Raw genomic sequence first — 144,179 nt, forward strand, 5'->3', positions numbered from 1 at the left:
AATACAGGGAAGACCTGGCTGGAGGCCTGAATGCTTTGCACTTGGTCTGTGAGAGGACAGTGCCGCCAACAGAAAGACTAGAAAACATTTAAATCACATCATTGAACTGGGGAACTATTGATCAGGTGAATTTGATGATTGATCAATATGGGGTTGGGCTATATAAATGAAGTGAATTATGCATATATATGTATCCAGTGAATTATATACACATATACATATTATATATATATGTACATATAAACATGAATAATTCACTGATACATATGCATACGTATACAGAGGTTGCCCCAAAAATGTATACGTATTTTAAGAAAGGAAAACTGCGTTAAAATTGTAATACTCAATATATTCAGATAACAAAAGATGAATACAAGTCACGTTTGACTTCTGCGGTTACAAGAGGTGCTCAGAGTGGTTACCGTCAGCACCCAGACCCTTCTGATTACGGCAAACGTTGTTGGGTAGACTTCCGTGGCGAGCGTGTGAATAGTTCCAACCCCACAGCAGAAGCAGCAGGACTTGTAGCTGCGTGAGGCCTCCGGGTCTCCCCGTGTGCGCGTCACACGGCACCATGGGTCTCAGACTTATCACGAGTGCGTGCAGTTATCAGGCCTGTTGGAGGTCCTGCTGCAGACTCGCGCCTCCATTGTCATTGTACTTCCACAGCGTTCTCGAATTTCAAATACCACTTCAAAATGGTCTTGCACTCCTTGAACGACAATGGTCCTTCTGCTATTTTTTTGTTACTGTCCTGCCTGTCACATGGTGACGCTGGCATTAATTTGATTAACGCCATATTTTGAGCGAATGTCATACTACACATTGCTACCGTAATTCAATTCAACTTTGAAAAGCAATACACAGATAACATCTCTTAAAATGTGTACACATTTTTTTGGCCTGAGTCCCTAAGCAGTAACCTTCACACAGGAAGGCTGGAGGGGCCGAAATTGGATACCTGCCCTTCCACCTAAGTGAGAGACAGTCTGATTAAGTAATTTTCTCTGGAAAATAGATCTTTGCTATGCAGAATGTTCTGGAATATTCCAAAGTGGTTATTTTTCTCCACCCCCTGCCAAGGCAACAAGGTAATTTTTCTTGGCTCTTCTTGGTTAGAACCTGATGGAGTACCTGAAGGTAAATGACACGAAAGTGTGGGGACCCTCTAAGACTGGTCCCTAGGAGCTTTTCACTCTCAAGCTATGACACACTCAGCCTCCAGAAACTCATCAAAATTATTATTTAAGGGCTTCTATTAGCAGTGGCTACAGGAACCCTTGCTTCTTGCATGTTAATGTGCACTGTTTTTCTCTGTGTGCATACATATTTCCAGATTTCAGGGAACAATTCTCCTGTGACTTCAAGGCTTTCGTGGGTCCAAGAAAAGTTTTTGAATTTCAGTTTGTTCAGCTTTTTTCAAATTGTAAATTAGGTCAACTTCCCACCTCTTAACATGTTGAAGCTAAAACTAGAAGTCCTGGAAGCATCATTTTTGCATAGTGTGCTCCTATAACCAGCATCCTGACCTAGTGTTGTGATGGTTAATTTTATGTCAAGCTCACTGGGCCGTGGACTGCCCGGACGTTTGGTCAAACCTTATTTTGGGTGTCTCTGCATGATGTGCTTTAATCAGTAAGTATAGCAGATTGCCCTCCACAAAGTGGGTAGGCTTCATCCAGTTAAAAAACTGAATAAAAAAAAGATCAACCATCCCCTGAGTAAGACAGAATTCTCCAGCAGACTGCCTCAGACTTCAGCTGAACCATCAGCTCCCCAGGTTTTCAGCCTGCCAGCCGACACCGTAGATTTGGACTCACCAGTTTTGTATGAGAAACAATTTTTTAAATTTTATATCTATGTGCATCGCAAACACACATCCTATTTGTTGTGTTTTTCTAAAGAACTATGACTAAATTCAGATTTTGGTACTGGTGGTGGTTCTAGAGGAACAAACTATTAAGTATGAATTCTCAACTTACCAGGGAAATATAACAATTATAAATATATATCTATCAAATGGAGCCCAAAAATGTATGAAATGAACATTGACAGAATTAAAGGAATAAATAGAAAGTTCCACAGTAATAGTTGGAGACTTTGTACTAGTTTTCTAGGGTTGTCATAACAAAGTACTATAGACTGGGGGAGCTTAAACAGCCTAAATTTAATCTCTCACAGTTCTGGAGGCCAGAAGTCTAAAATCAAGATGTCAGCAGGAAAAATGATCCCTCAATAGACTAGAGAAGAATTTTTTCTTGCTCCTTCCAGCTTTTGGTAGTTGCCAGCAATCCTTAGCATTCCTTTTTTAGTGGCACCATGACTCCAATCTCTGCCTCTGTCTTTACATGGCTTTCTTTCCTGTGTATGCTTGTGTCTGAAAATCTCTCTTTCCTTATAAGGACACTAGTCATTGGAGTTAAGGTCTACCTTAATTCAGTGTGACCTCCGGAATCAAGCTGAAGCTTGAGTGTATCAGCAGAGACTCCTTTCAGATAAGGTCTCCTTCATGGGTACTGGGGGATATGACTGCAACATATCCTTTGGGGGGACACAATTCAACCAACAACAACTGTGGTACTAGTTCTGTAAAACATGTGGGGTGCATGCTACAGACAAGATATGCACACATCAGTGAGATACTTTAAAACACATTTGTGATCAGAAGATGAATGGGATAGATAGCAAAATCCCATTCATGTCATTTAAAATATACGCACTCAAAACAGATCTACGTATTTTACAATGGCAGGTACCAGGAAAGAATGTATACTAGCCATTAAAACAGAGCCTGTTCCTTTTTCTCCACAGCCTCTCCAGCACTTGTTACTATTTGTCTTGTTGATGATAGCCATTCTGACTGGGGTGAGGTGATATTTCATTGTGGCTTTTATTTGCATTTCTCTGTTGATTAGTGATGCTGAGCATTTTTTCATATGTCTATTTGCCATTTGTATGTCCTCTTTGGAGAAATGTCTATTCAGGTCCTTTGCCTGCCCATTTTTTAATTGGATTGTTTGTTTTTCTGTTGTTGTTGAGTTGTATGAGTTCCTTACATATTTTGGATATTAACCCCTTATCGGAGGCATTGTTTGCAAAAATCTTCTCCCATTCGGTTTGTTGCCTCTTTATTTTGTCGATGGTTTCGTTTGCTGTGCACAAGCTTTTCAGTTTAATATAGTCCCATTCATTTATTTTAGCTTTTACTTCCCTTGACTTTGAGGTCAAATTCATAAAATCCTCTGAACCCAAGGTCCATAAGTTTAGTACCTATATTTACTTCTAAGCAGCTTATTGTTTTAGGCCTTATGTTTAGGTCTTTGATCCATTTTGAGTTAATTTTGGTACACAGTGACAGCAGTCTAGTTTCATTCTTTTGCATGTGGCTTTCCAATTCTCCCATACACTGTTGGTGGGAATGCAGATTGGTGCAGACACTATGGAAGGCAGTGTGGAGAATCCTCAAAAAATTAAAAATAGAATTACCATATGACCCAGCAATCCCTCTCTTGGGTATCTACCCAAAAAAAATCTGAAAACATTTATCCGTAAAGGTGTATGTGCTCTGATGTTCGTTGCCGCTTTATTTACGGTGGCCAAGACATGGAAACAACCAAAGTGTCTGATAGATGATTGGATAAAGAAGATGTGGTATATCTGCACAATGGAATACTATTCTGCCATAAGATGAAATAGTGCCACTTGTGACAATGTGGATGGATCTTGAGATTATTCTGCTAAGCAAAATAAGTCAGACAGAAAAAGTCGAGAACCATATCATTTCACTGATATGCGGGATATAAAACTGAAAACAACAAAGGAACAAGACAAACAAATGAAGAAACAAAAACTCATAGACACAGACAATAGTTTAGTGGTTACCAGAGGGTAAGGGGGCAGCGGGGTGATAGATGAGGCTAAAGGGGGTCAAATATATGGTGATGGAAGGAGAACTGACTCTGGGTGGTGAACACACAATGTGATTTACAGATGATGTAATACAGAATTGTACATCTGAAACCTATGTAACTTTACTAACAATTGTCACCCCAATAAACTTTAATTTAAAGAAAAACCAGCCTGTGTTAGGGGGATGGAGTGAGGTAGGGGATGAGGACAAAATGTATACAACAAAGGAAAGGCTGTGCTCACGTGTGTGAGGGACCTTGATCTGAGATATATGATTAGCACCTGAGGTCCAAAAAAGAAATAATAATCAAATAAACATATGAAAATAATAGCAAATACACATTTAGCATCTACTGTGTGTCAGGCACTGTGCTAGCTCTGGCAGATATATACTTGTATACGAACCATACTGATATCTATCATATATATATATATATTCAATTAATTAAACAGTAAAACCACTCTTAACAACTTTGCTTCTTATTTGATCCCTTAAATGACATTTTAGAATATTGCAATATAATTTATAGACATGTTAATAGCTGAGATTAAATGGATTTTCTGATACAAATCTCTGGAAATCTCTTTAAGGAGAATGTCTGACAGTGGTTTTTTTCCTGTATTTGTTATTTCCTTTAAGTAGAATGTAATGCAATGTAGGAAGACGGGAGCAATTTTGAACATTGAGTTTTTTGGTTGTTTTGAAAATGGCTAAATTGTACCTTATTTAAATCTCATGCTGTAGATCAACTCCCTTTCCAAATACCCTTGTACACTGAGTGTGTTTGTTTTTGCTTCTGTAGTTTAAATGCTGCAAGCTTTCCTGGATGTCAGGTATGCTGGTGTCACTTAATAAATAACAGAAGGGGCTCATTTAGATGCCCCAATGTAGCTTCGGTCACAGAGACGGTAGCTTTCCCAGCCCTGCAGGGGTTTGAAGGCATAAAAACTACACAATCATCGAGAAGGTGTGGATTTTCCTCCTTCTCATTTGACTTCCTTGGAGAAGAGATGGCTGATAGAAGGCCTGGCACTTTCTACCCATCCCCAGACACACTGGAGATTCTGTTCTCGTTTCTGCACTGCTGATCCTATGAAGATGTGTTTCTGAGAAGCTTCCCTGTGGCTACAACTTTCCCAGATGACCTGGTACCATATTAATAAGATGTTTAGCATCCACACTCCCTCCCCACTAGTCAATAAATAATGCAGGCTGGACTCACTAAATATTATGCCTCTGAGGGCTGTTTCATTGAAATTCACTGATTCACCACTTTTCTGAGTTCTGCTTCATTCAGCATTGTTCCTATGGCGTTTGCCAGCCCCAATATCAAGGTCCTTCCTACCCTCTTTGCTGCTGTCACCCTTTCTCGGCAAGTGACAGGGAAAAGGCTGGTTCCCAGAGAATTCTAATTGCATCGCATCTCTAAAGACTGGTTCATTTCTACTCAGTTTGCAAGTGGAAGGAAATCAGATATGCGTCTCTGCCCCTGTAGCAGATTTGGTCCTCCCCACCCCCCCACACACCAAGTCCAAAGGCTCAAACTGAAAAGCTTTTAAAGGGCTGTCTCAAGTCAGGCAGAGAAAGACAAATACCATATGGTTTTACTTATATGTGGATTTGAAACAAACAAACAAACAAAGAAAACAAAATAAAAACCAACACCTCGAAAGAGAGACCAAAGGGATGGCTACCAGAAGGGAGGGCATGGGAGAATGGGTGAAAGAGGTAAAGGGAACATAGTCAATAACATTGTCACAAGTTTGCATGGGACAGATGGTGACTAGACTTAGTGGGGTTACATATTGTAAGATATAGATGCCAAATCATGATATTATACACCCCAAATTAATATAACCAACATGACACTGTATATCAACTACACTAAAATTTAAATGAAAAAAAAAAAAAGGCTGACTCAAAGCCTTTTCCTTCTGTCAACAATCTCTTAGAGTGTTGTTTGGAGGACCCGGTTTCATAATTGCCTCACTGCTCTTATTCCGGAATTTCCAGAACCAAGTCTTCAGAAATGGCTTCTCAGGCAAGCGTGGGCAAGTCGTGAGCTAGCCATGACTACTAACAAGAAGAATAAAACATTGGCAGCCCTTCTCGTTTCCTTCCAGAGGGAGGGAGGAGGGAGTGTTGGGAGAGGAGGGGAGAACACAAACCCAATTGCAACCTAAGGCAATTGCTTCTGAAACCCAAGGGTGACTTGGAGAAAGCACCCTGACTTTTCACTTTCCAGCTCCCGCAGCATCACGTGATTTCCAGGTGTTGTGTGTCCACAGACAGAGACACCTGGGAGGTGTCCTTCCTCCAACAATTCCGCCTTCCCCAGAGCGGCATGCCGTACACCATGCTTTAACAATTTTAGAATCATCCCCACAGATTGACTCCTGTTTTGGTGGTTTGAATTAGCAAGCCTTTCCCTGTTTATCTTTTCTCTTCCCTTCCCTTCCCTTCTCTTCCCTTCCCTTCCCTTCCCTTCCCTTCCCTTCCCTCCCCTCCCCTCCCCTCCCCTCCCCTCCCCTCCCCTCCCCTCCCCCCCTGCCATCCCCTCCCCCCTCCCCTCCCCTCCCTTCCCTTCCTTTCCACCTCTCTCCCTGTCTCCCCTTCTCTCTCTCCTCCACACCATAAACAATCTTATGACTCAGACTGTGCATTTGTCCCTGTGAACCCTACTTAATATTTGTGACCCTGATTATGGGTCTCAAGACACTCACAGGTGATGGGGGTGTGTCTTGAGTGTCATAAGCATCACCTCACAAGGGAACTCTCCCACGCAAAGGTGTCAAAGGATCTTCAAATAGGGAAGGGTTTTCACACAGGGTGGACGGGCTGCTTCTTCCCGCACGGGTGGGTCAGAGAGACTAAGTAGTTCAAAATGCCCAGCTTTTCTTGGGTCCACACACGTTTCCCAATTCCAAGTTTCAGAATGCCACCTGTCACAATCAAGGCCTGACGTGTACACAAGGGCACTAGCAAGTGTGCGAGTTCAACGTGCCCTGTAATTATGCAACCTACTCAGTTAAACTCTGAGTCTGTTTCACAGCTATATCTGCCTTGCTGCACTAAGAGAAGAAGATGGTTTGTCCTACTTTGTTTTGAGTGTCACTGCAGAAGCTGTCTGACTCTCTGATCACGATGGGAGCTGAGAGCTCAAGTCCTGAGAACATGCCAGTCATCTCGTCTGTGACTGCTCTCCTGGGCAGTCACACGTGGCGATGCCATTCCTCCCTACAGGCCTTGTCACCCTCGTCACTACCGTGAATGGCAAGTACAGTCCCCAATGCATTTGCTTCAATAGGCATTTCTTCCCCAGCACCGCAGATGCCGTCCCAAAGCCACGGCACACTGTGGGTTATTGCGATGCCACTCTCCACTCAGCCCTGCATTCAAGGTGAAGGACATGACCAGTCAGTGCTGAAATCCCACAGACGACATCAGTACCAGGCTCACACCGTCTGTATGGTGTATATAGTTTAGCTCCTAGAAAAGTCAAGTGGGGGCAGGGGGCACCATTGCTACTGGAGTTCATGCTTACTTCCAAACTTCAAAAGATAGGTGTTTAAGCACTGCTTAGTGGACAAGTGTCGGGGCATGTTTTTGTCATTGTAGATTTCTCCACAGTAACTATTAACAATATAACCATGCAACTCAACATTAAGTACTTACTGGGGTTCTTTTGGCTATAGCCCCCCTATCCAGGTGTCTTTCAATAGCATGAGTTGTGTTGTGAGACAGTAAACCCCTGTCCTGGAAGGAGCCCAGGGGACTGACATCATGACAAACCCCATCACCCCTGGCTTGTGGCTGTGGATTTGGCAGCTGCCTATGTCTAAACTCCAGTGTCCTCACTTAGTGGCACTGACTGGATGCAGTCTAGGTCCTGCCTGCCTGGGATGGCAGTTCCGGGGGGTCTTGGAAGAAATATGTTGAGGATGGCAGACTCCTGTCAGGTGACGCCTGGGTCCCTGAATGATAGAATGCAGCAGCTGCCACCTCCCCACCTGGACTGCTGCCTGGGGCGGTCACATGGGTAAGAAATGGACTTCTGCTGGGTGGAACTGTTACACATCTGTTACCACAGCTGTCTACTCTAGTCAGCTCAGAAATCTCAACCCTGAGGACGGGCAATGCCTTTGACAAGCCTTGAAGTCCATGGCCCAGCTTAGTGGTTGGGTGGTGGGCTGTGGGAAAGATCTGGAAAGATAGAGGCCCCAGCCATTCCATGGTGGACATCAGGTCAGACTCTCCTTGGTAATTTTAGGGTTACCAGATTTACCAAATAAAAATATAGGACACCCAGTTAAATTTAAATTTCAGATACACAGTGGTACCTCGGTTTTCAAACGTCTACGTTGATGAACATTTTGGTTTACTAATGCCATACATTTTATGGCTCGATGGTATCATTAGATAGTAAAATTTATGCTAAATTTGCAATTTTAGGGGTTGATTTTAAAGGTTTGGAACAGATTAGTCCATTTTGCATTACTTTCTATGGGGAAACCGTGCCTCGGTTTTCAAACATTTCAGAACTCCAACGGTCTTCCGGAACAGATTACGCTCGAAAACCGAGGTACCACTGTATAATGATTAAGTTCTAATGTAATTAAGCATGTGGTTGTTGGCATGTGAAATTGGCAGACAATCAATCAGAACTCTACTAAAATTTTGAAGAAATTATGTGGCCAAAGAAATCATGAGCTGAAAATATCACTTTGTGATATTTTATACAGAATTTCAACATTTGAACTGGGAATAAACTTTATCCACATCAGCTCTATTCATTATACCAACTAGAACCCCTGGAATGTGTTTTTCAAACCGGTACGCATGACTACTATGCTGTTCATATTTATCCACTGGAATGCCTGTCTTGAAGACAATAGACTGGGTCTCGCGATGCCTGGGGTCGTGTCCCACAGATGTGCATCTAGTGCCCTCACAGTTGTATGTTTCGACGTCATTGGAATTTTAGTTGTGATTTCTGCCTTAACTTAAGAATTATTAAGAAGGCTGGGCTTGTTAACGGGGCACAGATCATTTTTACTTTTTGGTTTTCTTTTTAATTTCTAATTTCATTGTCTTGTGGAAGAAAATATAGCATTTTTAGTCACGGGGCTATAATACCTCTTTCATGCATGTATCATTTATACTTTCGGGAATTTGTAAAGATTTTCTTCGTGGCCAGACACATCATTGATTTTTGTGCCTGTCCGGCTGGGGTGGGTTTCAAAAATACCTGGAGGCAGGAAGAGGGAGCTTCAAGTATCTTAAAACGAGGGTCAGTCCTGGCTCCCCAACGTCTCTGTTGCCAAGCTCCAGACAAGCTCCAGGCTGAGCCCTTGAGTGAAGAACCAGGACCTCAGCTGGCTTCTAGGCCACCACTCTGGAGCAAGAGGTGGGGGACCGACAAGAGCCCCATGGCCACCTCCTTTCTACGTGCCTGTCTTGACACTGTCGTGCTGGCCATGCACCGATGCTATTCGCAGAAGACAGGCACACAGAGAGGCGGGTGTTCTGACGACCATGCTATATGAGGAGGTAGGGCGAGGTACAGGGAGAAGGCGTGAGCTGCAGTTCCAGGCTCCCAGGCACACTGCGGCCAGCGAGACTGGAGCAGGAATTTTTAGAACTAAAGGATGGCACAAGTGTCTTCGAATCCTTGAGCAACGCATCACAGGAAAGAAAGGTCTGAGAGCTCAAAGGCAAAAGAGACTCCTTCCCTGGCTGCATCCCTTTTCCTAAACATCAGGATGGAACTTACTGCTAGTCACAGTTCCTGGACTGCAACACACAATTTCTATTTTTCCTCTAGGTTAGCAGAGGTGACAACTTGTTTAAGTAAAAGAGAAAGTTAAGATGTTCTCTGGCCAACTCGGGCAGTGAGCACAGCATGTGTACTTTCTGCTGGCCATACACCTACATGTGAATTTTGCCCACACTTATGTGGAAGTGTAGAAGGAAGGAGTACAGTGTAAGAATAAGCAGCAGCAATCAGAAAGGCTGGGACAAGTATGAATATCAAGACACTTGGAAACTTCTACCCCAATCATTTTAAATTACAAATTATCCATACAGAAACTTGGAGACTCTTTTAATTTTCTATTTCGTTGTGGTTGTTGCTGTTGTTGGTCTTGGATCATTTTCTAAAATTGGATAACCTGGAGACTAATTTATTTGCTTGTCACTTTCCCATTAAAAGGTTGAATTCATTTCTGTTTCCATTACTGGTACACAGTGGCTTGTCCAAAATTGCCTTCACCCAAATCCCACATGGACAAATTGACAGCATTTTAATAAGATAGCTCTTTGCTTTGGGAGGAATTTATAATGAGTAAAAGAAATCTCCTTATCTTGGAAGTAATACCTCACTTGTGCCAGCATGCGCGTGGCTGCAAAGGTTGGGAGGGGAGCTTGAAGGTGAGGCCAAAGTACTATGTCTGTTATACTCGGCCACACAATCACCCAGGATTCCTTCTTTGAAAGTTCAATACTGAAGTTGTCGTGCAGCATTTTACTAGATGATAAAAAGGGCCCTTTCTTCATCTGTACTCCATAAACTGCTGAGTCGTCTCTGCTTCATAACTAATGCAGAGCACTGGCCCATCATTAACACCAGACAGAAAATTCAATGGTTCCCTTTTACGGAGCTCACAGGACACACGCTTAGCACAGTGAGCTGACCTTGCCATGCACAAAGACTGTAGCAGCACTGGCCTGGATCCTGTCACCCCGGGAAACCCAGAGCTGGAGATTATAAAGGGAAACACTGAACACTGATTCAAAGTCTGACTTTGGGCCACTGAGAAAAATGTGCAACTACGGCTTCTCTTCCATTCAGGGTGCACCCTTCTTTCCAGCAACAGCGGGCCGAGCCAGGAATCTGAGCCCTTTCCAGAACGCAGCCTGTGGTAAAGTCTGAGGGAACTGCGGAGTCAGACCACAGGGTGCTGACAGCTTGTCATCATCCAGGAGGGGCCATGAGTCATTGTTCATGCATCTCACTGGTACCAGGACACACATGCCAGTCAAGTACATACATACATCCCAGTGCGTTTAGTGTGGGAAACACAACACGGAATCACAGGTAAGTTTATAAATCTGAGGACAGCAGGTGCCGACAGGGCGAATCTGCCAAAGACAAGCAGAGGTGCGAGCGCCCACTCTGGACATGCTGTCCCAGCCCATGTGAAGTTCTACGCTCCATGTCTTAATTTTTGAAGCATTAACAAACCTCAAGCCTGCGCCAGCATCTGTGGTGAGTCCATGACCTATGGCTACTGCCCATCTATTCCCCATTTGGAATAGTCGGCAGCAGTCAGTTGATCCTATCTTCTGGAAAGAGCAGTTAGATGTAACGTAGGCGTCCACTGACCACTGCGCATTGCAAATGCTCATGAGACGGTAGGCTTCTCCCAACACTCCATTCCCTAAAATGGAATCCACCTTGCACTTGTTTTTCTCGCCCAAATCAGCCCAGACAGCCAAAACTCTTCACCTGACTATTTATGCTAAAATAACCAGAGAGCCACGGACAACTATTTCTCATTGTCTGATGACAGGCCCACCATGATTGTTCTCCACAGCACACACACCCGCCCTCGCCAGGGAAAGGCTAACACTGCATCTTAGAGAAAATGCATCACTCCACTCATCTAGGTGGCTTTCTTTTCCGGCCAATTGGATCAGAATCAGCTTGTGGGCATGTTAAACACCGATTCCAGGCTTCGCCCCAGACCTATGAAATTGAAATTTCTGACAATGGGGTTAAGGAATTTTTACATTTTCTGAGCTCAGAGATAGTTCTGTACACGTGGTAGTTTCAGAATCACTCAGGGTAGGTTTTCACTAAGACTTATTTCTTCCCTAATGTTCTGTGGTTCTGGAAACATCCAAAGATGTCAGTGCCTATCACAGGGTCCCCTGCAGCCATCTGGCACCCCCAACCCCAGGCCATTGCAGGACAGTGCTCTGGGAGAGCTGGGCTAGGCAGACAGGGCGGGGCAAGGGTGAGGGCTGGACAGTGGGATCTGGGTTGAAGTTTGTCAGTTCTGGCTTTGCAGTCTCAGTTATAGTACTGTATTTCCCTGAAAATAAGACCTACCCCGAAAATAAGCCCCAGTTAAGATCGTCAGCCAGACGGACGCATTTAGTATGGTATGACGATGTTCCAGAAAAAGAGATATGACTGTATTTGAGTAAATGTAGATTGTTGTACATGAAAAAATAAGACATCCACTGAAAATATGCCCTAATGCGTCTTTTGGACCAAAAATTAATATAAGACCTTGTCTTACTTTCGGGGAAATACAGTAGAAGACCCGGTCTTATTTTCGGGGAAATATGGTATGTAACCTGTCTAGTGTCAGGTCCTCTACCTACAAAATGGGAGTAAAAACAAACAGAAAAACGACTTCCCAGATTATAAGAGGATTAAATGAAGCAATGGAAGGAAGGACAGGACCTTGCAGATAATGGTGCTCAACTGATACACGATTTAACTCAGCAAGTGTTAGTTCCCTTCCCAATTTCCCCCTTGCAAGATGATGATGACAGTGACCCCTGGCTTGCGGGTTGTTGGATGATCACGTGAAATGTGTGTGTGTGTGAGAGCGAGAGAGAGCCTCTCCACAGGCAGTGCTGTGAGGAGCAGGGCTCTGCATTCTTTTCTCTGCCGGAAAGAGGGACAGACAAGGTCATCAGTTCCAGCGTCACTCATTCTAGCTCCCAGCCTTACCTGACTATGAGGTCTGATAATTAAGTTCATGAACTTGTTGCAATGATGTTGCTAAACCTTTTTTGATATCAGAGGGATTATTCACTATGAATTTGTACCAACTGGAGAAACAGTTAATCAGGTTTACTACTTGGAAGTGCTGAAAAGGCTGCATGAAAAAGTTAGACGACCTGAACTTTTCGCTAACAATTCATGACTCTTGCATCACGACAATGTACCAGCTCACACGGCACTGTCTGTGAGGGAGTTTTTAGCCAGTAAACAAATAACTGTATTGGAACACCCTCCCTACTCACCTGATCTGGCCCCCAATGACTTCTTTCTTTACCTGAAGATAAAGGACATATTGAAAGGAAGACATTTTGATGACATTCAGGACATCAAGGGTAATACGACGACAGCTCTGAGGGCCATTCCAGAAAAAGAGTTCCAAAATTGCTTTGAAGTGTGGACTAGGCACTGGCATCAGTGCATAGCTTCCCAAGGGGAATAATTTGAAGGTGTCCACAGTGATATTCAGCCATGAGGTATGCAGCACTTCTAGGATGAGTTCACAAACTTAATTGTCCAACCTCGTACTTGTCCCTCTGGTCTCTTAAGGGCAGGGGCCTCCGACGTGCTGCTGCCACTGGCACCCTCCCCAATAGGTAACAGCCGCTCATGTTGTCATCGTGTGTGGCACAAAGTTGCCTCCTCGGAGACCCCCCTGATGGCATTCCCTAATTCCCTGTGGAGGGTCTTCACCCCGTCACACCCGTCCTGCTTCATCCATGTCCATGTCCACCTATCGCCCTCTCTACCAGACCCAGCTCCACGTGGATACGCTTCTCCCTTTCACCTGGAACGTGGGGACATGCAATAGACATTCAAACAACAGTCGTTCTGTGAGGGACTCTGCGATGGCTCCTCCCTAACGACCACACAGGGCTTCTCTGCAGCTTGACTAAGCCTGTCAGGATTTGGGGCCTGGAAAACATCACTCGGGAGGGACAGCTAACAGTGTCTCTCAAAGTTTGCTTTTTTCCACCAGAGAACGTGTTACTGGATGTCACTGCCAGCGGTGGCAGGAGCAGTGTTGTACTTTGAAAGGGAGGCCTGTGACAGGCTGGGAAGCCCTTTTGTCATAAAACCTTCAAAAGCAAGAATAGAACATCCCCTGTGTGGGGAGATGAGGCTTGATGACGATGTAAAGAAACTCAGCTGACATCTCCTGAGTGTTTCCTGCGCTCTGGTTCTATGTAGACTTCTGTCTCAGCAGGCGCTACTGTTTGCTCTTTAAAGATGGCAAAACTGAGGCTGGGAAAGGTGTGCCCGAGGTCAGTCAGCAGGGGGCAGAGCTGGGTTTGCGGGTGACTTGGGGCAGCCATTTGTAATCATGGCGTTAGAGAAGTGACGCAGGATGTGGGGTGCACGGATTGGCAAGCCATGAAGTGGCTTGGAGAGCTCCCCTTACTCTTATGCTTTCCGTGGTGGTTTAACACCGCCTAAGACACTCTTTGGGACGCTCTAATGGCACAGCCTTCAGGATATCCGTTCTCGGCCGCCCTTCTGACACCTGTGCCCCTGCTAAGCAGTTTTAGAGCCCACAAGTGCCCCCCAAGTCATGACATGAGGAGCTAACCTTTCAAAGGAAAATGCTTTCAGCCCCAAATTTCACTCCCAGCTTATGAAGACAGCACCGGCCTGTGACACAAACAACACTTTGAATGAAAGTAGAGCTACAGTGGGTAAGGCAGCTGGTGTCCGCATTTCCCTTTCACTCCGTATAGGGAAAGACAGGTTACTGTCCTCCATCCCCTGCCACTTCTGACCGAGGACAGATGGGTTTGGGGTAAGCGAGAGCAGTGTTAGGACACTGAGTTTCTAGTCCTAACTCAAAAACAACCATTTGGGAGAGACTGAGCAGGTTACCAGTGTTGGCCTCAGTCTTGCCGTCTGATTTCAGCTGAGGCGCCACCATCTCTGGGAAGCCCTCCAGGATTTCCCAAGGCTGGAATCCCTCATTGTATGGTCCTTGTCTATTTACATAGCATGTCCCTTCCTTAGAAAGAAAGTTCCAGCTAAGGAACTGTTCTTTGACATGACTGTATCTACCCCACCCCTCAGTGCCTGGCAGAGGGGTCATTATCATAGGTACCTTTATTACTATTCTAGGGCTGTCATAACAAAGTACCCTAGACTGGGTACTGGGTGGCTTCAAAAACAGACATGCCTTTTCTCACATCCTGGAGGCTGGGTTCTGAGATTAAGGTGTTGGCACCTTCTCTCCATGGCTCGCAGATGACCCTCCTGTCCCTGTGTCCTCCCATGGTTGCCCGTCTGTGCATGTCTGAGTTCTAACCTCCCCTTCTAAGGACACCAGTTAGATTGGACAAGGCCCACTGTCACGGCCTCATTTTACCTTAATCACCTCTTTAAAGACTCCATCTTCAAACACAGTCACATTCCGAGGTCCCGGGGGTGAGGACTTCAACATATGAGGGGGGGCACAATTCAGCCCATCGCAGGTCCAGCACATTTAAAGTGAATGTATTGAACCTCAGCCTGTGGTCCCAATGTGGTCATGTCAATATGAAATTTGAAGTGAAGTTGTGAGTTAGCCTCAGCCAGGGAATGGGCTGGCTCTCCTCTGCCTGTTTGTTTATTTCTAGGCCCTGGAAGGATCTCAGGAGAGCTCATGAAGCCTCCTTGAAGCAAAGTGCCAACTGCTGGACACCACTGCCACTCCCTCCTGACCCCACAGTCCCCACCTCCCCCAAACACAGATGCACGGAAGAGACACCACCCCCTCCTACCGTGTTTCCCCAAAAATAAGACCTAGCCAGACCATCAGCTCTAATGCGTCTTTTGGAGCAAAAATTAATATAAAAACCGGTCTTATTTTACTATTAATTTTTGCTCCAAAAGACACATTAGAGCTGATTGTCCGACTAGGTCTTATTTTCAGGGAAACACAGTAGATCCACTGCCTCCTGAGCCAAAACAACTTTGGCGGATGTCACAAAACTTAACACAACACTTTTCAAAATGGTTCCTTTACAGTTTCTCTTTAGGGTCAAACCCAGTCTCCCAGACTCCCCTCTGGAACTGATATTCTTACCTCTTCTGTTTGAAGAAACAGGCCCCCTGGAAATTTGGAATATGATGGCACAGATGAGCTCTAAGTGTCTGTATATTTTGGAGATTCTTAATTTAATTGAATATAATGAACTTACATCTTTCCACAAAAATTTGAGACTCTGCTTCCTCAAATGCACAGCTGGCTTCCCTCTGTGGCCAGCATGTGGGGGTTGGGAAAGGTGGGTGAGGTTGTCACAGGAACCAGAGGTCATGGGTGTCAGAGTATGGGGAGCGTGCTGCAGCGTGGACAGGAATAGATCACATTGCAGGTCTAAGTGGGTGGTGATTTCCTGAGCCTTATGTTGTTTGAAAAGTGTAAGAGCAGTCTATATTGTACAGTAATTACCAAAACGCACTGAAGGAAACATAGCCCTCATTTGAACTCTGAAGTATTTATTTCTGCAAGACTATCCTTATCTTAAATGATAGTTCCAAGTACATGTCTTAGAAAATAGCTACGCAGTTAGCATTAATAAAAAGATATACTACAAGATGCGGTCAATTCTTGGTTATTTTCATTTACCGCACAGAGAAAAACGGGCCAATATAGGTGGAGAAATATTAAGCTCCACGACTGTAGAAGCTCCTTCCGCATAAAGACCAACAGCTTCCACATAAAGTTAAAAATATCTGCCAGGATACTCTCAGATTATTGAGACGATAACTTACCACTAGCCTTGGTGTTTAAGTACAGCACTTACTCTCCACTGTGACTCATTTTTCTGAAGGTCAATGGGCCTTGAAAGGTATTGTGAGTGGAGGAAAGCAGGACCAGAGACATGCCAGCCCAAAGCAGACAAAATACTAATGCACAGTAGTGGAGTCAGTGAAGTGACCGAGCTGCCTGCCACACTCTTCAACATGCTACAGTCACACAGAGAGACACACGAGTGCTGTGGACCTGCCAAGCACAGACCTGCCTCAGTGAGACACCCCCACATACACCCCCAACTGAAATGCCTGATTCCACTTTCTCCATGGCAGCCACAGCAATTTGGAGTGAGGTTGACTGAAAAGGGAAGTTGTAACCTGGAGAGGAAATTTCTAGAAGCCCCATGGGAGCAGAACGCACTACACACCCATTGAGGATCTCAGCAGACACTGGAACCAACTCTGGGTCTTCATGTTGTCTTTCCCAGATGAGCAGAAAGAAAGGGAATGTGATCTTAACCACCTACAGGGCACCATCTGACCGAAAGATGGGCTCCCACCTTGCTTGCACATCCCACCCACTGCCTGCATTAGCAGTCAAGTTTATAAGTATCTTATCTTCTCTCTGTCCTGACTGGAGGTGGGATTAAGGATAGAAGTTGGACAATGCTGCCGGGGAGATGAGGTTAAAATGGGAGACAAGGCTAAAATAAACAGCTGATGGGAAGCCCCAGGATTTCATGCTGAATTATAGAAATAAAAGGCAATGCAGGTCTCCTCTCAGGGGAATACCTCAAATTTTAGGGGCACTTAACAGACCAATGACTGCAGCAGAAAGGTAAAAACACAAAAGCCCAGATGCTTCATCCTTCCTCTCAGAAGCTCAGAACAAAAGAGCAGCAGAAGAGGAAGGACGGAGCCTCTACCTCAAGCCTGAATGGGAGAATAATTAGAGAATTTGGGAAGAGTTTCAGAGACCTTCTCTTCAAAGGACTAGAGGGTCCATGCAGAACTTCCCAAATTAAGCAGAAGCAAGACAAAAATAAATGACAAGGCATTCATGCAAACATGCTATGGGAAAACAGAAAAGAGAGAACCATGGTGTGTGCAAGAGAGGCAAAGTTTCCACATGCAAAGATGCAGAACCAAAGAAACAGAAGAAAAGGCTCCACAATTTTGTATAAGAAGTTGATGAGAGGGCTTCTGGTCAAGACAGTCGAGTAGGTAAAAGCTGTGCTTGCCTCCTCCTGTGACCACCTCAAAATCACAGCTAAACTACAGAACAAACATCATTGAGAATTGCCTGAAGTCAAGCTGAACAGAAGACCTACAACTAAGGACACACAGAAGAAGCCAGGTGAAGATGGCAGGAGAGGCAGAGATGCGGAAAGAGCTGGGCCCACACCTACATGTGGTGGTTAAAAATCGGGGGGATGACTTGCCTGCAGAGATGCCTCCTGAGGAGAAAGGGCTGCCAGCACCACACCAGGCTCCCCAACTTAGGTATCCAGTACCAGGCAGAGAGTCCCCACACCTCCCAGGGTGGTGATGGTAGTTGAGTGACACGGAGGGTAACTGGAGTCCCAGTCACTCCTCTTAAAGAGCCCACACACAGACTTACTCACTGACAGACTTGCTCTGAGCTCCAGGACTGGGGCAGCAGTTCAAAGGCGCCAGGGACACACGGTGAGGAACTACATTGTCTGGCCTCATGGAGAGGGCTTGAAGGGCAACTTATTCCTAGACAGAAGTACTGGCAGGAGCCATTGTTCCTCCGTTGAGCAACCCAGCCTGCATGCATAGGTAACTGTCAAATCTGAGTCTCCATAACCTGGCTAATACTGTTTGCCCTGAGACTCCGCCCCACCCAATGTGTGGACCCACTTAAGTTGTTTCCAGGGATTTCCATACAAACAGCTCATCTTGGCTCATGCTTTGGACTTTCCTAAAATCTCTCAAAGGTCCACACACCCCAAACAAGCAGCATTTGGCCTTGGTGTGCCCTGTACCTCTTGTTAAGCAGCCCCACGCCCAGCACTACTGGCAGCTGGCCTCAATTTGCAGCTTAACCTCTCCCAGGGAGGGAGGGGTTAAGCCCAGCACAAGTGGTAACAATTTGCAGATCACTTTGTAGCTCATACCAAGTGGCCCTGGACAGGGCACAGGAAGTAGCTGACCTTCACCTGCACCACAGCCCCTTGCAAGAGGACCCAGAACCAACATACCTGGTGGCCAGCTTCAGACCACACCAGAGCACCACACAACCACCTCTACAAATGACACACCCAAAGGGAAGACTGGGTAGGCACCAGGAAGAGCCCTGTAAAGCAAATCCTGCTCCATAGGGTCAGCCCCTGCACAATACTTCCTCCAATGTAGTCATAGCCAGTCCTCATAGCCAATCAGCCTAAGGGTCAATCCCTCCCATTGATATGGCAACAGCAATCAAGGCTCAACTACAACAGATGAGCACACACAACCCACACAAGGGACACTCCTGGAGCACCTGGCTCAGGTAACCCAGGAGACTACCCCACTGGGCCCCACAGGACACCTACTACTTAAGTCAACTCTACTAAGACCGGGGCACATAGCAGCTCTAGCTAATACACAGAAACAAAAGCAGGGAGGCAGTCAATATTAGGAGACAAAGAAACATGTCCCAAATGAAAGAACAGGACAAAACTCCAGAAAGAGAACTAAGAAACTATGGAGGCAAGCAATCTACCAGATGCAGAGTTCAAAACACTGGTTATAAGCATGCTCAATGATCTTAGTGACAACTTCAACAAAGAGATAGGAAAAATAAAAATGGAGATAGAAAACATAAAACAGAACCATTCAGAAATGAAGACTACAATAACTGAAATAAAGAATACATTAGAGGGAATCAACAGTAGATTAGATGAAACAGAGGATTATATCAGAGATTTGGAACATAAGGTAGCAGAAAACACTCAATCAGAACAACAAAAAGAAAAAAGAATCCAAAAACATGAGGATAGTTTAAGGGGCCTGTGGGACAACAAGCATGCCAACATTTGCATTATTGGCACACCAGAAGGTGAAGTGAGAGAGCAAGGGATTGAAAAACTATTCGAAGAAATGATGATGGAAAATTTTCCTAACCTAGTGAAGGAAATAGACATACAAGTCTAGGAAATGCAGAGAGTCCCAAACAAGATGAACCCTAACGGGCCCACACCAAGACACAGCATAATTAAAATGCCAAAGGTTAAAGACAAGGAGAGAATCTTACAAGCAGCAAGAGAAAAGCAGTTAGTTACCTACAAGGGATCTCCCATAAGATGGTCAGCTGATTTTTCAACAGAAACTTTGCAGGCCAGAAGAGATTGGCACAAAATATTCAACATGATGGAAAGCAAGGACCTACTCTACCCAGCAAAGCTATCTTTTAGAATTGAAGAATAGACAAAGAGCTTCCCATACAAGAAAAAGCTAAAGGGGTTTATCACTGCCAAACCACTATTACAAGAAATGTTAATGAAGAAGAATAATTGTAAAAAAGATTTTAAAAATGAATAAAATGGCAATAGCTATATATCTATCAACAATTACTTTCAATGTAAATGGATTAAATGCTTCAATCAGAAGACATAGGGAGGCTGAATGGGTAAGAAAACAAGACCCTTACATATACTGCCTATGATATGAGACTATGAGACTATGAGACTTACTTTATATCAAAAGACACACACAGACTGAAAGTAAAAGGAAGGAAAAGGGTATTTCATGAAAATGGAAACAAATGAACAAAAAAGCGGGGATAGCAATACTTATACCAGACAAAACAGACTTTAAAACAAAGGCTATAACAAGAGACAAAGAAGAACCCAGTAATCCCACTTCTGGGTATTTATCTGAAGAAACCCAAAATACGAAGTTGAAAAGACATATGCATCCATATGTTCACTGAAGCATTATTTACAGTAGCCAAGATATGGAGGCAACCAGGGTGTGCATAAATGGATGAATGGATAAAGAAGAGGTGGTACATATATACAAAGGACTATTACGCAGCCATAAAAAGGAATGAAATTGCACCATCTGCAACACCATGGATGGATCTAGAGGATATTTTTCTGAGTGGAGTAAGTCAGACAGAGAAAGACAAATACCATATGCTTTCACTTATATGCGGAATCTAAAGAATAAAATAAATGAATAAACTAAACAGAAACAATCTCATTCATACAGAGAACATTTTGATAGTTGCCAGATGGGAGGGAGGTTGGGGGGGGATGGGTGAAAAAGGGAGGTGGATTAAGAAGTACAAATTGGCACTTACAAAACAGTCATGGGGATGGAAAGTACAGTATATTGAATATAGTTAATAATATTATTTAACTATGTATGGTGTCAGATGAATACTAGATTTATCAGGGTGATCATTTCATAAGTCATATAAATACCTAATCACTATGCTGTACACCTGAAGTTAATATAAGATTGTATGTCAACTACAATTGAAACATAAAAAAAATTTTTAAAAAGAAATTAATCAGAAATTGATGTCAATAAGACAAGAAGTAAAAGACAAGATTGACAAATAAAATGAAAGGCAAATTGCAGACCTTTGGAAACAAATTGAAGACCCCATCACTTCAGAATATGTGAAAAAACTGGAAACAGGTGCAGGTTGATAAATCATGAAATATAGGTTTGATTATATTATGTAAAAGTATATAGGTAACCACTATAAATACATACAAATATATTTTTTTTCATTTTTAACAAAAGGAAGACACATACACCCAAAGGAGGAAAAGAAAGAAAACCCAAAACATAGGATGTAAAAAAATATTAGCTACAGAAATTATTTCAGGAAAAACAATAGAACCAACCATATCAGATATTTTAAAAATGTAAATGCATATTTGAGACATATCTACAACACAATGACTCCAAAAAAGTTAAAAATAAAATTATGGGTGAGGATATACTAGGCATAAACTCAGAAAAAAGAAATCTGGGGCTCTGATTTTAAAAACAGACAAGTTTGAATTCAAGGTAAATATTTAGGATAGAATCAAAATATGATATTAATTGTTAAATATATAGTAAAAGAAGGGCAACTGAAAGAGATGTCCTGCTAATAGGGAGTGTAGCCTGTTCTGCCTGCCTCTGACGGGTCAGTGTCAAACGATAATGTTCCAGGACCACAATCTCAGAAGAACAAACTGATTTTTTAAAACTTCAAAATATACCTCAATAAATTATACACATTAGTAGTACAGGATATGTGGTGCTCAAAGCACAATGTGATACAGTTATACATTAATTTTTAAAATGTGGAAATTGAATAACACTCAAAAAGGCTTTGTGCAAAGAAGATATCAAAATTGGAAGTTATGGAATATCTAGAAAATAAAGACAATAAAAACACTACATATCAAAACATATGCATGGCTGTTAAAGCTTTGATGAGAAGAAAATTCAGGGCTCAAAGTAATTATATGATTACATCAGAATGAATGGAAATAAATGAACGAGGTATATACTAAATAAGTTAGAAAAACATTAACAAAATAATAAAAGTAGAAGAGAAGCTACAACTTGAATGGACCTTAAGGACATCATGCTAAGTGAAATAGGCCAGTCACAAAAAGACCAATACTATCTGATTCCGCTCATATGAAGTACCTAGAATAATCAAATTCACAGAGACAGACAGTAAAATGGTGGTTACCAGGGGTGGGGGGGAGAGGAAGGGAATTGGGAATTAGGGTTGAATGTAATGGAGACAGTTTCAGGTTTGTAAGATGAAAAAAATTCTGGAAATGGATGGTAGTGATGGTTGCACAGCATTGTGAATGCACTTAATGCTACTGAACTATACACTTAAAATGGTTAAAAAGGTAAATATTATGTTATGTATATTTTACCACAATTTTATATATATATATGTTTAAAAAGTTATATATGTATATATAATTATATATACATATATAATTTTTTAAATAAAGGATCAACTTCAAAAGTTACTATAAATTATAGTAATCAAGACAGCATGGTATTAGCAAAAGAATAGACAAATAGAATAAAGAACCCAGATGGAACCCAATGAAACAGAAGAGAGAGCCCAGAAATAGATCCACATAAATACAGTGAAGTGATTTCGACACAGGGACAAAGGCAATTCAATGGGAAAATGATAGTTTTTTCAACAAATGATGCCAGAGCAACTGGACATCCACATGCAACACAATGGAGCAAACATAGTCTTTTCATAGTCTTTTCTGGGACAACTGGACATCCACATGCAAAAAAAAAAACAAACCAAAAATGAATCTAGACACAGACTTTACACTATCCAAAAATTAACTCAAAATGGACCACAGACTTAAATGTAAAACACAAAATTATAAAAGCCCTATAAGGTGACATAGGAGGAAATCTAGATGACCTTGGGTATGGAGATGATTTTTTTACACACAACAGCAAAGGCATGCTCCATGAAAGAAATAATTGATAGACTAGAGTTCATTTAAATGCAAAACTTTTGCTCTGTGAAAGAGTGCCCAGAGGCTAAAAAGACAAGTCACAGATTGGGAGAAAATATTTGAAAAAGACACCTCTGATAAAGGACAGTTATCCAATATATACAAAGAACTCTTAAGATCAAGAATAAGAAACAAACCATCCAATTTAAAAAGGGCCAAACCCACCCAATCCACCGCCTCAGGTGGGGCTGCCCGGCCCAGCCAGGTGGGCCAGCTGGCATCAAGCGGCAACTCCTACTAAGTTCCTGGCAATCTTCCGCAGCTGCGCTGCAGGTTTTAACATTTTGGCAGCCAAGGTGCCTGCCGGCACTTGTGGGCCCACAGCTGTGGCAGCAGCCGACCCTTGAGGACCCGTCAGTCACATCCCGGCACGCCTGCCTCCCCACTGCATCCCAGGATCACACCAAAATTACAAATAAATTATTGAACAATCAACCTGAAGAATCATCTGAACACTAGTTGAATAGAAACACTATAATTAAGGATAGAGGCCACGTCCAGACCGGTAGAGGGGCTGAGACGCGAAATGGGCTGACCCCAAACCCACAGATAGTGGTTGAACACTAGAAGGGACACCTCAGTGGTGCAGGTTCCCCGCACCCCCAGAAGAGGAAGGGGTCTCAGCCCCTCCCTGGGCCAGTGCCAGGAAGAGGAATTCCCGCAACATTTGACAGTGAAAATCGGAGAGGCCTCTGCCTGTCCCTGTGAGACAGAAGGCAGCTGGAAACCCACACATCCCCTTAAAGAGCCCACACACAAACTCGCTCAATTGCAAACACTCACCTGGTCTCTGGTGGACGGGCTGCAACTTGAGAGGTGCCAGAGTCATACAGGAAAAGACTGAGATGTGTGGCTTTTCGACGAGAGCTGGAGGGAAAGGAACCATTATCCCTGCGTGGAGCCTGCCTCACAGGTAGCATACGGGAGGGCGCCATCTTTTCTAGGTTGAACCCTCCCCCAAAGGGCCAAATCTGCGACGGCATTGGTCTGGTGAAATCCGTGCATGCACACCACTTTGGTGACAGCCTGGGTCCCCACCTGCACACGGCCGGTTAGTGCTGCATTGCCTGGGGCACTCTGGGCTGCTGAGCTGCCGGCTCCGCCTCCACAAGCTCTGAAGGCCTTTCACAGTGGTGGACGGTTCAGAGTAGCCCAGGAACTGTTGATGGTGGACAGTTACCCAGACCTTGTGCCGTAACCTCTCTTGGGCAGCTCTTGGGGACATGCAGGCCTGAGGCCAGCGGTGGCTGGCCGCTGTGCTCTTAGGACATTCTTGTGACGTGGTCATGGGCGTGACACCGATGCAAGAACCTAAACTGTACTAACTTTGTAAAAACTATGGCCCATACCCTGTAACTCCCAGAACCCTGCCCCACTCACCTAGGGCTGCATTGCCTGGGGCCCTCTCGACACCACATCAATTAGCCTGGCCTAGGGAGGTTCTTTCAATGGCGGAGCCTTACAGGCAGCTGGCAGGTGGCAATAGGCCCAGGAGGCCCTTTTGCTAAGCTGCCCCAGGCCCAATACTGGTGGCAACCGGCCTTGGTTCACAGCGAGGCCACACCCACATGCCTCCAGATCCAGCACAGGCAACAGCCAACCACATACAGCATTGAGGCTCCTAATAGGTAATCCTGGGCTGGGCACAGGCGAGGCTGAAATTGGCCTGCATGGGACCCTCTCCTAAGAGACACCAGAAATAACATACCCAGAGGCCGGCTTTAGACCACATCATAGCACTACCTGGTTAGCCTCACAAATGACACGCCCAAGGGTGGTCTCAACAGGCACAGTAGCCTGGGGGCGAATACTGCTCTGAGGGGTCAGCCCCCACACAGCAGCTCATACTGTGAGGGTAGCCCACCCTCACAGTCAGTCAACCTGGGAGTCAATCCCACCATTGATACGCCAAAAGCTATCAAGGCTCAGCTACAACGGGAGAATATACACAACACACAGGGGTGCTCCTAAAACACACGCACAGATTAGGGAGACTGTGCTATCGGACCACTCAGGACACATGGTACATAAGGCCACCCAGCAAAGACTGAGAGATATAGCAGATCTACCTGACACATAAAAGCAAACCCAGAGAGGCAGCCAGAGTAAAGAAACAAAACATGTCCCAAATAAAAGAACAGGAGAAACCTCCAGAAATGGAACTAAGTGAAATGGAGGTAACCAACCTACCAGAGACAGACTTTAAAACACTGCTTATGAGGATGCTTAAGGAACTTAGTGAGAATTTCAACAAAGAGATGGTAAGCATAAAGAAGGATACAGAAACCATAGAAAAGAACCAGAATAAAGAATACAAAAACTGAAATGAAGAATGCACTGGAAGGAATGAACAGCACTTTAGAGGAAGCAGAGGATCGAATCAGCGATTTAGGAGACAAAGTAGCAGAAAACATCCAATTGGAACAACAAAAGAAATGCACACAATTAGAAATAAACAGTAATTAAAGAAAAGAGCCAAGAATAAGGAGGTGGGTCCAGGGAGGGCTGGGGAGGGGTCAGCCAGAAGGAATGAAGTAAGGAGTGAACGTTAAATTATGTGAGAAAGGGTAACTCCCAGAGGCCTGAGCCTCAAGATGGCTTCATGTTGGTGTGTTCTCCGACTAACTGATCACATGAGTGGAATGAACGGCCACCTCTGACACCTCCATGCTTCTTGGCCAGGTTTGACCTTCGGGCTCCCACTGCCAAGGGACGGGCCTGTCCTGGCAGTGCGGCCAATGAACAATGGGGAAGGTGGCTGCTCCCAGCCGTGGGCCCAGGGGCACTAGGGGCTGCAGCCAGTTCCCCAAACTGATGGCTAAGTCTAAGAGTATGGTGTCTAAAAATATATTTTTAAAGAATAATCCATGTGAGCCAAATCAGTAAAAGCAGAAGAAAGGAAATGCACACAATTAGAAACAAAAATGGAATAACCATAAATACAGAGGAAGATGTAGATGCCTGATCACTGCATTGTACACCTGAAGCTGAAGCTGAATAATAATGAATGTCAACTACAAGTTTGTTTATATATATATATATATATATATATATATATATATATATATATATATATATATAGTTACAAGAAGTGGAGTATAGCATTAGGAGTAGAGACAGTGGAAATGTAATGGCTGTGTGCGATGTCAGAGGGATAGTGAATGGGGGAGGGGTGTTGACACAGTGTGAGGGATATAAATGATAAATGTCTAACTATTACTTTGTTTTGTACACCTGAAACTAAAAAAAAAAAAAAAAAATCCCAAGTGCCTATATCGCAAAGCTAGGCAAATACGCTGAAAAATGAATTGAAGTTAATTTTCTAAAAAGTATGTATGTAACCAGAAGTGTTCAAGGACCTCACCTGTCCCGTGAGAAATGCAGAAACATACCAGTGATGCCCAGAGAGCCCCCAGGTGAGTTCTTTCACACTTAAGTAGAAGATGATTCTAGAACCAAGTAAACGGTTTGCAAAATTGAGGGTTTTTTCCCCCTTTTTCTGTTTGTTTAGCACACAAAAGCAAGCTGCAGAATGATTAATCTCAGGTATGAATTTTTACAGCAAAAATCGTAAGTAGTGATCATCTCAGGGACATAACAGTGGTTTGGTCTTAAAGAATCCATCAAGATAACACAACGTGGTAATGGAACAAAGGGAAAACTTCATCATCTCCATGGATACTGAGGAGGCTATGCCAAAATTCTATCACCTGCATTTTCCCCAGAAAACCTTGGTAGTTTGAGGATATATAGATACTTTTTTATTATGACAAGGAAAATACATTATCTTCATACAAGTTAAATGGTGAGGCATTAAACCATCCCATTAATGTCAAGAACAAGATAGGACTTCCACCAGAATCCCTATTATTTAACACTGTTCTCAAATGGTAAGAGAAAGAAAGAAGGGGAATACTGGAAAGGAGGAGGCAAGAAAACATCTTAGAAACAATAAGATGTTATTGTTAGAAATTGCTTAGAAATCACAATTATGGTGGCTGATTATGACATTAATATACAAAATCTACCTCTTTCCCATACATCCACTTAGAAAATGAAATGGGAAAAATCATTCCATTAAAAACGGTAGCCAAGTGATAAAATATTTAGAAATAAGCAACAAGAAGTTTATAGGACCTGTCTGAACAAAACCATAAACCTACTGAGTGACATAATATTAGATTTGAATATAAGCCTAGACTGTAGGATTCTTGAATAGACTCAATTGTCTATAAATTCATTGTGACTCCAATTTAAAAAAAAGGTGTGTGTGTGTGTGTGTGTGTGTGTGTGTGTGTGTGAGAGAGAGAGAGAGAGAGAGAGAGAGAGAGAGAGAGAGAAACAAAGAGAGAGTGTTGAGTGCTGACTTGAAAATATTAATATGAATATGAATACTTGATACTAATATGAATAAAGCCTCAGAATTTAAAGGCACTCATGGAGAGATAATAAAACAGAAATAGAACCAAACACTTAAAGGAATTTAGTTTACCAAAAGGTAGCATTTTGAACAAGATTATAATTGTGGGGAAAAGATTATAATTGTGTTACCAAAATACACTGTAACATATTCTGTTGGCACAACTGACCAACCATTTGGAGAGAAAAAAAATGCATCTTTACCCATATTACCTGCAGTAAATGAATTCCAGGGAGTTAGAAGATGTAAAGGTAAACAAATGAAACCATAAGGATTTAGAATAAAATACGAGTAAGTTTATTTTTAATCTCTACTGACCACGACAGGCCTGTCATCCAGGGTCACACCATCCCCTCCCGTTCCTGCCACACAGGGAGCCAGAATGGGGAAGACCTTTTAAAACTAGAAACAAATCCTAGGATCGCAAAAGGATAAAATGAATAAATTGACAGCATAAAACTTTACACTTTCTATATGCCAATAAATAAACAAATCAATAAATAACATCAAAAGACAAATAATAAACAAATAAAAATATTTCAAGACATAAGAAAGGTTCCAAAGTGTACAAGCAAATTAATTAAGAAAAACCCAAATAAACCAATTGAAAATTGTGGAAAGGACATAAATTTACAAAAGCTGAAATTGCCAAAAATTTTTTGAAAAGATGTTCAACTTCACTCATAATAAAATTAACTGAATCCAAGGAATATTGAAATACTTTTCACTAATCAGATTGGAAAAAAATTAAGTTGACAATGCTCAGTGTTGAGAAAGCTCAGAAATCGGCCCTTTCATTACACTCTTGTCAAGTGTAACCATCAATCAGTGTCTGGATCTGGCGATAACTATCCACGTGTTAAATGTACTGAGCCTCAAACCCAGCAATTCCATTTCCAAGTTAGAATTTATACCAAGATATGATCAGAAAAGTATGCTCAGATAGAACAAGGATGCTAATTATAGATTTGTGTACAAAAATAAAAACTGGAAATAGTCTATATGTTCACTACTAAAAGAAAGACTAATCCAAGAACTTACAGTCCAGTGATGTGGAATGCAAAGCAGCAATTAAAAATGAGGTATGTCTTTATATGTTGTTCTGGAAAGATCTCTGAGATAAACCACTAAGTAAAGAAAACAAAGTGCAGAGCTCTGTGCATAGCATGGGTGCTAGAAAGGAATGTCTCTCTCCATTCCCCCTTTCCTCTCTCTTCTAAGTGCCTCCCTCCCTTCCTTTCCTGCTTTCTGGAAATTTCCCCACCTCCCCAGAATTCACTGGTGGCCCCCAGTAAGGAGAGAAAACAGGAGTGTGGTGGAGGCTGTTGACAGTCATTCATACTTTTCTAACGATGTATGCATCTCTTCCTTATGGCTACAATTTAAACTGGCAGAGTAGTCATTTGGGTGGTCAGTATATGACCTGCTTTTGTTTGCTTTTTTGTGTGTTTTTTTCATTATAAAATGCAAAACCAAAAAAAAAATTTTTTTTAAACGCAAAAATGTAGTAGGGATCACTTTGCAGATAGCAATAAGAAATGAAGCATTCTCTTTATATATCAAAACATTCTGCTTGTTTTAAATATAGATTAATAGAAAAGAAAAAAGAAAACATGTGCATTCTTTATCCATTCCATGAAGAATGGGTGGGCACTGAGGACGACCCTGCTCCAAATGGGGTGATGCTCTCATGGCCTTATTAATCAGCCTTCCTATGAAGAAGGTGTCCTGTCTGAGCTTGGGCACAGGACACCTCCCCCCACCACCACACACAGCGCATGCGCAGGCCGCCATCTTCCTTCGTGCAAACAAACCCAGTTCATTCCCCAGAAATGAATGAAATAAATGGCTGGAGAAAAGTATGCAATTTCTTTTGCTCTGAAAATCTAATCTTCACTCATGATGTACCCATCTTAGGGGTTAGAAGCAAATTAAAGATCCCCAGGGGCTCCAAGCCTTCTGCAGTTTTGAGCTCTGCGCAGTTACTGGATAAAAGAATGGAACAGGTGAGATCACCTTGTGTCTCCCTGTGATCTCATTAAAAAATAAGAAACACGGGAAGAGGCAAAGTGACTACTGTCAGCTAAATAATCGAAGTAGAGAATTCTGTCACCACTTAGATTTAAAAGGAAAGGTTTCCCTTGCTTTCAATACAATCTCCAGTGACTCTCCCCCTGAGCTAGCTCTCTGGACTGAGGCTGGGTGGACCAGCTGTAGGGAGGCAGCGGCCCCAAAGCGAGAAGCTGCAGTTACTGGCTCTGTGCAGCACTATTAGCCCGCTGCTGACCACTACTGGCCTTCATCTAGGAAAGCCACCAGCCACACCATCCCTCCCTTTCCTGCCACACGGAGTCAGAAGAGGTCCCAAGCCCTATCCCCTGGCCCTGACACATGGAGAAAAATCATGGAATACTTTCACATTAAATGGATCCACAAATTTCTAAAACTAATCCACTTCAGTACATGTGAACCGTCGAATCATTATTTTAAAAAACACACAGGTGCTTTAATTTAGCTTTAGCTATTACTTTGGACTGGCAATTCTAATAGAACTCTACTGTACTTTGCATTTCGCAGAATAAAACGGACTTACTCAACGGCCCAGTGTCTGGGGCAGCACAGAAAACTTGGGCGTCACCTGCAATCTACAGAAATCCCTGACTTGATGGGGTCGGGTCCTGCCCTTCACAGGGTAGGTTGGCAGAAATCACACAGGTAACAGCATAATTTACAAGACCAACTATATCTTTCTCCCTCTTTAAAACAAAACAAAAACATAGAAACAGCATAAAACTGTTTCTCTCTACCAACGGCCTTTAGTAAATAAAATCTGAATTATAGAAGAGCTAGCAGTTGGGTTTTTAATTTCAGTTTGATTTAGTTCTGTTTTCCTTTCACCAGTCAATTATCTGAATGGATTTAGCGAGTGTGGTTTATTATTATTAGTTTCAATCTAGGTTTGTACACAGGCAAAAGCTTACATTGGATTGTCACGTAGGCCTTCCTGGCAAGTGACATGCAGGCATGCAAACCAACTGGGCAGGCCTCCCTGGCAGACCTGAGCCACCCACCTCTATGCAGGGCTCACCAGGTAGCGGGGGATGGACAACATGATCTCTCGATGGTCCTGCAGACCGGGAGGATGCTCCCTGGATCTGAAAGCATTCAACAAAAACGTGCTGACATCCCATGGATCGGGTGCACTGACGCCCTCCGGTTGGATGCTGCGGTGGGATCAGCGCCCCCAGCTGTCCCCAAGCCAGCGCGCTTCCTGCAGGCTGGGGACCAGGTCCGTGCTATGCAAAGTCCTTGGAGACGGCCTCCACGAAGTTCGGCGCCGACATGAGGATGCCGATGGTGCAGATGATGGTGAAGACGGAGAAGGCCATGAGGCACAGGCGGTCCACCACGCAGGCGGCGAACTTCCACTCGCTGTGGACCGCCTCGCTCTCATCCTGGCAGCGGAAGCGGTTGGCGATGTAGCGGACGTCCTCCAGGATCTTGGCCAGGTCTGGGTCCCCGTCGGAGGACTGCCCGCCGTGCAGCAGATGCTCGTCATGAGTAGGGGAGCACGCCAGGCGGCCGCACACGACCCCTGAGTCAGGGGTGGGGGCACAGTGCATACCATCCAGGCCGCGGAAGCCGATATAGAGCAGGTTGCCGTTGGGGGCCGGGGGCCCGGCCACTGCGCTCATCTCCACGCTGGCCAGGCTGCAGCGACGCTGCTTGTGCTGACAGACCGGGCGCACCTTGTCCTCCCCCGGCCTCTTCATGCGCAGGAACCATGCGCACCAGTTCAGGAGGATGATTCTGGTCTGGGGAGACAACCGAGCATTAGGCGCGCAGGGAAGCAGCCAACATGATGCTACCACACCAGCCCCGCGTCATGCATCCTCAGGGTGACAGGCCCCATCGGCTTCCCAGGAGAGTTTACAAAGGCCAAGTGGTGCCAAGGAGCTGCACTCCTTGCGTCAAATGTGAGCTGAGACTAAACCAATGCAGAAAATCGCCCTGGGAGTGAGCTGGATTCTTCTCCATGGGGACACACTGCAGTCTCAGGGAAGAGAGCCACGTGGAGCGGGGAGAGGGCTGTCTTGGAAAGAGAGTGCTGAGTGTGTGAACAGGGCAAGTGGCTTTCTCTCTTTGCCCCTTCTCGCCTGTAACAGGGCCCATCACACCTAACTCCTTGTGAGATATTCCAGAGGTCACAGCAAACTCACAAAGCCAACCCCGGAGCTTTAAAATTCTCAAGGGTAACCCCGTGACATCTGTCAGATACGGTGTGAACTCTTGAAACCGTTCAGACTGTAACATCAGATGGCTGCATCCCGTGCAATGATGTTTTGTCATTGCAAAGAGGGTTTATGAAGTCAACCTGATAAAACGCAAGTGCAGAGAAAGTCAACATGTGGAACAGGAAATGAGGGTATGAAATATTTTCTAAAATGAGGGCATGGCTGTTTTCTAATAAAATTTCATTTGTTTAAGTACTTGCTGGCCTGGATTTGGCCACTGAGGTCATAGTTTGCTGACCTCTGATCTAAAGCATGTTGGAATCATGTGGTTCCACAGAAGGTGCTGGAGAAGAACCACTTTCCCATTGTTCCCCTCTAATGGAAAGAAGGAGCCATCTGAAGCCTTGATCAGGGAAAAACAAGCATTCTTACAAGCCTACTTAGACCAGGAGCCGAAAAGTGGGTCCTTCCCCTGAAATTATCTAAAGACTGATTTCATTTTCACCTTGGTTTATGATTGTAGGCAAATTCCATTGGCAAGAGAACAGTTACATTTCTGATTTGTAATTACGGGCAGTAGGTTGTACGACTACGTTCATGACTGCAGCACTTTCTCGGCCATCATTTTTATGACATCTTATCAAAGACGACTGCAGTAGACCACTAGGGACAGGCAATGAAAGGAAGAAGGAGGCGGAAGAGCGGTGTCACTGTGGCTTGGTCACAGCACTGTGGCTTGGTCACAGCAGACAACCCTTGGTCACAGCAGGTGGCATCTGAGCACCTCCAGAGCCGGGAGAGGCTGTGTGCTGACCCTCGAGGGTTTTCCACGTGAATCATCAGGCCAGTTTGGCCCTCTACAAGAGGCTCATGGGACACGCCATATCACGTGGGCCTCTTAGGGCTCTGTGAAGTCAGTATTATCTCCCTATTTTACAGATAAAGAAGCTGAGGTTCAGAGAGGCTAATACACTGGCCCAGGGTTTCATAGGGAGTAAGTCACCTAATGAGAGTAGACTTCAGCCTCATCTGTAAAGCCTCTACAGGGTTCTCTTCCAAACTCCTGTGACATTAGCCCAACCCCCACGCAGCAATCACCAGAAAGTCTGGACTAGAGCTTGACAGAGCACACTGGACAGTGAGTGTGTCCAAATCCAGAGGGAGCCATGCAGTTGGAGAGCTGAGCAGCAGCGCCAGGAGCTTCTCCTGCCAGGTGGGGGGTCTGCACACCCACTGGGGGACATCTGAAACTAACATGACCCACATGCCAAGTCGATTTGGACATCCATTGCCTGAATCATGAGCTTTCCAGGCTAAAGCATCTCTAAAGATGAAATGATCCTCTTGGCACTTATCAAACTGCTCGTGACCTCTTCTGCTAGGTTATAGTTTTGTTTCTGGCTGTGCAAATGTCACTTAATGCCACTGCACTTGGCAGTATGTTCTTCACAGCAACAGATCACAGTAAATGTCCCTTAGAGGTTTTTATGTTTCACATACCCATGGAAAGAAAGAAAAACGCAGTATGCTCTATCAAGTGAGAGCAAGAGACACGAGCTTCATATTTCATTTGCAGCCACTGGTTTTAACATGCTCTTGTGTTGAGAGGCAAATAATTATTGCTCTTAATTAAGATTTTTCTGGAGCAGTAAAGTGCTACCAGCTCATCAAAAATGGGTTGCGTCTTTATGTCTTAATTCCCTCATCTTTACATCAGTCTAAACATAATAAGAATATGTGTTTATATTTTTTCATTTGTATAAAGAAATACTGGAAGGAAAAAGTAGGAATTAATTCAAACAGTTATCAGTATTGGTGGTGGAAGCAAGATTTCCTTATGTATAATTTTACTTGTATTATGACTTTTGAAACATGTAAGTGCAACCTATTTCAAATGGATGGATGGATAGAGGGCTGATAGAAGACGGTAAAGGGGGTCAAATATATAGTGATGGAAGGAGAACTGACTCTGGGTGGTGAACACACAATGCGATATATAGATGATGTATTATAGAGTTGTACACTTGAAACCTATGTAATTTTACTAACCATTGTCACCGCAATAAATTTAATTAAAAACAAAAAAAGAAGGTGTGTCAGGGCTATGAGAAAGTCAGATGAGCGTGGAGGTCAATGTATGCAAATGTGTCCCAGCTTTAAAGGAGGGAACCTTCTCAAAACAAGCCCACGGACAGTGGTGACATGACCTCTATGTGAGGTATCACCATTTTGGGGTGCTTACTCTATTGCGGGCACAAAGAGCTATGAGAGAAAAGTGGTAAATATAAGAACTTGCCATGGAAAAGGATCCAAGGGGATGCAGCAACTTGGTAAAGCCATTTTTTCTTTTTTTTAGATTCCACATATAAGTGAAATCATATGGTATTTGTCTTTCTCAGTCTGACTTACTCCACTCAGCAGAGTACCCTCTAGGGCCATCCATGTTGTTGTAAATAGCAAGATTCCACTCTTTTTTATGGCCGAGTAATACTCCATTGTGTGTATGTACCACCTCTCTTTTATCCATTTGCCTAGGATGGGCACTTAGGTTGCCTCCATATCGTGGCTCTTGTAGGTAACGCTGGAAAGTCTTCCTGCAGTTTTAAGCTTTGCTAACTTGGACAACATACGTGCTACAAACTCGCAAAATTTTAAAAATCATCATAAAACTGGTCTTTCCTAAGTTAGTTTTTGTGTAACCGTAAATTACTGCACAATAAATGTTTTTAGAAGGCCCAAGAATTCTTGCATGCACCTTACATCTTGCAGCTGCATTGAGCATGTTGGTGAGTCCTAGACTCCTTTCTGAACTTGGACATGAGGTGATGGGTCTCCAAAGACAGGCTCCTTTTACATGAGAGGGATTCTTTAACTCCCAACTGTCCCTAGGCCACACTCTCTGGACCAGCGGACTGGAAGGTTTGCAGGGCCCAAGGAAGAAGCAGGAGGGGGCAGCTCTCTTACACCTCAGGATTTGTCACACCACGGTCCTGCTCTGCCCTCATGCAGTTTTCCTGAGTGTCAGTGAGGGTGGGCGTGCAGCTTGGGACACTAGACTGGGAAAGAGAAGAGCACGTGGGTGGGTGGACGTGAGCCGACATACTATCTGGATCAGCAGTCACTGGGGAGGTGTGGGATGACCTGGGTTAAGATGACAGGCTATGATGTGAAATTGTTTGTCATTTAGTTCCTTTGATCCCATCCCTTTCCCCACTGGTAACTAGTAATCTTTAACTTACAGGCTCTGGGTTAGGTTACGTTCCTACGTGTACTGAACATGTATATTTTTACATCACTCACTCTGTGTCTTCCTCTCTTCACTCCTGTTGTGAAGAGTTAACTGTGTGGCTGTGGGATCTTGTCTGTCGCTTTCAAGGCTGCACAGTTCTCCATAGTGTACATGCGAAAAGGAGTTTTAAAAACACCATGCTGGCAAAATACACAGAGAGGCCGGCGTGTGAGCCCTGCTCTGGGTGTCAGACCGTAGGCTGTGTGTGGGACCCTAAGAGCGTGCCACCTGGAACTGCCCTCTAGCAGACATGTGCCGTAGGTGACAAGCTATTTGTTTGGGATTGCTAGCCTTCGTGGCATTTTTCAGCTAAATAAGTCACCGGTAGCACCTCCTTTGGGGAGGGGCTGCGCCTCCCTGCGGTAGCGGGCGGGAGGAACGCACCCACTTGGGCATCTTGCCGCCGTCGGGGTCGTGGTGGTGGTACTGCAACACGATGACGGTGACGACCACAGAGAGGCCCACGATGATCATGGTGCTGGCGAAGTACTGGGCTGCAGAGAGAAGAGAGGCAGGGTGAGGCCCGGCCGCCATGGTGGAGACCGGCGACCCGGGACCAGCCTCCACGGCGCGGACCTCACAGGGGGGCGGGGGGGACCCAGAATCGGCCTCCACGAAGCGGACATCACAGGGGGGTGGGGAGGACCGACCCTGCTCTTTGACTGCCAGAGCCCAGGGACCAGGCCTGCCAGCAGCAGGGGTGCCCTCAGGCCTGCAGTCCAGCCCCAAAGGTGGAGGCCAGCCCAGAGCACAAACACCCGCCTTTCCATCACTGACTACACTTTCGCGAGTTCTGTTCCCCTTTGCCTTCAAAGAGAGTTAACAGCGTCTCACAGGACGGTGATGAGGTTGTTGGCACGAGAAAGCACGGAGACCATCATCAGAACTAAAACACCCGGGCAGTGAGCCCCAGGTGTGCCCCTGCTGGGCCCTGCTGGGCTCCTGCTGGGCCCCATTGTGATGACTGCAGGACGTGCTGGGGGTGTCACAAAGGCAAACCTGGGCCTCACCTGGCCATCTTATCATGTATGGAGGCTTAGGGTACTAGTGTGCAAAATGAATGTGGCCCCATTTACTGAGAGACACTGTCTGGCCTGAGGAAGAGGTGAGCTGCAGTGACTTTTCAGGCTGAGAACATTAGCTTCAGCTTTGATGAGCAAGGATGTGGGTTAGCCCACGGCCCAGGTGAGAAGCAGCATGGTGCACGTGAAAGAGTGCCTCTCCTGCCCACTGACTGCAGTCTGTGAGTCTGGACAGCGACTCAGCCTCTCGGGCCTCAGGTCATTGATGAGTACGGTAAAGATAGCCATGCCTTCTCTGCAAGGTTGCTGCAGGAATTAGCAATGATATGGGCCAAGGGTCTAGGATGAAGACTGGCATAGGGAGGCATTCCTTAGTTGGCAACTCTGATTATTAAATCTGTGTGGTCACCTGCTCAAGGGGGCTAAGCTCGGAGCAGAAAGCATCCTGGTGCAGAGGTCAAGGGCATGGCCCTCACACCTAGTTCAGAGCCCTCCTGCTCTCCAGGCAGGAAGGAATTCACTGTCCTCCCACAGAGACCGAGAGGTACCTGCAAGGAGCTGCTGGAGGTGGAGTTGAGACTTGAAGTTAGCATCCGGGACCTCCCAGAACGGCAGAAGGGGACGGTGCATAAACCACACCGTGGCTGTCATGGGCTGAATTGCGTCCCCCTAAAATGTATGTGTTGAAGCTCTAACTCCCAGGACTTCAGAATGTGACTATATTCGGAGACAGGTCTTTAAAGAGATGATTAAGTTCAAAGGAGGTCCTTAGAGTGGGACCTAGTGACTGGTGTCCTTATAAAGAGGGGAGATTAGGACACACACAGAGACACCAGGGAGGCACGCAGAGAGGGAAGACCATGTGAGGACACAGTGAGAGGGTGGTCATCTGCAGACCAAGGGGAAGGCCCTCAGAAGAGCCCAATCCTGCTGACACCGTGATCTTGGACTTCCAGCCTCCAGAACTGTGAGCAAACACACTTCTGTTGTGTTCGTCACCCAGTCTGTGGGATTTCACTGTGCTCGCCCGAGCTGACCAAGGCAACAACCTACCGAGGATCCAGGGTCAAAGGGTCACACAGCTGAAATGGCCACAACAGAGATCAGAGGCCAAAAGCACTGTGTCCTCTAGACATGGGCCATGCGTCAAATAAGCACTCCCTGCCGGTTCAGCGGTCAAGGTAGAGCCTGCCAACTGCTCCGTTTGGGGTGGTTTCTGTTGCAAATCTCTATTGAAAGCATCGTGTCGGAAAAGAATGGGATCAGACATCAAGCTGAGAGATGGGTCCTCGCTCTCTGAATGGCACTGAGAGAAATAGGACACCCACGAAGGTTTTTCATAATGACAGTCTCTTTGGCCAAAATATTACGTATACAGAGAGCTCCAGGCATCAGGGCATTGCCTTCTCAGTCTGTGAAGCCTGTGGGTATCCATGTAAGGCTCCCCCATTCCCACCCACCCCCAGTTAACCACACAGGGTGGCCCTAAGGTGTGATCACTGGTGGCACTCCTCTTTCTGACCTCCACTGCCACGTAGGAGTGATGACACTCTCATATGAAACCTAACAGCCACTGCAGAATGTTTGCTCCCTGTCCTCACAGCTGGCTTGGAGGACTGGCTCCCTAACAGTGGAGGGACAGAAGCCAGGCTGCAGTGGCGAGGGCACCGGACCCTAACCACTGTGCCCCTGAGCACCCCTTTGCTCGTTACTGCTTCTTCCCATCCAGGAAGATGCACAGACCCATGCGATGTCGCCTCCTGTTCCTGTCGTCCCTCCCTGGCCAGAAGGTCATGCCTTCCCTCTGTTCTGGCCAAAACATATATGTCCTGCTCACATTTCCTCCGGTGCTTTATCAAGTTATCTCAGGAGACGGGGGCTAAGCATGTAAGTGTGTGCCATTCCATTTGACAAAGGATTTGGCAAACCAATGACTCAAGCTAAAATGATGCATCTCTAATGGTGACATCTCGGGCTCTATAACAAGCATGTGGGGGAGAATTAGGGAGGAAGGGGGTGTTTTATAGCCAAACCCCAAAGCTGGACTCGCCCTTCCCCTTGCGTGTGCCCAGGTGAGCCAGCACGTCACCTCCTCATGGCAGATCCAGGGAGCAGTGCAGCTCTCCGTGGCCAGAGGACAACTGTGCTCCATGCCTGTGCTAGGAAATCCTGGGCACCCTCTATGCCCATGTCTTTCCGTGGAGCCCCTTGCTCGCTTACCTATCAAGGGCACTGAGTCAGAAGTCGCAGGCATGATCTCAGCCACCAGAAGCATGAAGACGGTGAGAGAGAGCAGAACCGTTATCCCTGGAACATAAACACAGGGCACCTGAGACACAACAGGAGGTAAGGGAGGGCTGAGTTCCATCCGACAGGGGTCCTAACCTGAGAGTCAAAGAACTAGGGATGGGTTGGGGGAAGGGTGGGTGGTGTCCAAGACATTCCTGGACCCGACTGCATGGTGTTTTGTATTTATGGGCCTGGGCATTTTGGGGGGACAGGCACGTCATTTACCAGCGTCCCAGAGGAGACTCTGGTGGACACAAATTTAGGAGTCAGAATATTAGGGGAACAACACAAAATGAATCATTGAACTTAGGACAAGCATCTCTCCTTTTCTTTATTAGTATTGAGAGGCAGTCTCATGTAACAGGAAAAAGAAAACGTGCAGTCTCCAGTTGGTCTTTGCTACGTACTGGCTGTGTGACCTTGGAGAGATCACTTAACGCCCGAGCCTCGTAGTCAGAAGATGGACTTGAGAATGGTTTCTACGTGTATGAAAGACGATCTTTCGTAACTCTCTGAGATGTCGACAAACTCATCGTGCCCTTTTAAATCCAAGTTTTCTTCTTTTCCTACTGGATGAGCTTAAGGCCTTACACTGTCTAGGGCAGTATACAAATGCAAACTCAGAATGGAACAAACTAACCGAATTATTTTCTGGGGACAATGAATGCTGGCTGGTTGCCAGCAAAGAGTGTCATGGAGTGGCAGGAGGGGAGAAAGCACAGGACCCTCAGGGCAGAGCTGGTCCCTTCCTGGGTGTTCCTATTGCCCACCGCCACCCCCAGCAGGATCAGAGGACCCTGTGGTACCTCAGTGCATGGCTATCGAGCACAGAGCCTGCATCAGGAGCCGGTGAGTCAGGGAGACACTAGGAGCTCAGTGTGTGATGTGCCACATAGGCCCCGTAACATGTCCGCACCCAGCACCCGGACGTGCCCCTGCATGGTCCACAGTGACCCCTCCAGAGGTGACCTCCAGGCAGGGCCATCCAGTCCCGTGTCCGTCTCCCACTTACCGAGGGAGATTTTCTCCCCGGAGTCTGCAGGGAGCAGGAAGACCAGCAGGGCCAGAGCGGAGATGAGCACACAGGGGATGAGCAGGTTGAGACCGTAGTAGAGGGTCCTGCGGCGAATGGTCACCGTGAAGGTGACGTCTGGGTATGGCTCTCGGCAGCACTCGTAGAACTTCTCGCTCCGCTTGCCCGGGATTCCTCCATGGGGAGGGGAGATAAGGAACGATGTTCGAGTGAAATGACCCTGTTGGTTTATTTTAATGACTATAACACACAAACATAGCCACGGAGTGTGTTCAGTGCTAAACATATGGGTAATCTGCTTGAACAGACACTTTCTGGTTTCTCACACAGTTGTTGGGGAGTATCTACTGATATTTGAACCAATGAGTGGATTGTTGTGTGTTTTTTTGCGGGATTGGAATTGCATGTACAGTACAACGCACGTTTGTGCCCCACCAAGTTCTTATGTTCAACTCCTAACCACCAATGTGAGGGTGTAAGGAGCTGAGGCCATTGGGAGGGGATTGGGTCAGGAGGGTAGCGCCCTCGCGAATGGGATTAGTGCCCTTATAGGGACCCCAGAGAGCTCCCTTGTCCCTTCTGCCGTGTGAGGACACAGCAAGAAGATAGCCGTCTAGGAACCAGGAAGTGAGCCATCACCAGACTCTGGATCTACCAGCACCTTGATCTTGGCCTTCCGGCCCCCAGGACTGTGAGAGATAAATGCCTGCTGTGTATATAAGCTGCCCAGTCTGTGGTGTTCTGTTCCAGTAGCCCGAGCGGGCTGAGTCACCATGAGTATAAATAATACAGTGTGAACTTTACACCATTATAAATGTAGTTACCGTTTTTCTTAAAATCATCAAACACAGGCTCCCATGACCTGCGGCTTCCTGCCCAATGTGATTTTAGGAATGCAGCGGCTGGCATGATGGATGGACGCCCACACTAGCGATGGCTTGTTTAAGTGTTTCCTCGCGGGAAGAACTGAATTTTCTAATTGCTTTTGTTTCTCATCCGATAGCTCTCAGTGAGTTATGGAACATGCTGCAGGGTTCAACACATGCTCTCCCTGAGGAGCTCAGTGGAAAACCCCAGGCTTTTAAAGTGATCACAGGAGTAACGCAGCTTCCTTCAGGCTGGGAGCCTCACTCTTTGCTGGGCTTACCCACGAGGTCCCACTCTCCATTCGGGATGTAGCCACTGATATCTGCATCCTGCATCTGGAGGTCCAAGGACCAGCCCCCGTAGGACCAGGACCCAAACTTCAGTTTGCACTGCTGTACGTCGAAGGGGAACCAGCGCACATCAATGTAGCAGGAGCTCTTGAATATGCCTGGAACAGAAACCGGCAGGAGACCGAGCTGGGAGCTGCCCCAGACGCTCTGCACACTCGGCAGCCTCGCACCACCGGCGGGAATGCAAGTCAGTGCAGCCACTATGGAAACCGTATGGAGACTCCTCAAACAATTAAAAATAGGACAACCATGTGACCCAGCCGCCCCACTTCGAGGCACATGTCCAAAGGAAACAAAACCACTGTCTCAGAGAGATTGCAGCATGCCATGTTCATTGCAGCAGCATTGACAATCGCCAAGATGTGGAAGCAACCTAAGTGTCTGTCGATGGATATATGGGTACACACACACACACACACACACACACACACACACACATTTGTGTGTATATGCATAACATACCACATTTATATTATCCAGCCTTTAAAAAGATGGAAATCATGTCATTTACAACAACACAGATGAACCTGGAGGACATTGTGCTCAGACAGAGAAAGACAAATACTGCACAGTGTCACTTCTATGTAGAATTTGAAAATAAAAAGCTGAACTCATAGAAACAGAGTTGAATGGTGGTTGTCAGGGGTTGGAGGACAGGGGGATAAGTTGGTCAAAAGGTACAAACTTTCAGGTATAAAATGGATACGTTTTGAGGATCTAATGTACAGCATGGAGACTACAGTTAATAGTATCATATACTTGAAATCTGTAAGACAGTAGATCTTAAGCATTTTCACCAAAATAAAATGAAGATAGCTGTGAAGTGATGGATGTGTTAACTTCATGGAGAAATCAGTGTTTACATATATAAAGTCATCACGTTGTATACTTTAAATATATTACAATTTCACTTGTCAACTATACCTCAATAAAGCTGGGAAAATATTAAAAATAAAAATAAATGAACACAGTAACCCCTTGATCTCTCTCCTCATACGCTGTTCAGAATACCCAATGCCTACCCTTCATGGAGTGAAGAGCTTGCCAGCCTGACAAGGGTCGGCGAGTTAAACAATACATTATTTATGATGTCTTGCATGAAAGACATTTTCCTTTGTGCACACATCCTCTGGTCCTCTCGTGCTCCTTTCAAGAGGAGGCGATGTGGTATGATCTTACTTATAAGTGGAATCTAAAGAACAAAATGAATGAACAAACAAAACAGAAACAAACTCATACAGAGAACAAACTGATGGTTGCCAGATGAGAGGGGGCTTAGGGGTTGGGTGAAAAACGTGGAGGGATTAAGAAGTACAAATTGGCTGTTGGGGCCGGCCCAGTGGCTCAGGCGGTTGGAGCTCCGTGCTCCTAACTCCAAAGGCTGCCGGTTCGATTCCCACATGGGCCAGTGGGCTCTCAACCACAAGGTTGCCAGGTAGACTCCTTGACTCCCGCAAGGGATGGTGGGCTTTGCCCCCTGCAACTAACAATGGCAACTGGACCTGGAGCTGAACTGCACCCTCCACAACTACGATTGAAAGGACAACTTGACTTGGAAAAAAATCCTGGAAGTACACACTGTTCCCAAATAAAGTCCTGTTCCCTTCCCCACGCCCCCCCCAAAAGGAAAATAAAGTGCTTTCTTAAAAAAAAAATTAAAAATTGGCTGTTAAAAAATATTCATGGAGGTGTAAAGTACAGCATAGGGAATATGTTCAGTAATATTTTAATAATTATTTATCATGCCAGGTGAGTACTAGACTTATTGGGGGATCACTGCATAAATTATATAAATGTCTAACCACTATGCTGTACACTTGAAACTAATATAAAATAATATTGAATGTCAACTGTAATTGAAAAAAAGAAAAAAGAAAAAGAAGAGGCAATATGGGCACCAGGGCCTCTCGACTGGGTATGACTTTGAGAACTTTAGTCCATCCTTTCCTTTTAGACTACAGCTAGACCTGCCCAGAACAAACTGGGTCTTCTTTGAAAAAAAAAAAAATCTCCAGAAAAGAGCTCAACGGAAGCTACACTGTCTTGAAATTCAAGACAACACCAACATGCCCTACTGAAGACGGTTCTAAGAAATTTCTGTGCAAATAATTGGTAGTTCTGTAAATTTGCTCTTACCATGCATGCACATTGCCAAACTCTAAATATAAGAGAAAAGGATGTGGAAAAAAAAAACCCTACAGACGTTGATAAAAATGATGCAGTACTTAGAAACAGAATTTAAAGTGTGTGAGAGTGTGAGTGTGTGTGTGTGTGTGTGTGTGTGTGGTAGTGAGTGGGGTGGGTATTTTCCTTAGGTTAAAACTTGAGAAAATACTTGGTTCTCTAGAAATATACTATGTGGAGGACACTTTTAACTAGTCTGAATGCCAGATTCAGACCAGAACAGGACTAACAGGTTTAAGTTGAAGAGACAGAGCTTGGGCACAAGAAACAGTTCCCACTAAGATGAGGGACTCCAGGCTAGGACAAGAGGAAAGTGAATTTTCTGGCAGGTCACCAAGAGGAGACCAGCAAGTTATGGCCACGTGCTCCTGCCTGCCCAGAGAAAGACTGGAAAACAGTGGAAAGCACAGATAGCTAGGGTCCCAGGGCTCGTGGGGACAGGGCAGGTGGTCTGGTCATTTCTGCTACCAAGTTAAAGAAAGAATGAATGGAGGGAGGGACTCAGTGGCCTTGCAGACATGGGTCCCCATTCCACAACCAAGGTGGGAAAGACATAAGCCTCCTGTCCCCTCGAGTTCCTTTAAATACAGTCTCAGTGTCACATCCAGTGTTCATAAGAATCTGGAAATCCTTAGAGCCACTGCCCCCCCCCCATTAATGAGCTAGAGCCCCCCAAGCCCACAGTGCTTGTAGAAAACAAACTCTATAAGTGAATCATTCCATTTGTATGCAATGACCAGATAAAGAGAATTGCTAGAGGCAGAGAGCAGGGCAGTGGTGGCCTGGGGCTGGCAGTGAGCATGCGGGTTGACTGCAAACAGGCAAAGGGGATCTTTTGGGGGGGGATGGCAAATGTTTAAAACTAGATTGTGGTAATGGCTGCACAACTCTGAATTTACTAAAAGTCATTGACTCATGCACTTCAAATGGGTGAATTGTATGATATGTAAATTTATTACACATCAATAAAGCTGTTAAAAAGAAAAATATGAAATGGAAAAGAAAGCCAGGCGTCTGTTTCAAACACTCCTTTGCCTATACTTAGCTGCAAGGGCAGGGCAGCATCCAGACAGGTCTACACTTCCCCAGGGCATAGGCTGCCCTGACCAGACAGCTCCACACATTCCTGCCAACGTAGGGGGCCCCACACTCACAGCAGTGTCCTGTCCTGCCCGGGCTCCCGGGGCCATGGAAGCCAGGACACAGGAACAGCCCCCAAGGGGGGCTGCTGCACAAAGGGCTCAGATGACAATAGCCTCAGCCTTCAGGACCGTCTGCAGCACCCTATTCTTCTCCACCGATGACAACTGGAGGCCATTTTCTATGACAGCCCTCATACTAGAAGCTGGAATGTAGAGGCTGGTGAAGAACGTACATGTGATAGCAGACGCATCCCACAGCTCTGTGTGCAAGGGGCCGGCAGGTAGGAGAAAGCAGGCTTGGCCAGGGGGAGGGCAAGGGGCCGGGGTGGGAAGCCTGTGCTTTCTGATGGAAAGCCTGAAACCCTGCAGCTCAACAATCTGTACAGATGGTACTGGGAGGACTCTGCCTTTCATGGAGTCTCTCACTCACTCATTTGTTCATTTATCAGCTTGGCCAGGCACCTGATGGATTAGGTGATTCCAAGGTGATTACACAGATTCTGCCCATGGCGTGAGTATCATCTACTAACCAGGAGTGTGTGTAAACAACCACCCAGCAGGCAGAGTCCGCGTGCTGTGAGCTACAAGATGGATGAGAAGGCGTGAGCCTGGGACCGACGGCCAGAGATGGGTGTGCATGCATGTGTGTGTGCTTTGTGTGGTGTTGGTGAGGTGGAGGGGTGGTGGCAGATTGTCTGGGGGCAGAAAATTAAACAACCAGTTGCAGTGGGGAGAGATATTCCAGGAACAGAACATGTCAAAAATCATCTAAGAGATTCAGGCATACTATTCATATGCCTGAAAGCTCTAGAACCCGTGTTCCCCAGCCATGGACCACTCACTGAGCAGCCAGGGCCCTGAGGATCCACGGGAATGATGGGATAGTGGGGAAAGAACCAATCCCAGGAAGCAGTTGGCTGAAAAGGTGGAGAAAGGCTCATTCGGGACTAAGTCACTAGTGAGCGCCCCGTTGAAGCCACGTGATCTGGGATCTAGCAGGCATATAACGCCCACACTTGAGAAGCCACCCCAGCAAGTTCACCACCTTGCCCTCACCTCCTGGAGAGCAGCACCCGCCATGACACCTCTCTAGTGGGAAGGAAACTGGCAAGCTGAAATGGACAGCACATGGCCTGCTGGTTATAAGGAGAGCTGGACATGACCGGCCAAGAGAGACTTGGCTTCAGTTGTGAATTAATGTTAAAGACCACAGGGCAGACAGTACGAAAACGTGACACATGTTGGCAAAGACAGCTTGAGCCATGATCCTAACACAAATCTAAAGAGGAAGGTAGCCCTGTTACATGCAGGAAGTATGTGCGAGCAGAGGAGAAGGAAGCAGGAAGGGGTGGGTGGGAACAGAGGGAAAGGATGCCCAGAGGATGCACCGAGCTAGCCCACCACTCATGGGGGCTCCGTCGGGACGGACTCCCGTAACTCGCTTACATTGTCTAACTGTAGAGAACAAAGGAAGTAGCTCTTACCTGGAGGGAGATACTGGCAGTACCCAGAAGAATTCACTAACACATTGGTGTGGAACGTGGCATCAAATCTCTCGTCAGCACTAGAAACAGGAAAAGGATTTCGTGAGCTGGCACTGCCACCCGGGTGTCCTTGGGTCTGTCATCGCCATGGCCCAAGCAGCTCTGAGACGTTGTCCGGCCACCCAGGCACCGGGCTGAGAGCACGCTTTGCAGCTGAGCTGGGAGATCTCCAAGCACACGTTGGAAGAGGCCAGTGTCCACTGCCATTTTGTATGAACTGTGATTTTATTTCCGATGCATCTAAAACAAAGTTCTTAACAAAAATACGACCTGAAGACAACGTAGGAGGACACCAGCAGGTGAGGAATTTCAGTCTATCTGTAGGAGATGAAGAGTGGGTGGAGCATGATGCCACCGTCAGCCCTGTAAGGGCAGGGATTCTGCCCCGCTGTTCAAAGTGCTAGTTCCAGCCTCCTGGAAGAGCCCAATTCATGGGAGGTGCTTAACAAATACAACTTGAACAAGTGCAGCTGATGGTGCCAAAGGGGGCTGGGTACCAGCAGGGCCCCAGAGGGGTGTTACCAACTTGAATAAATGGGGGAGACACAGCACAGGAAGTTGTCAACTTGAGTAAGTGGGGGAGACACAACACAGGAAGTTACCAACTTGAATAAGTGGGGGAGACACAACACAGGAAGCAAACACAGCAATGAAAACCAACAGCCCCTATTACTCATGCCTTTTGTTTTCTGTTCTGACACTGACATCGGGGGCCTTGCTGATCCTGGAGGAACCGTCCCCCATTCCTCCCCCGCCAGGGTGAGCCATTTCCTAAACATAGTAAACAGCTTGCCCATGAGTGCACCTCTCCAACACAGACCCACAAATCCAGGGCCCAGAGCCCAACCACCTCTTTTGTCAGGGTCTCACACTCCAGGCCAACAGCCACCTGCCCTCATTGCCCAGGGCCACATACCAGACAGCTAAGAACAGTCCTTATGCCCCAGAGCCCACTGAAATTATTCCAACAAGCCAACCACAAGCCTCCTCACCCTGCTTTGTCCATTGCTTTCCATGGAAACCACCACAGAGGCTCATGCCCACGTACTCCCACACCACGCCCCCTGCCTTCTGACCAGCCTTGTGATTCCCCATGTGGCTCTGCGTGGTGTGGCGTGGCATGGCGTGGTGTGGTGTGGTGTGGAGTGCCTCCTGTTTCTAAGGCACTGTGAGCAAAAATGTCTTCTTTTGTGAAAGGCATTTTGTGTCTGCATGTCTAACCATCCCTGATCAAAACAAATTCCAAGTACCCTTAAAACACAGTCCTGTCCATTGATTTAAAAACAAACAAACAAAACAGAAAACAAAAACTGTGTCAAGAAAATGTAGACAGCTGGTCAAGGTTCTAGCACCACACAGGAAAGTTCCCCTAATTTCTGCACCTTGGGGACCTCTAGTAAGGTCTCCCTACTTCTAGAGAGCCCGAGGCTGCCTTTTCTATTCCCGAGCACCTTTAAATGGAAAAGTCAGATCACGAGACAGTAGAGAACAGCGTGACAGACTCCATCAGGGACAGACACAGAGAGAGCTCCAAGAAGAAATAGTCAAGAAAGGAATGAAAAATCACGTCTTAAAAAAGTAATATCCTCACAAAAATTCAAGAGGATATTGCATTTAGAAAAACAAGATGCAGTATGGAAGTGAATCTATGATTTATGAAATGAATTTTTACTATAAGTGGGTGGGAGGTTTGGCTGATAAAAATCAGAGGTGAAACAAACGTAAGACAGAAACAATGAAGGCCCCAGAGGACAGACCCCGGGAACTCATATAACAGAAGCTCGTGAGACAAGGTGGGGAGTGGGCAGGGGGGGCAACCCAAGAACTTACACAGAGAAATTTCCTAGAGGTAAAAGAAACCATTGGTGCATGACAGCAAAGAAAGGCATTTTCAAGAATGTTAACTCCTCAGAGAGCTTGTTTCCCATGGTCATGACCTTGAGGATCAGCTCCAGAAAAACAAAGGTGAACACTGAGAAAGAAGAAATGACCTTTTGGACTAAACCTGGAGACCAAGAAAAGGGATTTTTTTTTTTTTTTTAAATATACTTTAAAAATTTTCAATTATAGCTGACATACAATATAATATTAGTTGCAGGTGTACAGCATAGTGATTAGACATTTATGTAACTTGGGAAGTGATGCCCCATAAGTTTAGTCCCCACTTGACACCACAAAATTATTACAATATTAGTGACTATATTCCCTATGCTGTACTTTACATCCCCATGAATGTTTTCATAACTGACAATTTGCACATCTTAAGCCCTTCCCCAAGAAAAGAGATTTTCATGATGAGCTGTGCAGAGGACAGGGGTCCAAATTATAGCAGGATAGAGGGGTCTCTGAGGAAACTAGAGTGGATTCAAAGCAATGAAGAGAAGAAATAACAATCTGGAAAGCATCAGGGATTTGATTAACAACACATCATTTTTAAAAATCTTGTAATAAGGAAAAAAAAAGGCAACCAGAAACTCCAGGAAAGAAAGAATACTGTATAAGAAAGTCACAGTTTGAATATGAAACAAAAAATGTGATGAAGCTTAAAGGAAGAAGAAAGTGGGGGAGACTAAAGCTGTCATAATAATAATCCTTTGAGATGAGGAAAGACACAGCTACCCCGTTACCTCCAAACACACACAGAGAAAGAGAGAGGAGGAGGTGGGCTCAGGATGATACGCTTTGCTTGACCGCAGTCTGCACCCACCTGTTGTAATGTGTCACATTATAAATAGTGACTGAAAATGTGGACCTTCACAAATTCGCTCTGGATCATACTGCGATTTTCCAACCAGGTTCTCTGGAACCCGGAGACTCTGTGGAAATGCTCCAGGGTTCCTGCAAATGTTTGATTCCAGTATGGTCTTTTCCTTATATTTTCCAAATTCTCATAAATGTCCAAACACACTCAAATGACTGTCTACAAATTTGTAACTCTTCAGAGACTCCCAGCGTATTAATTCATGTGAGCTATTAAACTCCTTTTTTGGGGGTGGCAGTTAAATTAAACCTTCTCCTGCCAGGAATGTGTGTGCATTCACACCTCTTGGACGAGTCACCCGGTGAGGCTGCAGTTTTGCCTCACTGTGTACAAATATTTACACTGGAACATACAGATCCAGCACAGAACCTGGATGTGGCTTGTCACTTGTTCCTGCCCTGGTGGCAGCAGGAACAGAGTGAGATGCCGTGCATGGCACAGGAGAAGCACAGTTTTGCTTATTTCAAGCTTGGCTTTCTTCTTGTCTTATTTTTGTATTTATGAGAAAGACTGAGCATCTGTTAGATCCGTGATTCAATTCTGGGAGGAAACAAAAAACTCCTCCAAGCTCTTCATCCATGCAATTGGATCCATTTAATTGAAGAGACTCCAGAGATTGCAAGACAAATGGGTAAAAACAAGGTAAAAATCGTTCACCATTAGCAATGCCTTACCTGTGTGCCTCAGGGATTTCTGAACATGGTGCAATCACACCGAAAAATTGAGCTAAACAAACTGGTAACACTGTCATTGATTATCAACATTCAAATCTTACATGAGGGCAGGTTTAGAATCTTTTTGCACTGGCAACTTCATTTTATACATAAATGACACAAAAGTAAACTCTTCTAATAAATGTGTACTCATGCCACTTTCTCTGTTTTGACCACTAGGATTGGAGATAAGGTTTGTTTGAAACAGGGCCCTGCTGCTAGAAACTGAGTCTGAAAACGGCTTTCTGAGGCAGGGGATAAGTCCCGGGAAACACGAGTGGCCAAAAGCACTGCAAGGACGTGGAAGGTGACTGTGTCAGTGCCATTACCACACTGCTGGCTGCACTGTGAGCACAGAGCGGGGCCCAGTGGGTGCCAGCCGGCAGTGACCATGCATCACGTGATAATTAGGCCTTGCAGCTGGCACATACGAATGACTGTGGATGCTGGGGCAGGTCCACAGGGTGCAATCCGCTCCTCTCTGCTCTGCTGTGTGTTTGAAACTTTCTGTATTGACTGTTAGAAAATAGTCACACACACACACACACACACACACACACACACACACACACACACACACACCCCTTTCCTCACTCCTGGAAGACACAATGCACCCTCAGAGTTCTTGAAGATACAGGCACGTGGCCCCTTCAGCCCTTCTCTCTCCAGCTGCCTCGGTCCTCACCTGGCCAGTAATGCACAGACGAGCTGTTGGTGGGAGGAAGCTTTGGGCCCAGCCCCGCCACCGATGGGGTGACAAGGGCAATCAATGGGGCCTTGGACACTAAAAGGTGACCGTGGAGAGGAGGGATGCTTAACCCAGATGTGCAGAGTACAGGTGCCACGCCCTTGTGGGGTGTTCGGGAGGGGAGCACATCTGGACAGGCTGTAAAGATGGGCAGAACCCCCACAGGTGGAAGGGAGGTGGGTGAGTCCCAGCCTTCAGAGCAAAGAAAATTACAAAGGACAGATATAAATTCACATATTGATAAAGGCTCAATCTGCCGAGAAGACATAGCAGTCATACATTCTTCCCCACACAAACAAGCTGCAGTACATCAGAACCCAAAACAGATGGAAGTGAACAAAAAGGCAAATCCACAGTAAGAGTTGGAGACCTCAACACTCCTCCCTCGACACTTCATGGCAGGACAACTGGACCACGAATCAGCAAAGATATAGCAGAACCAAACACACTGACCACCAGGGCGACCCAAGGGACGGAAAACGCTTCCCCCGGAAACCTCGCGAGCGCACCGTTTTCAAGTCCCCAGGGAACATACACTAGGACAGACCCTATCCTGAGTCATAAGACAAAACCTCATCAAATTCAAATGGCCTGAAACCTTACAGAGGGTGACGTGTACCCACAGCGGAAGCAGATCAGAAGCAAATAACAGGAAGACGACAGGGAAATCTGCAAACACTTGGGATCGAAACCCCGGACTCCTAAATAAATGAGGAGTCAAAGAGGAGACTTAGTGGGAACTCCAAACATACACTGAACTGAATGAAAATAAAAATACAACCTATTGGACCGTTTGGGTGACTGAAGGCTATTAGAACCAACGGGAAAAGGAGGCATGTGGGATCCGATGTGGACCCCCACGCCACAGAGGGTACATCCAGACATTACCCAAACTATCTGATTTAATATTCAATAAGAACGTAAAACTTATTTTAAGTAAAAGACATAAACTATGCTAAAACATAAGTGCAGTGACTTCAATTAAACAATTCTTCAAACAGATTAGTATGGAAAGTGGTAGAGAGAGGAGAATAATAATCTCTAGGTTAATTTGCTTCTCAGGTTAAACCATGAATATTTTATGAACCGTAGCAACACCCCCATCCCAAACAACCGGAACTCAAGGTTTGTGGGGGTTTTTTTGTTTTTTTTCCGTTCACTTCTCCAACATTTATTTTTATTTATTTACTTTTTTGAAAAGGAATGGATTTTGAGAAAAAACGTGGGGCAGAGAGGTATGGAATAGGAAATAAAGACAAACGGAAGCTGTTTTGCTAATTGTTTTCTAAGCACAACAAATGAGGACAGAGAAAGCCCTGCACAAAACACAAAGGTTCAAGATCAAGGTGTTCCTTTAGGCCAGGCTGAAGATTGCAGTCTCTGGCATTTGGAATTTAGGTGGCAGTCTTTGTTTTTGGATGGACCATGGGTGTGTAGCAGAGCCCATGCTTCTAACCAGATCTGAACAGAAGGATGGCCACTTGGCCCAGGTAGAAGATGAAGTGTTTGGTTTCATGTATCATGTAACCACTGAAGTCCCTCCCCATGAGGCAGTGCCAGCTGGGCTTGTACTTCTTGTCAAACTCCTTCCTAATATGGGCTGCAATGTCTTTCTCTCTGTCGTATTTCTCCAACGCCTGAGGAGCACATTCTACCGAGGCCGGTTGCGTCTCCTCTGACATATCGGCATTTTTGATCACTGCCTTTCTGTCACACGTGGTTACAGTGGAGCAAGGCTGGCCGACTGCAGCGGTCTCCTGGGGGAGGGGCTGGGAGGCTCAGACTTTGCGGGAGAAGCCGTCGCTACTGAAGGCGAGGCACATCTCTGTGTATTTTTTATTCAGGGGTATTGGGCACACTGATCTGTCAATCTACGGTGGGATGGCACACTGTCACTTGATGTGTGCCATTTGCTATTTGGGGATAAATGGTGTGAACAGAATATGGCCCCTCCTTCAAAACTCAGCGACCAGTGGGGAGGAGTGAGAGTGTTCAACCCGGATTTGCCACAGGACCTGTGGCTCAGCATCACCAAGTTGTCCAGGGCACACAGTGGCCCGGAGGACGTGACTGCGGGCCGGCAGGGACAGAGCCCCAGACGAGAAGCCTGGCTGGACGGATCTGATTCCTTAGACTGAACTCCATCCTCACCTTACTGTCCCTTGAGTTCAAAGCGAACGCTTTCAGCATCTTGCAACATTTGGTCCATTCCAGGATTGTGTCCCACCTACCCCCACCCCCCAGATCCCCATGCCATGGACGGCCTAAGTCAGTTTCCCCATGAAAATGCCCCGTGGTGCAGGGCCCATGCCTTAATCTGACTGTTCCCTCCATGGAGCCACTTATCCCAAAGTGAGGGCGCCACAGAAATTATTGTCTAGAGTGAGTCACTCTTAGAAGTGAAAGAGGCGCTCTTACCAGCTGTGCCAGCACTGCAGGCCTAATCCAGGGCTGTGCCAGGCAGTCAGGTCTGGTAAGGCCGCCTCCCACCAGCAGTTACCCCTTCTTCCTGCTGGATGAGGAACCCTCTCTTCCAGATCTTTCTAAGATGGCTGGTCCCTGACACACGTCCTCTTCTGCTCTGTTAAGACAATCTTTTGAGCCCTGGTTCGACACCCACGGAGAAGTTGTCAAGTTTTGGGGAAATGACAGGGTTTGGAGTTAAGGACTTATGTTCCTGAACTAGTTGTTTAACCTCAGAAACTGTTTCCTGAATTGGGAACTTGGGGTAGTAATTCCTAGTCATGAAATCAAGTCAGATGAGAGCACTCAGGGTAAAGAAATCAGTTCCATATCCAATGCCTGGAGGGCGTGAATGTGTGCCCTCCTCAGAAGCATCATATCTAGCACACAGTAGGTCCCCAGAAAATTCTCGTCAGCTGAACTGGCAGCATCAGCCACCGCAGACCTGTAACCCTGCCCCACAGCAAAGCCTCGGTTTCCCCAGGCTTCCATACAGCCCACGGGGCACGGGCGTCCTGGGCCACGCACCCACGGTCGCTGAGGGCCTGAGGTTTGGTGGGGGGACCAGCTTCCCTCTCATGTGAATCAGATTCCCAAGTGCTCCTCCATGCAGGCCGCCAGTGAGCACAGCCCTGGGGGGCAGTGGACATTCTCAGGGACCCGCACAGCAGGCGGAGGGGGCGGGGAGGGCTGACCTTGGCCCCCACCACGGTGCTGCCCACCTCGCCCCTCCTTCAGCTGCCTCGTGATGATGAGTGAACCTCCCATCGAGTTCCTGTCTCACGTATTTATTACCCAGACCCTTATAATCCTGTTGGCTCCTCATCTGATGTCACTAAGATCAATAAGCTCATCTCCAAAAGCCACGGTCTTGGGCGCGATCGGTCCCTCAGCCCTCAGGGTGTGGGGTGGGGCTGCTCAGGGGACTGGCCCCACACGACAGCCCCGGCCAGCCTGGACGCAACGTGTCCCAGTTGACTCTGTCGGCTGGAGCACGTGGGCCCCTCTCGGAGTTTCTGCTCAGACCCTTTGCACAGCAGCCTGCATTTCATCATTCCAGGCTGCTGGCAAGGGATTTGGTCAAAGGGAAGCTGGATGTCAGATGCCAAGGAAAGGCCATCAAGAAGTGATGGTATGAAAATCGGGGAGAGACAGACTTGCCTGTTCCAGGACGAAAGACAAAAGGTTGAGGCAGGAAGGCCCCGAGGAGGTCTGAGAGCCGAGTCAACTCAGAGAGGAGAGAGAGAAATTATTTCACTTTGTCTAACTTGTAGGAAAATAAAACACAGGTCGAAAAGCACGACCAGAGGTGGGCCAGCCTGACGTATGTCAGACTCTGGAGTCAGGCACACTGCTGGGTGACCTGGGGCAAGTGTCTGAATGTCTCTGAGCACCAGTTTCCTGCCCTGAGAAATGTGGATGTCAACAGTGACTGAAGCCATCGGACCCTTCGCACAAAGAGTGGAACCAAGCAGGGGCGCTAAAGGTCTCTTAGGGACAGTCCAGCTGGTGCGGAGGGGCTGGGCTCTGAGTCAGCCCAAGGCAGACAAGTGGCTGAGCTCACAGTGGTTGAAGGACACACATGTCCACGTGTCCTCCCTGCCTCAGTTTTACCAAGATGCTGGAAGAAACAAGGAAAGGACACAGCCACAGCCATAAGCTGGCAGGAGCGAACCATCAGGGAAGGAGAGATAACAGAACAAAATCTCCATGCCATGGGACTCAGCTGATAGCCAGAAGAATATGACTGAGTATTTTGCCAAACAGAGCAAAAGAGAAAGGAAACAAAATTCTATGAAAAGCAGGAGAGCCTCTCGCATGTTACTCGTAGTACAAGCCGGGACCTCAGGGACGTGGGCCACACACATGCTGTCGTGTCCCGGACCCTCCCCCTGCCACACACACTCCCGACACTTTGGCCCTTCTGCTCCTACAGCAGGTGACATGTTCCTGCCTCAGGGCGATAAAGAAAAATAAATATTTTAAAAAATAAAACCACGACATTTGCACAACTATGAAATGAACACGTGTCAACAGTTTTATTTGTCTTGAACTAATGAAGGCACGAGCGTGGCCACCAGGAATGCTGATTCAGTCTGCTAGGAGAGGAATAAGTCCAACAGCCACAGGCCACGAGCTTCTCTATGGACTGGAACCACGTGCATTACCATCGGTTTTCTAGAATTTTTGGAGTTGAAAGGTCGTTCAGACCATGGCCCACTGCATCCACTATGGAACTGGATGTCCTAGAAGGTGCCTGTGACGTGTAGATGCCATAGGACACAGGTCATCTTTCTCTTCTTCGTCATTTTTATCTATTTATATCTTTGCAAATCAACGTTTTTTATGACCTTGCCTGGTGGTTCTTTCCCTCAAGAGTGTTTTCCTCTTTGATGCTACATGACTCGCTCCTTCGCCTCTTTCTGGCCCTTCTTGTCAGTCTCACGCCCACCTCTCAGAGCACCAGCACTTCCTGGGGGCTCCCCTGCTTTAATTTTCTTGGAACCCTTATAACTGGTGGTGCTTTCCCTGTCCCCTCTTCCCTCTCTCCCTTTCCCTAGAGGGTGGGCTGTCGTCTGGCTTGACTGCTTCTGTGTCCTTGGATCCCAGAACAGTGTGTGATAAGAGCGGGAAAGCCTTCTAAATATTGGTTCAGGGAATGAATGAAAAACCCACATCAACAGCAGCAGTGGTGGGAAAGGCAGGGTGTGGATGGACAGTTCAGAGGACAATTTTGGAAATGCAAACATAGGTTGGCCCGTTCTACTCACTTCCCGAGAACAGGCTATAGCTTCACCCTCTTTCCACCAACCTTATTTCCAGCAGCCTCCCTCCAGATTAGGACTGAATATTGGTTAATGCAACCTGCACCAGCACATCTCACAATCTCCTCATCTGAGGTCCAAAGCTGGTCCTCTGCTCAACTGGACATTCCTGCGGCATCCCAGAGCTGCTACTGATGTCCTTTCAGTGATGGTCTCCTGTCCCCATCCCCACCCCAGACCAGGCATGACTGGTCTTTCAGTACCAACCGATGACCCACCTCCAGGAATGATTAACAGTGACCACACTGAATCTAAGAGTGTCCACTGCACACGTGGATGATAACACACACAGCCCATGTGCAGCCAACGCCACTCGGGGGATGCAGATCTTAGCTTTCTCTGTTCCCTTGGCCCCTGCCTGCCTCCTGTGCTTTGGCTGAGAAACCAGGATGCCATCCCTACCACTCCCATCACTGCTGTCCCCCCACCAGGAGCTGGATCGAATCTCCAATCAGCCCAAGGTGAGAATAGCTGGTACCTGAGTGTGTGGCTCGTGTGCGCTGTAACTGACCACGTTGATAGCTGTCCTTCCCATGCCTGAGGCCCTGACCGCTGCCCACCACAAACATCAGCACCCCTGAGGCTCGGGCCACCAGGCACCCTCAGTCCATGCAAGGGTCAGGCAAGCAGAGGAGGTGCCAGGGAGCTGGCAGCCCGGGAAGCAGCTGTCAACCCATGACAGCCGGCGGTTGGCAGATAAACACTCTAGAGATCCCCAGTGGGAACGGGCCTCGTCGCCCACAGAAGAATCTTGCTTTTTAATGCATTCTATACTGGCTTCCCTGTCTCACTTCTTCTCCCAAATAAACTATGTGCACTGAAACCCTAGTCTTGGGCTGACTTCTGGGGGGAACCTAAGATGCTTGGGAAGGAAATGAATTCTATTTCACTAGCAACTTGTTGGTTAGCAGTAGGAGTCCTGCCAAGCTGGGTTACACTGCAGCAAGGTACGTCCTGCGTGCATCGCCCCTCCCCAGGCTCTGCCACGGTTCATGGGAATATGTGACAGAAAGAGGGCTGCAGCCAGAGGACGGCACACTCAGAGACAGACACACCCTGCGGACGTGCAAATATGGTTTTGCATAGGCTGTAAGAAAGATGGTTAACACCCCCACAATGTCCTAAAAATGCACAGCCAACAAAAGCATCATCAAATAGATTCATCAAAGATCCCCTTGTTGTTATGGGATTTTCTGACTGAGCAGCTCAAGAACAGAAACGCCCAGAGAGGCCGAGGCAGCTGCCCGAATTGCACAGTATGGGGCAGCTGACATGTCCTGGGGTTCAGACTTTCTGCTGCAAGCCAACTGCCTATCCCAGCGAGGACTCTCATTCTGTCCAAAAGGGAAAACCGTGATGAGCCACCCACAGCTGCTACTCACTTGGAGAAAGACGGTGTTCAGAAAATTCCTTGAACCATAGAGTTAGAGGAAAGCAGAATGAAGCAAGCAAGAAACTACCAGGATGAGCGCCTGGCCAGGTGCTCTCCTCAGTGCCCATCCTCACCTCAGAGCAGCTGGCCAGCTGGCTGGCACCGAACGTTGTTCACCATCCATCAGGGAACTAAAGCAGCCCGTCCCAGTGCGGAGATGGCTGTGTTGCAGTGACCCAGCCTCCTCAACGCACGGAGAATGTATTGTATCTGAAAAGCCATCAGTGGCTCACGCGTTGTTGGACTCCAGCATCCAACAGGAACAGAGCGAGAAACTTGGGGGCCATGCTTGTGACACGTCACCTACCCTGAACTCCTGCTCCCTTCAAAGCCATGGCTTACAGAGAAGGATGGCACGTCCCCTCCCTAAGGAAAACACACACACACCCACGTTAATGAGATACCGTGTGAACCTACCACCAGAACATATCATGTTGAATACCTGGAAGCTGGTGGAAAGTATTAAGCCCCCCATTTCTCAAAAGCCCCAAAAACAGACAACAAAAAGGTCAGGACCTGGTTAAATTCAAGCTGGTTTGGGTAAGTCTGGTGTCCATTTCTTGACTCAGTCAGTTTCCTGTTTTACAGGTATGATTTTCTGTTCCTTTTTTCTCTTGCTGTTCCACCCACCGGTATCACACAGATCCAGGCTGTTCACTCCTCCAAATTCCAGCTTCCTCCCTCCCTCCATCTCATCTATGCAGATTTGTACTGAGTGCACGCTAGGCACCCAGGAGAGGTGGCAGGCCCTACGTGCTATGAAGGACAGGGGCCCCTTTCTATGGGAGTACGTGACAGAGAGACTCATCTGAGACTCGGTGGAGATGAGAGTGGAGCTGAGGTCCGAGGGAACAGAGGTGGGTGAGGAACTCAGGTAAACGTCCACAGTGGGAAGGGCCCGACACACCAGTGTGCTGAAGACAAATATCTGGCTGGTAGTAGCAGGTGTCAGAGGAGGCTGCAGGGGGTGGGCCCGTCCGCACGCCTGGGGGCCGGGAGGTGCGACCTGTACGCAGATGGCGGATGCAGGCAGGGGTAACGAGATGCCTTGGTGTCTGGAAATGGTCTCTGCTTGCCTTTCCTGCTGTCTGCCCTCCTACTGGCCCTTATCAGGTACACTTAGCTGACTGGTCCTTTCAGCCAGGACCTTCTTTATAGTTAGTCCTCACTGAACATCGTCCATGGGTTCTGCAACTTTAAGCAAAATGACATGTAACAAAACCAGTTTTCCCACCGGCTACCGGATATAAACAAGCGGTAAGTTCTTACGTTATCTCATCAATTTTATAACAAAACGATGTTGAACAAAATGGCATTATTCGCGGACTCGCTGGATATGTCTGTGTTGGCCCTTCCTTTCACCCCTGGTCTTTCATCTGACCTTCCTGTGTCACCATTCTCCTTTCTCACTGCGGGCTAGCTGGTCTCCGCAGAGCACGCCTTAATGTTTCTCCCTCCCTGGGGGCCCTGCAGATTTAGCGCTGACTTCTCCAGCCTTGCCCCTGGCTGGGCCCCTGCCTCCTCTGACCACTGTCCTGGGATTCCTACGCTGGGTCCCCAAAGGGCCACCAAGCTGGGCGACGCCTGCTCCACGTGGAAAAGGCTCACCGAGAGGCCGCAGAAGAAACCGAACCTGCCCACACCTTAATCTTGGACTTCCAGCCTCCAAGAGACAATACATTTCTGTGAGAACATAAAGTTTTGTTGTTTAAGTACCCTGTTTGCAGTCTCGGTGGGACTTCATGTGTTTCACCTGCTCACTAGGAGGACACTTCCTCTGACTTTCGACATGTGTCCAAGCTCCGTTGTCTGAACTAATTTAAGAAGCTGAAGAATGGCAGGAAATCAGAAGAGGACACGCTTCAGGAGACAGGCCCATTGATTCAAATGAAATGTGATTGCCAGCAAGACAGACAGAGAAAGAATGAAAGTGGATACAAGAAATGGAATCAGCCAGGCTTCCAGAAGCAGTCAGTGTAGGACAAGCACATCGGCGGGTCCCAGGGCAGGGGTTGGGGGGGAGTGTCACCGGGTGACCACAGAGGGCAGTGGTCAATGGTCGTACTGTTTCCTGCGTCAGGAAGGCAGAGGTGGGACCAAAGGCAGTGGCTGTCACTAACAAATACCTCATTTTTAACATTGTTCATCACATTCTAAGCCTGATTGCAGAGATACTCTGGATTTCCTTATCTGACTGCGCAGTCTCGCAAAGAATTTTAGTGCTTCTAGAAATTGACCCTGCCTGGAGACCAGCCTTTGGGGCTTCTGGCCCACAAATCGGACAGGCTTGGATTCCTCATGAATCCCTCATTGCTTGACCTCAGAAGAAGGACAACTAGAATCCGACCACTACTTACCTTTCTTCTGTCAGGCACGCGGCCCCCATGACAAGCTTCCAAGTACAGCTAGACAGGACAGCCCTCAGGCACTCAGCTCCCTTTGCACAGGACTCGCCCAGTACACAAGGGGGCCGCACCAACAAGGATGCGTCCCAGCCGGGGACTCCAGCCAGGTCCCCCATGGGGCAGAACGTGTCCCGCTGTGACGGGAACTGCTGCACAGCCCTACGCCCTACATGAGCCTGCATGCCGAGGCAGAGGACACTGGAGAGGGGACAGAGCTGCTTCTCAAAGGCCTGGCCACTGACACAACCTCGTGGGGTAAGATGGTCCCAAATTATAGGTTACGTATCTGGCACATCTACAGAATACTCCAATACACTTGATTGTTAAACATAAGCAAGGATCAAAGCATTTCCCCTTTCATCCAACATGCTTACCTGTTATAGAGAAGAATGTCTGGCTTCCAAATCTGGCCGTCTGGGAATCGCACCGTCTTCACACCCGGATATTCTGACACATTCCACTGTAAATAGTGATCTGTCCAAGACTGACACACACACACAATGACATTAGCAGGATATGCTTCCCTGCCTGCTAATATGGCTTCTAAGAGATTATTAGGGAAGCTCAAAGCCAAGAAGAGTTACAGACATTTATTTACGTAATTGAGTGGCTGTCTATAAAACACCAAGAAACTGAGAATTAAATCATTCCTTTCCAAAATGAATAGTATAAAATCACATCTAAGTTCCTGCTGACACCATGACCACATTCAGACGATGGCATTAGAGTTGATCCTGGTCTAGTGCGTGCCCCCGAGCCCTCCCCTCCCTCGGCAGATGGGTTTTCTCTAGTCAAATAAATAAATGTGTTGCTTTCAAAGTTTTCCATAAGGACACTTTGTAAACATAAATTCACTTATGTGAATCGGAATAGGAGCCAACCTGAAAAATGTAGAGAATTTACTTCCATGAAACAACTTAGTACAGCTGCAGAGGACCCGCTCAGAAATTTCCAAGTGCTTGTTTGGGGCTTGAATTCTCATTTTCATGCAGGAGTAGCATTTCTGATGCCACAGCCCCAAAATGCACACACTTGGCCTTGGTGGCGAAATGCTGACTCGAGACAACCATGCAAGTGAGGACACAGGAAATATCCACAAACCCATGGACATGAAGCACGTCCTTGGGGCCAGGCCCTAAACCGGTACCTGAGTGACCTTTGCCCGAGGAAGGCTGGTGCCTAGGATCTGGCATCCCAGGACCACGCACACCAGCCCTGCCTGGGTCCACTAGCTCTGTAAAGCCTGCTCAGGTGGGACCGGCCTACAGCTGAATTACAGCCAGCACCTCCCAGCTGGGGTCGCGGGGCTGACGGGGCTGGTGGGGCTGGACTCAGAGGCTCGTACAAGCACGCCCCAATCAGGGTGGGCCGTGCTGCAGTCCCCCCACCCTGTGTCCAGTCCTCCTGGGGTCCCTTGTGCTCTGGAGCTCAGACTTTCTCGGATTTATAAAGATGTATGTTGCCACATGCCTAGCTGGGACCAGGGTGGCAACCCATGGTCAAACACATCACAATTTCTGCAGCAAATCATACACATCCATACTAAGCGAGACCAAAAATGCCTCCACTCCATATCGGTTTCAGCTTGATCTTAGACTCGATGCGTTTGATGCAAAGTTACAGAAACAACATTAGGAGGGGGGGAAAAAGTTAATATTCAGAGCTTCTGAGATTTGGGAATTGCAGCAAGGGGTTGTGGGCACAGAACCAGTGAGACAGGTGATGGGGTCAAAAGGCATGTCGTAGAGATCCCAGCATCCTCTGGGGAGGTTGGGCAAGTGCCCAGAAAGGCTGTCCTAGTTGTGGGACTCTCTGAAGTCAGACAAGAGGAGATGTCCAGGTGAGTGACATTTTACAACCATGGAGCTCCGAGAGTGAGGACGTGATCATGTACAGCGTGCTGAGGCACCTAGGATAGAGACCCACCTGGCCGATGTTTGTAATTTGGGTGTGTAGTTGGGGGAGGGGAGGGCAGCACCCAGGAAGGGCCAGTCTTGTTCAACTTGTTTTTCAGGAATGCTTGGGCACCAAACTGTCTCTGCACCATTTCCCTATTTCTTTTTTTCTCCCTTGTTCTTTGCATAAGCCCTTTTATACTCAGCACCTCTGCTTTCCTTTCCAGGATCTCATATCTCACTGGATGCTTCTCTGGGTCAGTAACCGATCATCACCGAGCCTGTCGCTGTCACTTTCACCACCCTGCCAATCAGGGCCCTAGCACTTCCAGAACTGCCCGGGAAGGTGGGGGTGGGGGGCATGCACCACGTCCCCTGCCTGCTGAAAGGTGGGAAGGCAAGGAAGTGGGAGCGCTTGGTCTAATGGCACCACGTCTGAGCTGCCGCATGCCTCCCCAGCCACGTCACATCTGTCTCCCCCCGACTCATGCACTGGCTCAGGGGCACGTGCCCATGGGCCCACATCCTGGCCATTCTGCTTGCTCAGTGTCGTGGCTTCACCACAATCCATGATGTCAGTATGGTCACTGTTCCCATTTACAGGAGGAGACTGGGGCCCAGAGAACCTCAGAGGGGGCAGTGGGAAACTCCGAACCTGAACTCAGCTGGCTGGATGTGTGGGTGGCCTGGGTACCCCATCTGCAGCGGGCATCAGCCTTGTGGAAATGAGCCCTTACCTTGTGGGGTCTGATACATCTCCAGGGAGATGGTGCCAGAGCAGAATGAAATGGATGGACGGCAGCTGGTGTCCGGAGAATCAGAAAGCTGGTTGTTAGTGGGAAGCACACCACATATTTGGTGTCCAAAAACTCCGCACGCGCATATGTCTTGAGAATTCTTCAGCGAACTATTATGATCTCAGAGGAAGAAAGTGGGCCTCCTCCTTTTCTTTGTCCCCCAACCTGTCTTTTTCTCAGTATGACATAATGATTGAAACATCACCCTTCAGCATGGGTGGCTAGTATGGCCCCAAGCAAGCCAGGGGCTGGCTTATCTATGACCATCTGTGTGACCTTTTGATGTATCAGAGGTGAAGTGACAAAGAGTTCAGAAATGAAAACGGTAAACAGTTTAGAAAAAAAACACAAGGATCACAGTCTAACACTCCACAGTGTGAATGCTATTAGGTCTATAATTAGAATTAGGAGGTACAAAACAGGAAATAATAAGGATAGGAAACGTAAAGCCAGAAGGATGGTCAAATTCCAAAATAAGACAGATTTTTGTTTGTTTGTTTGTTTGTTTGTTTGTTTGTTTTTAAAGCAAATGCAAGTGTCTGGGTATGTCCCTTCAGAAACTGAAATGGCTTCTGCCATTTCTTCTCATAGATTAAATCCGATTATGTCTGACAGGCCTCTCCAAATAGTAAAACTAATCTACAGCGAAAACCCCCCAACTGCCTCCTCCTAGGACTATAAAGTGTAAACACAGAGATCAGTCACTTTTTCTTCCTTGAGGCTAAGAAACCAGCAAGTCAGACAGAACCCAGGCCCAGTGACAGGCGGGAAAACAAAACCCATAAACCCTAGTTCAAAAAGAATTTATTACTTTAATTTTTTAACCTTGCTGCTTCTTCTATTTTGACTCTACAGAAAAATCTATCATTTGCAGAATATTGACCTCCGCTTTAAAATATCCTGGAGCAAAGATTATGCGGATTCAGATTTTCAGAACAGGAATTCAGCAACAAGGAACTCTGGGAGAGAAAAACCAATTTCCTGGTCTCTCCATCCCCATCCTGCCCACGTGTCCCCCTTCCCTCGGGACTCAGTCTGCTTAGCCTTCAATATGGAACCACACTTGTATCCACCCATTAGAGTCGGGCTGGCTCAGATGGCTGGTCACCAGTGGGAGAACACAAAGAGCAGGACTCAAGGTGGCAGTTGTCTTAGAAACGGCCCCGGGCAGCTTCCAAGGCCTGCCATGATGACATCTGCGTTCCTCACGTCCAGGCTGTGGCCGCAGTGCACAGGCCTGGGTTTCCCAGCTGAAAACTCTGGGTGGGGCAGAGAGGTTTTAATTAGGTAACTACTAAGGTCTGTTCTAAACCCAAGATCTTTGTGAGTCCTGAAAACTCAGTCGGGATCCAGTGTTCCAGCTGCTACCAGAGTGACAGGCCCCGCCTCACCAGCTTCATAAGGACACACACTCGAAGGGCGTCCGGCCTGTCTTCCACGCGGAGGGCCCCTGGGAGCGAGTGTCAGCCAGCGATGCCACACCTGGAAACGCGGATGCGCTCACATCCTCATATTGAGGTGGGTCTGTGTCCTTCCTCCATTGCCTTCCTTTTCTGTAGCACAAAGACTTCTCCCACCGGCGAACCCCACTGTCCACACCCCCAGCCCGCCTCCTGCAGTAGCTCCAGAAAGTCACTTAGTCTTGCTATTCTGACCTTTTTCAGACTGTAAATCACACAGCCTGATTGCAAATGACTTAACGGTAGAAACGGGGTCCCCTCCATTCCTGGAGCCCCCTCACATGGCCTGCTTCAATGCTTTCCGCATAGCAGCTGCTCAAAAAGATTAGCTGAATAAGTCAGTGAGATTAATAAGGTGAGTGTGGAAACAAATGAAGCGGCAGAGGCTTCTGCAAGCATAAGTCTTAATTAGAACTAAGCTGGGCTTGAAAGAAATTCAGAGGTCTCTGGTGACATTTTCCCAAACGAGGGTGTTTATTTATGGAGCAACTGAACTCACTACAATGGTGATAATCCAGTGACAATTTGTTTTCCTGGAAACCAACATCCTTTCTTTAAAAAACGCAATTGCCCAATCATATATGTTAGTGAAGATCAGTTATATACTGAGGGCTAGAAACCGAGGCACCAGGCAGGCAGCCCTGCCCGTGAGCTAACGAGCCCTGAGCACAATTAGCTGCATCTTTCTCCATAACGAAAATGTTAACAGCAGCTCTGTACTTGAGAGGGAACGGGAAAGGTCCCATCTTATATAAAAAAGGAAGCATTTGCACTTGCCCTCGGAATTCGCAGAGCTTTACCTTATACCACAGTGTTCACATGTTATTTGGGAGTTGGCTGTGTTTTGTATCACAGTATCCCAGCCCTCTAGGTGCAGCTTGAGTCCTCTGTTTCATCCTTTCATTGCACAGCAGTTACTCAGGGCCTACCTCGGGCTAGGAGCTGGAGGTGGAGGAGACTACAGCCGGACCTGCCTTCCTGGTGCACACGTTCTAGTGGGGGGAGGGCGAAGCAGAGCCCACTGACAAATAAACAATGGCAAGGATGTCACACGGTGATGAGAGCTTTGGAAACAAAATGAAGCACGTGCTACGGATGGCATGTCTGTCTCCCCCTGAAATTCCTGTGCTGAAACTCTAACCCCCATGTGATGGATCCTGGCGGTGGGGCCTTTGGGAGGTGATCAGGTCATAAGGGTGGGGCCCCATGGAGGGGGTTAGTGCCCTTGTCAGAAGAGGCCAGAAGCTTGCTCAGTCTCTTTCCACCATGTGAGGACACAGCAGAAAGATGCCTGTCTGCAACCCAGAAGAAGGCTGTCTCCAGAGCCCAACCATGTTGGCAACCATGATCTTGTACCTCCAGTACCCAGAACTATGAGAAATAAACGTCTGCTGTTGATAAGCCACCCTGTTTAGGGCATTTGGTTATAGCAGCCCAAGCTTACTAAGGAACATGGTAAGGAGAACAGAGTGGGCTGAGGGTAAAAGGGGAGGGTCTGGGATAGTATGTGGGAACACAGGGAAAACTTCACAGGGAAGGTGGTTTTTAGGAAGAGACTGGTAAGAAGTGAAGGAGAAAGTCAAGTGATTCTTAGGGACATAGGCTTCCAGGTGGGGGAGTAAGTGCAAAGGCCCTGGGGTGGGCATGTGCTTGGGTGATGTGTGCCGGGCATCCCGGACTCAGTGATGGAGAGGAAGAAGGGCTGGGCTGGCAGGGAGTCAAAGCCGCTTCAAAGATGTCATCTCATTGCTGCTGAGTAAGACAGGAATCCAAGCAGGCTCGAGGCAAGAACCTTCGTCTTGTTTTACTAGGATCGCACTGACAGACGGCTATTTTGAAAACAGACACCCCCAGGGGAGGTAAGGGACAACAGGGAGTCTGGCTAGGAGGCTCTGTAATAACAGAGGTGAGAGATGACACTGGTTTAGACAGGGTGAAAGCAGTGGTGAAACCCTGGATCTACTCTGAAGGTCGAGCTGCTAGAATTTGCTGCCAGAGCAGATGTGGGTGTGAAAGACAAGAGTTATGGGAGTATCTGAGGCTTTTGGTCTGAGCAAATGGACACAGAGTCCATTGATCCAGAAGGAGAAGAAGAAGCTTGTGGAATGGGCATGTGGGAAGGCAGAGGAGAGATGGTTGGAACATACTGGGTTTGCGAGCGTCCACATGGACACACCAGGGAGGCAGACGGATGTGAGCTCACAGATGTTGCTTCAAGCCAGGAGACTGGGGCCTCCAATTCCTGGAATGATGAATGGCTGGAAAGAGACGAAGAGACAGCAGAGGGGCTCAGCAGCCACTGGTGAGCCGGGAGGAAAAGCTAACAGAGAGGTATCTAGACACTAAGAGAAGGGGGATTTCAATGCAGAGGGAGCAGTCAGTTCTGCCAAGTGCTCCTGAGGGGTCCGGTCCAGAACGATAAAGGGAAAAATTAATCACTGGGAAAACCAGAACAATGGTGTTCTTCCCGAGGGTAGGGTTAGGGTAGGGCAGGTATTGGCAGGTAAGGACCACTAGGTATCACCTGGGTGATGTTGCAGTTCTGCCTCCCGACAGGGGAGGGGCTGCTGAGCTGAAGACATCCCTGGCACTCACTGACTGGTACCCTCAGGATTTGGGCATTGCATTGTAGGCAGGCTTTACCTTGGAAGAAAGAGAAAAAAATATACGTATGCACTCTAAGACCTGCCTGAAATATGTGGGTGAAAGTACCCGGGTGTCCACTCTTCTACTTGGAACTGCATTAAACAATAAGCGAGATCAATAGGAAGACGGACAGCTGCCCAAACATGGGATGCAGTAAGCGCAGTAAGGTGCTAAGTACAGAACCTAGGCGGCGGTATATGGGCGGTTACTGCACACTCAGTGTTTTGGTATGTTTGAAAATTCTCATCAAAAATTGGGGGGTGGGGGGGAGAAAACATTTCTCACAGCATTTAGCAACCTAAAGGGTCAGGGAGTGGTTTGCTCACCCAAAGCCAGGTAAAGGTGGGTTGACCTGAGAATGTAAGGGGACAGAATGGGAGCAGTCAGGGGACAGGGCTTGGCAGGACCTTGCTGTAAAGGTGAGGAGGAAACCATGGCGTCTCTGGGGGGAGGCGGCAGGTTTATGCGGACATACTGCAGCATGTCTAGATGCTAATGAAAACATCCCACAGATTCTATTATGATACTGGACGCAATAGGGACAATTTCCACAGCAAGGTTCTCAGCAGACATCCAGAGACGGGACCCTGGCCACTGCGGAAAGGGCTGTCCTTCAGGGAGCACAGCCCCATGGCGCGAGGACGGCAGATCGAGTAGGTGGGCACAGATATGACAGTGGGGTCTGCTCACTGAAGGACACTGCTTTAAATCCTGAGGGGGGGAAAAGGCTCAACGATTTCTGCTTTATTCATCACAGGTTCTGTAAGGGTCTCCCGTGTAGTTAAGTGTATTGATGGCTTTCAGTGAATTTGTTTTCTATCCCCCAGTTTCCACTTGGATTCCCACGAAAGCTTAGCTGCCCAAGAAGACTCTGGAAATCCCCTTTGCCTCCAAGTTTACCTCTCACTTCATAAAGACAGACACAGTGCTCTTAACTCTTATCGGGGGACACTGACCCAAGAACCAAACAAAGGGCCAATTCAAAATACTCTGTGAATTACGTTAAAAACTGAGTGACAAATACTTTCAAAGTCAAGTGGGTTTTGGTTCTTTTAATTCTTTCCTTTCCACACTTTCCTTTTCCAATTAAAGGAAAAACTAACCAAGTTGTCAGCTGGTAGACCTTGATGAAAACTGTATTATTTTTGGCCTGTAATCCGAAAGAAGTTCAAGGAATTAAATAATAGCTGTGACAAAGTAGCTTCCATTATGAACTATACATATTACTACATCTATTTTTTAAAGTGACAGGATGGGTGAAGTGTGTATCAATGTCTCAATTCTAATAATACAACAAATCACCTCTGAGTATATCAATGAGTTTAAAACAAAGTCCCACCTCTGGTAGAGAAATGAGTTTCCAGTTTTATGTTTAATAGCTACTTATTAACATTTGTAATTCATATCACCTCGATGAATTATGTACCAAAAATTGTGATCCTAAGTTAATCCAGAAAAACATGTAAATATTTGTTTCCTGAAGGAGTAATTTTTATGCAAATATTTACATTTGAGAGAATGAAGACAGAATGATTAATAAAAGACTTTCAACCATAAAATTATATCACATTAGGATAAAATTCTATGTGGAAAGTGTAATCGACATTCAAGTGCAAAGGCAAAAAGGGAGCATGCAAAATACCTGACAGTTAAAGGAGGGCTTGTTTGTACTTTTAAATGAGTGATCTGGGTGACAAATTATTAGCTATTTAAATGGATTCCATTCAAAATAGAGACTAACAGTTTTATGTTTAAATGTCAATATTCACAATTTGATGGAAGTGGCATCATTTGCAATGAATTAAATTTAGGTTAGAATTTCGTATGTCAAACTGAAAATCCATGCATGGAAGAATACAGCATTTGAAAATTTTCTGCAGGGGTCACCAGAGCAGGAAGTGTGAAGACCTCTGGCTTAGGCAATGCTATGGGTTCAAGGACGCCTGTCTGGAGGGCATGGAGGGCGAGGCCGGCGCTCCTGAGCCCGGGGACCAGTTATTATGCAGTCTGTGGCTGTCTAAATGCAGACCTGCCTCTAATTACGTGTCTGACATAAAGTGCTTTTGAAATTTCCCGGGGTCACCCTGATTCCCCTCAGTACAAGCATGCACTGAGCCTCGCGAATGCTGTGCCACACATCCAAAGGAAGGGCTTTCGCTTTGTAGAGGTGGGGACGACAGGCCTGGTTTTTCTCAGGGGACCTCTCCTTTTTCTGGAATTCAAGCACATGCACCTCGGAAGTAAGAGTGGGGACACCCGTGGCAAGGACTGCTGTTGTCTCAACTCACCATTTGTAGCCAGATGTTGGTGGTTAGAACTTGGTTCTTCTCATCCTTTAAAAGAAGAAGAAGAAAAAAGAATCATAAATGCGGTTTGTATGGTTCCCAAAAGAGGGGCTGTGCCTTTTCTCACGTAGGAATCTCAGCATTGGGACTGTGGAAAGCAGACTGCACCAAGCACTTCCCCAGAGTTCAGCTTTTCTTTTCACTCTGAAGTAACACACATTTATGATAGAGCACATACAGAAGCTGGGAAAGCATAAAGAAGAAAATGAAGGCCCTACAACCCCACCATCCAGAGATGACACCTCCTAATGGTTTCACTTATTTTTCTTTCTATTTTTAAAAATAATTTATATACTTAAAAATAAAATTGGGCGCAAAGTCCAATTTTTCAGTCAAGTTTATTACCAGAATGTATAGTTTTAAACAAATATAAATATGAATAGTTTATCCTTTGCTCTCCCAGGAAAGGGAGCCGGCCCGTGACAGCTGCCGGACCACATGCCAGTCTCAAGTGCTGTGCGGTTCTCATTCCCCTGGTCCCCACGGGCCCGCCCACCTTTCCCTTCATCCTCTATCTACCAGGAAGCACACGAGGCCCTTGACACACATCTGCAGGTAAATCCTGTCCAGGTGAGCAAACAAAGGGTCTGAGAGGTGAGGTGACTATGAAGGAGTCATTCAGACTTGGATCTCATTCCAGGGCCCCTTTCCCCATATCTCCAAACTGCCGAGGTGTGGGATCCAGCAGGACCCTGAGTCTGGGTCCCCACCAGGGCTTAGGATAATCTACCAACTGTGGCTTTGCCCGGCACTGGGTTAAAATCTTCTCCCCTAAAGAAGATTCGAGTGAACAAGGGCCTTTCCTACTGGGATGCTGCCGGCCGGGCCACAGCCAGCACAGAAGGACACAAACAGCAAGTTTTGTGTGACAGTATTTAGTGCTCGATTGCCACCTGAAGGGCTCTGTAAATTAGCAGTTTCCACCCTCTCCAGGAGAAAGGCTTTATTAATGACCTCATGCAGACACGCAGAGGGACTGAGACCATGAGCTCCTCCAATAGGAACAGCCCCAGCCTGGCAGAAAGGATGACAGCTTCTGGGGCGTGGTCAGAGACCTTGGGATGCAAAGGAGAAATGGATGTGGCTTCTCATTAAGACACAAATGTGTTGAATGTGTAAGGGGTTGGCGGGGACTTGGATGCACAGTGCCCCTGCCCCAGCCACTCACACTCTGGGCACCTTTGAGAGGTGAGATTGGGGGGTGGGTGCTGGGGGGATAGGAATCCTGCAGAGAGGAAAGGCCAGGGAAGGGACAGAAGAAGAAGCCCCAGAGGTCCCAGGGCTGGGGCTGTGTCTGGAAGAAGCTGCCAATTTGAGAACAGGAAAAATACACCCCATTTTGCAAAATAAGACATGCCATGGTTTTTGGTGGGAAAAGTTGTGAAGCTAACACATCTCCATACTTTTTACTGAGCAAAGCCCTGACAGAGCCATACATTTGAATTGCACAAGTCCTCTAGTTCCACTGAAATCTCCAATGTTACTAGAAAGCACCGAGAAACTCTTTCAGGACACATATCTGTTGCCTTGATTTACTGAGGAGTTGTTGTTTTTAATGGACTGAAAATTAGCCAGTGTGCCATTGAGCGGGCTTTCCTTCTTCTAATTGCACCAGTGTCTTCATCTTCCCCAAGAAAGGCTTCTGTGGTTTGGGAGTTTGATTACTACCAATCTAATTAAAAGGCTTCCTTCTTTCCAGCATTCTAACTGAAATCTCATTAGAGCAAAACGGAATTTCTGCGGAGCGCAGCAGCATGGGACCCAAACAGCATTTCAAACTGTAATCAACACCCAGCAGTAGCCAGCCACCGCCTGAGAGTGTTGCCACGCCAGGCAGGGGATGCGTAGCAGAGGGGTGGCTGTCTGCATTTCCACAGTGTGTCCCCTTCCTCCCCTCCCCACCCAGGGCCACCCACTCGGTGGCTGCCTCAGCTCCCTCTGTCTGCACCATGACAAGGAGTCCCACCTTCTCAGCCCAGTGGGCAGTGTCTCCTCCCCCCCCCCCCCCCGCCCCCCATTCATCCGCTGAAATCTTAATTCCCCAGGTGACGGTGTTAGGAGGAGGGCTTTTGGGACGTGAAGAGCGCATGAGGGTGGAGCCTCGTGAAGGTGACTGGAAAGGGAACCCCCAGGGCTTCCCAGACCTTTCTGCTAAGTGAGGACCCAGCAAGAAGACGCCATCTCTGCACCAGGAATCTGCTGGTGCCTAATATTGGCCTTCCAGCCTCCAGAACTGTGAGAGAAATGCTGTTGTTTACGCTCCCAGTCTGGAACAGACCCTGGAGCCGATGTCGTTACTGAGCTCATGGAATGTAACATGTGGGCGGGGTTTCACAGTTCCACAGCGATACACCTATAACCACAAATGGTGACCTCGTCGCAGAGAAGCACCAGGGCACCTGCAGAAAAGGCGGCAGGGAGATAGACTTTACCCAAAGGATGAGGGGCAGGGGTCAGAGATGAGCCTTCACGTTTCCGCCCGTGGATTCTGAAACACCAAAAGACGGGTCCCTCCTGCTGGGAGTGTACCGCGCATGCCCTTCAGGAGCCACTCTGGTCCCCTCTGCCCTGCCCCACACCCTCCCCCTGTCTCCTGCTCAAAGCCAGGGTCAGGTGGGCAGCACTGGGCTGGGGATGCCCCCTGACTCACCCAGCTCCATCAGGGACTCCAGGGGACCCAGGAGCAGGGAGGAGAGGCTTTGGGGAGATGGAGTGCAGTTTGGCACCAGGAAGACACCCCCCCCCCCCAATTCAACAACAGTCCAGCCTGCTTCAGAAAGGACCTGGCAACCAGTTCCTGGAGTTGTAAACACAGGGGACGGCCTCCTGCCCAGGAAGGGAACTGACACCCCTTCCTGTCCCACCAAGAGCGCAGCCCAGGTGACCCAGCGCCTGCAGTCTGCAGGGGGAGGTCTCCCACACCTGCTGCCCACAACACACCCTCCCACCCTCGGCTTCCTGCCCTTCCTGCCCACAATGCCCTGCTTCCTGAACCCGTATTCTGCCTGAGGGTCTGTGGCAGGTTGCTGCATGTATTACATGAGCCGGGCAGCTGGGCGCCAAGCCTTCGGCTTAGCAGCCGACGGACAGATCTGCAGTCCCAGATGTCCCTCTGGCTTCAGAAAAAAAGGAACTTGCTGGCAGTGCCTGCATGTGTGCCCCTCACATTGCCAAGGATCCGTTTAGGGACAAAAGCCAGTTCCTCAGCAGGAAGGAGGCTTCCTTGTCTCTCACCTAATGACCCTCTACTGACGCCAAAGCCGCCAGCCTCCTGACTGCCACTTGAGCTTGTCAGACATCACGAACCAGCTGATGAACTTGGATTCAACAGCCTCTTCCCCCACAAGCTGGACGGCACACTGAGCAAACACCGGGGTCCTTGGGGGAGAGGGGGCGAAACTTTCAAACTCTAGCCTGAGAGTCTGAATAAATTAGCAGGCATATCCCTGAAGAGCAGCAAGCAGCACAGAACCAAAGCTTGGGATTCAGGATTCCAGACCCTCAGGCCGCTGCCTGGCCCTTCCAGCCCTTCCAGCCCTGTCCCCACCCAGTAGGACAGCACACCAGAGACACGCCAGCCGAAAAGCCTCCGCCTCCGGTTTCAGCTCTGTAATCATCAGGCATTCAGCATCTGTGTGTTTCAGTTTTCTCTTCTGGGACATGGGGAGATAACAGCTGCCCACCACCTCCTGGAGTGGGAGAGGCGAGAGCAGCATTGTACAGGCTGTGAAATGTGACTCGGTGCCAGTGGCTGTCCCTGTGGCTGCTGACACACGTGGCTGTCCCCGAAGACTCACGCTCCTTCCTGACCCTGGGACCACATAGGAAGACACAGGACCCCCGGTTGCCAGGGAGTCACCGAAGGCCGGTGTGGCAAAGCACGCCCAAAGCCAACTGTCTGATACCTTTTTTCTTTCATGTGAATTTTCTTTCATTGTAACATTTGAATTACTGTCCTAAATCAGGGATTGGCAAATTGTGTCCTGAGAGCCAAATCCACCCACCCTATTTTTCTACTGCCTGCAGGCTAATAATAATTAAAGCGTTCACTGGCTGGAAAAAATTTACAAAGAATAGTATTTCATAGCACATAAAAACTACATGAAATTAAATATTTAGTATCTATAAATAAAGTTTTATTGGACCACAACCACACCCATCATTTACACACTGCCTGTGGCTTCTTTCACAATACAATTAACAGTTAAATAGTTGGGACAGAGACTGTATCCTCTTGTTTGGTTTTAATCTGACCACTTCAGAAGATTAGTCAGCATTAGAAAAGAAGGCAATCTTGCCATTTGTAGCAGTATGGATGGACCTGGAGGACACTGTGCTCAGAGACAGAAGCCAGACCCAGAAAGACAAATAAGCAGGACTCCACTGTACGAGGAATCTAACATAATCCAACATGGAGGCAGAGAGTAGAATGATGGCTGCCGGGGGCTGGGGAGGGGCACATGGGAGGTATCAGTCCAAGGATTCAAAGCTCCCTTCTACAAGATGAACTGGCCCGAGAGGTCGCCTGTGTGGCATGAAGCCTACAGTTAATGACGCTGCATGGAATACTTAAAAATTTGCTAACAGGGTAGGTCTTAGATTAAGTGTTCTCATCACAGAAATAATAATAATTAATAATAACAATCATGTAAAGAGGACAGGAGGATACATTTGGAGGCGATGGTTATGTTTATGGCATAGATTGTGGGAGGGTTTCAAGGGTGTGTGCTTATTTTCAAACTCATCACGCTGTACATATTGTACAGCTTTCTGTATGTCAGTCACACCTCAATAAAGTGTTTTTTATTTAAAAGTACACTTTGATTTAAGTAGCCACACTTTTAAAAGTCAATCTCCCAGAATAGTTATGTATCTGCCTTAGAGTACACCCCCTCTGATAAAGTGTAATGTTCTGCCCTGCATTTCTACAGCAAGTATTCTTCTAGAAGTTATCAGGTTACATTATTCAACAGTATTTTCAGAGGTTCTAATACTTTTTCTTTGCTTTTGTGTAGAAGCTGAGAAAAAATAGACAGTGGGAGATCTAATTGTGTCTATGTTCTTGTTTGCAGAGAAAAATTGCTGGATAACATAAATTCATATTTGTGTAGCACTCTACAGTCTATAACAAGAATTACTTCTTTTATCTCATTTAGTCTTTACACTGATCATATTTTTGCCCCAGTTTTGCAGAATAATAAATTCAGAGTCTGTGATTTTCCCTGAGTCAGCGAATATTAAGTCTGACAAAAGACTCCTATCCAGCATAAGAAATAAACTCCACAAATCAATAAGAAAAAGGCAGACAATCCAGTAGAAAAATGGGCAAAAGAGGAACAAGAGCATGGTCTTCACCGCCAAGGATGTCAGAAAATGATATCTGAAAATTACGTGGCTAAACCTTAAATAGAGTTTGCATTTTTCTAAGTGTGATACACACACACACACACACACACACACACACACACACACCAAGTCAGCACACCGCAGTTTTCATTCAGCAATGGGGATTGTGGGAAAGCTCCCACGTTTAACTTTATACGCCCCTGTTCTATTTGGGCGTTTTGCACTGAGCATACATCACCTTTACAATCATGGGGGAGGGGGTTGCATAATGACATCACAGTTGTGAAACAAAATAAGCTGCTGGCTCTGGGTCACACAGCTCAGTGTGAGAGCCACCCCTGATCTGTTCAGCTCAATACTTGTGTTTGATCCACGAGGCCACTCTGCCCCCAGTGCCATAACAGAGGCCACTTTGGCGATGATAATGGAAAATGGTTGCCTTTGTTGTCTGTACAGCACAGCAGTTCTCAAAGGATAGCCTGGGAAGCCCAGAGTTTCCAAGATGCTCTCAGAGGATCCGTGAAGTCAAAACATTTTTCATAATTGTTAGGAGTCACGAGCCAGCTTCACCCTCACTTCCTCTTGGGCCTTTGGAGTCTTTACTGAGGTCATGGGACATGTGCTGTCAGGAGCAGACTGAAAGCAGAAGCTGCTAGGACAGCCCAGCTGACCCCTATTAAGCTGGGCATTGAGGAGCTTTGCAAAAATATAAAATGATGCCACCTTCTCACTAAATTTGTCTGAGGAAACGGAGTTATTTTTCATAAAATATTTATGTTAACATAACACAGGTTTATTATAATTTTAAATGAATTAATGGACTTTAAAATATTTTCTTGGTGTTTATTTCTAACATGGTAAGTACGGATAGATACAACCCATGTTAAAAAAAAATTGAGGGTAGATCCTCAATAAGCTTATGAAAGTAAAGGGGTTCTGAAGATTAAAAGTTTGGAGCCGCTGGTGTAGGATGTGGCATTCTTGCAACGTCCTGGTTGTTGGACCCCAGGGCCCGGCCCTCTTGGCGGGCAGAGCCCTACTCCATCTCCATTCTCATTTGGGGGTTGCGCAGGGTCTGTGTCTTGGTGGTACAGTGTGAAATGTCTAGACATCACAGGCAGCCCTGAGCTCTGCTACTCAGGATCTGTGGACTTGGGGTCACTGAGCTTGTCCGAGACTCCGTTTCCTTATTTATAAAAACAATGATTGCCATCTCTCTAGAACATTGCAAAGGTTACACAGGTAGCACAAGAAAAGTGCCGAAAATGTGATAAAGTTCTCCACCTCTTAATGATCAGAAACAAATTTGTCCCATGCAAAGTTCTTCCAATTAAAAAAAAAAAAAAAAAAAAAGACTTAGAGAGTTGGCCCAAACTGGCAACGTCTCTCTACCTCCGACCGCCTCCTTTTAAAAGTGGCCCATAATTACACAGGATTTATTCTCACTGAAATCCAGGCTTGGAAGGCACATGTCTAGAGGTCCACACTTAATTTTCTTTGCAGGGTTAATGGTTATTCTGTGATGTACGAATGCGCAGACGTGAACCTTTTCTAGGAGAACACGTGCCCCATGAGTTCCTTCAAGCTTTGGAAGCTGCCCCCGACCAGCACCAGACACCCAAGGGCTTAGCCAAGGAGTCTCACATTTCCCGACTATGCTTCAGGATCTCTTTAACCACAGCTGAACTGTTTACATATACTTATTTCTAACCGTACTGATCAGTGCTAACAAGAAAGGTCAACGTGTTATGCTGTGACCCTGTAAAACACAACACCCTGAGTGGCCTCACACTGTAGACGCTGCCCCCAGAGTCCCACGGAGGAAGAGGCTACAGCCCTTGGACAACTTCTGCCTCTAGAAACCCCAAAGTGACCATGGACTCATGCTTTTTCTTAACTACCAAAGCGAACCCTCCACATCTCTAGAATCCTTGAGGAATTTAAAAAATGCAGGCCCGAATGTAACACATTTTTCTTACCTCCCAACAGGTCAGTGTATAATTCCTTATTCACATAAGCCATGGAGGACACATCTGTAGGGTCGGTGTCGAGGAAAATTTGCCTTCATGGGTTGATGTGAGCTTTTGTCTATTAGCTTTTATCTGTTTCTGTGCTGTGATCAGGGGTTGAGTAAATTCCCCCTTTGGTCTCATTCTCCCGAGCAGGGGAGACATGAGATGATGTTTGTTGTTCTGTCTGTGCTGTGAGGTGATGGTTAGCTTAGGGTTAAAGAAATTCTTGATCAGCGGTTGAGAGAGTTCCCTCTTTGTTTCTGTCTGTTTAGCCCACATCAACAGATGAAGAGAAGAAGTAGCTAAGTTATATCAGGACGACGTGACAGGCACATCGCCAGGCCTTGTTGCTTATCTGGATGAGTTGGCCCTTCAGCTGGATGGACAACATTCATATCAGTAATTGCCAGATCCCCCGGAACTAGCCATTCCCTGAGGGGGAGGCAGGAACAAGAAACTTGGCTCTATGCTACATCTGAGAAAAATATATAAGACAGACCTCAGCTGGCAGTATAATTATTATTATTTCATCATTTGGTCATTTGTCATTAGTAATTCTTCATCATTCTGACATTTTGAAGACTTCCAGCAACACAGCTTACACCACCAGGGGACGTCCTGACTTCCAGCCGTGGAGCTGGTGAGGGCTGGCTGGTTCCCGGCCTCTCCAGTGTTGTTCCCCACCGTTAGCCTTCTTGAGAACTTGTTAGCATCTAGAAACTTGTGTGCACCTTATGGCTTATCTCAGAAGACATCCGAACTTCTAATAACAACAATAGCAACGACAACAGCAGCAACATTCTTCAGATTGTTAACACCTTGAAAACTTGTGCGCAGCCGACAGCATCAGAAGACACCTTGACTTCTAACAACAACAACAACAAAGGCAACAGCAGCAGCGTTCTTGGGAACAAACAGTAGTGTGGGAGACACCTGAGTTTCTCTCAGCTACAGACCTGACAAGGTTTTTTGTGGGTTTTTTTTTAATTTATTGGGGTGACAACTGTTAGTGAAATTACATAGATTTCAGGTGTACAACTCTGTATTACATCATCTATAAATCCCATTGTGTGTTCACCACCCAGAGTCAGTTCTCCTTCCGTCACCATATATTTGGACAAGGTTTTGATTTACAACTTTTCCAGTGCTGTTCTCCCCCAGTTTGGTGAGGTTTTGGCATCTACTGTAATAGTTACTATCCTATAGAGCTTATTACTGCTTTTGGATACTCCTTACTGATGTTATTTGTGTATTTAGCCAAGTGATTTCTGATCAATAGTAAATATATGTTGGGATCTCTTAAACTTACATGTATGTGCACTTCTTTGACATGGCACTGTTATCAATGTATATAGTTTAGTCTTAACCACCTTTACTTTCTGACATTAGCAGATTCTATTAATTGCCTTTGTCTTTTGCTATTACATATTGCTAAATAAATTAATTAGCCCCATTCTAGCGTGTGTCCCTCCTTCTTCTTTTACCCGCTCGTCATTACATCATCCTACCAAATGGTGGAAAACGGGCCCCTCGAGCTGACTCCTTTGGAAGGAAGTACGCATGCCCGGTGAACAGGGACAGGTGTGCCTCTGACTTTAGGGCCTTGATCTGGGCAATGCCAATGGATTTTCTTTCCCTCATGAAGCCCACCGCCCAATGCCATATTGAAGGGAGCAGGGCCAGGGTCAAACAACGCCAGCTGCCAGTGTGTACAGGTTCAAGAGGATCACCAGGGAGTGACCCCCTGCCCTGCCCGTGGCCTGTGGCATTTAGTTCCTGCTGGATGAACCCTCTCCCCAGCACCACCCCATCTCCCTAGGGAAAGGGAAGGAGGTTCAAGAATACGCTTTTACCTGGGACTGAAATATCTTCTCTCCATTTCTGGAAGAGGAAGGACCTTCCTATGCCCCTTTGAATGACACACTTGAAGGAACAATGCCTGAGAAGTGGATCATGGGAGTGGACCCTGACAGAAAGGAGAGCCTCGTTGAGTTACAGAGCTGGACAGTGTGGGGAGTAGTGGTAGTCGGGTGGGGGCGGGGAGATTGAGGAGAGAGAGAGATCCAGTCACGCTGGGTGAACCACGAATCATGTTTTGTCTAAGCTCTCCCTGGATGGACACAATACATTCCCCTTTATACTTAAGCCATCATCCTCCCTGAATCCGCGCCCACGCCTCTCCTTCACAGTTTACAACAAATACAGCACATAACTACGTGTGACTGGACTGAACGCAACAACTGTGCACACAGCTGGATTCCCCCAAAATGTGCCCGAGTTATGGACAGGTGTGTGGCTTCCGCATCAGGCTTTTCCAATCCACTCTGTCAAGAAACTGGTGGCAGTATGTTCCATCAAAGCTGAGGTCCTCTGAAGATGTGAGACAGAGATAAGGGGATCTGAGCAGAGCCCTGTGAGTGGAACTGCTACAAAGGTGGGTTGAAGAAAAGGGAAGGGGATGAGATACCTGAATGGAAGACAGGGGCAGGATGTAAAAACCATTTTGTCGTTGTTATTTCAAGCTTCTAATGTTCCTAGAAATTATGTAGATTACCTTGTTTAATGTATTAAGGAAAAATAAGGACTGCATATAAGAAAAGAATATATAAAAGATAACGTATCACCATTAGAGCACAGAAAATTGGAATTATGAGTTGACGCACTCTCACGAGGCTTGGGCAAGATGAAAAAACATGGGAGTGCTACATGAGCACAGTGTGTTACGAATGAATGAATGAATAAGTGAATGAATATTTTTAGAATAGCAAAAGCAAGGAAGACAGGAAGAAATGAAGGCAAGCAGATAGACGTCACTAAAATAGGAAGCAGAGTCTGGAGAAAAGCCCACACAAGACATCATGCTTCCCATGAGTTCTTTGTACTCTATAACTTTAAAAAAGCCTTGGATCAAATTAAGCACTGTTTCAAAGACGAGACTAGAAACTAATCAAATGAAATGAAAGGGAGACTGCAGAGCTAAACAAGTAAACTTAATCAAAACAGCAGTATTACATGGCTAATGAATTATACACAGAAAGGAACAAAACAGATCCAGCTGAAAATTGAGTCAGGGGCACGAAGGGCAGCATGCGATAAGCACAGTGTGTGCAGAGGAAAAACACAGAGATTAGGTCAATTAAGGAAGAGGTTGGAGACAGGGGTGGGGGGTGAGGGGGTGGGAGGGTGAGTTAAATGATGCACACACAACCACAGCTGGAACATGGGGAAAACAGTAAGTGTTCCAGGATAACACAAGGAGACCTACTTCTGGTCCTAGGATAATATTAATAGCAGACTCCATAGTCTGAACACCATCCTGCTGCAAAACACCTAAACTTGCTGGAGGAAATCAACAAGAGTCTTTTTAAATGCAAACTTAATCTCACAAGAAAGTAAGAGAAATCCTCAAACACAAAAAAATCCAAGAGGAAACTAAAAACATGCTGTAAGTGCAGGAGTAGGCCGTGGCAGAGCTATGGGGTGGGGAAAGCGTGGCCAGTTATATTCACAGAGCTGAGCTGTGCCTCATTGGGACCGAAGACAAGGGTTTGATCCCACAGGTTGGGGGAGCTGAACCAAACCCCCCACTCCACATCCATCCACTGGTCATGAGGGTCTTAAAGAGCCCACTGCCACAAGGAAACAAAAAGTTTGTCTTCTCAGTCTGTAGTGGCAGTGTGGATTGATAATTCCTAAAATACGTATGGGCCTTCTTTCTGATGGAGAAGTCAAATGTGAGCAATCCACAGTGTCTGGGAAATCTGCAAGCTGGGAGCATAGCAGAAACGCTGCTTCAGGCCAGTGAAACATGAGGGACCAGAAACAAAGAGAATAAAGAAATAAGCAAACAAACAAACAAAACTCCCCCAAAAGCACCCAAAACAAAAAGCATCTTTGCTTAGAAAATACAACCATTTTTATATTCTCCTGATGCAAAATATAAAATATATAAGTGAAAAATCTTCCATGAGCGAGAGATAGCAAACCAAATCTGCAGAAATAGCCCCCAAAAATTCAGACCAGAGAATATCAAAGGGTTAACATTGAATACATACATTTAAAATGATTAAATACTTTAAAGATATCAAAAGCACAATAAAAGAATAAGAGTCTCTTGGAGGAAACAAGACAAAACAAGAGGAAAAGTTTCTCAAATTTAAGAAAAAGTAGTAATTGAAATAAAACTCAATGAATGGGTTAAATATGAGATAAGAAAGATATGAAATAATAATTAGTAAGCCGAAGGTGAACCTGAGCAATAGACCTACAGTAAAGGAAAGAATGCTAAAGAGACGGAAAATATGAATACTTTTTCATATGAATACTTTTTCAAAATACATAAAGGATACAATGAATCCAATATACAGCTAAGAAAATTTCAGAAGGAGAAAATAATGAAAATAAAGAAATAATGGCTTAGAAATTTCCAGAATTGACCGACTAATCCTCAGATAAAGAAAGTATAACAAGTTCCTCAAAAAGGTAAGTATGATTCAAAAAGTAATCAAAGCTCAATATAAAGAGCCTAGAATTAATCATTCCCATACTTACAGCAAGAAAAAAAAACCTCAATGAACTGAAAATTAATGACTTCGTTAGACCCATGAGACATTGATACTGCAGGGTAAAGCACCATTCTGACATCTGAAAAGACGTCCAAGTCCAGAGTCACTGACAAGACGTGCTGAGCTGGGGCAGAAACCACTGAGCCATGGACTTGAAATAATGCTTGCATAGTAATAATAGTGATGAATCTCTAGGTGCTGAGTGTGAACTTGGGAGAAAGAAACCTCCAGGGGCCACTGTTTTGTGGACACGCTTACACTTGCATGGATTTTATTTGAAGGAACCCCACCAAATTCTCATGGTAAATATATAAAATGACCCCTGACCATGGGTTTGGTCATGACTTGTTGGATACAACCCCAAAGGGATGATGAACCTTGCAAAAAAAAAAAAAAAATTTGGTAAGTTAGACTTTACCAAAATTAAAAACTGCGCTATAGAAGACACTGTGACCAGAATGAAAAAACAAACTCCAGATGGGTTGAGAGTTTTGCAAAACACTTTTCTGATCAAGGTCTTGTATCCAAAATACAGGGTGGGAAATCAACAAGAAAACAAGCAACTGAAATATCGGCAAAAGATGTGACCATCTGACTAACAATGGCAAATAAGCACAAGAAAGGATGCTTACATCGTATGTCATTAAGGAACTGCCAATTAAAACCCGAGGATACCACCGCACACCTATTAGAATGGCTAGAATCTAAAAATAACTGACAACACCAATTGCTGGAGAGGAAATGGAGCAACAAGAACCCTCATTCAGTGCTGGTGGGGATGCAACATGGCATCGCCACTTTGGAAGACAGTGTGGTGGTTTCCTACAAAATTAGTGTCGGCCATAGTAGCCGACAACTACCTTCCTAGATATTTGCCCAATATTTGAAAACATATATCTACACAAAAACCTCACTGTGACTGTCCATGGCTGCCTTATTCATAATCGCCAAAACCTGGAAGTACCAAGATGTCCTTGAGTAGGTGATGGATAAACAAACTAAGAAACATCCATACAGTAGATTATTATCAATGGATAATATGATATGAGCTGTCAAGCCAAGAAAGATATGGATGAGTACTAAATGCATGTCACTAAGTCAAAGAAGCCAGGCTGAAACAGCTATAATTCCAAAGATCAGACATTCTACAAAAGGCCAAACAGTAGAGAGCTGGTAATCAGATTGGTAATTGTCAGGGGTGGGGGGCAAAATGAACAGGTGGATTTTTGGCAAAGAAACAATTCTGTATGAATCAAATGAATACAAGACATTAAGCACTTGTCCAAATCCATAGAACGTTGTAGCACAAAGGGTAAATCTTAACTGTACGCCGATTTAAAAGAAAATCATTTAGGAAGTCAGGGGATCCAGGATGGAATAGACAATGTGACAAATGGATCTGAATGTCTTACAAAAATGGTCACCTCAGGACGGCGTTGGGAGAAAAGGTGCTGACCTAAGTAACTTCAAAAATGAGTAGAATCGATAAGCCACTGGACAGAGGCATCATAGTCTAGTTGACGAAGTTGTTCTTTGCAGAGGTACGAGTTAATAATTCTGAAGCCACTGCACATGTACACTGGAATTGAACAATTAACTCAATGGATGGCGGATGGTGGGAGTCAGGTTTTCGCTGTTGGAGTGAGAGCAGGTTTGAATGATCTCTGTGGTCATGGAGACGTAAGGATGAAGTCATGTTTTCCTTAACATAGATACTGAAGGTTACACATAGAAATATTCATAGATATGCACATATACTTGGGCTAGTGTACATACATATATCCCTTTGCTTTGTCAGCTTAGAGGACCTAGATGTAATGACACCCCAGTAGCAATGAACACAACTGGAACCCAGATCTTGTTTTCTAATCATTTTTGAATAAAAAGAACTCAGGGGTCCTTGAGAAACAGTTGATTCCAGGTGTTGGGCAGAAAATATACAAGATGAACCTAGAACATCTTATGGTGCCAGAAAGTAAGAAAGTGATCCAAAAATGAAATAAAATAAAACCACAATGATGGTGAGCCATCAAAAGGAGAGAGAAGCGAACTGAATGAGCACCTAGTGGCCAAAGCTGGAACAATTTGAGAAACAAAATTAATGAAGTATGATTGGAATATAACTCAGGGTGTAAGATAAATACCCATGAGTCTGCATTGGCATAAATGATTGAATAGATAAATAAAGGGGAGAGAAAAGACAAATCTTTCATGGAGAAGAATTCCAAATAATTTATGTATGCACTTCACCTTTTAAGGATGCAGATTTTAACTCCCCACTTCTTAAAGGTGGTCTGCCCATAGTCACTTAGTTCCAAAGAGTACAGTATGGAAAGGGGGTAAAAAGAGTAACTGAACAGTGCAGGGTCCTGGCAAACACTACCTTAAGCCATATAATCAAGGTCAATATCAACAATGGTAAGTCATGTTGACAGACGTACCCTTGGTATGACATGATGGGAATGGTACTTAAGTCTCTGGTCTTCCTCCCTAAGGCACACCATCCCAGTCTAATCATGAGAAAAGACCAACAAATCCCAACTTAGGGACACTCGACACAATACCAGTATTCTTCAAAACTGTCAAGACCACCACACACAAGGACAGTCTGAGTCACTGTCACAACCAAGAAGCCTAGGGAGACGGGATGATTAATGTAACGTGGTTTCCTGAATGGGATCCTGCAACAGAAAAGGACATCAGATTAAAAAAAAGAAAAAGAAAAAAGGACATCCAAATAAATGATGGGCCTTACGTAAAAAAATCTATTAATTATAATAAAACGTGCCATACAAATGTATCATGACAATAATAGGGGAAACGGGGTGTGGGGTCATGGGAATTCTCTGTAGTACCTTTGCAAGTTTTCTCTAAATGTGGAACTGTTCTAAAATAAAATGTTTACTTATTTCACTTAGCATAATAATCTCAAAATCCATCCATGTTGTCACAAATGGCACTATTTCATCTTATGGCAGAATAATATTCCATTGTGTGTATATATCACATCTTCTTTATCCATTCATCTATTGAAGGACACTTTGGTTGTTTCCATGTCTTGGCCACAGTAAATAAAGCTGCAATGAACATCAGAGCACATATATCTTGACAGATAAATGTTGTCAGATTTATTTTTAAAAACCTAAATCACATTGTCATGAAACTGTAAAATATGAAAAAGAATAGCATAAAAGCGCAGAGTCAAAGGCAGTTTGTCTGCAAATGAATGGCAACCGGCCTGAGTGCAGATGGCAAAGCACATTACAGCCAGAAACCCAGGAAGTGACATTTTCAAATTACGGGGAAATAATCATGGAATTCAACTTGGAATGCCATGCCCAGCTAAACTGTAATCCAAGAATAAGGTTACAATAAAGACTCTTTTCCCCAGACAAACAAATAGTTTATTCCTGACATCACCTCACTGAAGTAATTACTATCAAGTATACGTACACCTCGAAGAAGGTGTACACCACTGAATTTAGAAGAAAAGAAAGGGACACAAAAATCGGATTCAGTGTAGTTGAAGCACTGAAAATATTTCCAAAGACAAAGACAAATTCTTTTCAGGTTATTTTTGACTTCTGAATTTATGGACAAATCCAGTTACATTGTTTATCCTCCAACTAACTATTTATTCTACAGTTTCATATTTCATCAAGTCTGAGACATCATTCAATTGCAAGATACATTTTTTTTAAAGTTAAAATGTGAAAAAATGCACATCTTAGAATTGATGGAATGTGGTGTAAAATTTATTTTTACAGATAAGGAGAGAGAAAGCATGTGAAGTCACAGACACTTCTACTGATCGAGTTCATTGTCCTCCACCCTAATGTTTGAAAATCAAGCAGGGAAAAGAGCCTAAATGGGGAGTTTATTCTTGAATCAACACTGAGATTTTTATAAATTATCTGAAAGGCAGAGAAATGTCGAAGTTTGCAGATACCCCTTACCTCATTTAAACAGAAAAGGGAACTACCCTATAGAAACATGTTGCAAAACTATCAGAATTAGAAAAAAATGATGAATGTCATGGTGGTGATGTCAGAGCACTAACTGTAACTCAGGAAAAGAAGTTGAGGGTCCTTGTCAACCATTTCCAAATATCTTGACTTCATGAGACCCCACACACCTTAATCAAGAAAGATCTGAGGAACAAAACTGGAATATTTTCAGCTCCCAGATATTTCAACAAAAACACAACAGAAAAGGCATTTAAAGCAATCAAAGGTCTCGTAGGGGAGAGGCAGGATGGTGGGGAGGACTCTTGTAGGAAGACAAGTCAATATGCCTGGGCCCCGTCAGAGGAGTCAGAGGTCAGGCAATGGCTCAGAGCCCACAACTGACACACAAGCGAGACGGGGTGAGCAGAGAACTCAAGAGCCTAAGGGGTTTCCCACAGCAGCTGACCCAATGTGTCTTCCTCTCCAAGCTGATTCTGGGACCGAATGCCCACCCCGGTGATTCACTTTCGTGAAGGACCTGCTCTCTGCAATACGGATACCTGAGGGAGAGACAGGAGCATGGTGCATTATATACCAACATGTCATCCTCTACGGGCCTCCATAGGTCCACGTGTGACCCAAAGGGGCTCTGTCCATGGCCCAACGTGGCTGTTTTGAGTGTTTTATGTTCTCATGCATAGTGGCACCCAGGAAGCAACACCAGTGCTAACTCCAAACTCAGGAACACAGTGACAGGCTGGGGTCCCCTTGGAAACCCGTGGACTACAAGAGTACCACCCAGAGATGTACACCAACGAAGAGAAAGCACTACGACACCCTCTCACAGATTCCTAGTTCACACAGCTACTATCAAAAGGATTCTAAGAGATCGCGAGGAACCTGATGACACTGGTGGTTCCCAAATGGAATGATATAATCCTTTTTGTTTCTGTGTGAAATCTAGAAATAATGAGTCTCCTATGTGGGTCTTTGGCTCTAATTTTTCTCTTACGGACTTGTGGAAAGTTAATAAATTACTGGAGCCCAGAAATAATTTGGCAATTCATTCTAACTCATCACTGCAAAACTCTAACACTCAGAAAGGAAAATTTTACACCTCCCCCACCCCCAGACCATAAGTCTATTTCCCATCTAATGCAGAGCATATTCTGATGTCCTATTTTACGGAACAATGAGGAGCTAAATAAACCAAATGCAGACTATTCACAGGCCTCTTTTCTTCTGCTGAAAAGTGCAGTGAAGTAACTTATGCCATAAGGCACACTACACCAATTACCAAGAAAAATGTTCTCATCGCAAATCAGGAACACACTTACTTTGAAACTTTTTCATAATTCAGGTGATTAAATAGTTTGCATGAAATGCCAAAGCAACTTGTCCCTTCACAAATTATCGTTTTTTAAGTGTGAGCACTTAGTATGGTAGGGACATTTTTCTCATTGTAAACCCTGGGCTAGTTAGGAAGAAAGTGTTCAATAAAGGGCGGATGCCTGAGGTGAAACTCACACAATAGTTATGTCTGAATTTCCATCTCACAGCTCCCCACATTGTCCTATGCTATCTGTGATCAGCCCTTAACCTGTAAACCAAAATAAATTTGCACCTATTTTTATATTCATACATAGAACAATTGGTATATTTTCAATTTAGTGAAGGGATGCGTTTCCCCTTAGATCCCATTGACAGGTTATTACAGAGGATTAAGTTAGGAAATAATGAAAGATTCCCAGGGAAAGAAGTGACCCCTGACATTTTATCACAGGGGTTCCCTCTACCAGAGAGCACAGGGGGAAGGGTCTTAAGATAATGAAGAACATACTCTCTCTTCTGGCTCTTGCAAACAGAGCACAACACACTTAACAAGAATGAAAATCTTGCCCAATAAAATCTCACATAAAGTGGAAAGAAAAATACTGTGAATGCTATATACCTACATTGCTGCTTTCAAGGGGGGGGGAGGCTCCGCAAAACATACAAGGGTGAAAAAAAGTGACAGATTGCCCGCCACTCAATATGTTTGTCTTGCCTCATTTCATCGGATTAATTCTAATACCAAATTTATAAATAATGTGCACAACAGCCGAATACTGCTCCATTTTTCACATTCTGCAGTTTTCTTCCTCTGGGTGGATTTTTCACCACGGACAGTAGGAAATGGTCCCAAGAAGACCAAAGAATGATTGGCTTCCGTAACTGTGGACATTTCCTTAAATCTACACAAATACGAAGGTGAGTATAAAACAAATGTAATAATAAACCACGTTGCCTACTGAGTACTTTAAAACGATAAGACTCAGAGCTGATGAGCGTACAGGGAACTGGCAGTTTCCAACACTGTGGGTCAGTGTATAAACTGGAACAGACTTTCTTCAAAGCAATCTTTAAGTTACTTTTAAGTCAAGAGACTTTAAAAAATTATTAACTTTTTGGGCTAATTGCACATCTAAGAAATAATCCTAAATAAATAATCAGATATCAGAATAAACATGGGCGTCCAAAGATGTTGATTATAATGTTATTTATAGTGGCAACAATATTACGTATAAACAAGCTAACTGCCCAAGAACAAAGTCTGGCCTCTCCATAAAAAGGATAATTATGTAATTATTAAAATATTATCAACAGAAGGTGATCACAGGAAAAATACAGTAAAATATGACATGGAAGCAAAGCGTCCCATAAAATTACCTAATTGTTTAAATAATTGTTTATATTCTGTTCTGTGATCCTCATATTTCTCACTCCGTGTAGTCAGGAATATGATCTGGCTGATTATTTCTATACTGAACTGCTCTCTGAAATCTCTTCTCACATCCAACCTGGTGTAAGAATTACTTGACCTCTCTAAGTAACATATATACAGATCCGATACCGGCCTTCACATACACGTAACTGTAGGAGTGATGACAGACAGAGAGGCATTACAGGTCTTGGGGGAATGGACGGTGATGGGAAATGTGGGACCGGGGGCCGGAGCTTCTCACAGACCGTGTTTTACTGTTGGCTCTGTAAATACTGTGTGTCATGCTGACATTTTCAAACATTAAACAATGCCATAACCCATACATTTTCTCCGTGTTATATACACATTAGATAATTGAAATGTCCATTTGTGGGCAGACATAATGGATAATATGATGTCTAAATTTGATAAAGTTCACCAATCATGCAGTCATTACACAAATAACCCTTATTATCCCTGAAAAACAAAATAAATTAAACATAAATTAAGATTTCTGTGTGCAAGATAAAACAACAACAAAACCCCCTAAAAGCAAATAGATAGGAAAGAAAAGAACTTCATAAGCTTGAGGAAGCTGAAGACTTTTAAAATCTAAGACAATAAGCATTAAACATAGAAGAAAAGAGGTATAAATCTGACCACATGAAAATTAAGAATTTCTGTTCATCAAAAAATACCATTAACCGGTAAGTATGTCATACTTCAATTAAAAGGTTACAAAAGAGACAAAGAAGGAACATTAAAAGAGTGGAAAGACAAGCCAAAGTGTCTGAGAAGGTATTTGCAAAACATGTAACTAAGGTCTCAGGTTCATAATATAGAAAAACTCACACAAATCAACAAGAAAATAATACAAAAGAACAAAAAAAGAACAAGATAAAAACAGGTAAGAGACATGAACAGACACTTCTCAGAAGAAGATATCCCAGTGGCAAATTAGGAAATGGAAATGTCATCGACTTTATTGGTAATCAGGGAACTTCTGATTAAAATCACAGGGGAGCATTACTCCACACCCGCCAGAATGGTGAATTAAAAGACTGAAATACCAAGTGTGGGAGGGTGGGTGTGCAGAGCATCAAGAATGCACTGCTGGTGAGAATATTAATTGGTATAACCATTTTGAAAATTGTTTGGCTTGATCTGGAAACGTTAAAGATATGCCACCCTATGCCCTAGCGGGTCCACGCATATGTATCTCCACACGTGATGGCTAGAAATGCAAACGCATGTGCGTCAAAAGACATGTACAGTAAGAACACTCATGGCAGTGCTCTCCCATAACAGACAGAACCTGGACACAATCTAGCTATCCATCAAGAGAATAATAAAGCAGGTTATATTTACACAATAAAAACGAACGAACTGTAGCAACAGGCAACAATTCCGGCAAATGTCACAAAAATAAAACCGAGCAAAAGGAACCAGACCCCAAAGAACACCTACTGTGCGTGTGTGTGAGCCCCCTTCCATGAAGTGGCAGAGAAAGGCAAAACTGAACTCTGGTGCTGGATGCCATGCTGATGGTTTTCCAGCAGGAAAGAGAAGAGCTGTGTTAGGTGGTTGTAACTGAGTAGGTTCACCTGTGATAATTCCCTGAGTCGGCTATGATGTTATATGACACTGTAGCCGTCTATGATGCTACAACTCAAAGTTTACAACAGGATCAGAGAACGACTTCCAAAATGAAATTTAGGTCTCTCTATAAGCTAATCCGGTGTATAAACGAGATAAAATGCTAATAAAACATCGTAATAGAAAACAGTGAACAAACTAATGTTTCTTGACTAATGATTTCCGTTGTAAATTTTATCAGTTGGGGCTGAATCAAATCTACCTTGGCAATCAGTCTTGGCTTAATCTGCTTAATCTAAACCCCACAACAAAACACATTGCGTACGTGAGCTTCTTAAAACAGACACTTTAGAATAGAAAACCACTGTACAGTTCTGACATTTCAAAACATCTGAAACTCTACTTGCACTCTTGCCTCCTCTCCACAAAATAAAGCAAACCATTTTTCTGGCTCTGTATGCCTTCCCCCCAGACACAGACACCACCTCTTGTACCCCAAAATGGGAATGTTTACAGGCAATTTGCTTTCAGCCATCTGAGAATTTCCCACTTGGAGATTCATGTCACAGGTGGTGCTCATTAACGATGACAGCTATAATGGCCTGGTGAAGGCCATGGCCACCTGCGGGCGGGAGAGGTCAGCTCCTTCATCTGCCAGGTGACGTTGAGTCTGGAGTCAGCACCATGCCTAGGCCTCTCCCACAGCCCGTCCTCCTGCACTGATTTGTAACCCACCAGGCAGGATTTTAGACAATCCCTTATCTAATCTCACGTTAGCATCAGTCAATGATTTTGGCTTTCTGGGAGCTGTGACGCCACAGCCTTTGCTGTAATGTCTAGCTTTTCCTCTTGGAACCTTAACAAGCATATTATGTAATGTCTTACAAGACAAATGTAAAAATCCAAAAAGGAGTGGTAAGAGTTAACAGGTGCATGTGTGTGTTCATATGTGTGTATGTTTATACACACATAGATATGCACAGACACACTATTTTGCAATAGTTTGGGGTTTTTTTCTTTTTCTTGTTTTTTTCTAAAATAGTTTATAGTTAATGTTGACTGTGAAGAAGGAAATCACTGGAAGAAAGATCATGGGAATTGCTCTTAGAAGGTTCCAAATGACTTTTGTCTTCTCTGAAGAGTAACGCACTACGGAACCCTAAGAATTCAATAAGAGACAGCTTTTCACTGACATCTCTCCCTGGCAAAACTGCCTCTTTCAGCAGCACGTTGGGAATCAAGCAGCAGCTCCGAGAGAACCGAATTTTTCCCCTTTGGGGAAAAGTCTTCAGCGGCAGACTTGAAAAGCCACATTTAAAAGAAAGATTCCTTTAGCAAAAGTGCCCATATTCCTCAGTCTATAAAGCTGCAAGAATTGTGCATGTTTATGTCCCAGAGCCATAAAGAGGTTCGAGAGGGCTAACCCTTCTATCATAATAAATCTGGGTCAATTGTAAAAGGGAACTGTAATCACGTTTAAATTTAGCCTTTCAGTTCTGCCATCAGCAATGACGTACTAGGTAGGGGTTTCTCACCAACCGTTCAGTGAGAACAATTAGGAAAGCAGGAGAAATGGGACGGTGATGCGCATGGAGGCACCAGGTAGCAAACTGGTCACGAGGAATGGCGGGGTTAAGACCCAGGAGGGGAGGGAAGCCCTGAGAGAATAGCAGGATTTGGGGCCCCTTTCCCAGAAGCACGTGATGGTCCCTAATGCAATGCTGAGGAGGCCAGAAGTTTAAGCAGATCTTGACAGACTCAAGAGCCAGGGGGACAAAAGAGGACTTCAAGATCCACTGAATAGGGCCGGCCCGGTGGCTCAGGTGGTTAGAGCTCCATGCTCCTAACTCTGAAGGCTGCTGGTTCGATTCCCACATGGGCCAGTGGGCTCTCAACCACAAGGTTGCCAGTTTAATTCCTCGAGTCCCGCAAGGGATTGTGGGCAGCGCCCCCTGCAACTAAGATTGAACACGGCACCTTGAGCTGAGCTGCCGCTGAGCTCCCGGATGGCTCAGTTGGTTGGAGTGCGTCCTCTCAACCACAAGGTTGCCGGTTTGACTCCCACAAGGGATGGTGGGCTGCGCCCCTTGCAACTAGAAAATAGCAACTGGACCTGGAGCTGAGCTGCGCCCTCCACAACTAAGACTGAAAGGACAGGACAACAACTTGAAGCTGAACGGGCACCCTCCACAACGAAGATTGAAAGGACAACAACTTGACTTGGAAAACAGTCCTGGAAGTACACACTGTTCCCCATTAAAGTCCTGTTCCCCTTCCCCAATAAAATCTTAAAAAAAAAAAAATCCATTGAATAGAGGACCCAATCAATTGCCTCTATTTACAGCCTCGAACATAGATGCAAAAGTTGGAAACAGGAATTGAAGCCCAGCCCCTCATCTCAGCTACTAACTAAATTAAGGCGACTTGTGCTTGCTGGTGCATAGAGCCTGGTGGTGGTCGGAAACAAACGTTCGCGGAGGATGGTATTTTCAAGACCCCCAGGTTATCTTCACAGTTTTTCACATGCAATGTCTGCGACAAAATTTAAAACAACAACCAGGCTTTAGCAGCAACTTCATGAATCATTTCAATAAACGCTGTTTAAACATTGACTAAAATAAAAATTGGAATAGGGATTGAATATGCAGTCCTGACGAGTTGCCTAATAGCAAGGAAAGAATACAATTTTATTTAAAACTCCTATTCATATACAACTCGGCCTATTTGTGCCATTTTAAAATTAATGCCTGGTAATTAGTGTTTACGGCCCCATAATGCTTTTATACCATTTTAATATTTAAATAGTGTGCTACACAGCCTATAAACATAGAAAAGAGACCACATGAACTTCACCAGAATGTCTTGAGTAATGGTGATTTGGGGGATTTCCCCCACCTTCATCCCTTTTTTTGTTGAATTTGGTTTGTAGTCTGAAGAAATAACACTTCTATAAACATTACTAAAATAATTACGTAATGGTACCTTGGATTTTCTTCATAGACTGTGTTCAAGATGTGTGACTCTTACAGCTAATGGTTGATACTATTAAGTTAGAGTTGTAGCACTTTAAATAGTGGCCGTAAATGCAAAACTTGTAAGTCTGATGAACGTGAGCAGAAGGGCCCCCCAGATTTCCGGTAACACACAAGCCCTTAGGGAACTGGGCTCCACAAGCGTGCTTGCCATCTGTAGTGACAAACCCCACAGGCATGACCGCTTGTGTCTACTGTCTTCTGACTACAGCTTCTAAAAAGGTAAACACAAAATCTATAAAATACCCCAAATCCTTTATGCATATTTATGTGCATAATTTGTGCATATTTATGTGTTGATTCACATTATTCATTTTCAATTCCTTTCCTTCTAGATGTAGTTTCATAACTGTGCCCATTTATTTTATGCAAATTAGCACTTTGAATGGCCTTTAGATACACGTGTACAGGTGAGTGACTAAATGGCATGAATAAAAGAGAAATATGGTGAAAACTATTGGAAGGTTGGAAGCTTACTTACATTTGCATCACTTCAAAATGATTTCTTATGTATTATCTCATTCCCAGCCCAGTTACAAGCCCATGAAGTAAATTACTAATCACTGTAAATCAGAGTATGCATTTAGGAATTATTTAGGTACTGTCACTTAACAAATCTATGTACCTACGTGAAGTTTATATACAGTTATATTTCACAGATAGTATATTCAAAATATCTCTGGAGTCTGTGCTTTTCTCCATATTCCCATGGAGACCATACTAGTGTTCACCTCCTTATCCCCGCCTACACTTTCCCTCCTCTATAATCCACCGCCCCCACACACACTGCCCTCAGCATCCTTTATCTAAACACAGACCCAGTGACATCCCTCCTCCACTTAAAAGCACACCACCGATTCCCACTCTCCATCTAGTGCTTCACCAAGGAGCCTGTTGGAAAACTAGAGTAGGCAGCCGGTAAAGCGATCCGTTGAAGATACATGTTTTGTGCTTAAAATGTATGCACATCTTTTTTCATTCTGATCTGTAATTTATATTTGTTGGATGTAATACAAATATCATGATTTGGATTGTCTCCATTTCTAGGAAAATATGCTATGGCAGCCTCACAAAACCCCTGGCATACTGCCTCTGATGCCCTCGGAGATGCCCAGACTAGAGCTCAGGGCAAAATGTAAGGTGCAGAGGCGCTTAAGAAATCTCACACCCTATACTCCCCCCTCAGTCTCTGCACTCACTTCCTGATTTCGCCTCCTACCCAAAACCATCCTGTCCATCATCCTGTAAGCTGTGTTTCTAGAACACAATTCTTATGTTCTGCAAAAGGTCTATGAAGAAAAATTAGGAGTTGGGCCAACACTACCTCCCTCTTTTAGAAATTCTCATAAACTTAAGCACATTCAATTTTGTGAGAAGTCTTGGCACAGAACCTGCAGCCAAAATCAACTGGGAGCTGGTGTTCTTTAGCACACACCTTGGGAAGGTGTGCTGTCACATTTCCTGGCTTTCCTTACCCTGTTCCCATTACCTGGAATGCCTTTCCTACTTTCTCCAACTGGCAAACTCCTACTCACTTTTAAATATATAACTTTGAAATCATTCCCAACCACGTTAACTGGAAATAAATGTTTTCTCCTATGTGTATTTGTAGCACTTCGGATAGGCCTTTATGTATAGGAATTATAGACGTGTCAGTCTCCCTAGCCAGAAGGTTTTAAAAGTAGAAACTATCCCTTATTCATTTATGAATTCCCAGAATCTGGCAAAATTCACAAGCCAAGTTCAAATATGTGTGGAATAAACTGATGAAAGAGAAATGATCTTTCACGAAAATAAAGTGTGTCGCATCATATGCCATTTCCCCATCACCACAGCCAGGGAATCTCTGCTGGCAAAAAGGGAAACAGGAAGTAGACTGGGGGTGGGGTGGGGAAATGGTTTCTAAAACAGCCCAGTGGGAATGGTCAAACGCCCCCCGGAATTGACTTTTTAAGGAGAATTATACCAGTCAAGCCTGTCACTGGCATCTCTTAGGAGAGCCACTGTGTCTCTGTCCGTGGTGCTGAGATTCCAGCTGGAAAGCCCTTTTCTAGCTGGAAAACCAGGCAGAACCAAGCCCAGCTGAATACAAATGTTTGCATATTGCATTATCTCTGATTTTTCACCCAGGATCTCAGGACAGTCGCATTCAATCAGTTACAGTTCAGTCAGTTTAAATACATTAAGCAGACTTTGTTCTGCACAAGAAGATACCAACTCCAAAGGAGGCAGGACACGTGCAGGACTTGGGGTCACATGTGGGTTCTCATTGCAGCCCTGCCTCTAACCAGTCAGCATCCTGGGGCAAGTGACCACACCTTTCTGGGCAGCAACTTCATGAATGCTGAACTGAGTAGCTACACAATTAAGATGGAGCAAACCTTCAGCGAATCACCAGCGTGTGGCAAGCACTCTTATTTAATCCTCTCAAAACGCTGCAAAGTGGGTACTATTATTCTCATTTTATACACAAGGAAAAGGGCTTAGAAAGGTAATTTGCTCCATGTCACTCCATTGGCTCACAGTAATGCCTGGCTGGGAAGTTCAATGGGTTCGTGGCTAGACCCACGGCCAAGGTGAGCCAAGGCTTTCTCCCCTCCACCCCTCCCCTCCATGACCTCTGGCTGCTGCTATCTTCACATGTGTTTCTCTCATACAGGAATGTTGATGACACATAGTGCTTAGGATCTGTTACTTTAAAGTCTCCCAATGTGACAAATTGTTTTGCATTTGTCTGCAAATGTTTGTTTTTAATTTTCACATCATGCAACCCTAGGTTATGCCTAAATTTCTCACAAGATCCCAAATCCTTCATATAACCTGGTTTCTTAAGGATCTCCTAAAAAGGCTGGGGTGCCCAGAAAGAAGCTTGCAGCTTCTGGGTGAGTGGTCTTGTCTACAAAACAGGCTGCTACAGCCGTAAGGCATGCTTCACTTGCTTGCTGCTCCTGCTCCTCGGTTGAGTGGCCACTGCAGCCTCACATCCCACCCACAAGGACCACCGAGAGGGGCAGCTGTGGAGCGCACAGTCTGGCAGGGGCTCCTGGGCAAGTGATTGGGGAGGCTCCTTCTCATCCTATCATTGACCACTCGAGGAGTGTTAGTATGGGGGAGAGATGGTAGAGATTGCTTTATGTTGTTGTTTTGATGAAAATGACCAAAGTCACATGTCTCTCAGAGTTGCCTCCACATTCTTTTGCTCATTACAATGACCAAAGATGTGCTATCATGTCCATTTCATCAACAGGAAAGTATAGACTCAGGACGTTTAAGAAAGTTACCTAACACCAACTATGCAGAAACGAGCAGAGCCAGGACCTACCAAGCCTCCCAAGCACAAACCCTGAGCTCCTGCGAGTAACAGAGATGTTGCTCTATAAAGCTCTTGTGCCCCCAATGCCCCAAAGCCTTGTGCCCCTGCACTGCCATTTCTCTGACCTAGTTTAGCCAACATAGAGCTTTTTTTCCAGCCTCTCTTCCCCTAACTCAAAATCCCCATTCTTCCTCCTTTCCTCTAGTCCAAGCTGTGTACACAGCAACTTTTGCTCTTTTGTAAGCTCTGTAACAGCACTTGTCTCCCTATACAGCTCCCCTCTCATGATAACTTGTCCATATCATCACGTATACATTGAATATTTTAAAGCATAGGTCTATCTGTAGGAGGAAATACACATTTCACACAGGTGTCATAGGGGAAAGGATGCCATTTATCACTTATTTTAACTACGTTAAGTGTTGCACCATTCAGCAGTATGCTAGTGTGGGTACTCTTTTATTTTTTTCCCACCTCCACCCTCTCCCCTCTGGCAACCATCAGTTTGTTTTCAATATCTATCAGTCTGTTTCTGTTTTTGTTTTGTTTATTTGTTTTGTGTTTTATAGCTTCCACGTATGAGATCATACAGTATTTGTCTTTCTCTGTCTGACTTACTTCACTTAGTATAATACCCTCTAGGTGAACATACGGGTGCATACATCTTTCTGAATTAGTGTTTTTATTTTCTTTGGATGAATACCCAGAAGTGGAATTGCTGGGTCATAAGGTAGTTCTATTTTTAATTTTTTGAGGAACCCCCATACCGTTTTCCATAGTGGCTGCACTAATTTACAATCCCACCAACAGTGGATGAGGGCCCGCTTTTCTCCACATCCTCGTCAACACTTGCTATTTGTTGATTTGTTGATGGCCATCCTGACAAGTGTGAGGTCATATCTCATTGTGGTTTTAATTTGCATTTCCCTGATGATTAGTGACACTGAGCATCTTTTCATATGTCTGTTTGCCATCTGTATGTCCTCTTTGGAGAAATGTCTATTCTGGTCTTTTGTCCATTTTTTAATTGGCTTGGGTTTTTTGGTGTTAATTTGTATAAGTTCTTTATAAATTTTGGATATTAACCTCTTATTGGATGTATCATTTGCAAATATCTTTTCCCATTCAGTAGGTTGTCTTTTCATTTTGTTGATGGTTTTCTTCGCTGTGGAAAAAGTTTTCAGTTTGCTGTAGTCCCATTTATTTTTTCTTTTGGTTCCCTTGCCCAAGGAGATCTATCAATGAAAATATTACGAAGGGTAATGTCCAAGATTTTACTGTGTATGTTTCCTTCTAGGAGTTTTATAGTTTCAGATTTAATAATTAATTCTTTAATCCATCTTGAGTTTATTTTTGTATATGGTATAAAAATGTGGCCCAATTACATTGTTTTTGCATGTATCTGTCCAGTTTTGCCAACACCACTTATTGAAAAGACTATCTTTTCCCCATTGTGTTTCCTTGCCTCCTTTGACATAGATTAATTGACCATATAAGTGAGGGTTTATTTCTGGGCTCTCGAGTCTATTCCATTGATTTATATGTCTGTTTTATGCCAGTACCATGCTGTTTTGATTATTGTAGCTTTGTAGTATAGTTTGATATTAGGGAGTATGTGGTTACCTCCCACTTTGTTCTTTCTTAAGATTTATTTTGCTATTTGGGGTCTTTTGTGGTTCCATATAAATTTTAGGATAGTTGTTCTAATTCTGAGAAGAATGCTATTGGTATTTTAGTAGGGATTACATTTAATTTGTATATTAGTTTAGGTAGTAAGACATTTTAATAATATTAATCTTTCTAATCCATGACCAAGGTATATCCTTCCATTTATTTGTATCTTGTTCAATTTCTTTAATGTCTCATAGTTTGCACACTACAGGTCTTTCACCTCTGGTTAAATTTTTGCCAGGTATTTTATGCTTTTGATGCAATTGTGAATGGGATTGTTTTCTTAATTTCTTCTTCTGATCATTCATTATTGGTGTATGGAAACGCAACAGACTTCTGTATATTGGTTCTGTTTCCTGCAACTCTACTGAAGTCATTTATTAGTTCTAATAGTTTTTGGATGGACTCTTTAATATCATGTCATCTGCAAATGAGAGTTTTACTTCTTCATTTCCCATTTGGATGCCTTTTATTTCCTTTCTGATGGCTGTGGCTGGGACTTAACACTGCAGTGACCTTGCAGGCAGGCCAAGCTCCGGGGTTAGAGTCCTGTCCTACCCTATGTCCCACCCTACAGAGGTGGAAGGGAGGTAAACAGTGGCGCTCACTGGGCCCTCTGACCGCCCCCCCCCCCGCCCCCCGAGAACCAGAGAATTCCCGAGGCCCCCAGAGAGCTCCAGAGCTCCCCAGTCTTCTCTATGCAGGTTCTCTCCGGTTTGTTATAGAGAAAGCGGTCCATGTAGAAGCGGCCTCTGGGCCGCCTCTAAGTGCCAGGTGGTTGTGGGGAAAGCGTGGAGCGAGCCCGCGTGGAGCATGAGCTCTGGCCGCCCGCGGACTGCCTGCTGGGAGTGCTTCTGGCGCCGCCCTGCGGTCCCTGGGTGCTCCTGGTGTTCCCAGGCCAAGGCTGCAGGCCCCGAGCTGTGAACGCACCACGGCGACCCTGCAGGTAGGCCGAAGCCCCGGATGGAGCTCCCGCCGCCCTATCTGGGGGGATGGGACCATGTACAGTTGCTCTCAGCTACTCCAGGCCCGGAGGGCTCCCAGGCTCTCCAGCTTCTCTGTTGCGTCTCTTTCTCTTGTTTATTGTCAGAAGCTGGCCATTCAACGCTAGGCTGTCTCACAGGAGTAACTGCTGCCTGTATGCGTGCATATTTGATCCTGCTCCTCGGCTGGGCGAGTTCAGTATCCCTAGGTTGCGGCCATCTTGGTCCCCTGGGTACCCCTTATTTGTAGGATTCTGAAGTATCGCCTGTCTTCTTAGCCCACTATTCTGAACCCCTCTTCTGGAGGCTCTCAGCACTTTGTACCTGGAGTTGTGGCTGTCCTCACACTTCTCTCCTACCATAGTCTTCCCTCCCCTTGAATACCATTGTCCCTGTGCTCTGCAGAGTCCAATGCCTTGTACAGACTCCAAGCCATTTATAATGAATGACATGTTTGATAAAATATTTGTATCGTGTGAAAGATATGCCAACGAAAACTAAATATTCCAAGCAGTCTAGACCAGCAAAAGAACAAACATGCGTGACTATTACACAGTTTGCCAACTGAAGTGAGTGCTGCTAAGTTTGCAAAGCAGGCAGCCTTCGGGGCAGCAGCCTGAAGGAACGGCCAGGTGTGTCTCAAATGTGGAGCCTTGCTCATCCTCAGAGCAGGGGTTCCAGCACTACCCTTACCAGGAAGGCAAAAAACAAAACTGCCCATTATTGGAATTGGGGTGGGTGTTCCTAACTGCTCACAGCTGCCCCCCTTCCTGGACAGATTATTATAGCTGCAAAGCCCAGAGCCAGGCCGTTACCCAAAGCAGCTACATGCCACCGGCAGCAGAAAGTCTAGAGAAGGCTAAATTGACACCGAATGTCAGACTGCATGCCAACACTTAAACCCGGTGCGAGGCTACAGTATGACCACCTCAGGACCCTGTTCTTGCTGATTCCTGGCTTAGGATGCTTTCGCCCTGAGTTTCTAAGCTGGGGGAAAGGCGGGACTGAAGTACCCGCGCACAGGTGGCAGGGCAGTGGAACAAGCTTCACTGATTTCTATTTGGCAAGTGGGGAGACTGAGGCACACAGCAGAGAAAGGCCAGTCGGGGTCAGAGCGCCGGCCCGCCTGGCCCAGGGCCAGCTAGTGTCCGTGCCAAGCCACACCGCCTGGCCAGCCGCCGCTTCCACGAGCCCTGGGAGCCCGCGGCGGCCGCGCTGGTACTCACCACGTCCATGATCTGCAGGAGACTCAGGGAGAAGTAGACGGTGAGCGGCTGCGAGTCGTTGGCCACGGGCCTTTCCAAGGGGTTGTAGTTCCTGACCAGCTCCTTGTAAAGCTTCCTCTGGAACTCGCCTTGCAGAGACACTTTAGGAGAGGAGAGCCGGGCAGGCTGTTCAGGGAAGGCCGGCGGGGGTGCGCCCCAAGACCCTTTGCCATGAACCCCGCCGCCCAACCTGTGCAGCCCAGACGAGCGGGGCTAGCAGCCCTCGTCCGGGGCAGCTGTCAATGCCCCTCGCGACCCCAAACCGCGCCCGTGCGCGGGGCGCACCGAGCCTCCCGGGTTGCGCCCGGGATCCCAGAGAGCAGGAGTGGAGCGCAGGGAACCCCGCGGCTTTACCGTGCAGGAGCGACGCGGCCAGCGCCAGCCAGACCGAGCGGCGCATGCTGGGTCCCGGAGCTGCGGCGGCCGGCGCGCCCCGCGTCTCGGCTGTCAGCCGGGCCTGTGTCTGCAGCCACGGAGCCGCCTCTCCGAGATCGGCTCGCGCGCCTTTAAAGAGCCGAGCGCGCGCTCCCGCCCCGCCTTCCCCCCCCCGCCCTCCCCCCCCCCGCGCTCCCCCCCCCGCGCCTCTCCACGTGACGCGCCCCGCCCCCGGCCCCAACCCCAGCCCGCCGGCAGGGCCAGCAGCTCCGGGGCCTGCGGCTCGGCGGCCGCCTGGGGAACTGCAGCCCGCGGTATAAGTGGGAGGTGCACCCCGCCCCGCCTCGGTCTCCAGGGAGCCATCCCTCCGCACCGCACCTCTGGCCATGCCCAGCGATGTCGGTCCAAGGCTGGGCTCTGCCAGTCCCTCTGCCCTTTGTTTCCACTACGCTCCCTACTGCTCTCAGAAGCTGTGCTGGGGTCTTGGGAGAAAGCTGGGACGATTGTGGGGTCCAGTCCTCCATAGCCCCGCCTCTTCCACGCCGGCAGCTGGGTGAGAGCGACCAGGAACCAGGACAAGACAGATCTTAGAGGAAGCCCCCTCCTACCGCCCACTAGGTCCAGGTGTTCTTTCAGCATCACCACCGATTCTCCTCAGTAGGTTCTGGAAGTGCTCAGAGGAGAGGCGGAGTGGGCCAGGGAGACATTCTGTGGGGAGGAGAGAGGCTGCAAAAGTTTGTGAAGGGACCCAGTGGATATCCTCCTTACGTCTGGTTCCTTTTTAAAGGCGATTCAAAACATTAAAAAGTTAACACCCGACCTCTTACTGGAAGGCCAGCCAAAGCGGTGGTGTGATCGAGGCTTTTTGTGAACCTGGGAAAGCGTTAAGGACCAAGGGGAGGCTCAGAGAGGACACCAGTCAAAGGAGTCGGGCTAGGTGTTCAGATAGGGGCCCGGTTCTGTAAGGGGAAGGGAGGAGGGTACTGAGGAGACGCTCCAGGGGCCGCAGGAAGTCTGCCCCTGCGCTCAAAGCCCAGTGCCGCTTGTTTCTCTGCGCCCACACGGGGGCGCTGCCACTCATCTACCTTCAGGCCCCAGAGCATCTGAACCACACCTGGAGCTCAGCCACTGTGGACCAGCGGAGGCAATGCCCACATTTCTGAACTGCTAAGACTCGGGATTCTTGGATGACACCAAACACTAGGGAAAGGCTCACCAACACGTGACTGCCCTTGAATTTACCGCAGAAAATCAGCAGCAGGAATGGACGACTGGGCCAGTTATTTGATTTGGGAAAACAAAGAAATGTGACAGCCTTGGAATGCAGTCTCGTAGCAAATTCATACCTGTTAATGGAGGTGTGCATGAACAAATAATCAGCACAGGCTTTGCTAATTGTGACAGGATTCTAGAGGAAGGAAGGACGGATCTAGACAGGGAGAAGGGTTTATAGAAGCGGTGACGCTGGAATACGAGGCAGTGTTTACTGGTGAGCAGACAGGCCTTCTCTTAGCTTCATAGCTGGCTGCTGAGTTGCACACCTTCTGTGACAAGTGTGGACACACACAGAGCTGGCATGTGGGGAAGCAAGGGGCTGCAGGGCCTTGGCCGCTGGCAGCAAGGGAGTCAGGGAAGGCAAAGAAAACCCAACAACGTAATAGAGGACGCAAAGGGGGACCAGCTGGAAGAGTCTCCCTGGCACATCACACCCACTGGTCATAAGGGTGCAGCGCTCGCTTCCCTACACATTTCCTGCAAGTGCCTACAAGCCCTTCCTTGTGTTCTAGAGGGATGTGAGCCCACAGGGGCCCAGAGAATTCATATATCTGGAGTATAGTCACTGGGCTCATGTTCCTGAAAGCATAACTACTTCCTTATGTCCCTTGTACCCCATAATATCAGAAACCTAGCAATAAACCATGTTACGGTGGCACAACAGGTCAATAGTATTTATTTATGCTGTGTGTTCTGCTGGCGCCTGGAGGACCCACAGGCACAATCCACTCACTCAGTCAACAATTTAGAGCTGACATGTGGAAAAATTAATTCCGATCTGTGCTGTGCCAGTAAGTAGATCTGTGACTTAGGCTGTATGCACCCCCATCTACGGGACCCAGTCTTTCCTCTTGAAAAATGAAAGGAGTAGGACACACTGGGAATAGACCTGATAGAGCTATGCGGCACCCCCTGCCCCTTCTATTCCCAACATAAGGAAATGGTAAATAAAACAAGAGAAAATGAATACATACTTGAGCTTAGAAAGGCAGGGGCCAGAAACAAATGCAGAGTAAGTTACAAGCTGCTACCATCGCCCAGGAGTGGGCAAGGGGCAGACCTTGAGTCTGTGAGAGGTGGGGACCTGGAAGGGAGATACCCACATAAATCCAGAGCTTGGGAAAAATCTCCCCTTCCATGTAAAGGAGACCAGGACACCCTAACTATGACCTAGGGAAGTGGGAAGAAACACGTTTTGTGTTTTGGCTGCAGAGAAGGGACTATCGATACACTTAAAGACCCAAACGTGCATTGGGCTCAGGTGTGGAGTCCAAATGTGTACTACCCCCATGGGTTAGAATTCAAGGCGTCCTCTGGAGGGAGACTTCCATACTTCACATCCATGGGACTGAAAAATAATTACAACTTGCATCAAAATGAGCTCCAACTAAGAAATATAACACACATGGGAAACACACTCCATGTCAGTTGAGACAGTAATCAATAGAGTGCAAGGGCTGAGTAAACAGGAAAATTAGCACCCCACAATTTGAGATAGTAGGGTAATCTGAGGGGAAACAAACTGTAAAGTAAGTTTGCTTAACGTGTAAAATTGTTGGTCATGACAAGTAATGTCAGCTGCAGCCCCAGCCTCAAGTAAGGGAAGCTGGGAAACAGTCTTCCTGTCTGGGCCTGGGAAGCGAACGCAAAGCTAAGCAGTCTCAGTAATACAGTGTGCAGGACGTGAAAGCAGGGATTAACAGCACAGGGACAGAACAAAACACAAAGGAAAAGAAACAAACAGAAAATGAAAGTAGAGCATCTAGGAACAAAACCCATAGCAATTAAAATGGAAATGTAGCCAATGTGTGAAATGTAGATTAGACACTGATGAAGAGAAAATCAGTACTCTGGAAGAAAGCTGCAAGTGTTACCCAGAAAACAGCACAGAGAAACAGGTATGGAGCTGTTGGGAATAAAGCTGCGATGGGTATCCTTGCACATGTCTTTTGGGGAACACGTCTACAGTTCCATTGAATATTATGATGGTTAAATTTATGTGCCAACTGGGCTGGGCCATGGGTGCTCAGAGTTTTGTTATATGTCCAACATTATTCTGGCTCTTTCTGTGAAGGGTTTCTTTTAAGGAGATTACCATTTAAATTGGTAATTGCTTTGCATAGTGTGAGGAACCCTCATCCAGTCAGGTGAAGGCCTGAGCAGACAAAAAGGCTGAGCCCCCCTCCAGGAAGAGAGAATTCCTCCTGCCCGGCTCCTTCAGACTGGGACAAAGGCTTGTTCCTATCTTCTGACTGGAACTCCATCACTGGCTCCCCCGGTTCTCAGGTCCCGTGGACTACATCTCTGCCATCCGCTCTCCTGCGTGCCCAGTTTGCTGGATTGCCCTGAGGACCTTGGAAATTGTTGGCTTCCATAATCACAATAAACCTTAGAATAAACACACACACACACACACACACACACACACACACACACACACACACGGTGCCAAAAAAATGTATACATATTTTAAGAAAGGAAAGCTGTATTAAAATTGTAATACTCAATATATACCGATAACAAAAGATGAATACAAGTCACGTTTGACATCTGCAATGACAAGAGGGTCTCAAAGTGGTTCCCATCAGCGTGCAGACACTTCTGATTACGGCGGACTACTGCTTGAGCAATGCTGACCAAAGTGTTTACCTGTATACATTTTTTGGCACCCCTGGTATATATATTTGTTATAAGGAATGGCTACATGAATATATATATGGATATTTATTATACATATACAGCTTATATGATAATGTATATCGATATAGGTATGGACATACAGATAGATCGATAGCGGCATAGCCATGGATATCTCCTGTTGGTTCTGTTCCTCTGAAGAGCCCTGCTGGGTCCTAGAATGTGCAGACGTGCAGCCTCAGTAGCCACGGTCACGTTCCTAACACGGTGGGTCTGATGGCACTCCCACCCCGATGTACAGGGATCCAGTTGCTTTGCATGCTCATCAACTAGACTCTGATTTAATTTCAGACATTCTCTCTTATGGACAATTGGATCTCATTGTGGCTTTTAATTTGCATTTCCTTGATGACTAAGGAAGTTGGACAGCTTTTCATATGCTTATTGCTATTTGCAATATCTTTTTTTTGTGTGAAGTGATTTTCAAGATTTTTGCCCATTTTTCCACTGGATTGTCTGTCTTTTTCTTAGTTACTTGTAGGAATTCATTCTTTGTTCAGGATATGAGTCCTTTCTTAGACATACAGAGGGTGCCAAAAAAAATGTATATATGTTTTAAGAAAGGAAAAAACTGTATTAAAATTATGCTGTTGGGAACCACTTTGAGCACCTCTTGTAACTGCAGAAGTCAAATGTGACTTGTATTCATGTTTTGTTATTGGTATATATTGAGTGTCACAATTTTAATAGTTTTTTTTTTCCTTTTCTAGAATGTGTATACCTTTTTTTGGCACTTTTTGTATATATTGCAAATTTTTGTACAATTCTGTGCCTTCATTTTTACTTTTTTAATAGTATCTTTTGAGGAACAGATGGTCTTAATCTTAGTGTGGTCCAGTTTATCAGCATTTCCAATCACAGTTTGAATTGTTTGTGTCCTGCTTTCGATTTCTTTGCCAACCCCAAGGTCATGAAGTTACCATCCTATGTTTTCTCCTAAGCACTTTTCCTATTTTACCTTTCAGAGTGAGATTTTTCACCCATCTGGAATTAACTTTTGTGTACGCTATGAAGTATAGTAGGACTAGAGAGTCATTATTTCACATGGATATTCAATCAACCCAATACCATTTAATGAGAAGGTGATCTTTTTTCTCCCTGTCACTTTTGTACCTCAGATAACAGTGTACACATAGGTCTGATCTGTTTGCGTATCCTTGCACCAAATGTCACACTCTCCACTACTATAACATTATAATAGGCCTTTGTACTTGGTAGTGTGAGCTTTATGCACTTTTAAAATATTTCTTCAAGATTGTCTTAGGTATTCTTGACCCTTTTCATTTTAATCTGACTCTGATTCATTTTATAATTTGGGCGGGATTCTATGCAGTGTTTAGACCAATCTGGGGAGAATTGATGTCTTTACCGTACTGAGTTCTCTAATCTCTGAACATGGTGTTTTCTTCCATTTATCTAGATCCTCTCTAATTTTTCTCAATACTACTTTATAATTTTTCAAGTAGCTGGGTAAGTTTCATAAGAATTATTCATAGACAATTGCTGTTTTTAATGCTATTAAAATGTAGTTTTGTAAATTTCATTTTATAATTGTTGCATGTCTAGAAATACATTGGATATTTGATATATTGGTCTCATATTCTGGGAAATTCTAAACCCATTTATTAATTCTAGTAGTTGTTCAATAGATATTTTTTAATGTATATAGTCATAACATCTGCCAAATCAAACAGTTTTAAACTTTTCTTTCCAATCTTTATTCTTTCATTTCTTTTTTCTTCACCTATTTCTCTGGCTAAGACCATCAAATTCAATATTTAGTGGAAGTGATAGCACACAGTTTCGTCTCATTTCTCATCTCAGGCAGAAAGCCTTCGATCATTCACCACCACATTAGTTTTCTGGGATTTCCATAGCAAAGTAACTGGTTGACTTTACACACAGAAATTCATTGCCTCACATATCTGAGGCTAGAAGTCTGAAATCAGGGCCTTAGCATGTTTCCTCTGAAATTCTGCTTCGACTCCTCCACGGCCTCTTCTTGGTTTGGCGTCCTTGGCTTGTAGCTGTGTCACACCAGCCTCTGTCTCCGTCATCACCCGGCGTTCACCTTGTATGTCTGTGTTCACCTTCCTCTCATCTTGTAGGGACACCAGCCATTTTGGATTTGGGTTCTCCTGAAGGTTCTCCTCACCTTTTTCAGGTTTGCAAAGACCCTTTTTCCAAACAAGGTCACATTCACAGGTACCGGGGGTTAGGACCTCAACATATCTTTTTAGGGAACAGAATTCAACCCACAACAACCACTAGGGGAAATGTCAGCTGTAGTTTTATGATTTTTTTTATTTTGTTCCTTTTTTTACGTCATCCTTTACATAAGAAACAAATTCCTTTCTATTCTGACTCAGATAATAAATTTTGTAAAATAAAGAATGAGTATGGAATTGTACTTTTAGCATCTATTAAGACGACTTTGCGTTTCTCCTTTTTTATGTTAATATTTTGAATTACATTGACTTTTTATTGTTAAATTAACCCTGTGTAAAGGCTCACATTATTGATCAGACTTATTTGAAATTCAGGTCTGATCCAGCACCAATTTTCCTAATGACTCGTGATGACACCTTGTACACCAATATCCGGAATGCCCTGACCGCTTCACCCTCGGGCTCTGAGCTCCCTTTCCCGACCCAGAGTGAACTCCTGCTTCAGAGTGGTGAGTGATAACACACAGGGGACAAGTTAGCACAGGAAAACAGATGTGTTTGATTATCACTCAGCTTTTACATCCTGCAGCTCAGGGAACTCTGTTCTGGCTACGTGACTGGCTTGTATTGTTCAATGCAATGGCAGATTTATTAACAATAAATATTATTATAGTAAACATTATTATAATAAACATAACAATTGACGTATAGTAAACATTATATAATAATATAATAGACAAACGAGGTGTATCATTCTAAAAGTGCTTCGCAATCAGTAACCAGTACCTAGCAACACCTGCTGAATCCTTATTTATCTTTTAGCTGGTACCTTTCATCAGCCATTCTTTGCCAGAAAGCTGTCTCGGAAGAAGGAGGGGATGTATGGCTTATAGACCTGCTCTTCCTACCTTCTAGTCCTGAAAAATGACCCACTTAATCTTATTTATTATTATTTTTAAACCTATTGTTGAATTTGTTCAGTGACGATTTTCTTTAGAACTTGACATCTATGTTTGTAAAAGGAACCTACCTGAGATTTTCTGGCTTTAGTAATAAGCTTGTACGTTTTGGCATCTAGATTATGCTGGTCTCATAAAATGTGTCGGAAATTATTCCCCACTTCCTATATTGTAAAAGAGTTTGTGTAAGCTTTGTGTTATTTCCTTCTAAAGTCATTAGAAAAATGGACTTGTAAAGCCATCTAATTTGGTGTTTCCTTTCTCAGAAGATTTCCTTTTGTAATTTGGTATGGAAGCATAACATGCAAACAGAGTTATAAGTTTGCGAAATTTGTAAAGATCCACAAAAAGAATATTGCCAGCACCCCGAAAACCTTCTGCCTATTTTTATGATGCCATTATTTTAATTATTTTCTTCAGTGAATATATGTATATTTTGTTAGCTTTTAAAATTCCTTATGTGTTTTGAAAATTTATTTTGCAGGCTTCTCTCTGTCTCTCTCTGTCTCTCTCTCTCTCTGTCTCTCTCTCTCTCTCTCTCTCTCTCTCTCTCTCTCTCTCTCTTTCCTTCTCTCTCTCCCTCCTCCCCTCCCCCACTCTCCCTTCCTCCTTCCCTCCCCACTACCCAGGTCATGTTTCTGAGTGAAACTGGGGACTTTGGGTGTGCCATTTGGAGGTTAGCAGAAGGCTAATCATAAGTCAGGGTCCTCTGGGGGGTCTGTACTTCCAGCTTCTCCAGGTGGCGCCTTCCTCCCCTTTCCTTCATTGTAGGGAGGCTGTAGGCAGAGTCTCATTTTAAGCACTGAGATGGCTCACTTCCCATTGCTCCTGGGCCAGGGGCTTCTACTGGCTCTCCAGCTTCTGCTCCTCTACATCTCTAACCACAGATGGTTTTCCTGCCTTGCAACTTAGCTACACAATTTAAGGCTTTTATTCTCATGTGTATTTTATCCATGTGGTTGGAGAACAAAAAGACTTCAAAACAGGATCTTTCAATACTGACTTAAGGTTGCGATGCCATATTTGGCCATCACATCAGTAAAGATTAAGAACTCTGATGAAGTCCAAAGTCTGGAGGGTTTAAGAAAAGATGTCCTCCCATACAACCGTTGTTGGGAATATGAATGGGTACCACTCTTAGGAGACAATTAAACTCTCAAAGTTTAAATTAACATGCTATTTAAATCATATCTTAGTTTGCAGGATATGGTGTGCAATATATACACTTAAAATATGCATTACAGTATTATTTATCTTTACAAAAAATACAAACTCTCTGAAAGCCCATCACTAAGGGTGGCCTGTTCACAAACTATAATCCTAGGCAGACTTAGAAAGAATGGGATAGATACGTGCTCACAGAAAAGGAAATATATACAAGAAACTACATAGTAAAGAAGTTACTAGTTGATATACTGTGACCTCATTTGGGTTAGACAGTTCTGGAAGCCAATCAAGTAACCGTCAGCAGGCATTAATTGTAGAAGATGTGGTACATATATACAATGGAATACCACTTGGCCATAAGAAAAGACGGAATACTCCCATTAGCAACATGGATGGATCTTGAGAATATCATGCTAAGCGAAATAAGTCGGATGGGAAAGGTCAAGAATCATATGACTTCACACATATGTGGGATACAAAACTGAAAGCTACAAACAAACAAAACTCAGAGACACAGATAACAGTATGATGGTGACGAGAGGGAAAGCGGGGGAAGAAAAAGGTAAAGGGGGTCAAATATGAGTATATGCTGATGGAAGGAGATTTGACTTTGGGTGGTGAACACACAATGCAATATACACATGATGTATTATCTAGTTATACACTTGAAAACCTCTATAATTTTGTTAACCAATGTCGCCCCAATAAATTTAATAAAATTAAAAAAAATTGTAGCCATTAGAAATGTATCATTTCATACTGTTTGTGGTTTTATTGACATACCCTTAATTGTACTTATATTTTTACAAACTAACCATTATTTCTGGTGGAAATGCAGAATGGTACAGCTACTCTGGAAAACAGTTTGGCAATTTCTTATAAAGCTAAATATATCATTACCATATGAACTAGAAAGTGCACTCCTGGGCATTTATCCCAGAGGAATGACACTCATATTCACACGAAAACTTTGCATGCACTTCATAGTAACTTCAACAGCCCCCAACTGGAAGCAACCCAGACATCCTTCAGTGGGTACATGATTAAATAAATTATGGTAAATCCATACCATGGATGACTAAGCAGTGATAAAAAGGAACCATCCAATGATAAACACACAATTATCTGGATGGACCTCAACAGAATTATGCTGAGTTTTAAAACGCCAACCCCAAAAGGCTACATACTGTGTCATTCCATTCATATCTCCTCTGTCCTTTAAATGACAAAATTGTAGAAATGGAGAACCTATTAGTAGGTGCCAGGGTTAGGGATGGGGGTAGAGGGTGGGAGGCAGGGAGGATGGGATTAAAAAAGGGTAACGTGAATTACCTTGGTGAGGGAACTGTTCTGTATCTTGAGTGTGGTGGTGGATAGGTTCCTACACGTGATAAAATTGCGTAGAACTGCCCATACACACACATAAACGAGTACATACAAGTAAAATTGGGGAAATTTGAATACGGTGGGTGGACTGTATCAATGCCTGCGAGTTGTACATAGTTTTCAAAATGTTACCACTGGGGAGACTGGGCAATGGATACACAGGATCTCTCTATATTAGTTCTTACAATTGCATGTAAATATACACTTATCTCAAAATAAAAAGTTTAATTAGAAAAAAGTCCTTAATAGAGTTATTTTTTCTATAGACAGATCTCATGACTTTTGTTGTTCTAAATATTTTACAGATTTTTGTTTCAATTGTAAATAAAATTGTACTATTATGTTTTTTAAGTAGTTATTACTGGAAAATTTTTAAAAGAATGGGATTCATTTTGAATACTGATCTCCTGTCTCACAATTTTGCTATGTTCTTCTTTTTTTTTTTTTAAGATTTTATTGGGGGAGGGGAACAGGACTTTATTGGGGAACAGTGTGTACTTCCAGGCCTTTTTTCCAAGTCAAGTTGTCTTTTCAGTCCTAATTGTGGAGGGCACAGCTCAGCTCCAGGTCCAGTTGCCGCTTTCTAGTTGCCGTTTTCTAGTTGCCGTTTTCTTGTTGCAGGGGACACAGCCCACCATCCCTTGCAGGACTCAAGGAATTGAACTGACAACCTGTGGTTGAGAGCCCACTGGCCCATGTGGGAATCGAACCGGCAGCCTTGGGAGTTAGGAGCATGGAGCTCTAACCGCCTGAGCCACCGGGCCGGCCCCCTATGTTCTTTTATTTTTTCTTATAGATTGTCTGTTGAGTCTTTTTTTGTAAGTTTTCCGTTTAAACGTGCATTGGACTTTTAAAAATGCTTTTTAAATACTGTATTGAGGAGATCATGTGATTGGCTTCTTACTGCATTCATGTAGTAAATTGCACTAGTGGGTTTTCTGATAATGAAATAATCTGCTGTGGAATATTTCATGATGGCACACTTGCTTTTCTGGGATAAACTCTATATAATCATTTCATTCTGTTAATTTAGGAAAAGAACTATTGAGTTTACTTAGCTAACATTCCATTTCTCATTTCTAAATGCATGTTCACCCGTGAAATCGGTTTGTCATTTTCTTTCCTTGTAATTTACTTGCTCTGTTACGGTACCAAGGTTACTCACTGACTTTCTCTAATGAGTTTGGAAGCTCATCTTCAAGTGCTATATTCTTTACCGAGTGTGTAAAATAGGAGTTACGTATTCCTTGAGAGTTTGGTAGAATTTACCTGTGTAATATGGTCTCATTTTATAGGGAAGAATTTGATCACCATTTCAATATTTGTTATCGGTCTTTACATTTTTTTGTTTCTTTCGGTGTCAAATTTAACTTTTTTTCAGGTAATTTTTCTCACTTCATCTAGGTTTTTATATTTAGTCCTCTGTTCATAATATTCTTGTCGATGAATTTTAATTTAAATTGCTTTTTAAGTTTATATCAAATAAATACTTCTCTCTCTAGTAAAGAAGAGTAAATCTTCCAATACTTACAAACCTTCCCATGGGATCTTCAATCTGCTTTAGTCACTCTCCTGTCCAATTGTCATCCTATCGCTTCCTCTTGTCACACTAAGAATTCTTTTGCTTATTTTCTGAATAAGCTAATTTTTTCGATCTCAAACTTTCCTCTTTTTTATTACTGTCACATTTCAGTAGAGCAAATCCTCCTATGACAGGGTGCATGCAATTACTTTTTTGGACCCTCATATGAAATTGATGGACTAGCTTGGACAGAAGTCTGGGTTGGAAGTAATTTTTCTCTACGGAGGTGAAGGCATTTTTTATTGCCTGAGGTCATTTTCATGACTCATCTTTTGTACCCGTTGGTTTTTTGTCCATATTGTCACTTTCCCACATTGTTCTCCAATATCAGTGGTTAGTTTTTTGATATTTCCCTGTTCTGTGATGCATCATGTGTGCTTTCAATCCAGAGGCTCATGCTCTAAAATTCTGAGATGTGTAGTATTATTTCATTGTTATTTATCTTCTTTTCTTCTCATCGGTTCTCATTTTTCAGAACTCCACTTATTTGCATGTTGGCCTTCCCAGATGGATCTTTTTTTCCTTACAGTTCATCTGTTTGTTGTTTTGTTCTAAGTACTTGAAGAACAGCTCCACTTTATCTTCCAGCCCTTCTTTTGAATATATTGCTTCTCCCATCATATTTTTAATTCCCAGGGATTTTTGTTCTCTGAATGCTCTTTAAAAGCATCCTGTTTTTATTCCATGGATGCCATCTCCTCTGTTATAGCCATTGGCTTTACTCCCCATAGGCACTTAGCTTTCTCCGAACTGGTAGCTCAGATACCATTAGTCTTTCTACTTTGCAACTTTGAAAAGTTTCTAACATCTACTCGTTGATGTCATCTATTTACTTTGTCCTTCTGCACTGATCCAATGCTTTTCCTCTTTATTCTGATATCAGTGGAATATTTGAAAGAAAATTATTTTAATAAAAAAACCCTCTAGTATATTTATGTTAATTTCTAGTCATTTGATATTCTATTTATTTGCATGTTTAATATTTTTTAAAGAAACTAGAAATTGGTCTGTATAATCAGCTTCTTTCTAATAGCCAGGCTTGATTTTTGTAATCATCTTCTTTGGGGAAAACTGAAAAACTGATTCTAGAAGTGCATACTTAGTAAACGAATTCTGAAAATGAAGCACAAGATGAGATAATCATCCTACCTTAAAATAACAGGTAGTGAAAAAGCACAGGGGAAAATGGAATAGTCTAGACAATCCAGACAGAGCCGAGTGTGTATTTAGGGATGTGGTATATGATGGTGGTTACACAAGTTTCAGTGAAGATGTATTTATTACTTAGTAAATGGTATTGGGTAAACACCATCTGATGCCCCATACAGAGCGAGAAAGCTGGATTTCCACCTGACACCACGCACACAAAAAAGTAGCATTTAGTAGGTTAAAGTTCTATAAAGAAAGTAAATCTATTCAGCTGATAGAATATGCAGACTATCTATGTGAAAGAAAATCGAGAAGTCTTTCTTAACTGGGATCCAAAAATCACACACAGGAAAGGGGAGAACTGATGAACTTGACCCTTTCAGAATTTGTGATTTCTGGTTAGCCAAGATAAAAGTTAACATAAGGATGACAGATTGAGCTCTACTCTTTCCAGTATCTAGAATAGAGAGAACTCCTGCAAATCATCAAGGAAAAGACCACAATGCAACAGGAAACAAAAATGGGCAAGACATATGAGAAAGGTTTGCAGATGGAAAACCAGACAATACCTGCTAACTGAATGAGTATGTGCTTAACCTCACTAGTAATCTGAGACATGCAAACGTGAACATCAGGTTGCCATACTGACATCAGATTGGCCAACGTTAGGAAGTGTGATCATGTTAAATGCTGTTGGGGATTTGGGGAAATGGGCACCGTTGCTTACTTTGGGAACTGAAAACTGGTGGAGCCATTCTGGAGGGCAAATTACTATGTATTACTTCTGACCTACCGTGTTTCCAGGAAATTAAGACCTAGCCAGACCATCAGCTCTAATGCATCTTTTGGAGCAAAAATTAATATAAGACCCAGTATCACATATCATATCATATATCATATATATCATATCATATCATATGTCATATCATATCAAAGGCCTGGTCTTATATTATAGTAAAATAAGACCGGGTCTTATATTAATTTTTGCTCCAAAAGCCGCATTAGAGCTGATGGTCCGGCTAGGTCTTGTTTTCGGGGAAACACGGTAGCAGTTGTCCTCCAGGCCATATCCCTTGAAGGGAGTGACAGTGCACAGAAGCCATAGGAGGACATGAGAGCAAGCAGCTGGAGATCATCTGGGTAGCCTTCCTTAAAGAAAGGGATAACGGTGATGTGTATGCACACAGTGGGGATCTCAGCAGGCGTCGAAAGTGATGAATTAGGGGCCGCCCCGGGGGCTCAGGCGGTTAGAGCTCCATGCTCCTAACTCCGAAGGCTGCCAGTTCGATTCCCACATGGGCCAGTGGGCTCTCAACCACAAGGTTGTCAGTTCAACTCCTCGACTCCCGCAAGGGATGGTGGGCAGCGCCCCCTGCAACTAAGATTGAACACGGCACCTTGAGCTGAGCTGCTGCTGAGCTCCCGGATGGCTCAGTTGGTTGGAGCACGTCCTCTCAACCACAAGGTTGCTGGTTCGACTCCCTCAAGGGATGGTGGGCTGTGCCCCCTGCAACTAGCAACAGCAACTGGACCTGGAACTGAGCTGCGCCCTCCACAACTAAGACTGAAAGGACAACAACTTGACTTGGAAAAAAAAAGTCCTGGAAGTACACACTGTTCCCCAATAAAGTCCTGTTCCCTTTCCCCCCCAAAAAAAGTGATGAATTAGATGGACGGATATCAACATATGTGTGGTTAATAAAACAAAGGATTATTTACATTAACCACATACATACAAAAGAACCAGGGGTACGAAAAAAATGTGTACAAGTGGACACTTCAGTCAGCGGTGCTCAAGCAGTAGTTCACTGTCATCCGAAGTGTCTGGACGCTGATGGCAACCACTCTGAGCACCTCTTGTAATTACAGAAGTCAAACGTGACTTGTGTTCATCTTTTGTTATCGGTATATATTGAGTATTAAAATTTTAATACAGTTTTTCTTTCTTAAAATGTGTATACTTTTTTTGGCACCCTCTGTATTTTTGGGTGAATGATTAAAAATGCTTTGAATGGACATTCTTTAGGTACTTGTGTGTACATTGTGAAGGTCAGAGTGAGGAGTGGAATTGGAATGGTGATGATGAATGAAGGAGAAAATTAATAACTAATGTAAACAAAGAATGAATGAATGAATGAATGAATGAATGAATGAATGAAATAACCCAGAAGGGACTTTGCAGAGAAGACGGATGGTGAGTGTGCCACAAACTGAGGAACATGGATGGGTTAATTTTGTTCATCTGCAGCTCTAAAAAGTAAAACTAGTTAAAAATTAGATGCCAGTGATTGAAAACTTATGTCTGGAGATCATGAGTCAACAGCCCAGTTGGAGCATTAGGTAAAATAGCTACAGGGATGGCTGTTATTCTTTGGAGGGTAGTAATCTCGCCACCCAGTTGAACATTACTATATAATATGACAGAAAATCTATCGGGGAAAATAAGACCATGACCTTTTAGTGATCTTCCAAGAAAAAAAGTTTTTTCTATATTCCATTAGCACTGAGATTGATGATTCAGACTTAAGGTATGAGATCTCTGATCAGTGTGGGTCACAGATGAGGGTTTGGCACCAATGGGCTCCTTGGGAGGCGCAGGGCAGCTGCCCTCACAGAGAGGGGTGCATGAACAGCGCGTGGCAGAACCCTGGGGCCGGCCCTGGCTCCTGCCGCTGAGGGCTGGAGCCACTCCGCACCCAGGGCGCCCTTCTGCTGTCTTCCTGGGGGCCAGCTCGGAGTCCTGGGCTCCATGGGAGGGAGGCGTGGTTATTCAGCTTTCCCTGAGCTCTTGTGAAGAACCACCCCATCTGCTAGGATTCCTGCTTTTCGTTTTCTTAAATGGCTTCTTAAGATGCTCTCCCATTTACAGGAGGTGGTGTGAGCACATCTGTTCCATGAAGAGAAAGAGGCCGTCTGAATCATCATTTTGCTTCTTCTGGAAGATGGCCTTCAGCTTTGACTAAGGACACCCAAGCAGGTAAGTGTAAGAAGAGATAACTAGAAGTGGGCTTCATGCCTCAGTTTCTAATAGCTGTAAGCCACATGGGCTGCGGCGGGAGGCTCTGTGCTCCTACGTGACCTGTGAAGTCCTAGTTGGGCAGAGAGTGTGGTTCTGCCTTGGATGTGTCGGTGCATTGGGCCCAGGGCTTGTTTTGGGTAAGAAACATACGTGAAAAGAGGAGTTGTGTGGTCAGAGAGGGAGCCAGTGTGGCTGGACGACATCTCAGGATATACTCGTATATGGGGAATGTGCTCAGAGATCCGTATGGTTGAGATAAATCACAGGGGTGGTTCATTTATGATCCCCAGTTAGGAGGGTGAAGAGAGGTCATTCCAGGAAATCCCAAAGAAAAAATGAATTAGCCACAAGGCTTTGACTGCAAGAGGAGCGACCAATCTCCCTGGTTTGCCCAGGATTGAGGGGTTTCCTGGGATCTGGAATTTTCAGTGCTAGAACCAGTCCTGGGCAAACCGGGTGCCTGGTCAACTCTAGGACGTGCACATGACAGAACGCCACCAGGTAAGCAAAGATAAGTGCCATGCGGACTCAAAAGGTCAGCTTACGGGATGGAAGGCTCTGCAACCTCCTAGGAAAGGATGATGCGCTCAGAGACCCCCTGCCTTGAGCTTCCGGGGCCTTCACGTCTGTGAGCTGCAGAAGCTTAGGACACACACCTGTGCCCACACTTCTCCCAGAGAGTCGGATCGTTGGTCTGAGCGTCGCCTTTGGCTTCAGGAATATGTAAAACCACTGCTTTCCAGGAATAACAGAGTGAGCCCGTGCTTCCCAAACTTGTCTTCCCATCGCTGTCATCTGGCGAGTTTAAAACATACCGACGTCAGTGTTCCACCGCTCGGAGACTGGGGTTAACTGATCTGGATGTGGCCAGGGCTGTGGCCGTGTTTCCACCTCCGCAGGTGATTGTACGTGCAGACAGGTTTGGGACCCACTGCTAGATCCTCTCCCCCAGAATAGCCCTGGTATTGGAGAGGGGAGAAGTAAGGATTGATTTGTGGGTCCTTTAATCTTCAGATCTGTCAATAAGAGACCCTTTGCAAACCCTGCAAGTTAGGAAGGGAGTGGGGTGAGGGGGTGCAGGCGATGAGGAGATTCTGCAGGTGGCTGGGGTGGGACCTCCACGGTCCTTTCACTGTCCCCATGCTGCTGAAGTAGGAATATTTCTCTGTGAGCCCCCAAATGAAGGAGGACTATGTCTCTGTGAGCCCCTAAATGAAGTAGGGGACTTTGGATTGAGTGAGTGAGTGCCAGGATCATGTCTCCTTAGACCGAAGAATGGAAACACGGACCCAGGAGAGGCACAGAGTTTTAAAAAGAGGATAGTTTATTGAAAGCAAAGAGTTGGAGCTCCCGAGTGGCAGGGGGTCCTGAATGGGGGTGCCCTGTGACTGAGGCAAAAGCTCTTACTTTTATACCTTCCCTTGCCTGTTTGGGGAAGGGGAGCTGTTTGAAGAAGGGAACTTGTTTGAAGAAGGGAACTGGCGCCTTCTAATGAAATTCGTCTACCAGGTTTGTTCTGCTTGCCCATCCTAAAGGAATTAGCAAGTAACCCACTCTTAGGTATCAGATCAGCTCCCTTTGTCAGGCCAAAAGGAATTTTATGATTAACCTCAAGGCATTGTTACATTATGTCCTGGAGCAAAGGAGTGATTTCAAAACCTGGAGTTTCAGGATTTGGCTGTCTTGTTTATCCTACCAGGACCTCCCTGTCTACCTAGGGAGGTGCTAGCTAACCTGTCTCACTGCCATGGGTCCTGGCCATCTCTCCGGCTTCCTACTGATGTGTGGTTAGTGCCCTGGACCTGGCCTGTGCCAGCTGACCTTTGACGTGAAGGCATTCTCAGCTTTGATTGTCCGCCGAAAATGGGGGTGCTACTGCCTGCTCAGATGACGTCCATATAGCAGCTGATAAGAGGTTAATGCAGAGTAAAGCATTAGCATTTCCCTCCTCCTCACCACTGTGAGTATCTGAGCCCCCCAGAGACCTCCTTTAATATTGGGGTGTTTCTGCTGTGGCAGACAAATACTTCCACTGTGCTTTCGCAGCATGCAGGAGCCTGCCCCAGCTTTCCCAGATGCATCTTTAAGACATTATGACTCCGTAATGCTTACTTCTTGGAATCTGTGAATTTGCAGTCACAGAAGTTTTAGGGGGAAGGACCGTAGGATTCTGCAGCTGGGGTTCTAACATTCTGTGAGTGCAAACCCAGGCCTGCAAGCGAACGTAATTTCCAAATATCCTGACTCTGCTCCTTTTAGATTACATGATTCACAGATAGTCACAAACCATCGCTGAGTGAGTCTCTGATATTATGATGCTGATTTCTTATTTTGGTGATGCATACCCAGAAAACATAAATCTACATCTACAGCAGCTATGCAAAGAATGCCCAAGTTCAAGTCTGTGCCTAAAGCTGGTCTTAATTTGTCCACAAGAGAACAGGGCAGTACCTGGGCGGTAAGACGTGTACAGAAGATTTCTGAGGCTTCTGTGGAGGATTTGGTCCTGAAATGTCAGCTCTTTGAAGAAATGGCAGCTACCAGACACTTGAAATTGAGATGAATTTACATTTGTCCTTTTTAAAGAGAAGGGATATGGCATAGGTCATCATTGGTATTGTCAAGTGTGTGGCCACTGAGCAGAAATAAGGGGAAGGTAAAGCTGGTTATCAGGTTGACGCAGGGAGCCCACAAGCTGTGGCTAGCTGGTTTCCGATTGCTTGACTTGACAATTCCTATGCACAAATACTAAGAAACTGAAAAATAAAGACACAAAATGTAATTCAGCAACACAGAGAGAAAAGCCAGAACCTCACAGGCAAGTCCATAAAGCCCACTCAGTGAGGCACACAGGCCATGCTGGAAACGACCAGAACTCCCTTTGTGTTCCCCTCCTTTCTCGTGGACTCTGCTCCCCAGACAGCTGACGTAGAAGGCTGAGCCGGCTGGAACCGGCCCTGTTCTTGGCTCAGCCGCTGGCCACCTCATCCGGGGAGAAACACCTCGCTGGCTGGATAACCGTGGTCTCAGTCCCCCTGTCGCCATCTGTCCCGGGATGACAGTGATGGTTAAGACCAGCCAGGGGTGAGGGAGACTTACTGTGGGGCCGTGCCTGCCGCTGGCCAGGGAGGGTGCCGTCCTCACTGTCTCCCTCAGGGCAGAACTCACACCGAAGTTCCCCGTCCTCATATGTGCCAGGTCTCGGCACAGATAACCCGAGGGACTAAAAGGCTGGCTGCAGGGCCTTGTCACAGACCGGCTGTCCCTCTCTGTGCACACTGCTCTCAACTGCCTTTCCTTCATTCTCTTAGAATTCGCTGTTTCAGAGCCTTACCTATACGTTCAACAATCAAAGAACTACTTTTAAATGTAAATATAAGAATGAAAACTCCTGCTGCCTTAAGTTTGCAATCCGGGTGTTTGTGGGGATGGGGAGTGGTCAGTGGGGGTACAGAGTTCACTGTGAGGGGTCATGGACTGCTGGACTTTGTCCTTTTAGAGAAACCACCCAACGCCCCAAGCGCACATGGGGTGCTACAAAATGTGTGTGAGCTCACTCTCCACGCATGCCCAGAGGCGCTGCACACAGACCTGTGAGCCACTGTCCTGTCCTCTGGGAGAGGCGCTGTCACAGGCTGCGAAAGCCCAGGGCAGCACCGTGGTGAGAGGGCGGGTTCCTGGGCTGGGGACCAGCAGGGTCCCAGGGGCACCTCCCGGGAGGGCCGAGCTGGGCCTTAAGGGTGAGTATCCCGCCTCCTTCTCAGCTCTGTATCCTCCTGATAGGCTGGGTAGATAGATAGACAGATAGAAATGAGCAGGAGAAGGAGACGGTTAGCCCCATTAGAAAGCCACCTGCTGCAGCTCCTACTTGGGTTACGACTCCTGCAGGGGTCCAGCAGGACCCCAGGCTCACCGTAGACCTCTACATCAAAGAGATATGTTGTTAGAAGTCACGGAATGGGGGGGTCACATCCTGTCTGTCACCAATACCTGACCAGTCCAACAGAACTCCAGGTTTTCACAGTCCCCTAAGGGATGTGTTTACAGAGGCCCCCAAATCAAGGGAATGTGTTTACCCATCCCCTAAGTCAAAGAAATGCACTGCTAAATGCCAGAGGACCAGGCACCTCGGGGAGAAGAGATAAGAGAAGGGAGAGGGGGAAGCAGAAATAAAAGCCTTCATTCAATGGAAGGCGGGGCTGCTTCCCTCCCCGGGGGCAGCCTGCTCCATGCCTCAGAGTGTACCCTCTTTTACTAATAAACTTCCATTCATGCTGCACACATTTCCATCTCTGGATTGAAAGCTTTCCTTCATGAAGGCAAGAACCGAGGTATTCAATATCATTTCCCCGGTAACACTTAGAAACGAGGAGAAAATACATATATAATAGCACTGAGAAAAAGTCCATCAGCATGTTGGGAAGTTTTAGGCACCTTTGAAAGGCAGAAAAGATACAGAGGAGGGCACTGTCACAGGCCCTAGGGATGGGCAGAAAGGGCTGCGGAGAACAGGAGGGCGAGGGGGTAGTGTCAGCCCCCAGGCACCACCACCTGCGTGAGGCTTGCACCCCAACCTGACTGCGGGAAGACGCAGGAGCACTCAGCTCTGGTCCCCTTGCTTTCAGTGGAAGAGTCCCAGAGGTTACAGCTCCCGGAGCCCCTTCTCGCCCGACCCTCATGATGGGATAAACAGAGGCAGGAAGACGAGCCCACCCAGCTATCAGCACAGAAACACAGAAGAGTCCAGATTTTAAAACATAGCAATTAAAGCATCCAATAGTCCAATTAGATGCTTTGCTCTCTGATCGTCTGAAAGCACAAGAAAACCACAACTGGGTCTGTGCTTTCCTATACATTTTTAAACTCTCCCTGCTTTTAAGGAAGCCCCGCCCTTCTGTTTGTATGGAGATCCGGATTCCTCTCTCTCACCTCTGTATTTACACCCTGTCTCCACACAGAGGGATCCATCTGAGGGAGCCCTTAGGCAACTGGCAATGAATGGTCCCTTGTTCAGCTGTTGAACTGAGTGACAGAGGACTGGTGTCCCTGGACAGAGACAGCTACGCCACCTGGTGGCTGCATCAGGAGATGGTCCCCTTCTGCCTGGCCATGGCACCTGGGCACAGGGCACGATGCAAGGCCCAGGGACGCCTCAGGCCCTGTGCCCAGTAGGAGGTGGGCAGTCACAGCACATGCCTCACGTTGGCGTTGTCCCAGGGGTGGATGTGCGGTGGCTCCTACCGGCCCCCTGAAGTCACACAGGGTAGACACCCTTCATCCAGGGCTTTCTCCAGGACACACGCCCCCCTCGGGACCCAGACATGCAGTCTGTGAGCGGTTGTGGATAAGATGAAGGAGGAAATGAGTGGAAGCAGGGGTCCACCCCCCAAGGAGGCCCTAGGAACCCTGTGCCGCACAGAGATGAAGGGGTGATACTAGAGGGGGACCTGTGGGATGTCACGCTGCATGGGGGAAACACAGAATTAGGGGCAGAGGCCTCCTCCACATTTTGGCTTGGATGGCAGAGCCAGGCACACATGCCAGGCACACACACCGGGCACACAGGACCCAGCATTCATTGCCAGACAAACAGCTGAGCCAGCAACACCAGCCACACAGTGCTGGGCACACAGACCACACCAGGCTCACCAGCTCGGGGCACGTGCAGGGCAGACGCCAGGCACAATGGGCACATCGTCAGACACACAAGGCCTGAGGCACAATACTGGGCACCACCAGGACACGAGGGCACACAAAACTGGCTGTGGGGAGGGCAGTGTGAGCAGGACAGTCCTGAGCAACTGTCCCCCAGGACCCCACGAGCAGCCACGCTCAGCCTGGCCTCCAGTGTGCTTTGGTGCCGCTGCAGAGCCTGGGGCATCCTGGCTGCAATTCTGTGTGTGGATGAGGAGAGTTGATGTCCTCAGACCCCTAGGATGGGCCTCACAGGCTCTGAGTCTTTCACTAGAACGGTTCTGCAGTGCGAAGAATGTCTGTACAGTCCCCCCCTGAGCAATATGGGTGGTGTGCACGGCGTAGGTCCACTTATATGAAGATTCTATTCAATAAATACATTGGAAAACATGTTGGAGATGTCCTTACGATGTTGAACCAAACATCGATTACACTGGGCTACCATAAAGCAGTCATATTGCTACGTCTCCCCATCAATGCGCGAGTCATTATACCTGTAAAGAAATATGAATTCCTTTCATTTGTGCTGCCGAGTCTTAGTTACACACACAACCCCTGCAGTGCTTTGTGTCGTATGAGACCATGTTGACATGGGTTCTGACAGACAGATGACTCATCTTGTAAACAGACGTCATAAACCTATGGGATTGATTAATGCAGTACTGAAATGTATTTTCCTTTTGATTTCCTTAACATTTTCTTTAGCTTACTTTCTTGTAAGAATACAGCATAGACTGCCTATAACATACAAAACACGTGTTAATTGACTATTCCTGTGACCGGTAAGGCTTCCGGTCAACAACAGGCTATTAGCAGTCCAGTTTTTTTGGAGTCAAAAGTCGTGTGCAGATTTTCAGCTGTGCAAGGGCCGGCGCCCCTAAGTCCTTTGTCGTTCAAAGGTCACCTGTACCTCATTTCTTATTCTTTGTCCGGATATTTCCGGCATGGTTTCCTAAGATAGGGGGTCCGAGGGCTGGGCATGTGTGATTTATTAGATATTGCCAGTGGTCTCCATCAGGCTGTGGCACTGCATTTCCGCACACAGCGTCATAGAGTGCCTAATAAAATGGCTGTAACGGGCTAAGTCATGGAAGAATCAGAGACGGGCCCTATGGTTGTGCTGACCTTCTGCGCGTTTGCTTTGCTCTGGTCTTAAAGCCCAGACAGCAGGGAACCAACTTGCCTGGGACCTTTCTGCGTCCACCCTTCACCATCCCCCGCCCTTCCCACCTCTTCCTCTGCTGGACGTTAAGACCAGCAGTTTGAACCTTTAGCCAGTAGGTGGCGCCACAAGGCAACCGGTTAAACTATCTGAGCGACTTTGACCTTCCTCCCCAGATGAGCTTTCATCTCTTGCTGAAGGTCCAGATATTTAGCCCCAAGAAAATCGAAAATCGCAGCCCTAGAAACTGGTAAGGGTGCCATCAATTTCAAGCACTTCTGAATGATTTTTATAAAATTATTTGCTTTCCCTGATACTGTGTTTCCCCGAAAATAAGACCTAGCGGGACCATCAGCTCTAATGCATCTTTTGGAGCAAAAATTAATATGAGACCTGGTATTATATTATACATATTATATTATATTAGACCCAGCCTTATATTATAGTAAAATAAAACCGGGTCTTATATTAAATTTTGCTCCAAAAGACGCATTAGAGCTGATTGTCCATCTAGGTCTTATTTTCGGGGAAACACGGTATGACATAGGGATTCACACACAGGTAAAGAGTTGCCCTTCCGGGTGAAGTGCTCTGGCCCCCACGGGCACCCTTGGAAGGCAGAACGAGCGCTAGGTAAATGTTTATAGACCCAGGAGTGAAACAGCTGTGGAGCACCTCTGGGCCCGGTGCACGCTCACCTCTTCCGGTGTCAGAATCATAACGTAATTTCACTTAGGGAGAGAATGAAGCCAGAAAACACAAGTAGACAGAATACAAAGGCGAAGTGACCTTACCCAGCGTCATTCCCAACCCTGCGTCTGTCCCTGACCTTCTGCGTTAAGACAGGGGTCCGGTTCTGGACAATTGTGTGTTTTCAATCACTTGTCTGTCTTGAGGAAGATCTGCTTGGTTTTCTGACGCAGGAGGACACTTGTTAGTCACCCTAACTGGCCACGTGCCTGCAGAGCCCAGCTGCCCCCCCCTCCCAGCGTCCGCCCCCCAGGGGTAACTGCCTCAAGGCTCCTTATTGATCACCTGTCCCCTGCGGGTGCAAGGAGTGTCGCCTCCCGGGATGGAGTGGTCAGCAGGGGGTGTTGAAGGAGAGACCGTGCAGAGCCAAGTGGGTAGTCAGCCCTCAGATTCTGCTAGGCCGGGTGACTGACAGGCCTGACTCTAGCCTCCCACGTGCTACGTGTGGGTCTAGGGCCTCAGTGGGGGAGGGGCGTGGGGAGCCCCGGCAGGTCCATGACAGCGCAGCCCACGGGTCCTAACCCCAGGCTCGAGTCACACCGGATTCAGGCCCCGCCTGTTGCTCTCAAGCTAAGTGTTTGGGAGGCTCCCTCACGTGTCTCATCGCGGCATCCACATCTGGACAGTGTGGACCACGGCGGCCCTACCTCAGAGGGCGGTGGGCAAGATCCAGTGAGTCGCGACGCCTAAGCTCTCAGGTGGCGCCCAGCGCTGCCGTGCCTTGCTCGGCTGCTTAGACACACTCCGGGTACTAGTTTATGCCAGGTTTAAAAATAATCTATTTCCTGAATCAATTTTGGACGTTTTTATTTTCCTTACGAAAACAGCTTCATGTTGATTCTTCAAATGCATTAAAATAAAGCTTACATACTGTATAAATTTAATCCCTCTCCTCTGTATTAATATTAGGTTGGTGCAAAAGTGATTGCGGTTTTTGCATTTGGACCTTTTAAATCCCAATTACTTTTGCACCAACCTAATAGCTAGATTTCCTTTCTTTTAATGTTGCTTTATCCTCACTCTTTTATTATTCTTTTGTAAATCAGGCTTGCCAGGGTCCAGTTTTGTTTTTTGTTTTTTTGGCTGGTGGGGGTCTTCTGAAAACCAGCCTTGGGTCTTTTTTTCTGTTGTTTGTTTTTATTATGTTTCATTGGTTTCTACTTTAATTTTTAAAGATTTTTATTCTACTTCACATAAAGCAAAGAAATATTTAACAGTTATCAAGTTATGAAACATGATGATGAAACCAACCTGGCAACTTAAGAGCCCAGCCGGCCCCGCGCCCCTGGCTTGCCCAGGTCCACCAGGGGTCAGCGCTATTATTTTTATTTTTCTGTTTTCAAAAAGGAGGGTTGTTTTTTGTTTTTTGTGTTTTTAACCATATATCATGTATTCCTAGACAATACAGTATTTAGTTTTACCCATTTGTCACTTTCCTTAAATATTGCTGCACTGTAAACTATCTTCTGCTTTTCACTTGTACCATTATGTTTCTGAGATTTGTATACAGACGGTCCCCAACTTATAATGGTTTGGCTTCCAATTTTTCGACTTGACGATGGTGCAAAAGCAATACACATCCAGTGGAGAATATACTCGGAATTCTGAATGTCCATCTCCCCCTGGGCTGGTGACCTGCGGTGCGATGCTCTCTGGTGATGCCGGACGCGGCCGGAGCGGCTCCCAGGCGGCCCCGCCCCGGCATAAGGGTCAGTACCCACCAGACACCCTAGAGCGCACTCCTGTATTAGATGGCTTTGCCAGCTGGAGCCTAACGTGGGTGTTCTGAGCATGTTTAAGGTGGGCGAGGCTAAGCTGTGATGTTCCATAGCTTAAGAGGATTAAACGCATTTTCAACTTACAATATTTTCAAATTAGGATGGGTTTACCAGGACGTAGCCCCATCCTGGACGGAGAAGTGTCTGTATATTATTGCCTGTAATTATAATACGGCCATTTTAACTGCAGCATAAAATTCTATAGTGTTAATCTGTTACATATCTTTTCATTATTCTGTTTATGAATATTTAGATTATCCGAAAGTAAGCCAAAGCCCTGCTGCAATGAAAATACTTGTATCTGCTTCCTGAACAAACTTTTAAAAGATATTATCTAGGAGTGGGTTTGGGTGGCCATAGGGTCAGTGTGCACATAAGAGGGTGGATACTAGAGCAGGAAGGCCTGAGTTTGCATCCTCGCTCTGCCACTTATTTGATGTGTCTTAGGCAAACTATTTAACTCTGTACCTCAGTTTCTTCAACTGTGAAATGGGGCTGATGGCAGTATGTGCTTCACAGGGTTAGGAGGATTAAATGAGACAATATGTGAAAATCACAGTGCCTGGCAAAAAATAGTGCTCTGCATTGTCAAATCAACTCAAATATAATTTAAGCACTGGAACAACTGGATAGTGCCAGTTGTTCTCTAAATGGGTCGAACCAGTTTACATAGCAATAGAAGTTCTATCAACCTATATTCTCATCCATTCTTGGTATTGTCACACTATTTTTTTCCAGATTTGATTTATAAAAGATAATATAATGCAATAGCACAGAATATTGAATGCACACAAAAAATTATCAAAATATTTACAGCAAGGCACAGAAGCTTTCTTTAAAATAAGTTGTATGTATAAATTATATGTGTATGGCATATATTGTATACAGTGTTAGTACCTTTGTAGTTTCTTTAGTTTTCAGTAAGAGTCCTGCACATGCTTTTTTAGCTTTATATCTGAGTACCTCATTTTTGGGGGGCCAGGGTGAATGTAACTTGTATTTTCTTTTCTTTTTTAATTAAAGTTTATTGGGGTAACAATTGTTAGTAAAGTTACATAGATTTCAGGTGTACAATTCTGTAATACATTGTGTATCATAACCCAGAGTCAGTTCTCCTTCCATCACCATGTATTTGACCCGTGTACGCTCTTCTACCTTCCCCGTTACCCTCTGGTAACCCCTAAGCTATTGTCTGTGTCTATGAGTTTTTCTTTCTTCATTTGTTTGTCTTGTTCTTTTGTTGTTTTCAGTTTTATATACCACATATCAGTGAAATCGTATGGTTCTTGACTTTTTCTGACTGACTTCGCTTAGAATTATAATCTCAAGATCCATCCATGTTGTTGCAAATGGTACTGTTTCATCTTTTCTTACCACAGAATAGTATTCCATTGTGTATATATACCACATCTTCTTTATCCATTCATCTATTGAAGGACACTTTGGTTGTTTCCATGTCTTGGGCACTGTAACTAAAGCTGCAATGAACATTAGAGCATATATATCTTTACGGATAAATGTTTTCAGATTTTTGGGGTAGATATCCAGGAGAGGGATTGCTGGGTCATATGGTAATTCTATTCGTAATTTTTTGAGGCATCTCCACATTGCCTTCCATAGCGGCTGCACCAGTCTGCATTCCCACCAACAGTGTATGAGGGTTCCTTTTTCTCCACAGCCTCTCCAACACTTGTTATTATTTGTCTTGTTGATGATCGCCATTCTAACTGGGGTGAGGTGATATCTCATTGTGGTTTTTATTTGCATTTCTCTGATGATTAGTGATGTTGAGCATTTTTTCATATGTCTATTGGCCATTTGTATGTCCTCTTTGGAGAAATGTCTCTTCAGGTCCTCTGCCCATTTTTTAATTGGATTGGTTGTTTTTTGTTGTTGTTGAGTTGTATGAGTTCCTTTGTATTTTGGATATTAGCCTCTTATCAGAGGTGTTGTTTGCAAAAATCTTCTCCCATTCGGTTGGTTGTCTCTTTATTTTGTCGATGGTTTCTTTTGCTGTGCTCTTAAGAAGCTCTTAAGTTTGTTATAGTCCCATTCATTTATTTTAGCTTTTACTTCCCTGGCCTTTGGAGTCAAATTCATAAAATGCTCTTTGAACCCAAGGTCCATAAGTTTAGTAGCCATGTTTTCTTCTATGCAGTTTATTGTTTCAGGTCTTATGTTTAGGTCTTTGATCCATTTTGAGTTAATTTTGGTACATGGTGACAGATAGCAGTCCATTTCACTCTTTTGCACATGACTTCCCAGTTCTCCCAGCACCATTTATTGAAGAGGCTGTCTTTTCTCCATTGCATGGTTTTGGCCTCTTCATCAAAAATTATCTGTCCATATTTATGTGGGTTTATTTCTGGGTTCTCAATTCTATTCCTTTGGTCTGTGTGTCTGTTTTTCTGCCAATACCATGCTGTTTTGATTATTGTTGCCCTTTAGTACAAACTGGAATCAGGGAGTGTGATACCTCCAGCATTGTTCTTTTTTCTTAGGATTGCTTTGGCGATTTGGGGTCTTTTGTGGTCCCATACAAATTGGATGATTTTTTGTTCTATTTCTTTAGAATTAGAATGGGATTTTGATGGAGATTGCATTGAATCTGTATATTGCTTTGGGTGATATGGCCATTTTAATTATGTTGACTCTTCCAATCCATGAACATGGAATGTCTTTCCATTTCTTTGTGTCTTCATCAATTTCTTTAAAAAATGTCTTATAGTTTTCAGTATATAGGTCTTTCGCATCCTTGGTTAAGTTTATTCCTAGGTAGTTTATTCTTTTTGTTGCAATTGCAAAAGGAATTGTTTGTTTGTTTGTTTTTTAATTTCTTTTTCTGTGATTTCATTGTTAGTATATAAGAATACAGTAGACTTTTGTACATTGATTTTGTAGCCCACGACTTTACTGTATTCATTTATTCTAGCTTTTTGGTGGAGTCTTTAGAGTTTTCTATATATAGCATCATGTCATCTGCAAAGGGTGACAATTTAACTTCTTCATTCCCAATTTGGATGCCTTCTATTTCTTTCTCTTACCTGATTGCTCTGGCGAGGACTTCCAATACTATGTTGAAAAGCAGAGGTGGTAGGGGACAGCCCTGTCGTGTTCCTGAACGTAGACCAAAGGGCTTCAGTTTTTCACCATTAATTATTATATTACGGTATTTTATTTTCAATTTCAGTTTCCACTTGTTCATTGCTAGTATATATAAATACAATTCATTTTTGTATGTTGACTTTGTGTCCTACAGTGTTGTTAAACTCACTTATTAGTTCTGGGAGATTTTTGTTTTTTAGATTCCTTAGAATTTTCTACCTAGGCAACTACGTCATCTGAATTATAGAGACTGTTTTCCTTCTTTCTTTATGACCTTTTATTTCATTTACTTGTCTTATTTCATTGGCTAGAACCCAGTCCTATACTGAATAGCAATGGTGAGAGTAGATATCTTGCCTTGTCCCCAGACTTAGGGGAAGACATTTAGTCTTTCACCATTAAATACAGTGTTGACTATAGGTTTTGTGTACATATTTATCATGTTGAGGAAGTTCCCTCTTTTCCTAGATTGCCAAGAGTTTTTATCATGAATGGTACTGAAATTTGACAAATGCTTTCTTTCTACATCATTTTATAGATCGTGTGATTTTTTTTTTTAGCCTGTTAATATGGTACATTATACTGATTGATTTTGATTATTGAACCAGCCTTGCATCCCTAGCATAGATCCCACTTGGTTATAATGTATAATTTGTTTTATACAATGATGGAGTCAATTACTAATATTAGTTAAGGTCATTTGTTCCATATTCATGACTGATACTGGTTTATAGTTGTTTTTTTCTTGTTTATACTGTCATTGTCTGGATTTGTTATCAGGGTAATACTGACCTTGTAAAATGAATTGGAAAATCTAATTCTTCTCAAACTTTAGATAGAATTCTCCTAGCGAAACCATATGGGCCTGAAGATTTCTTTTGGGATGAGTTTCAAATTACAAATTAAACTGTCTTAATAGTTATAGGACTACTCAAATTATATATTTCATTTTGGGTGCATTGTAGTAATTTGTGCTTTTTGAGGGATTGGTCCATTGTATCTAATTTGTTGAATTAATGTATGTAGAGCTGTTCATAAATTACCATATTATGTTCAAGACATCAGCTTGGTCTCTATTGATATCCTTTATTTCATCCTGATATTGGTAATTTTTTTTTCAGTCAACGTATTTTTATGATAGTTGCTGTAAAATCCTTTTAAGAAAATTCTAACATTTGTGTCATCTCTGTGTTGTCTATTGATTGTTTTTATTCATTCAAGTTAAGACATTTTCCCAGTTGATATGATGATTTCGTATTGAAACATGAACATTTGAGATATTACGTTATGAAACTGAATCTTAACTAAAGCTTTTGTTCTAGCAGGTTTCCTCTGACACCCATCCCATGGGTGGGTGGGTGGGTGGGGTTTCTGCCTTATTATTGCCTCTGTTGACACCCAAAGGAGAGGGACTCCTCATTCCTGCTAGGCAAGAGTGGGAATTCCAGTTTACCACTATGCCCACTGATGCCCACTGATACCACTATGGCAGAGAGAGGCAGCGCCCCTGGTATGGCAGCCCTCGTAGATTCCACTGGGACTTTCGAGGACAGAGCCTCACTGACACTGGTCAGGGATCAAAGTCCTGACCTCCTACTTGGCCTTCTCAGATACCACCCAAGTGTGGGGGGGCAGTTATGTTCTGTTGTTACAGCTTGGGAAGGTTGGGAATCTGGGCTCAGCAGTTGACCTTTGCTATTGAAGGATGGTTTGTGGCTGCAGGTATTTCAGTGGAGTTTGGCTGCAGAAGGGTGGTTATTGTCTAAATATTTTGTGTCTTGCTAGGCTGTCACTTTTCTGGTTCTCTGGGTACAGAAAGCAGGTTTTAGGTTTTTTTTTGTTTCTTGTCTATGTCTTCGTGTTGGCATTTTCAGGTTGCCAGCTCCTTCAGCACTCAGGGTGGAATATGTGAGGCAAAAAGAAAACTACAAAACATTCATCACCATGTCATTCCCCTGGACCCAAGGTCCCCAACTGATCTGTCTTCTCTCCACCTTTCATTTTTATCTTACGTTAGTTTTATATATTATGTTTAGGATTTCTAGCTGCTCTTAGTGGGAGGAATAGGGAAAAATATATCTACTTCATCTTTCTGGAAACAAAAGTCTCCATTTCACAACTTTTTATATGTTGTATTTTCACTCAGTTCAATATACTTTTTTATTTCCTTTGATACTTCCTTTTTGAGCCATAGCCTAATTAGACATGCATTATTTAGCTTTCAAATATTTGGAAGTTTTCCTGTTATTTTTCTGTTGTTGATTCCTAGTTTGAATCCACTATGGCCATAGCACAAAATCTGTGTGATCTCAATTATTTTACATTTGTTGAAGTTTATTTAATGGTTTAGGAGATGGACTAGTGGTAAATGCAGCATGGGCGCTTAAAAAAACGTGTGTGGGGTGGCTGGTTAGCTCAGTTGGTTAGAGCGCAATGCTTGTAACACCAGCGTTGCCGGTTCGATCCCCACATGGGGCAGTGTGAGCTGCGCCCTCCACAACTAGATTGAAACAACTAGTTGACTTGGATCTGAAGGGTCCTGGAAAAACACACTTAAAATAAATAAAAGTTAAACAAACGTGTGTTCTGCTGGTGTTGGGTGTAGAGCTCTCGGTGTTGATCAGCTCCTGCTGGTTGGTGGTGAGACTCTATCTGTTGAGAGAGGACTGCTGAGGTCTCCAACAATAGCTGTGTTTACTTCTCCTTCAATTGGATCAGTTTTTCTCTTAAGGTATTTTGAAACTCTGTTGTTTGATGCATATATATTTAGGATCACTATGTCTTCATGATAGATTGACCCTTTTATCATTATATAATGTCCCTCTCTGTCCCTGGTAATTTTCTTTACCCTAAAGTCTGTTTTATGTGATAATAGATCTTTAAGATACGAAAAGCTTTCTTTTCATGTATAATATGTTTTCCGATCTCTTTCTTTCAATCTAAGTATAATATTATACTTGAAGTGAGTGGTTTTTTTTTAAAGATTTTTTATTGGGGAAGGGGAACAGGACTTTATTGGGGAACAGTGTGTACTTCCAGGACCTTTTTCCAAGTCAAGTTGTTGTCCTTTCAATCTTAGTTGTGGAGGGTGCCATTCAGCTTCAAGTTGTTGCCCTTTTAGTCTTAGTTGTGGAGGGCGCAGCTCAGCTCCAGGTCCAGTTGCTGTTGCTAATTGCTAGTTGCAGGGGGCACAGCCCACCATCCCTTGCGGGAGTCGAACCGGAAACCTTGTGGTTGAGAGGGCACGCTCCAACCAACTGAGCCATCTGGGTGCTCAGTGGCAGCTCAGCTCAAGGTGCCATGTTCAATCTTAGTTGCAGGGGGCGCTGCCCACCATCCCTTGTGGGACTCGAGGAATTGAACTGGCAACCTTGTGGTTGAGAGCCCACTGGCCCATGTGGGAATCGAACCGGCAGCCTTCAGAGTTAGGAGCATGGAGCTCTAACCACCTGAGCCACCGGGCCGGCCCCTGAAGTGAGTTTTTTGTAGTTGGCATATAGTTGGGTCATTTTTTAAAATCTACTCTATAATCTCTTTTTTGATTTGTATATTTAGACCATTCGTAGTTAATGTAATTATTGATATTTAGAGCTTACGTCTGACAATTTGTTTTTGTTTTCTGTTGTTCCCTGTGTTTTGTTCCTTTGTTTTCTTTTTCCTGCGTTCCTATCACTCACAAGGACATTTTTCAGATTTTTTAAATTTTTTTTTTAGTGTCTCTCTTTGTTTAGATTCTTTATTGGTTGCCCTAGATATTACCTGTGTACACGCTTACATAACAAAGGAGAGAAATTGTTGACGGGTATCTATTCACCCTTAGTCATTCCAATGAGTACATTGGTATTCTAACTTTTACTTGTGTTTTTGCTTTTACTGTTTTCTTCATTGGCAAGATTATCACTGAGAGAGGCTATGTTTCCCCCTTGGTAATGAAAATGCTGCCGAGGTAAGCTTCAGATTGTGTCCCATGGTCCATATATGGAGTTAGTACATGCTGTAAGTGTTTGGCGAGCAGCCAGCGTTCCCTGGCAATTCCCCAGCCACGCTGGGCTGTTAATTGCATGTTGGAATATGGAGTCATTCCCCATGGTATCCTCAAGTCAAAGTGCAAGCACCAGCAGAAGCTTGAACTTAGATGACCATGTTTAAAATGCCGAACTAATAGGATTCTCATAGTTTCTGTGGTTATCATCACCATATTTCTCATGGCACTTGAAAGAAATGAGGGTGTTCTAATGCCACAACAAGCACCGAACCAATTCTGAGGAGCCGCATCTGGAGGCAGCAAATGCATCCTGTTGAAACTAGACGAACTGCACAGCACAGCCAGCCCTGTGGTTTTAAATCACCTAAATGATGAAGAGAAGTAGAAGAAAAAACTTGCCAAAACACTAGTTTTCTCAGTGAAGAGTAGAAAGGAAGCAATGCAGTGTTTTCTTTGTTCAAACAAATTCTGGATAAATGGCCAAGGATCCATGTTTTGTGAACTCAGAAAGCATTTTGAAGTCTTTGCTATTTCACCAATTTTCCTGAAATGTGAAAGCGACTGAATATAACATGATGACAATTCAGAGACTTCTCAAAAGAGAGTTTAAATTTTCAAGAATGTGATGACTCATCCTATTGATTTTGTTAAAGATCAAACTAAGTGTTTTTTAAATGTGGGGGAAAAGGAGTCATCATCTGTCACTAGTAAAAAGCATCGGAAAAATAGAATGGGAAGGAATGATGGAGAAGCATGACACGCCTGGAAGTTTAGAAACACCCAGATACGGTTTTTGTTTTTGTTTTTATAAATCATGTACCACAAAACAGAAACCAGGAGACATTTGAAAGAAAATCAATAGCATGGAATAAAAGTATGAAATGCAGTGCACAGATCCTGCAATACTCTTTACTGGATGATGCTTGTTGCTGGATTATTAGACGTTGGGGGGAAACCTGAAAACACAGGTGATATTTACCCATAGGGGGATGGTTTCCCATGGGTATTGAAATGAACTAAGCTATTTAGACAGCCTGATTCTTTACATTCCAGGAATCCATTCATTTGTAACGTCTGGAAAAATCCAGTGTTTAAAAACAATAGGCATTCATTTTGCGCATGAACATGTGATTTGAGTGGGGCATGTCCCTGCTCTGTGCCGCGCTGGAGACCACACACACACACGTGGTGATGGCTCTTGGCTGCGCGTTTGTCCAGGGAACTCTGCCTGGGAACTTTGGATCTTCTCCATGTGGGTCTCTCCCTCTGGGCCTCTCACAGGAAACGGAAAGCACCTGGGACCCACTGCACTCCCCCAAGTCTTCCATGATGAGATAAAACATCAGGAACTCATCAAACGTCTTTTTTTAATATGCTCCCCTCCAGCTCTGCCCCAAGAGTTGGCCACATCCTCCTTTGTTGTCTGATAAGCCCGTCTGCTGGAGCTCTTTTCATTTTACACTGTGATTTTCCACATATCTCTGACTCCAGAAGAAAGGGCAGCCTTGGAACGCAAAGTCTACGAGTATGTAGCCTCAGTACACAAAACAAATTTGATGCTGAATAAGTATTTGAAGTAAATAAATGGAGGATAAAGGGACAGAGGGAAGGAAGAATGGAGAAGGATAGAGTAAATGTACCACCGTCTAAAGAATTCCTCATGCCAAGGAACTGGAATTATTTTTATTTGTTTGTTTTTCCCATCCCCTACCCTTCTCCTCCCCTTTGGCAACTGTCTCCTTGTTCTCTATCTATGGATCTATTTCTGTTTTGCTTTGTTTATTCATTTGTTTTGTTTTGTTTAGATTCCATGTATACGTGAAATCATACGGTATTTGTCTTTCTGTCAGGCTTATTTCAAACCGGCATTATTTTTAGCACCATCCACTCATGAAATACTGGCCATTGTAGGTTCTATTCTGTCTTCTGATCCGTGTACATACCTCCATTCCTGCTTCTGCTGCACAGTTCTGCTCACCAGCATCTCGAGCCGGTTTCACCACAATAGCCTTCTCTCTGAGTGTCCAACCTCAGTCTCACATGCTCACACAGCCTTAGAGGGATCTTTATAAAACATCAATCTTATTATTTTACTACCTTACTGAAAATCGTCTCTTGGCTTCTCTCGGGTCTCAGAATAGAGACTATACATCTTTCTGTGGTTCATAGGCCACGTGTGGTCTCCTGCTGACCATCCACCCCCGTCTCACTGACCCCGCTGTGCACTTGATGCTCGAGCCATTCAGAAGTACCTTCTGTGTTAGTTTCTCAGGGCTGTTGTAACAAATTGCCACACATGGTATGGCTTAAAACAACATAGACTTACCATCTTGGTTGAGGAAGCCGCAACTCCAGAATCAAGGTGTCACCAGGGTTGGTTGCTTCTGGGGCCTCTGAGGGTGAGTCTGTCCCAGGAGCATGTTCTTACACAGGGTGGTTGCCGGAAGCCCTTGACTCTCCTTGGCTTGCAGCGGCATCACTCTTCCTCCATCCTCACTGCCTTCTTCCCTCTGTGCATGTCTGCAGGGCTCCACCTCTCACTCTCCACGTAAGGACAGCAACCATTGGATTTAAGGTCCAGCCTAACACTGGAAGACCCCATCTTAACACAACTAATCATACCTGGAAAGTGTTAGGCACGGCCGGAGGAATGAGGCACAGGAGACCAAGGTTGGTTTATTAACATTTATTGGGCGTGTGTGAGCTGCGGGAGGTTGGGCGAGAGCAGAGGGAAAAGACCACAACTTACCCGAGCAAAGAGGGTGTGGAGTTTTATAGGAGGGATAAATGAGGCTGTCCCCTCTTCAGTGACAAAGGGTTTCAGGGCATGACCCAGCCCTCCAGCTCCACGCCCTGGCCCCAGGTCGCTGTCCCGACAGGACAGGCCCTCCCAGGCCCGCTGATCACAGGCCACTAGGAGATAAAGCGAGACAGGATCAAGACAAGATGGCTTTTAAGAGGAGGTTTCTGCTCCTGGCCTACATGTGGCCTAACGGAAGGGCTCTGTTTCCAAATAAAGTCCCATTCTGAGTTTCTGGATGGATGAATTTTGGGAGATGCTCTTCAAACTACATTTTCTTTTCACCTAATAGATTGTGTCCATTCTGCCTTCAGGTTATTTGCATTAGTCGTTCCTTCTCCACTCCTCCTGGCCTTTAGTTTTGCTTCACTTCTACTTGTCCTCCAGATACTGCTTGTTTCAGAGTGACTTTACCTGTTTTAATGATTAATTTTATGTCAGCTTCACTGGACCGTAAAGTGCCCAGGTATGTGGTCAAACAGTGTTCTGGGTGTGTCTGCAGGTGTTTCTGGATGAGATTACCATTTGAATTGGTAAACTGAGTCAAGCAGATGGCCCTCCCTCGTGTATGGGTGTCATCCAATAGGTGAAGACCTAAATAGGACAAAGAGGCTGCCCCTCCCTCCACTAAAGAGGGAACTCCTCCTGCCAGACCACCTTGAACTGGGACATAGGTCTTTTTCCTGTGTTCAGAGCGGAACTGAAACAATAGCTCTTGGAACTGACTATTGTGTCTCCAGGGTCTCCAGCTTGTCAACTGCAGATCTTGGTACTTCTCAGTCTTCAGACCTGTTGAGCCAATTCCTTATAATAGATGTAGGTTAGACGTAGAGATAGAGATAGAGATAGAGAGACCGTATATCTCCTACTGGTTCTGTTTCTCTGGAGAAACCTGACTAGTACACCTGGGAAAATTTCCCTTACTCCCAAGAATTGCTTAGGTCCCTTTTCTGGTAGCAAACCGTTCAGGAAGAAGCTAACATTCTACGTTATCACTCTAACTCGGGTCACCCCCAAGACTGAAAGTCCCTAATGTCGTAATTTGTTCATAGTCACTGTTGTGTCTTCAATCCTTAGTATATTCAATATATGCTTAAAAAAGACCTCCTTTTTAAGATAACTGGCTGAATACATGCTGTCCTCCAATCGCACATTTCTAAAAATTAGAAGATAAAAATCATTTTATAAAATTGTGCAAAGATAGTAATGTTCGTGAGTACTGTTGTAATAACAGAATTGGTAATTTTCTGACCAACAATTGTGCCGAAGAAAACTATAAAATCTGCATAAAATATTTTTAAATCTCATCGAGACTTCTGCCTCTGGTAAGATGGTGTAGACGTGCTTCTCCCAGCTCCTCCCACTAAATACAAGCAAAAACCTTGACCTTGTATGTTAAACAAACATAAGAAGACTCTGAAAGGCAGACATAAGGCAGACATATTAGGAACCTTGGGACCAAGATAATGACATGGTTGTGAATTCTCTGAAATGTTTAAGCATCCAAGGCTTGGAGCTAAAGAAACTGGTAACCCAGAAGCACCAAGGTGAAAAGAGGAAAAAATACAACACATAGCCAAAGGTTCAGGAAAGAACCTGCCTAGCAAGACAGAAAACTTGAAGACAGCTGTCGCTCGGCTCCAGGCATACGCTACAGGAGAAGCTGTGGGTCACCACGTCCACACCAGGAAAGGCCATGGCGGGAGCCTAGACTGCCACTCTCCAGGCTGTAATGAGGTGCCAAGTCCCCCTTCCCAGCACCAGGGCTCAGCAGGGACTTGGGAGTCTCATCTTCAGGGAGTAATGCCCCCCCCCCCCCCAGTGTCGTGGAGGCCACGTGGGGAGCCTGGGCGTCCACTGCCATCTAGCGGTGATGAGGTGCCCACCCCTCCCTGAGATGGTGTAAGAGGAAGTTTGGTGCAGAGTCAAAACTTTCACCAACAAACACCCAGTGATGAGAAGGCCCGTCCCCACTGGTGTCAGCGGAGGCCATGAGGAGAACAGAGATAAGGCACACATCCCCACCATCCTGAGTGATTGCAGGGGAGGCCTACCAGGGACCCAGAAACCCCAACTCCATCAGCAGTAGTGAGGAGCCTCTTCTGCCCTGGAGTGTTGACAGAGGCCAAGTAAGGGGCCTGGATTTCTACCCACACCAGCTGTAGCAGGTGAATCCCCACCCTTCCTCTACCAGTGATGTCAATCAAAGCCATCTAAAAATAGAAGGTTTAAATAAGACCTAGACTCTCATAATGTAATACCCAAAATGTCCAGTTTTCAATTAAAAAAACAGAATTATACCAAGAATCAGGAAACTTGGGTGAAATAAAGACAATTAATAGATGCTAACACTTATATAACAGAGATGTTAAGAGTACCTGACAACAATTTGAATGCAGGCAGTATAAAAATGCTTCAGTGAACAATTACAAACATGCTTGAAACCAAAAAAGGGAGGGAATTAGAATATACAAAGAAATAGAAGAATAAAAGAAGATGAAATAACATTTTAGAAAACAAAAATACAATAACCAAAGAAAAAAACAACACTCAGTAGACAGACTCTCCACACCAGATAGAAGTGAACAGAAGAAAGAATTACAGAGAAAATAGATTATTAAAAAAATAAATAAACATAGCTTCACAGAGTTGTGCGATTATAACAAGATCTAATATATATGTCATGACAATACTGGGAGAAGAGGAGAAAAATGGTGGGGCTGAAAAAAAATTCAAAGCATTATTGATGAAAAGTTCCAAAATTTGGCAAAAGACATAACTCACAGATTCAAGAAGTTGACAAAACACCAAACATGAAACTCAAAGAAATGCATATCAAGACGCACCATAGTGAGACTTCTGGAAACTGAAGACAAAGGAAAAAATCTGGAAAGCAGCCAGAGAGAAACAACGTATTACTTATAAGGGAAAAACAATTTGAATGAATGGAGATTTCTTGTCATAAACATTGGAGGCCCAAAGGAAGTGGGACAACATTTTTCAAGTGGAAAAAAAAAAGTAGTTAATCTAGAATTCTATATTCAGTGAAAATAACTTTCAGAAATGAGGGGGAAATCAAGACATTCTCAGAGGAAGAAAATTTACAGAGAACTTTTCAAAGGCACACGTATGAGGAGAACTAAAATAAGTTCTCTAAACAACACAAATGATAAAAGAGAGAACCTTGGGACATCAGAAAAAAAGAACAATGGGAAGAGTTAAAAAATGGGGAAATACAATACAGTTTATTTTTCCTGTTGAGTTTCTAAAAGGTGTTTGCCAGTTGAAGTAAAAATGGCACTATCACTGTCTTACATAGTTCTATGTATACAGAGGAAACATTTACGACAACTATGTAAATGGTAGAGGGTAAGGGTATATAAAGGAAGGTTAAGTATTCACTCCACCTGGCGCTGTGGTGGGCGAGCTTGTGGGGTGGGGGATGGACAGCGAGTGTGTAGGAATTCTCTGGTGTGCGATGCGGGCCCTTGTCTTCTACCACACCCCCCAGGGGACATCTGATCATCTGGCCCATCTTCAGCAGGACCCCTGTCAAGTCAGTTTAGCCAGAAACCCTCTTATCTATGCTCCCTCCTAGTAATTTTCCATCCACTGACCCACCCTCCTTCTTGACTATAAACTACCACTGAGTCTCCTCTCCTCTCTCCCTCACTGCAAAACCCCACTGCAGTTGCCCCTATACCTATCACAGTGGTGCCCCTGAATAAAATTTGCCTTACCATTTTAACAAGTGTCCTGAATAATTGTTTTTAACAAGGGAAACTCTGGAATGTAAATTACACCTCAGAGGTGTTCCTGCGGAGCCCTGTGTGGGTTTCCACTTTCCGCACCTGTCAGTCCCGGGCTGAGGGCTTCCGTGGGGGGCTGTCCCCTGGAGGAGCATGAGAGAGTTCTGCTATCAAACCAAAGGGACCCCAATGGGATGGAGTGAAAGGCCGGCCTCATCTGTGCCCTCTGGACCACGCGCACGCCGTGGGCAGCTCTGCAGCCCTCTCTTCACCACCCTCCTGTGTGATCCAGCGCTGAACCCTCGGAAGGAAGACCTTAACCTCTCACTATATTGTCCCCAGTGCACAGCTGCGGAAGTCACCCACAGCAGGCTGAAGTGATCAGGAGATAGTCGCACTCAGCAGACACCTGTCTGCAAAGCTTGGTCCCTCCTTAGTACCTGCGACTGTGGAAAAGAAAACTTAACTTTGGGGTTGGTCCTAGTGAATGGCGCTGGCTTTCTTTCCTGGGGCAGAACAGCACATGGTGGGGCTGAGAGAGCCAATGGTTTAAGTTTTATTAGCGCAATTTTAGAGAAAATGTCCCAAAGCAGGTAGGTCATCGGAACACCCCCCACCCCGCACACACACACACACACACACACACACACACACACACACACACAGATACTCTTGAGCTCTGTCCCCCAAATTACAACATAACAGGATTCTTTCTTACTGCCAACGTCCACAATTATTATTATTATTATTACTTATAATCTGTTAAGTGCTTGCTGTGTGCCAGGGACTGGGCTGAATTCTTGACTTAAATAATCCCACAGAAGGCTGGAAAGGGGGTAATATTACCCTTTGCTGGAGAGAAAAGCCAAGAGCTGCGGGGGTGGGGGGGCACAGGCCAAATGGGCTCAGCCCCGGGCTTAGTCTCTCCGTCCACCAGCCTCCTCACCCTTCACTCTGGTGCCCCAGTGACCCGCCCTCCTCCTGGAGTCTGTCCTCAAGCTCAGCTCTACCTTCCTTGGAGGGAAGGTTTCCCCACGAAACCTTCCTGAAGTCCCACCAGAGGCGGTCCTGTCTTTTCTTGAATGGAGCTGCCCCCCCCACCCCAGCAGTGGCTGTGTGCGCTGGGTCGCCCCCGCTGGTTACGGTTCAAGGGCAGAGCCCGCTGTGCGTTCACCGTCTGCTCCAGACCCAGCAGCCCGGCGCCGTGCGTGCGGCGAGTGTGCAACGCGACTGCACTGCTCGAGTGCAGTGCCCAGCGCTGGGGGTGCGGGGGTGCGGAGGGTGCTGTCTGACCCCCCACTGCACAATGCTCCTGTGTGATTGGAGCAGCGAGCTGTTGAAAGAGTTTATTTGGGGGCAAGAGGTTAATCAAAGCTAGAGGTCGCCTTTGATATCCAAAATTGTGTCATTATTAGAAGTTACAAAAATTAGCATCTCCATGGCTAGAATGCTTTTATATTCATATTTTTGTCTCTTCCTAAGCCATCTGCTTGCATAATTTCATTTCTATTCGGTAGACACCCACGGCCCGCCCTCCACGCAATCCAACTCCTGGCTAGTCCTGCCCTGAGTCTCAGGGAAGATCAAAGGAGAAGCCTGCAGCTCTCCCTCCTTTAATCTTCACGACCACCTTTGAGGCCCATTTTATTACCTCAAGTGACATGCTCAGGGGCAACCTGTGACCCGCCTGCCACTGAGTTGCTGGCAGGGCCCAGGGGGGAGCTCCTGCCGGCCACACAGCCCACCTGGCTCTGCTGTCCTGGCCTCTTTGAGGCCGGTGGGCCCGCACATCTACCTGCATAGACCCGTCCTTTGCCACCTCCTCACACAGCCCGCACTTCCTGCCCTCACTGGGTTACTGTGACAGAATCTGTGAGCCTGGAAATTCCTCTCAAAAGTTGCCATAGAAACTCCTGGCGGGGGTGTACAGCAGGCTGCAGTGTGACTCCTCCAGGCTGGTGGGGGGGGGCTGGTGCAGCGTGTGTGCAAGCCCCCGGCATTTCCCACCAGCTGTGCCATCCCAGAGGACGGAGGAGGAAGCCACCCTGCTCCTTTTCCCTTAGCTCCACCCTTGAGGACAAAGAGCGTCTTCCCTCCTATGAGCTTGGGGAAAGTGGGAAGCTCGCTGAGCCCCACCACCTCAGTTCAGATCAAATGGAACCGCAGCCCAGAGTGGCCTCCAGCTGCCCAGGGTGTCAGAGATGACGCACAGCCAAAGATGAACGGAGCGCCACGGTGCTGCGCTCTGCAGGTGGGAGGAACCTGCCCCCAGCAGGGTTTGGGTGACAACCTCCTACCTCCTGCATGCTCGCAAAGACCTCTGGTTCTTGCCCCAAAGCTACGGTGACTCCCCCAGCTCCAAACTCAGTGAAGGTTTGCTGTGGCCAGAGGCAGAGCAACTTCCTCATGGCTGTTTCCCGAGAAAGTGGGTGGCACCTGCTGCTCAGCGTGGCTTGGTGGCAGGACAGATCCTTGACCGTGGAGACAAACAGGCCGAGCTGAAAACCCAGCTCTGCCGCAGTGTTCCCTTTGCAGTGGGGTCACAGTCACTTATCCGGTGGCCTCGAGGACTCAGGGAGGTGATGTACACTCTTGAACCACGTTGTCCAAGAGAACTTAAACCAGCACAGCCAGGAGCCCTGGACAGTGAGGGGAGCAGAGGTGTCCCTGTGGACATATAACCTCACAGTGGGTTGACAGCCCGCGAGACCGCCCTGAGAACCGCCCTTCAGAGGGGCCCCGGGTGCAGGGAGGGCAGTGGCAGCCCTTTGGGCGCTCAGCCCACTTGATCCACATGTTGACAAAAGGCTGGATTTTCACAGGGTTGCCTGTGAAATGTTCTCTTTTCACACAATTCTTAAAATAAATCCTGCCGAAGGGAGGGTTTCACAGAGACGTGACAGATATATCCTGTTCTACATAAGATGGCTAATAGCTGACAACTGTTCTAAGAAGCACAAACTGGAGAATGTCAGAACACAAACGGCCTTGGGGACGCGGGGGCTTCGTGGCCTGTCAGAGGAACAGAGGCCGAGAGCAAGTACAGCTATTAAAATTCCGTTTCTCTGAACACATATGAAGTACCCACTATGTGTGAGATTTTGTGATGCAGGGGGACAGGCTCAGAGATGTAAGTAAGAGATCGTCCCCTGTCCCATGGGCATTAGTGCAGCTAGGAGGGTCAGACACAAGCAAATATAACACTGGGCAGAATGGTAAGAAATACTAAAAGGGAGATGTAAGCCATGGGCTCCTGGAAACTGAAGGATTGAGCCCCTTACTTTGGTGGGGGAAAGAGAGAGAAGGGAGGATAATTCTGAAGAGGTTTCAGTGAGGCTGTTGCTTTCTGAGGTTGAACAAATCAGTAGTTTATTTATTAGAACCCAGGCTTTTTTTTTTTTAAAGGCAAATTCAAATCAAGTTTGTAGAAAAAGACTGTCTGAACACTATTTAAAATATTGAAAATTGAGGTTAAGAGAGAAATTTTGGAGACAATATGTCCTGGAAGATTGCATAGCCATGTTTTCAAGGAGTGTTTATTGATGTCAAGAAAGAGACCTGACAAAATAGAGAGCCCTGACTAGCTCCCATCTCTAACTGAGTGTGATGCTCAAAGGAGAAATAAGAATACCTGGCAGGAAGCAGAGGCCAGGCAGACTTGTGACCTGCCTGGACATTCACTGTGTTCCCCTAAGAAAGACACAGAACCATCAGCCTTACTGAATCAAGGTGTCTAAGTACAAACTCTGACCAACCAGTGGCTAACACTAAGTGATGCTGACCCAAGAGCACCCTGGGAAGCCAGGCTTAAAAAGAAAAACAAGATTTTGTTTTTTAAATGAGCAGGGACACTTGCAGCTGCATATGTGGTAGAGACCAACCCAGGCAATTACTGTCCAGACCAGACAGGAAACAGGTTAACAAAAACTTACAAGACAGAAACAATGGCAGCATATCTAGAGGGAGAGGCTAGAACCAGAATCCACAGTGGCTACAATACGTGATCTAAAATGTCCAGTTTCCAACAAAAACATTAGGACACATGCAAAGAAACAGGAAAGGATTACCTATATACACCAAAAGAAACTCCTTCTGAGGGGGCCCAGATGTTGGATTTAGCAGACAAGACACCAAATTAACTAGTATAAATATGTTCAAAGAACTACCATGTTTCCCCAAAAGTAAGACCTAGCCAGACAATCAGCTCTAATGAGTCTTTTGGAGCAAAAATTAATATAAGAACCGATCTTATTTTACTATAATATAAGACTGGGTATTGTATAATATAATTATAATACTGGGTCTTATATTAAGTTTTGCTCTAAGAGACGCATTAGAGCTGACAGTCTCGCTAGGTCTTATTTTCGGGGAAACAGGGTAAAGGAAGCTATGTTTAAGAATAAAGGAAACCTGTGATGGCTTATCAAATAGAGAATATAAATAAAGATAGTGAAAGTATATGAAAAAAGAACCTAATGGTGATTCCAGAGATGAAAAGTATAGTTATTGAAATGAATTACTAGACAGAATCAGTAGCATATATGAGCTGGCAGAATAAATGATAAGGACCTTGAGGACAGAGCAATAGACATTATCCAACCTGAAGCACAGAGAGTTTTTTTTTTGTTTGTTTTTGATAAATTGAACAAAGCCTTAGAGAAGGAGAGAAAAGGGGGCATTAAAGTATTTGAAGAAGCAGTAGCCCAAAACACCCCAAATTTGATTTAAAGAAAAGATTAATCTACAGAACCAAATTTAACAAGCTCCAAGTAAGATAAACAAAAAATTCACACCTAGACAAATCGTAATCAAACTGTTGAAAGAAAACCTTGACAGCAGCAAGAGAAAAATGATTCATCGAGCACAGAGGAACCACGATCAGATTAACATCTCATTCGGATGAGAATCTTCCTCAGAAACAATGAAGTCTAGAAAGCAGTAGGATGACATATTCAACACACTGAAAGAAAAAGAAGTCAACCAAAAATGAATGTGAAATAAATACATTCCCAGATAAACAATGACAGAATTCATTTCTAAAAGATCTGCCTTATAAGAAATAATAATATCAAAAAAACCATGCTTCAGGCTGAAAAGAGATGATATCAGATAGTGCCTTGAATCTGTATGAAGAAATAAAAGCACTGGTAAAGGTAATTACATAGGTAAATACAGATGACAGTATAAATATACTAGTTCCTCTTTTTCTTGTTTTATTCCACTTAAAACATTTGTATAAAAATTATAACTCTGTACTGATTGTTGAATTTTAACATATGCATGTGTATATATGTGTGTATATTATACCTCGTAATAATAACACAAAGGAGAGGGGAGGAAATGGAGCTTTACTTGAAAAAAAAATCCATATTTTACTGTTATTGTTAATATTAATCTGAAGTAGATTGTGACAAATTAAGGAATTGAAATGGAGCAAACACTCTGGAAGGGATGTGACCACTGGTGCCAATGCTGGAAAACAAACTGTCGCCGGGAATGGATCGCTGGGGGCTCATTGTGGGACAAGCATGGCAGTTACACACTCCAGGGAGCGAGGTCTTAGCAGGAGTTTTACCTCCAGGAGACTCACCGAGTCCTCACAGTGAAAACCAGAGAAAAACCCCCTCATCCATTTGGCAGAGGGATGGGGAAAGTAGCCATTGTGAAATATGCCGAGAGCTATTTTACCAGAGCCTAACTGACCTGGGGGATGGGAAAAAAACCCAACTCTAGTTCTTTCTAGCCATCCAGTCTCACCTGAGGAGGTGGCTGAGAGGCACTAGGGAAGGTCACAGCCTGGGGGCTTAGACTCACTTGAAGACTGAGACCTAATCGTAGGATTATAGAACACTCCCCCCTGCTCCTCATCTTGCTACCAAATCAGTAGGGCTCCTGTATTACAACAGGGGAATACAACTGAGAGAACTGCAGCGCTCAGATATTAGTTAAAAGGAAGTCCCTAGGGAAACCCAAAGAAACCAAGAGAGACACATCAACAAGGATATTAGGAGAAATTTTAGTTTCCAACACCTGCAGCTACGGCAAATAGTAAATATAGTTTCGCTCCTAGCCAGATAAACATAAAACCTCGCAACAAGGTCTGTTTACCTCAGTTCCTTTCATCCTGGGTTTCAGCAAATATTTACATGATATGCTAAAAGACAAACAACAACAACAATATAGTTTGAAGACACAGAGCAAACGTCAGAACCTGATTCCAATGCGGTAGAGATTTTGGAATTATCAGAACAAGAATTTAAAACAACTATGATTAATAAGAGAGCTAATGGAAAAGGTGGGTAACATGAAAGAACAGATGAGTAATATAACCAGAGAGGTAGAAACCCTAGGAAAGAATCAAAAGGATATGGTAGAAATCACAACACTGTAACAAATAAGGAATACTTTTAATGGAATCATCAACAGACTGGACATGGCTAAGGAGAGAATCAGTGAATTTTTGGAAATGTCGATAGAAACTTCCAAAACTGAAATTCAAACAGAAAATAATTTAAAAGATGAAATAGAATATCCAACAACGGTTGGACAATTACAAAAGGTGTAATATATGCATAATGGAAATACCAGAAGGAGAAGAAAACTAGGGAAAAAAAGGAAAATATTTGAAGTAATGACTGCCTTTTCCAAAATTAAAGACAAATACCACACATTTGTTTTTAAATATAAAGCACAGATCCAAGAAGCTCAGAGAACATCAAGCAGTATATATATCAAAACAAAACAAAACAAAACCCTATACCTAGGCATATTTTCTTCAAACTGCAGAAAATTGAAGACAACAGAAAATCTCGAGTAGCTGTCAGAAAAAAAATCCGTACAGGGGCAAGGATATGAATTACATTAGCTATCTCTTCAGAAACCATGAAAGTAAGAATAGAGTGGAGTGAATACTTAAAATGTTGGGGGGAGGGGGAGAAATCAACCACAAATTCTGTATCCCGTAAAATTATGCTTCAAAAAAAGCAGAGGAGAAATAGAGACTTTCTCAGACAAATAAAAATTGAGGGAATTTATAGATCTGCCTTGAAAAAATGTTATAAGTTCTTCAGAGAGAAGGGAAAGTTCTAGG

General features: G+C 45.0%; 1 protein-coding gene across 1 annotated transcript; it reads right to left on the reverse strand.

Moving 5' to 3' along the window:
- Window positions 1-27,645: 27,645 nt before the first annotated feature.
- LOC109459063 (neuronal acetylcholine receptor subunit alpha-7) lies at window positions 27,646-98,821 on the reverse strand. The gene is made up of 10 exons (XM_019753236.3): window positions 98,644-98,821; window positions 98,251-98,390; window positions 67,760-67,804; window positions 59,048-59,157; window positions 45,267-45,346; window positions 40,387-40,554; window positions 39,219-39,413; window positions 38,138-38,224; window positions 35,280-35,389; window positions 27,646-31,186 (listed from the first exon to the last, which is right to left on the reverse strand). Exons 1-10 carry the CDS (start codon window positions 98,687-98,689, stop codon window positions 30,668-30,670), a joined length of 1,500 nt encoding a protein of 499 aa, XP_019608795.1. The 5' UTR covers window positions 98,690-98,821; the 3' UTR covers window positions 27,646-30,667.
- Between the last annotated feature and the right edge of the window lie 45,358 nt (window positions 98,822-144,179).

The sequence above is a fragment of the Rhinolophus sinicus genome, chromosome 13, assembly GCF_057876585.1.
Source record: "Rhinolophus sinicus isolate RSI-liver-muscle chromosome 13, RSI-T2T, whole genome shotgun sequence".
NCBI classification, from domain to species: Eukaryota; Metazoa; Chordata; class Mammalia; order Chiroptera; family Rhinolophidae; genus Rhinolophus; species Rhinolophus sinicus.

Bases quoted from the DNA above. Each gene is read 5' to 3' on its own strand.
- LOC109459063 (XM_019753236.3), bottom strand. From the start codon at position 98,689: ATGCGCCGCTCGGTCTGGCTGGCGCTGGCCGCGTCGCTCCTGCACG. The intron at 45,347-59,047 runs GTAAGCATGTTG...TCCTGTTTCTAG, and splicing joins GACATTCTTCTCTATAACAG to TGCTGACGAGAGATTTGATG. The intron at 38,225-39,218 runs GTAAGTGGGAGA...TTTATGTTCCAG, and splicing joins CGGGGAGAAAATCTCCCTCG to GGATAACGGTTCTGCTCTCT.